This window comes from Microchirus variegatus (genome assembly GCF_963457635.1).
Source record: "Microchirus variegatus genome assembly, chromosome: 18".
Taxonomy (NCBI): Eukaryota; Metazoa; Chordata; class Actinopteri; order Pleuronectiformes; family Soleidae; genus Microchirus; species Microchirus variegatus.
Window position 1 is genome coordinate 20,419,085 of NC_139819.1, and position 125,689 is coordinate 20,544,773.

General features: G+C 39.4%; 4 protein-coding genes across 4 annotated transcripts; all 4 read left to right on the forward strand.

Moving 5' to 3' along the window:
• Positions 1–12,630: 12,630 nt before the first annotated feature.
• nos1 (nitric oxide synthase 1 (neuronal)) lies at positions 12,631–50,104 on the forward strand (the record flags this gene model as incomplete). The annotated part of the gene is made up of 27 exons (XM_083905210.1): positions 12,631–13,352; positions 17,208–17,304; positions 21,046–21,183; positions 25,572–25,711; positions 26,263–26,425; positions 26,563–26,654; positions 29,591–29,732; positions 29,845–29,984; positions 30,824–30,998; positions 32,022–32,123; positions 34,277–34,471; positions 35,029–35,114; positions 35,663–35,807; positions 36,841–36,945; positions 37,419–37,477; positions 37,569–37,685; positions 41,438–41,612; positions 42,373–42,511; positions 43,619–43,697; positions 43,826–44,019; positions 44,371–44,540; positions 45,839–46,049; positions 47,383–47,470; positions 48,107–48,228; positions 48,447–48,595; positions 48,976–49,170; positions 49,982–50,104. 27 exons carry the CDS (start codon positions 12,631–12,633, stop codon positions 50,102–50,104), a joined length of 4,263 nt encoding a protein of 1,420 aa, XP_083761336.1.
• An 8,680-nt stretch (positions 50,105–58,784) lies between these two features.
• lrrc74b (leucine rich repeat containing 74B) lies at positions 58,785–66,515 on the forward strand (the record flags this gene model as incomplete). Its single annotated transcript, XM_083904768.1, has 8 exons — positions 58,785–58,871; positions 60,858–60,990; positions 62,118–62,324; positions 63,950–64,059; positions 65,086–65,201; positions 65,577–65,655; positions 66,187–66,282; positions 66,399–66,515. Exons 1-8 carry the CDS (start codon positions 58,815–58,817, stop codon positions 66,513–66,515), a joined length of 915 nt encoding a protein of 304 aa, XP_083760894.1. The 5' UTR covers positions 58,785–58,814.
• Positions 66,516–67,926: 1,411 nt separating this feature from the next.
• On the forward strand, positions 67,927–79,011 carry nipsnap1 (nipsnap homolog 1 (C. elegans); the record flags this gene model as incomplete). The annotated part of the gene is made up of 10 exons (XM_083904656.1): positions 67,927–68,006; positions 70,269–70,396; positions 71,771–71,816; positions 74,826–74,920; positions 75,075–75,145; positions 75,265–75,405; positions 76,051–76,082; positions 76,233–76,327; positions 77,610–77,693; positions 78,893–79,011. The coding sequence occupies 10 exons, from the start codon at positions 67,927–67,929 to the stop codon at positions 78,955–78,957; spliced, it is 837 nt and encodes a 278-aa protein (XP_083760782.1). The 3' UTR covers positions 78,958–79,011.
• Positions 79,012–81,254: 2,243 nt separating this feature from the next.
• Positions 81,255–115,711, forward strand: castor1 (cytosolic arginine sensor for mTORC1 subunit 1). Its single transcript, XM_083904500.1, has 9 exons — positions 81,255–81,373; positions 96,894–96,964; positions 101,650–101,843; positions 104,438–104,573; positions 108,936–109,059; positions 110,234–110,350; positions 110,508–110,590; positions 111,751–111,845; positions 115,574–115,711. The coding sequence occupies exons 1-9, from the start codon at positions 81,261–81,263 to the stop codon at positions 115,643–115,645; spliced, it is 1,005 nt and encodes a 334-aa protein (XP_083760626.1). The 5' UTR covers positions 81,255–81,260; the 3' UTR covers positions 115,646–115,711.
• Positions 115,712–125,689: the final 9,978 nt, after the last annotated feature.

Genomic DNA, 125,689 nt, shown 5'->3' on the forward strand with positions numbered 1-125,689 from the left:
TACTCCAGAGCTCCTACTACTCTTCTAACTGACAGCCAATGTGTTGGACATGAGCACTAACAACATTCATTATCACACCTTCAGTTTCTAGCTTCACATTCATGATTCTGCCCGACACTCTCGTCACTTCCAGAACACTCTTCACAAACTCTTCCTTCATGATTACCCCTGCACCAGTTTGAATCCAAAGTCCATACTACTGTCTTCTATCTGTCTTGCTGCCTCCTAATACGCCTCCCCCTCTCCTCTTCTGTTTTGGACCAACAATAGCCCAATTTCATCAGCAGCCTGTAGGTCAATGATGGCACTGATGGCAGTCCAGGGGCGGATGGTGTATAGGGGCGATTTGGGCGACGCCCTCCCAACTAGGAGGAGAAAGATAATTTTTTTCCCTCTGCAATTCCAAAGATCTTTAATACTAATATTCCTTTCAGTCGTCTCTGCCAGCAAAGGTAGTTATTATCAGTGTTCTAGACATATTATCTGTCATTGTCCAATCAGAATCATCAGAATCAAGTCACGTTTTATGGTTCCGCCTCTTCTGGGGCGATTTGATAGACGTGGAGAATCGCCCGAAAATTCTCCCATTGACTCTCATGTTAAAAAAGTTTTTTGGGAAAAACATACCCTCCAATGCATTTTTAATGACGATTTATGTGCATACACTAACATGCTTGCGTCATATGTAAATTGAGCAAAGAGAGGAGGGGATAACTTCTCTTCTCTTCACGTCTCCACGATAAGTTGTTCGTCTCTGCTCGCGGCGTTCCCAGCGAAGCGAAGCTCACCGTTTAAAAAATACATGGATGATTGTGCTCGTTTAATCGGTCCCAGCACTATACACACATAGTTTTTCCAGTGCCACGGAGTTCACACTTTCATACGCGTTAGCTGTTTATGGCTCGTAGCAGTGGACAGCAGTCATTTGAAGCTACGTTCGTTAGCTTGTTTGCTAACATTGTTGATGTTTGTATAGCTGAGGATTTAACTGCTTAAATTTCACGCAAATCAGAGAATCGGACTGTTTTGTGTAAGAGAGTATTGTAAGATGCCTTTAGCAACACATCTTAAGATCCAATTCTGCACTTTCCTTTACACTTAATGAATACTTTGACTGCACTATCTTGTCATATGTTTGTTGTATGTATCCGGTAAAAGTTGTGAAAGCTCTTGATATTTGGTCAGTTAATAAATACTTTACTTAATATGCTGCCCCTGTCTTTATGTGGTTGCTGGACACATCTTGTGTCCTGTTTAGCTTTTTACATCATACATTAGATTCATATAAATAATATGTGTTTATCAAGTTGCCATCTAGTGGACACAAGAAGGACTGTTAATCACCTAACAACAAATTGATACTGTCTTTCTTTATGCACTTATTAAATGGGTCACCTTAATCATTATCCCATTATATTATATATATTATATCATATGACATGTGACTACACTTCCAGAGAGTTTGGCTCGCACTTGTTCAACAACGTGAGGAGTGGAGGAAACATGGCTAATAACACTAAAATTACCGACCCTCCTTGTAAGTGGCCACCAGGTGTCCTCGTACCTGTGTTAGTTCTATGCATGTTCCGGGGTATCTTCATGCACCCCGGAAACAGTATAAGGGTTATTGGTGTCGTCACACGCCACTTTCGTCACACAAACCACGCCAAGCTTTGCCATGGGTAACCACAAGTTTTGGTATAATCGAACCGAATGGAATATGAAGAGATATCAGTCGGAACCTGTACGAGTCGGAGTGTAAAAGTTTACGCCCTTGGTAGGCGAACTGAGGTAAATGCTTGGTGTGTTTTGTATGCGGATGTGAGCGAATGAATGAATGGATTGTGGCGTTAAATTGTATAAACGTGGAAGAGGAATAGGAGTTTAAATTGAACTTGTTGTGCAGTGTATTTTGTATGTGCAATTTTTAATGAAACCATTCGTGTGTTCTTAGTTTCATGGTGCCAGAGGATAAATAAAAGGGTTGCACCAGTCGAGCTCCAGCCTATTTGTTATTGAATGCCAAGGGACCGTAACACTCCTAATATATTTGTACAGTGTGGGTTTTTACCGTAAGTGTTTTAAAAACATTCCCGGAGTGACCGGTAACATGTCAATGGATGTTCAACGACACCATGCGAGATCAATTTATCTGAGGCGCGGAGGAAATCCCTACTACCTTAGTCTACTCTGCCAAATGTATTTCACACAAAGTTACTGGGCCATTCGGACCAGGCTTTACATGGCACTGCATATGTGCCCGTTTGTGGGGCTCAAGAATGAGGGGTTTAAGTATTTGCTTAGTGTGCTTGAACCCTGGCAGTCACATCTGTTCCCAGTGATGTTGAATTCCCAAACTGCTAGTGAAACAGTCATAAGGGGCAAATCTACCCTGACTGAAGCCAAGCTGGGGAAGAGGGCCACCATAATTCCCTTGTCCAACGTGCCTACCGAACGTGGATTCTGGCTCCAAAACCGAACCAAAACAGCCCAGTGAAATCGTCTTCAATGAAACGCAGACGCAGACTGACATAAATGTAAGTTTGTGACATTTGGACCAATTGATGCAAGAGATAAGCATGTAAAGTCGTGGCTATTTCAGCTCAGTTTAGTCCGTTTTTACTCACTTTACAGTTTGTGGAATGTTTGTTTTCCAGAATTCAATGAAAACTTGTTAAATCTTAGATTTTGTCCTGTGTGTGTGTGTGTGTGTGTGTGTGTGTGTGCATTATGTTTTGGGTCACCTATACAATTTGTTTGTGTTTTCCATTAAAACTCACACTTTTATTCATCAAAAGAGTTGTAAAATGAACAGAAAATATAGTCAAGACATTGACAAGATTAGAAATAATGATTTTTATTCAAAATAATCATTTTGCCCTTCAAACTTTGCATTCATCAAAGAACCACCAGAACTGATTTCAGCTAACGTCATTGCACAAGGGTTTTCAAGGGTTTTCTAATCATCCAAAAGCCTTCTACATGATTAGCAAACACAATGTACCATTAGAACACTGGAAATGGGCCTCTATACACCTACATACATATTCCATTAAAAACCAGATGTTTGCAGTTAGAATAGTTGTTTACCACATTAACAATGTGAAGAGTGTATTTCTGATTCATTTAAAGGTGCCGTATGTAAGAATGTGGCTAAAAACACTTCACTACTACATTCAAATTCAAAATACCGAGGTTTTTTGGGTTCCGTTTTCTGATGTAACTGGCAACCCGTGGTTGCTCGACAGCTGAGACTCTACTGACTGCAATGATTGCCACATGCCAAAACATGATTTCAAAGCATAAACATGATTTGCAGTCTGCAAAAGATTATTTTAATGCAAATATTTTGTCTGTACTGTTGTTGTTGGTGAGTTCAGTTTGTTATATGAACATTATTCCTGAGTCTCTGTCACAGAGAAATCCTCTTAATATGTCACATATTAAGAGGATTTTATGGCCAGTTACTTTGGATTTATTACATAATGCACCTTTAATGTTATATTCATTGAAAAAAAGTGTTTTTCCTTCAAAAATAAGGACATTTCTAAGTGACCCCAAACTTTTGAACAGTGGCGTATGTCTGGCATTAAATATGCGTGGAATTTTGAAATATTAATGGCTACATGGGCTGTCAAAAAAAAAATTCTAGCGTAAACTCTTGGGTGTATCATTACAGGCCTATAGATTTGGTTTGCATGTGTGGAGTTCTGAGAAAGAGTTAGTAGTTTCAGGAGAAGAATAATGAAGGTTCCTGGTAAATATCATCAGAAGTGTAGATATGGGAAACTGGACTTGCTTGACTTTTAGGACAGTCCTAATTGCATTGAACTGCACGAGTTGTTTTGTTTGAGACATAAACCTAAAGGACAAATAACCAGACAAATGGAAAACAAAGGACTGTACTGACCAGTTTACTGTAGAAAAGCTAGCTCCTCTGGCCACAACTCAGCTTTCCAATCATCTCAACAACAAAGAGCCAAATAATACAAGTTTGAAAGGAATGTGCAACTTGAAAGAAGGCATTCCAAGAACAACACAAGTTACTCAGAATAACTCAATAGCGGAGTGTGTATCTACTCTCATTTACACATTGACTCCAGGCTTAGGGTGGATCTGCACCGTTTACATAACAACTATTTTTACAGGTTAACCTGGAAGTCTCTCAATAGCTCCTCAAACTGAAGAAACATCTTGAAAAACACATGAAATGTCTTTAAGAAACCTTTTAGCAAGCGCACTTGCCGACATGTATAAACCATCAGGTCTGTGTGGACTAATGTGGACACTCTAAAATCAATACTTGAGATATTTTCCACTTATCTTTTAAAGTTCTCTATACAACATGTCATCTTATGTTTTAATGATATTCAACTGGAGACACTAGAGCATTAGTTTGACTAATAAGCTTTGCACTTACATTGTGGGTTTGTTTAAAATGATATGTACACAATGTAGACAAGTTTTATCCCTGAGGATTCATTTCATGATTGAACAAATACAGATTTCTCAGTGAATCCAAAATGTTAATAAACCTCAAAACTGAATATTTAACAAAGGAAGAATGTTCTCAGGAGAATATTTATGCTTGCATAATTATTACTGTACAGAATTATTATGTAACAGAATTGTGCAACAAATATACAAAATAATAATAATGCAACAAAATAATGTTTATAACCACTTTTGTTTCCGAAAAACTGTCATGAGCCTTTCTGTCCATGCCTCCTGAATGCTGTTCAAAGAGCTGTGTTGTCGTCCCTCGATGTAAACTGACGTTTAAGAAGTTCTCAGGGAGAAGTCCTTAAAGGGGACATATTATGTAAAATCAACTTTTACAGGAGGTCCTATCAGTCGGCAAAGTGTGAAAAAAGATGACTCACTCATGTTTTTGTGGTCCTCCTCAGTCTAAGTACAGGAGATAAAACAGGTGTTGTTGACTTCCGCACTCACTGGGACGTCACAATGCGCTAAATTCCTGGAATTGTTGTCTCGCGGAGCTCCACTTTGTCCGTAAAACACGCAAGAGTGTTGGCGAGGGCAACGGTATCCGAAAACCGGAAGTCCTTGAAAAGTTCTATTCTTGGCTCCACAGTGCAGCACAGAGTCCTACACAAACTTCCAGCCTCAGAGGATTTATCTGTCCAGTGGATACATTGTATGACGGCATTGTGCCTGCTAGAGTCTGCAAATGATCACTTTTTCAAATGCTAACTGCTGTTAGCTCCCAGTAGCCTCTGTGGCTATGGTACTACGAGATACTACTAAACAGAGTGTTCTGAACAGGGCTGTTTGTGATTAAATTGCTGTGGTGCGTCATCCTTATGGTATTTTGACCAAAGCATGTCACAGACATGTTCATTAGGACAACAGGGAACTAGGTTCACTTGGAGAAATAGGGTATAGTATGACTCCTTTAATAATAGCAGCTCATACCAGTACCCCACCTCCACCTTGTTGATGCCTGATTTCTGACAGACAAGTGGAGCTCTGTGTCCATTAGTGATCCAGCCACGGGCTCATCAATCTGCTCTGTCAAGAGTCACTTTCATTTAACCTGTCCATAAAGATATTTCATTCAGATTCAGATATTTCTTGACCCAGACTTGAGTCTTGTTCAGTGGTGGTCTTGTTTCAGTCTTCTTTACCCTGACCATGTCTCTGAGCGCTGTACACCTGGTACTTCGAGACACTCCAGGTGAGTTGCATTGCTGGAATATGATGGCACTGGAGGTTAATGGTTTCTCCCATTTGTTGTGCAATACTGTTTAACCAGCCCAGGTGCCACGCTGCAGTATTGGCTATCTTCTCTGTCAGATGTGGGCTTGTGTGGACCTTTCCCACAGCTCCATTTAGAAAAAAAAAATACATATAAAATTATTAACATTGTATGTGGTTATAAAGGATAAGAAAGCATGCACAGTATATTATGTATGTAGATCATATACTGTGTGTAACACTGAAATTACAAAAATCTTTAGGAAAAAAAACATGTGTTGCAATGACATTGGCAGCCTCTGTATTTCACACAGTGGCTGCATCCCACTGAAAGACATTTTACAATTTTTGACTTTTCAAAAAGAAGAGCTGGACCCCGCGACCCGGCCCCAGATAAGCAGTAGAAGATGGATGGATGGATGGACTTTTCAGAGCTTCACGACCCAGTCTTAACAAGGGCCTTTCTGTGCAGAGTTAGTATGTTCTCCTTGTGTGTGCGTGGACTTTCTCTGGGTTCTCCAGTTTCCTCTCACAGTCCAAAAATATTCAATATTAGGTAAATTGGTCACTCTAAATTGACCAAATGTGAGAGTGAATGGTTGTTTATCTCTATATGTAGCCCTGTGATGGACTGGCAAACTATCCAGAATGTACCCCGCCTATTGTCCCTGTGACCCTCATGTGAGGGTAAAGCGCTAGAAGATAGATGGACTTTTCTGGCACAGAGGAAAAAGTACCTGCAACATACAGAGACAATGTAAACACAGAATGACCTGAATTGCACAATAACCTGTGGTTCCTGTTTGATCAGAGCCACAGGGAATAAATACTCTGTTTTGAAATTCTTCAGCCCATAATCAGAACAGCATCTTTCCTTAATAAAACCAACCAATAACTTCCTGGAACTATAGTTTTAGTTTTTTAATCTAATTAGAAGCACATATGTCTTCAACTTTTCACTTTTTTTAGTACAGCGAGCCTAGACTTAATCGTAGCTCCAGCTTTACACGTGCTGAATCATTTTATTCCTATAAGCCTTCCGGAGCTGACCTCACTGGTCTCCTCCTCTAGACTTACTACATGTCAGCTGGACCCTATACCAGCTAGACTCCTTAGAGAGGCTCAACCACAAGTTGGTAATATTTTACTAGATCAAGTAAATATGTCTTCACTGAGCGGCTGCGTCCCAAAGGCCTTTAAGATGGCAGTAATTAAGCCATTACTTAAAAAGCCTTCTCTCGACAGTAGCATTTTGAGTAACTATAGACCGATCTCAAACCTCCCTTTTATTTCAAAGATTTTAGAAAAAGCTGTAGCCACCCAGTTGTGCGATCACCTGTGTAGCAATAATGTATTTGAAAAGTTCCAGTCTGGGTTTAGAACCCATCATAGTACATAGACTGCACTACTTAGAGTAAAAGATGATATTCTTATGGCCTCTGAAAAAGGACTGGCTTCTATACTGGTCCTGCTGGATCTCAGTGCAGCATTTGATACGATAGATCATGAGATCCTGCTACATAGACTAGAACAAGATGTTGGGATTAGAGGATCTGCACTTGTCTGGTTCAAGTCCTATTTATCGGACAGATTTCAGTTTGTTAGTGTAAATGAGGAATCCTCCATATTCACTAAGGTTAACTACGGAGTTCCTCAGGGTTCCGTGCTCGGACCTATTCTTTTTACCCTGTACATGCTGCCATTAGGCAACATTATCAGGAAACACAACATAGATTTTCATTGTTATGCAGACGACACCCAGCTATACGTATCTGTACAGCCGGACGACCCAAACCCATCTATTAAACTCCAGGATTGTCTCATAGACATACAGACGTGGATTACTCGGAACTTTCTGATGCTTAACACAGACAAAACTGAGGTCATGGTCCTCGGGCCAAAAGATATAAGAGCAGCACTTTCAAGTGGAGCTCTAAACCTAGGCAGTAACACTTCAGTCCCTTGCACTACAGTAAGAAACCTAGGAGTCCTGTTTGACCAGGATTTATCACTGGATGAACACATAGCATATATGTAGAACAGCCTTCTTCCACCTTCGCAACATCAAGACAATTAGAAATATTATATCACGACAAGACTCTGAGAAACTTATCCACGCCTTTATAACCTCTAGGCTGGATTACTGTAACTCCTTACTGTCTGGATGTCCTAGTAAGTTCTTGAGAAGCCTTCAACTTGTCCAGAACGCAGCAGCACGGATACTGACTGGAACCAGACGACGTGATCATATAACTCCTGTCTTGGCTTCTCTTCACAGTGAAAGGTAGAATCGATTTTAAAATACTTCTACTTACATACAAGGCCCTGAATAATCAGGCACCTTCTTACATTTGTGACTTAATCACTTTATATCAACCGAATAGACCGCTCCGCTCCCTGAACTCAGGTCTACTGGTTATTCCTAAAATAACAAGTAGAATCTGCCTTTAAGGTGAGACTGAAAACCTACCTTTTTAACATAGCCTATAGTCGAAGCTAGATCAGGTATGTCCTGATTATAATAGTCTATCTTATGCTGCCATAGGCTTAGACTGCTGGGGGAATTTCCCATCATGCACTTAGAATGAGCACACAGACTTTGCACGAGCCGCACTTTCTCTACCCCGTCTTCGATTTTTCATCCCTCACCACTAACCCGATGTACCCCCATGAGATGTAGCACATAAATCCACATGTAGCACATCTCTAACTGATGTTTAATCTCTTACAGTTCTGCTGACACCAGTGAACGACATGAGGTCAGGACAGGAAAGAGGACTCCGTTATCCCCAAGTCTCTGACCACAACAGTCTTCACTACAGGCTGTGACAAACCCAGTGATCCAGATGATCCTGGCATTTAAAAACTTTTTCACTTTTTATTCTTGTCATTGTGTATTGTATGTTTCGGGTAACATCTACTGCACGTCTGTCCGTCCAGGGAGTGGATCCCTCACCTGTGGTTCTCCCTAAGGTTTCTACCCTTTTCCCTGTTATAAGGGTTTTTTCCCTGGTAGTTTTTCCTTACCCTGGTCGAAGGTCTAAGGACAGAGGATGTTACCAACCCTGTGAAGTCCCGTGAGACAAACTATGTTTCTAAACTGTGGGTTATACAAATAAAGATTGATTGATTGATTGATTGATCGTTACACCTTCTCCTCATTGCCACTGAGGAGAAATACTTGTTGCTTATGTCCCTTCCTAACCCTTAATGCTCATGTGGCACGGATCCATAATGCAGTCACACCCTTGGTAAATTGCCCCTTTATCTATCTATCTATCTATCTATCTATCTATCTATCTATCTATCTATCTATCTATCTATCTATCTATCTATCTATCATAAACATTGCTTGTGTTTTTCATGGTTTTTAGACACTGCTATTTTCACAAAGTCAGAATGAATGTTTCTACAATGTTTTACAACTCAGGGTAAAGTAAATAGCAGAACCAGTTTTAGTGACCTTTTTCAGCAAATATTGATTCTAATCTTTGTGAGTAAATTAAAGGCGGTTTAAACACAACGTGAGATGCAAGACTAATGCTTTAAAAAGTCTTCTTTTTCTTTTATAGTTTCAGTGTCAGACCATGGCTCTGGCCATCTGAATCACAAAGATTTAAACGATTCTGGTGCAAGTTTAAAAAGACCACTGTCGCTGTCGCGGTCCACTCACACTATTGTCTCCCCTCCCTCACCCGAGGGGCCAGGCGTCGGAGAAGAGTGTGTACGTGAGGAGAGTTGGGAGTGTTGCATGCTGAGTGATGACGACAGTCCTCATAACTAAACCCACCTCCGGTTCATTTAAATGCCCGCGCACGGCTCTCCCTCAGCTCGTCACAGTGTTTCCCGTTGCTCTGTATTTATAAGACGCCCCGGTGAGCGCAGAGGCACAAGCATGCCTCTTCTCTAGAGGGGCACAGCGCGTCGCAGCCACTGGAGACGGTTCTTTTTTGACAGAGCTGCTGCTGCCGAGGAAGAGTCGCGGGAGTTTTACCCCAAGTTGCTGAGAAAGCGACTTTGTTCTCAGGGGTGAGTAGTTATTCGTTTTATTGCCACCTTTTTTTCATTTTTTGTCTCTTTAGAAAATGATGCTGCGCATTCCTCCGATGATCAGGATGGAGAATAGACGGTGTAATAATTATGTACAAAACCCATGGTCTGATATTGAAGGATTTGTTTTTTTTTTAATCGGAAATATTGTACGAGCATTCTTACCTGAACTTTGTTGCTCTGAGAAATACACATTAAATTGAGCCATGATTGGAACACTGTGTGCAGTGATGCTCATTCGAGACATTGCAAAATTACAACCAAACTACACATTTAAATGTTTCCTGTGTTTTAAGTCACGAATATTTGTCACATATATATATATATATCAGATAGATAGATATCTCTCACATGCATTGACAGTGCGTTGTCCTTGTGTTGTTGTTGTTGATGTGCTGCTGTTGACAACCTGCAGTCCAAATGTGTCCGTTGCTGTTTCAAGATAAGTGATGATCATATCACTCAGAACAAATCAATCTATTAATATTACGGTTTTTTTTGTCCCCTATTGTCACCCCCGGACAGTACATTGTATTTGTTTTACCCTCTCTGTGCCATAAACTTCATCCAAACAACAACAATGTAAACTCGGACAGGCTGAACTGACTGTCAGCATCAACATGTTCACTGAACCCTGGAACATGTATCATTCATTTTAATCAGAATTCTACAATTCACAACGAAACACCCACTAGAACCTGTCACTCAACCCGCTACACTAATAATCACAGTGTGAGTAATCTATAGCTCTGGATTACTCTGAAGGAGTAGAATTGAGACGACTAATTTAAGTAAGTTCACTAATTGCTTTGATCAATCACATGCTTACGGGAACCGAAGTTGCGTAAACTGTGGAAAACTAAAGGTGCAATATGGACCAACGATAATTATGTAATCACAAATGATTCGTTCATTTAGAAATACACAATGACTGAATCTGAAGTAGGCATATTTTAATACATAACAATATATTACGGCATCATCATCTTTTTTGTAATCAGTCTGATTGAAAGATGTTTACACTGCAGAGTATCCGTGAATTATCTGTTGCACTGTTGGTCACAGTGTCGTTTGTTAAATGAATATAATCTTATCTCATGATTTCTGAACCATTTTAAAAACTGAGGCTGGTTCGAGCGGATGCGCTGACCTTGGTGCTGAAATCTTTAGTCTGCAGAGCGCGTGTCTTTGTCGTTCCGTACTGCGTAGCACGCGCACTGAGCTCCTTCAGTGTGTGCAGTGTTACTTATCCAGGCGAGGCCACCCACACGACCAGATGCTGCGGCTCCAAATAACAAGTAACACGCGCGTCGGTGCCTTCCATTGAAAAGATCCGTAACTGCTGCGCCTGAGAAACGGAACAGTTTGTCTTTTTGTTCCATTTCGAAGAGCGAATGGTTAAAATCACGATGATCCAGCAGCAGAAGGAATCAGCTTTAGTTGTTGTTTTGTTGTTGTGATGCAAACATGAAGCCTTCATAGTTTGTATGAATAGAGTATAGAATATGAGGAGATAACCTTCTCATATATTTAATCAACGTGTCAGCTGGAAGTACAGGGCTAATGAAGTTTTTTTTTTTCAGTATGGAGTAGTTAATAATTTAAAAATGTTTCTTGTGGTAATGCTCCGCCACAATTTAGACTTTGAAGTTTGACGTCAAAGTTTTATTGCAAGTCAAATCACAAGAAATTACAAGCCATCTCAAAGTGTGTCTGTGCAATACTGAACCTTAATTATATTGATAGTAAATTAAATATTATTTGTATTATATAATGTATAAATGAGTTATTGCCCATTGCCAATTGGAAAGAACTTCCTGTCTTTTTAGACAACATTTAAAATGCTTCTCGGTACTTGAAGTGGTTGGTTGAAATCAAAACGACACATCCTTCTTGTAGTGGTGGAGGACATGTGGAAAAAAGGCTTCACTGTGTCAAAGGTTATGTACTCGACAAAATCTGGCAACCGTTTACAGATGACTTTAATAAAACCAAACCTCCTCACTGAAGATGAGATTCTTATAACAACAAGATTAGGAATATTTTAAGCAGCAGTGACCCAAAGCGCTCATATCACTCCTAACCTTTTATAAATGTTGTTACTTTCTCTAGTTGTTTGTGTCTTTTCATCATTTCCCATTTGTGTTTGTATTTGTACATTTGTATTATATGTGATTGTCCTTTTTCTGTGAATATGTGATGTCATGTTCTGTATAAAATGTTAACATGGCTGTTAAAAAAAAAGAAGACAATAAATATAGTTGGCAAAACTGCATCCAGTACGATTAATTTCTACATTATTACTTCTTATTCTAAATTATTATTATTCGGAACAGCTTAGGCTTTGCTGAGCTTGGACTGAGAAGCATTATGTTAAATTGCTTTTACAATATGACTTCATCGGACACTGAATCATTTATGTTGGGGCTATTCTATTTCCTGTTTTAATTTTACCTTCTTTGTTTCTTTGCACCTAATTTACACGGGGCTATGTTAAACCTTTCGATGTTCAAACTCTTTATAAACTTTTCAATTTCATGAAATAGATGCATCACAATATATAAGCCAGCACCACAAAACAGTTCTCTGCACTTTGGTGTATAACTCTCAGAAAACCAGCTCACCGTGGCTCAGTGTGAACAACTTTTACAAACCCTAAACACTCTAATTCTCTCTGCTTTCTCTCTTAGTCTAAACTCTGTTTTCATTATCTCCGTCTTTGACTAATATTCAATCTGACTAACACAACTTTTGCTCCCCCCTGTCTCCTTCTTTGTCTGTTGCTTTTCAGAATAATCCTAGAGAACACATATAATTACAAGAAAGCACACACACACAAACACACAACCACATAAAGTCAACATGCAGGAGTCCGAGCCCACAGTGTGCCAGCTGCAGCCCAACATCATCTCTGTGCGTCTGTTCAAGAGGAAGGTTGGTGGTCTGGGCTTTCTGGTAAAGCAGAGGGTTTCCAAGCCGCCCGTCATCGTGTCAGACCTCATCCGCGGTGGTGCCGCAGAAGAGTGTGGCCTGGTGCAGGTGGGCGACATCGTCCTGGCTGTCAACAACAAGCCTCTGGTGGACCTTTCCTATGAACGGGCCCTGGAGACGCTGAAGAACGTGTCGCCTGAGAGCCATGCCGTGCTCATCCTTCGTGGACCTGAGGGCTTCACCACCCACCTGGAGACCACCCTCTGTGGAGATGGCCGCCAGCGCACAGTGAGGGTTACACGCCCTGCTTTCCCACCCTCCAAGTCCTTTGAGCACTGCTCTCCACTCAGTCCGTTCAGCCCTGGGCAACAGCAGCAGATCAACAAGGAGCCTCAGCTTCGGGCCATAGAGAACCTGTCTTCTCCATCCATCACCCAGTCCCTCCTGCAGAGGGGGGGCATACAGGCCCAGGACCCCATGCTAATGAAGGATGGAGGCCGTGGAACCCTTTTGTGTAACGGTCTCGAGGAAAACAACGATTTGCTGAAGGAGATCGAACCTGTGCTGCGCCTCATCAAAAACACCAAAAAGGAGATCAATGGGGAAGGCCAGAGGAATGCAGGAAGAAGGGATGCTGAGATTCAAGTGGCCTGGTAATTTATGATGTGATGCTACCGCATTGATCACTTAGCTCAAGTGTCTTTGTGCTTGTTTCCCAACTCACTTGAGTTTGGGGCAGAATTCAAATCAGGATTTAATGTAGGATTAGATAGATGGGATGTAGGGTTAGATTAAAAAAAAAGTGGTTTGCTGGTTCTCTGATTGAAAGAAAGTCTCCTTGTCGTCCACACAAGACCCAGCAGTGTGGCAGAAATTCTTCCTGACTATAGGTCTTGGTACGATGCCCTTTAGATCCCCCAAAAATTAAAAAGACGGCTTTTTGATTGTTTACGTTAACTCCTCTGGTTTTGTTTAACAAGATTTCAGTGTTTAAAGAGAAAAATCAAAACTAGAATGCATTTCCGGGGGAACGACAGAGTGTGCATTTCACTAATGCGAGCAGCTTGTAACAGCTGTTTCTCGATTTACAGATACACAGAACATATATTACCTACAGTAATTGTAACGATTTAAACATATTTAGATGTGAAATGTAACACAACAGTGCCACCTAGTGTATAAATGCATTAACATTAAAAGTGTGAGATGAACCTCTTTTTCCGCTACTGGCAGGTTCAACATGTAATCTCAAATGTTGCCCAACAGGAGAGGATGTCTATGGATATATAAATGTGCCTGTTTTACCCAGTGGATGCAAAGCAACTTAATAATGTTTTTATGGGTAATAGTAAGTTACAGCTTTGGTGAAATGGCCACTGCCTACCCAGAATGCATTGCTAGTCTTTAAACACCGCAACGCAACACAATAATACATAATCTTCCGTAAATATATTAATTTGTATGCTTTAATAGATGTAAATAATATAATATTACTCTCCTATCAGCTTTTGTACTATCATCACAATGAAACCAGTTAGATTTAAACACCATGACTGTGAAATTTATTGAATTTGCTGGGTATATATAACACATGGTTCTACATCACTGTTTTCTTTAAGCCCATACACACGGCATGATCCTGATGATGCGTGGCAAGGCAGAGCTGCACTTGTGTCAGTAAACAGTTAGATAGTGCAGGGGCAGTGACGAAGGTGTACAGTTGCCTTGGTGTGGTCATGTAAATAGGCCTGTGAAATATCCATATCATTTTAATGTAATTTTTTTTTTTCAGATGTTGTGCTTTCTCATATTGGAGTCCGAGTTCATGTACAAAGTTTGGTTTTGATACGTGAAAGCGTTCCTGATATATGAGCTAACTTCCTGTTTGGCGGCTACACCGCCAAATTCGTCTGGCTGTGACAGGCAAATGCTTCCAAATATCAAAAATCCTTCTGGTAACTTTTGTGAGGCTTGGTCCAAGGATCATATAAAAAATCTGGCTGACAGGAATAAGAAGACTTAAGAAGGACAATAGTGTGCTGCCTTTCAGCAAGCACACTAATTATTTAAATCAATGTACTTGATATTTATCAACAGACACTTGCATTTAGAGCTGCACCATTCATTGATCAGTCATTTTATAATTGACTAAATTCTTCTTCTCGCCATTTACGCTGATAATCAGTCAATTAATTTGAGTGTTCGGAAACAAGTCGTCTGCTCCTTAAAACATGAATATGCTCTGATTTATTTGCTCCACTGTGTCTGTAATCTCTCTATATATACACATATAATCTCAATATATACATATATTATATATATATTGAGATTATATACATATATATATACACACACACATATATATATATATGTATATACATATATATATATATATGTATTGTATATATGTATATATATATATATGATCTTTAACTGCAGCCTTGTATGTGTTTACTTTATTTGTATAGTTAAAGTAAGATAGATCAAAATAATCATATTTCAATGCCAAACCTGTCAATAGACATTTTTTTATGAGCTTGCACAACTTAATTTTCAATAGGTATGAATGGTTTTACTTTGTTTTTCTGTGCATAGCCAATATTCCGTCTCATCTCTGTCTAAGTGGACAGCACACTGATATTGACGTCTCAGTTATCTGCTGTTGTACTCCCACGGCCATTTGAAATCTATTTGCTGCTACGGTCTCTTTGAATCAATATCTCATTTTGACCAATGCAGCACATCCTCCCCCTCCTTCATAAATACACTGCGAGTCATTCACCGCTTTCTAAGGACACATGTTTCTACAAGAGACAAAAACTCAAAACCTAGAGATGGGGGTTTTTAAGCCTGTAGATCCTCTAAAAACACGCTGAAGTGTTTTCAGCATAAGTTTTCTGTTGTAGGTTTGGCAGAAGACTTCCTGTGTCATAAAACAGACGTCAGTGGAGGGTTATTATGAAGGGAATCATCACCTGTAATAGAATTGAACACACATTAGCACACATTAAGCACATAACAGACGAAGCTTTTCGGAGCAGAGACGTGTGACAGATAATGGACGCGACTTCCTTCATTGCTTCTGCATGTTCGAATTTCTGATTTGTGGGGATTACGGCAATAAAGAGATTCAGTGTGACAGGGAGTGTGAAAAGAAGAAGGGACATAAGGTTGTACAATTAACATAGTGTGTGTGTGTGTGTGTGTGTGTGTGTGTGTGTGTGTGTGTGTGTGTGTGTGTGTAGTGTGAAAGACAGTGGAAGATTATGTGTGTGTGGGCGTACGTACGCAAGTTGAGGAAACTTCAAATCACACACTGATGAGTGAGTTCATGTCTTGTGTGGTTTGCCTCAGCACATTGACCTACTCTCCTCACTGCAGTCTCACAGGATGAAGACGAGGTTTAAGGTCACCACATTTGAAGAAATAGTGAAATATCAAATTAATTCATCTGGGGCTGTAGAAGAAGAAGAAAAAATGGATTTGGTGAATGCCTGCCGTCTCTGAGTGCTTTATCTAGTTTGTGGATTTGACAATTTGCGTTTATCCTCCCGTGAGTATTCCAATCATGGAAGGAAACAGGCTATTTCATGTCACCTTTTCTGTCCCAGTCACAGCACTGATTGTCTTTTGAAACGTTGCGTCACACAGATAAGTTTAGGTATTTCATCTCGAACAAGCGAGGCAAAGGATGGGCGTTTTGCATCTTCTCACATTGGCTGACGTAGAATTGACTTCACGTTTGGTGTAGTATTTAATGAGCCACGCACTGTTATGCTATAAACTGTTGCTGCACAATGTCTATGTAACTTTTGTGAGTTATGCTGGAACTAAGATGGCACTTTAGAGCTTTAGGGGTTTATGATATGGGAAGTCACGTTCTTGGTGCATTTAGTCATTCAGGTGGTTATGTCTGAAGCACATTGCTGCTAGACAAAGCCAAACGGTATGCCAATAATAGTCCTCCAGTCTGAGTCTAGAAGTCACAGACACTGACAATTGTGCTTGCAGTCAGGATTGTGATTCAGGGAATTGAAAATGCAAACAAATATGATTTCATTTGAAAAAACAATGAGCTCAAATTGTAACAGTATTTGCTAATTAAATTTAACATGCAATTCTAAAAATGTAAGAATGCACGTCATAACCTCTCCTACTTCTTTTCAAAAATGGGTAGCAGAGCGGTTGTGGGAAAATGCTAAAGCAAAACCATGACTTTGAGGTTTTCCCTCTGTAGCACAGAGACCATCAGGCTCTCCTCTTCCAGGAGAGCCTGATGGTCAACAAGCTTTGTCTACATGTCTACTGAGTCAGAGAAATCACCTTTGTGGCCACACGTTTCAAACAAGTTCTGTTAATGTGCAAAAGACCAAGACGTGATGTTTACCGTGTTTGTCTGTTTGCATGTGTGTGTGCAGGGATTAATGGGTAGGGTCCGTGAAATGAAAGATGAGCTTTGCACCAGGTGTGAGCGAAACACTTGACATATAATTATTTCTGACTTCCAGGGACCTTGGCGTGGGAAACGGTATGTCTCTCCAGCTGGCGTCAGATAAAGACAGACTGCTGGAAAACATGCCACTGGTGTGCAAGAACACTGACAAGGTAAAATGAAACAAATACTCAACCCCATACACTTCTAAGGTTTATCTTGTTTATGCTTAATCGGTAACATGAAGATCCTTTGCCCTTTTTTCTGCATGTAGGTTTTTGAAAGTGTAAATCTTTGTGTAGCTGTGTAATACATGTGCATCCATGGCTGCTTTTCTGTCCGCCTTATACATTAATCCGCACTAATGGCCCACTCCATAGTTTCAAAATCTAAGCACACGCATCCATGGTGCTTCTTTGTGCATAGTAATACAGACTTTGCGTAAGAGCCCATTACCTTGCCATTAGATCCTTCCGGTGGCAACCTGGTGCAGCATTAAATCCGGCTTCTGGCTTCTCTTGGCAGGGTCTGATCACAGATATGGGTATTTGTGTAAGGGATAGTGTTGTAATCTCCATGTGATGCGCGTTTGTGACGTTGCCCTATCAATGGGACCAGATCTGGCAAAATGATTCCCAGGAGGCCCAGTGAATGCATGCAGCTGCTAATCTAGCTCTCGCCTTCAAACATGGTCCCTCTTGAAATGATCCTGCTCATGACAGTATAATGTTGATGGAGCGCGGACAGCAAAATGAGGATTTAGCCTTTGTATGATGTGGTAAAAATCCATTATGTATTTCCTAGTAGTGAGTGTTTAGCCTGGAGAATATGTGTTAGAAAAGTAAAATCATCAGTGTATGCATATGCACTTACTAATACTAATGCAGCAGGAAGATGCCCTGCAGACATGTTGCTATACATTGATTAAGCTGATGGCTTATTTTGTTAAGTGTTTAACATAACAGACTTTAGTCCAAATCAAAATCATGGATAAAATACTTATGGAAAATTCAATCAGATATGTTTTATTCCCCATCCATTTGCCATCAAATACAAGGATTTAACTTGACACATCAAAATTGGTTTTCTCACTAGAGCAAATGACTTTCCTTGTCCCTGCAAGCTTCTGCTCCTGCATAAATGTATATTTAATAAGCCCATTGTAAAAGAGATAGGTGACAGAATGTTCTAAAGCAGATTTTGGCCCTTTGTCCTGCACACATCCATCCATCTCCAACTCCCAAGACAAGTTTGAATTTGTGTGTGCATTGGAATCACTGACTGCATAACTGTTTTTACCAGAAATACTGCTGTGGTGATCATGCCCCATTATATCTTCAAGAGTACAGATGTACAGACTTCCAGTGTCATTCTGTAGTTTTCACCTGAAACTAAACTGAAACTGAGTCCAAGAGTGAATCACCTACACTGTTTAACATAAAGACTCTTTAGACCGGTAACTCATTGAAATAAACTAAATACCCAAAAGGTGAAGGTCCAGTTGCCAACAGCTAACTCCTGAAGATACAACGTCCTGGGTGACTGAGAATATGATCCACCACTGGATTCCCTCAGTAGTATGTGTATAAAAGTGACTACAGCAGAAGAGATGGTGGTCCTATAGTGTGTTCTCATCTACACATTGAAGCTGCTGCCCATTCGTTTGCAGACCTATGTTACTGTTTTGGTAGATTGTATTCGATGGAAAGCAGGCTAAAATCTGGAGAAGACAACTGTTGGATAAAATGAGAAGATACTTTTTGCTGGAGAGTCAGTTCATCTAACATTAGCTCCTTCCAGCTAACATATAATAATTCAAGATATTTGTTATTGTACCAAATTAAGCAGAACAGACTGGTTTATTGTTCTTTTTTGAACTAATGAAGCTTGCCTTTGAACTGTTCTGGCTTATGTAGTAAGTTTGTTACCTTAGTATTAGGTTAGTGTCAAATTTGTCTATCGTTTTTCATAAAAATTGTGTTTTGGAAGACTATATAGCTACCCTGTCAGCTGTAGTTTCATGGGGGACCTCTTATCTATAGTCAATAGTTACTTTGTTATATATTTGTTTTATTTAATCCTGGTCCCAGTATTTATTAAAGCTCAAGGTTAAGTCATGTTATAGCTATAGTATTGCACTACACTGCCAAAGTACAAGGCAATATTACATACATGTAAATGTCAATTGATCCATCTGTGGACATAGGCCTGCAATTCCTGCCCTTTATTTCAATGACTTTCTTGCCTGTAATCTATACCTAAAATCAGTTTTACAATGATCATGTGTCGTTACAGGTCAAAAAGACATTTAACATTTACTTCACTACACATGTGCTGTTTGTCATACAAAGGTTGATGAGATATCAATATAATGATAGTAGCGCACACACAGCACACAGTGGTTGCTTTTTATTTTCCCCATCAAAGGAAGTGGGTCAGAGGGCCACGGTTCAAAAGTCATAGTTTTAAAGTAAATTTGCAAAAATGATTGCTGTGAATTCTCCATTTAGATTTAATTATAGAAATAACTTTCCTCAATGTAAATGTCAAAGCTGTAGTTCCAGACAAAGAACAACAAGCCTAATATTAAAAAAATACAAAGCTCTGCTTTTTTATGCCATCAGGCTATAATCCCTTGCATCTGGCTTTCTTTGTCTCTTTGACTGAAAGTCACTTCACGGTCCAATGATTCCCCGTCATCTCCTGTCTTCTGATACGTATAATTTCTTAGCAACACAGTGGGTTTTCCAGCTGTTTGAGCATGAACCCACGGGAACTGAGCTCTCAGTGTGTGCAAAGTCAAGTTCAATTCAAACCTCCTCCTCATTTCTTTCCTGTTGCAGAGGACACATAATGACAACCAAACTCTACTCAATTGTTTGTTCCCATCTACCTAGCAAGCATGCTGATTATGTCGATGTTGTTCAGAAGCCGTTTCACTGTACAAGGAACAATGCAATGTAGATGATGAAAGAGCTTCCAAGGGGTTGAATTGATTTCTCTTGATCCTGGGCAATCATTCGGTGCCTTTCTGTGGAAACGCCTACGGTTTACTTTGGGGTTAAATTGCACGCATTCATCAGTCAATAGTTACAATATTGGAATACCCAGAGAGCCAAGAGTTGGCCAACCTGCTGTTAAATGTTGATTGCCTTTATCCTGGACAAGGAAATAAAACAGAAATGGTGGAGCAATAGAAAATAAAATGTGTATAGGACTTATGCACAATGGCAACACTAACAGTGTGAGTGCTGTACAAAACTGTTTTCAGCTGTTGCTTAAAGCTCCCATAGAGTGGTCCTATTGCACATATATGTTAGTTATGGAGGTCTACTTACATACGTTAACTTGTTTTTATGGTCAAAAACCTCCTAGTTGCTGTAAACCAGCCGATAGAAATCTCTCCTCACTGAAGCTCTTGTCAGCCGTGCTGTTTCAGACTGATGTCTCACCCCAGAAGACAGACTGTGTTGTGATTGGCCAGGTACCTGGAAGTGACATAATCAGCACATCAGCTCTCAGAAGCACAGCTCCCCCTCTGGAACGGTTGAGGCACTGCTACTCATGATCAAAACATTGTTTTAACAATGTTTAAAAATGGCTTGGTCACGACTCCCCGTTGCAGTCCTTATACGTCCTTTTATGCCCCGTCGGGACGGGATCCTTACGTCACGATTCCAGGCTTTTTCAGAGCGCCTGCAAAGCCCGAGAAAATAATAAAACCCAGCGTTCTCAGCAGTGGCTGAACTGATTGTTTCCAAACATTAGGGCTTTAGGGCTTCAGAAACGCGTTAATGGCAGGCAATGACTCACTCCTGCACTTAATCCCTGGAGGTCAGAATAGCCAGATATAATGAATGAATGATGGAATGAAGAAACATCTCATGCATTAAATGTCTGTGTGTTCTTTGCAGCCCCTCGAGCAGGGCATGTCTTCTCCCACTAAGACACAGCAGATCGGCAGTCCCTCCAAATGTCCCCGCTTCATGAAGATCAAGAACTGGGAGAATGGAGTCATCTTCAATGATACACTCCACTACAGCTCCAGCAAAGTAAGTCATATGGAAATTAAACACATAAAGCGGTCTGTCGTCTGCAGTATTTACATTTATCACTTAGGCAAGAATGAGAGGGATTGTGATGTGATGATTGGTTTATCCTTTCAAGTTCCGGTAAAGTGATTTTAAATCATGTAATATTCAGCTTCATTCTCTGCTCTGAGACTGTGGGGGCGTGGTCACTGCAGCCGTTACACACGCACACACACACACACACACACTATTCTGGATTCTGGGCTACTCACTCAAATGGGAACTGTACGTGGCTCGTCAGTGTTTGTACAGAATATTAATCTAGCCATGGTAACATGGCGACATATTCACCATTTTGGTGGTAGTTTAAGGACATATTGCTCACAGTTGTAGTGTAGCAGCAGCACCTGCAGCATCACAGCAGGAGTCTGCGCCTCTTTCTGTTCTTCTTCTCGACTTCCTCATCTTTAGGAATTTCAGGTCAAGTGTCCAAGCTTTTCTGTGTGTTTTTGCGTCCAGGTAAGACACATGTCCACATTTGCAGGACAAAGTAAAACAAAGGCAGTAGTTTAGAACCAGGTGCGGTGACTCACAAATGAACGGGAGACCACAGTTAAAGGTGCTGAGAGTTTTTATATCGACACCGTGTTAGAAGACGCACTACGGCTCCTGTGTGTCATGAAGCCACGTTTTGGTTCTTTCCTCTACATTATTTTCTAACATATACAATGTGTGAAGACAAGACTAGAAATGCAGAATTTGCTTTACAGGATTGTGTAATATCCAGTGTTTCTGTTCTGGCAGTGAGGGTTTATTGTTTTCTCATGCCGTAACACCTTTAAAGGTACAGTAAGCAGGGTTTAATGGCATTAATGATAATGAATTCCACATTAACCTTGGAGATTAAGTGAGCGAAAAGAGAGTGGCACTTTTTATGGGCTCTGTCTAAAGCCTTAAAACTAAATCTCTTCAGTTCAGAGAGTTGCACATGACCTGTCATGTTCGGTGAGAGAGAGGGAGAGAGAGAGAGAGAGAGGGACAGTGCTTCATCTCCAGTGCCAGTCCAGAAGACTTTCAGAGGTTGCCTCTGGTCATCTATTACATATAGAGCATCTGTCCATGCTCATCTGATTAGAGCAGCCTATTTTATATCAACAAGCTTGTTGATCGAGGTTAAAGGTTTTGACTCCAGCAAAAACTGCAGAACCCCATGCAGCTGTAATGCAACAGCAAAAGGACGTCCCTCACTGTACGTACAAGACTTGTGTCAAGATATCTATGGCTTCAACAACATCTTATCTTACAGGCACCGATGAACAACAGACACAGTTGACTGAATAATTATTTAGCCTCCAGACTCACCAACACATCATTTGCAAGTCAAGTAGATTGAACAATAATAGGACAACATGGCATGTCTTTTCTGTGCTCCTCACTGTCTGTTCATCCATTTGAGCGCTCTTGCCTGAACTGTTAGGGATCCACTTCATTAAGGTTTAGCCAGGAAGCATGAAGAGGTGGCAGGATCAATTGATCTATCTATCTATTTATCTATCTATCTATCTATCTATCTATCTATCTATCTATCTATCTATCTATCTATCTATCTATCTATCTATCTATCTATCTATCTATGAATTTACTGATTTTTGAAAGACTTTTGCGGAATGGCATACACATTGCTTGTGTTTTTTAGGGTTTTTAGACACTGCTATAATACATTTCTTCAAGTTTACAGTGTCAGAATGAATGTTTCTACAATGTTTCTACAACAGCTTTGAAAACTGTTTGGTCTGTTTTTTTGTGTATGTGATATGAAGCATAGAAAAAAAAAAGGAAATGCTCTGTGTTCTCAGGGTCTTTGGGTGGTGCAGTCAATAGAAAGACAGTTGATCGCTGTTTACAGTTTTTCTCAGTCGCTTTGGTGCTTTTCTCACACCACTATTAACATTTGCACAGCAGTTCTCAAAACAATTCGTGCAAACTGCAAAACCTAGTTGATAACCTGCAAAAGCATGTCACTTGCTCAAAATGATTAGTCCATTTGTATGACATGACTCAAGCAATGAAATGAAGGCTATTAGTTGTATTGGGAACGACTATTCAGCATCCATAAGTGTAGTTCATTTTGACTGACATGACATAAGCAAATGATATTGTTATAAAACAGCAGAGAAATGCATGAAAGCAACTGATACATATCCAAAAGCATTTGCAGTTTGCAGGAAGGAGAAATTGCTACTATGATGTGCACAAAGAGGTTGAACTAATAGTTCAGAGAATGTTCATTGTGATCTGAGAAAAGCACCAAAGCAACTGAGAAAAACTACATTTGAATGGTTTTTGACATAATATCTATCCTGCTGACATATGCGAATTTCTCTACAGTTGTAAACAGATGTTGGAAAGGTCATAATTACTATATGGCTGCTGCGGGATTTTGTTAGTCGAACATAAACATGTAGTCTTTAGGCAGAACCTGATAATTTCCATAATTGTAAATGTGTCTAAGGATATAACGCCAATAAAGCCTCAACTACAAGCAAAGACTTTGGTGAGAAAAAGTATTTGTGCTATAGATTTCCCTTCTTAAATGATCTATCAACTGCTTTATCAATTTATTTTACCTATTTTATTATGCAGCCAAAGTTTCTTCCTCTAGTTAGTAAGGTAGGAAGGTGAGCCCCACTGTTTATGCATTCACCCCCAAACAGAGGCCACAAACAGGAGCCTAATTACTTCAGTGACTTATCGGACAGGCTGTTGTGTGCATCCCAATGAATGGCCCGTAATAGCATCTTCAGATTTATTATATATCACAGACGCTGCTATATCCGAGGATGATTTGTCTTTGGAAAAGGACAGCTGGATGTCATGAATGCCCAGAGCAGTATGATGAGCGGATGTGCTGGAGCACGAGTGATTCTTTTATTTTATTTTGAACACTCCCTGTTTTTCCCAACCATTTCCCCCATTTTACTCGGCCGCCCCCTTGCTCTTCTTGTTTTCCTTCTTGTTGTTTGTCTTCGTCTTTGAATTGTAATCATTAGACATTCGTCTTCTTGTGAATTCCCAGTTTCTCCCTCATTCACTTGTTTTGACTGGCTGTGGTGTTATTACTATTCTTGCTCATCAGCTGTTTTTCGCAGTTTTCTGTTTTCATCGGGTGGATTTGTTGGAAATAAAATGGAGGGGAGTTTATTTTGGACGGAGTGTCGACTCATGTGTGATTAAACAGTACAAGTGGGTGGTTCAGTCTAACACGCCAATTTTAGCAGTGCCGGGGTCACTGTCAAATTTCCTCTTCGTTTCCTATCGTTTTTGTCATCTGCTCTTGCTCACTCATTCAATCTAAGTGAGTGAAGCATTTATAGCCAAAGTGACAGCTGACTTCAAGTCTAATCATAGAAGAATGACCACACAAGGTTGCTCTCAGCCATGAACAATTTTCTCTTTGCATCCATTTATTTTCTTGTTTTCTGTCTCTCTCCTTGCTCTTTTCCTGTAGGATACCAATGCATGACTCACAGACTTACTCATTCATTAATATTTGGGCCAGCCATGTGTGATTGACATCATGGAAAAATGTATGATCCTTTGTATGCATTCAGTGTGTAACTTTAAAATCATGTGGAATACAGCATGGCCTCGGCACATTGAATACTAAAATACAGACTTTTCAGGATGCAAGTCCTTTAAATTGGCACATACATACAATACCAAACCCTGAAACTTGCTGATCTAAATGGAATGAGGCATCAAAGTATGATGTTTTTAGAATACCTTCGGTTCACTTAGGGTTTAGAGCATGAATGGGAATGCACTTTTATTATTCAAACCAACCTGTGCCCAAGAGAGTACAGAGTTTGTGCTTTTTAGAACCCAGCGGTTTTTAAAAAAATCTCAGATCATGTGTCATGCTCTGGTTTGTTTTGGGTAAAAGAGCTATTCTGATGACAGTTCAAATAAATTGAAGAAAAGTGGATTGGGCAAATTGGCTTTTGTTTCTTTTTCACTTTCCATAATTGAATCATTTGTGTCTGCTTCATATAAAGCAGAACCAAGGTCTTGGTTCTGCTTTATATGACTGAATGACTGGAGAACGAAGGCAATGTGAGAGCTCTGCCTTTTATAAATTAAGAGGATTCTATCCTTCTCAGTTTGTTTTAAGTCATATCACAGACATGGATGACTCCCTAGTGAATGAAACACATCCTGAAGGTAATGTTTGTCACGCAGGCTCTTTTTACAATAACAGTTACTTATGTTTGCAGATATAGTATCACAGAAGTGTACTGTAGCCAACATCAGCTGCCTCCGCTGGCATATACTGTATATCTTGGTACTGCAGAAAAACTAACCGTTTTTAAAATGACCCTCCCTCATCTGTCATTCCCCGTCCTTTTCAGAATCCAGTCTGCTCTGAAAATGTGTGCCTGGGCTCCGTGATGACGCCGAACTATCGCAAACCAGACGAAGTCAGATCCAAAGAGGAGCTGCTTTCCCTGGCCACAGACTTCATAGATCAATACTACACCTCCATCAAAAGGCAAGTACAGCTGGTCACACATGAGGCTCAGTCCACAATACAACCCAGACATGATATAATGAAGATGTGTGTGTACACTGCCATATTTCATTAGCATAGCAAGTTAGTTCTCTCTGTGCGGTTATCACATAATATGTATATTATGTTGATCTTCACTTTCAAGAACTATTTATAAGGAACAGGCCAGCTTCAACGACTTTGCCTTTTCCAAGGAAATCAATTACTTAGATTTGCTTAAGTAAGATCAACTTAAACAAAAAAAAAGGAAATAAGTAATTAGAATGAAATATAATTTCTCTCTCAATTCTGACTCAGCTTGGCAGTTAGTTGACATATTGACAAACTAACTTTTCAAACACAGGTAACTGATAACACTGATATGACCCTTTTTTTGTTTGATGGCTCCACATCCTAATTGTATGTATTATTTGGATGAGACAAATATGTAAAAATGACTCATAGTCATCCTTAGCCACAAACAGCTGTCCAGGTCTTTGTCAATGTGATGCTTTTTCTCGCATGTTGCTTCATTGTACCTGTCCTGTGTAAAGGTATGGCTCAAAGGCCCATGTGGACAGGCTGGAGGAGGTCACCAAAGAAATCGAGGCTTCGGCGACATATCAGCTGAAGGACACTGAACTCATTTATGGAGCTAAACATGCCTGGAGGAATGCTGCCCGATGTGTTGGGAGGATCCAGTGGTCCAAGCTACAAGTACACTTTTACTTCAATCTATATACTTTATATCTATATAATTAACAGTATGATAGGAAGATCATTTTTTTATTCATGTAAAGGATTTTGTATATTGTAAGAAAAGACGTGTGTGTGTTTTCATATTTACTTTTTAGGTCTTTGATGCTAGAGACTGTACAACAGCCCATGGAATGTACAACTACATCTGCAACCACATCAAGTATGCCACGAACAAAGGCAACCTGAGGTAAATGAAAACACTTGTTGTTTCCCCTCTGTTGTCTTTTCTCTGTTTTTGTTCAACTCTGCCTGTCTTCCTCTTCCTCCTCCTACTCCACTCAGTCCCCTTCCCATCTGTTCCTTCATCTATCTCATCAGCCCTCTCCATCTCCGACTACCCTGACTTGACCCACTGTCCCATCTGTCAGCGCGCACTCTGTCTCTTAACACTGTATCTGACACTATCTGCTGCCTGTCTATCTGTCAGTGTCTCGGCACCAATCATTGCCCTGTTGGCGTGGCGGCAGACCTTGCTAACAAGCAAGTCATTTGTCAGACCTGCACAGCTCTCCATTACTTTCTGCCGAGTCCAAATCACATGTGACATCTCATATTTACTTCTTGAATGATGGATAGCTCCTCACTAATTGCTAGACTTGGGTTGGCCTTCCGAAGGACAGCTCATATACGGCTGAGTCTCTCAGTCTGTCTCACTTTAACGTCAAGAAACATGCAATTGCAATGTCTTACAATGTTTTTTGTTCATAATATAATGCAAGAAAGGAAAAGTTTCCTCTTTGTTATATAGAACAGAGAGCAATATGGCTGCTTTTTTCAAATGACTATGCTTAAACATACACACAGCACAAACTATAGGTGTTTCTGATGGAAAAATAATTATAATTTTAACCAACCAGGTAAACACACCTAAGCAAAAAGTACTCAAAATGTTTAAAATCAACATGCCAGAGTTCAAACTTCACTCATTTTATGAACAAAAAGACTTCGGCACAATTATTGCTACTTTATATCACTTTCCTGGGGGGATGTCCTTATAAGGCGTGATGGAAATAGTAATCTAATTGATTACTCTTCTCATTATTGTAACGCCGTTATCGTTACTGCCAAAAAATGTGTTGCGTTACTTTATTATACTCTATTGTCCCTCTTAAGTCTTTTTATTCCTCAGCCAGATTCTTGGTCAGCTCCTGCTCCTTGACCTTTTGCAGGGTCTCTGCAGGTTTCAACAAGTCAAAGACTTTTTAAAGACCATAATGAATACAATTTATGACCCATTTCAAAACCATACTGGCAAAAAAGTACAAAAGACATGAAGGAAAATTGGAGCCACAAATTGTTGAACTTGAAACTCGGCTTAGCTGTGGGCTTTCATTAAGTTTTCTCCGCTGCTATGCTAAGCTGTAACAACACCGCGGCGCGTGCACAGCACACTAGCTAGTGGTGCTCGATAAATTCTCACCAGGCAGCACAGGTGGCCTACTTTAGTTCCGTGTTGTAATGTTATCGCAATCTCAAAATAGAAACATTTCAACGCGAGACTGAAGTTTATGCATGTTTTATATAAAAGAAACGTTGATAGATTTTTAAGACCTTTCAAAATTGTATTTGAGACCTTTTATGAGGTTTTAGGAGAATTTAAGACATTTTAAAGCCTTAAATTCAAATTATTGGATTTAAGAATTTTTAAGACCCCGCGGATACCCTGTTTTGAGATATCTCCACTGGTCCAACTCTGTAACGTCCGGCCGTGATGAAGAGAACAGCCCACGCACAAATGACAGTGAGAGCGACAGCGAAAGAGAGACTTTGAAAGTGTCTGACGAAGTCATTTAATTTTGCTTATTTGTGGCCTGTTGAGGAGCAATAAATAAGTTAAACAAAACATATACATTGTGTTATTTTTATCAATCCACTCTATAAACATAATAATTATAATATCTACAATAATCCATCACATTTTATTGGATGATAGTCTCACTTTCCCACAGCAACTTTAAAATAGTTTAGATTTGTGGATTTCTGCTTGTATTGTATTGAGTGTCCATTTCATTATAGTATTCAGATATATCATAAATATTTGGACACACACACAGTTCCATCAAAGAGGGGTGGAGATGGGGTCCAAATTATTTGACACATATGAGTATTGAAAAATGACTTGAAAGTAACGCAATAGTTACTTTCCAAAGTAATTAGTTACGTTTAGAATTTGTAACTCAGTATCTACTTTAGTTACTTTCTGTGAGAAGTAATTAGTACTCTAATGAGTTACTTTTCTTGCCCAACACACACAAGGAGTTATGTATTATTCCCGTGGAAACCCATTACCATGGGTGCACCTGCAGCACAGATCTGATCCACGTGAGCACTAAGGGTTAAGTCATCTTCTCATCACTTTATCCTCTACATGAGGGTCGCGTGGGTACTGGTGCCAATCCCGGCTGACATAGGGTGAAAGGCTGTGTACACCCTGGACAGGTCACCAGTTCATCACAGGGACTTAAGTCACAATATAAAATGAAATGGTGCTACATTAGGGAAAGGTCCCAATACAAAGCATGTTGCCAATATGAATCTTACAAATGTTCAAGGAATAATACATTTAAATGAAAGTTGTAATCTTACAGTCTGGATGTATAGCGATGATATGGCAGCTGGTGTCACTATCAACACCATTCTGCAAAGACATACTCAGACAGATTCCTACAGATGTTGACTATAATCACAACTGGCCCAGATTCACACCAGCTCCAGTCACCCACAGCAGTAATGTACAAACAGCTTAACAGCATTTACACTTTTACCCACTTGAGCCATTAAAACACCACAGGAGTATGGAGTTTGGCGAAAGGTATCTGGGCTCTGGGCCTTCTATGCATTGTTTGACATAATGCTTGAAATGCCATTGGCAGATTACATTCCTAATGCCAACCATCTGTCTTCAGTCATATAGACAATGTACAGTCATGCTTTGTTGCACAGCTACAGGAGGCACATGGAGATGAACGTGCTATGAATTATTTTTCAGAATTTTTAAATATATAAAAATACTTCTTTAATATAATATTATAAATATTATTATTATCTATCTTATTATTATTATTATTATTATTATCTATTTTATTATTTATTTAACTTAATTGTATACATTTTTTTCTGCAGGTCAGCCATCACCATATTTCCTCAGAGGACAGATGTCAAACGTGACTTTCGAGTGTGGAACAGTCAGCTGATTCGTTATGCAGGCTACAAACAGCCTGATGGAAAGGTCCTGGGAGACCCAGCTAATGTGGAATTTACTGAGGTAACAAAGGGGGTTTGTACTTTTTAAGTTAATGAGGTAAAGCTGCACAATATCCCTGTGGAGGAGATGCTGTTTGTGCATTAAGGTCCGATGTTGCTATTGGTGACCGTAGATCTGCACCCAGCTGGGATGGAAAGCTCCAAAGGGTCGTTTTGATGTCCTGCCCCTCCTGCTGCAAGCCAATGGAAATGACCCTGAGTTGTTTGAGATTCCCGAAGACCTCGTCCTGGAGGTGCCGATCACACACCCAAAGTGAGTGATGCTGTGGAAAAATAAAGAACATAGGGAAAATAGTCATTATATAAGAAAGGAAAGGAAAGGCAATCGACTCGTACTTCTTCACGCAACACTTCTAAAAACAATGAACTACTTTTAAACCAGGCATCTGATTGGATTACCATCACATTCCTACTGTGCTTATTAATACCAGAAAGGACATCCAGCAATGCCTTAGCTGTTGCTATGCCACTTTTGTTGTAACCATGGGACTTGTTAGCATGGTTTCAAGCTTCCTCCTTATTTATTCTAGTGTGTTTATGTGTGAGGAAAGAATTGGGTATTACAGCTACACTATTTTTCACACAAACAGACACAGACACACACAGAGCACTCACTACATCCCTACATGCTACAGAAAGCATTTCAGACTCCCTCAACACACTGATCTCCCCACCAGACTCCCACAAAATTGGCATCTCTTGCAACCATATCCTGCATCAACTGGCCCTAAGCTCTGGCAGCAGCTTGGCACGGTCTGTGATCACTACTAGCATCTCATTATTACACGAGATTACATCCAGCTTTGCAAATAACACACCAAAAGCAATGACGTACCTTTCCCAAGAGGGTGCAGAGAGTGAGTGGTGAGAGGGAGGTAGAGTGAGGTCCTGCCTGCTCGATCCAGAATTGAAAATCTTTATTTTTTTACATTTTGATTTGGCTGCAGTTCTTATTGTTATGTGTCCCTCAAGTACCTGAACCCCTAAATATATTAATGCAAATGTTGGACATTTAAAAGACCTCAGGGGATGAATGACTGATCTGAAAGAAATGAAGTCCTCAACTCATAATTCTTTGTTTTGTCTTCTCAGGTACGACTGGTTCAAAGACCTGAACCTGAAGTGGTATTCGCTCCCAGCGGTTTCCAACATGTTGCTGGAGATTGGCGGCTTGGAGTTCACTGGCTGCCCCTTTAGTGGGTGGTACATGGGCACAGAGATTGGCGTGAGGGATTTCTGTGACAGTTCACGCTACAACATTCTGGAGGTAGTGTGTTGTGCCAAAATACAGTCATGCTCCACTGGAAAGGGGGGGAGGGGGGGGAATTGAGGCACAGATTGAGCCTTTGTGCAAAAGCAGAGCATGTGCTGTGTTACCAAATGACCTAATCAGGATACCATTCTGTTTCTTACTGTGCACACTGAGGAAGGCTGATAGCAGCCTGAGCATGCTTTGTTGCAGACTCTCCGGACAGTAATTACAATGTTTAATAACTTGTGTCTATTTTGTATACTCTCTGAAAGATGAATGTCCGTATTCATTTGTGGCCTGTAATTATAATTTAACAATTAGATTGATCAGGTAATGAGTTATTGTTTGCAAGTGTAGAGAAGGTTTCCCATCCCAAAATATGTACTGCAGACCAAAGTGGTTTTATTATGAAGAGCTCTTCAGTGCAGAGAGGCACAGACTTTGGTCAATTTTATCAAAACTGTGCTTACATGTGGTGATGCATTCAAAGTTTCCCCATCCTTTAAGGAGATGAGGCCAAAAAAATGACTTCAATAATATAAAAGATTGAAGGCATCTTCACTTTAACAGCCCATTGTCATCACAGAAGAAGTGCTGCTCTGAGCCTGTATAGAAACTTCTATAATGAAACGATGTGACAGTGATTGACAGATGAATGAGTCTGTCTTCTTTCCTCTGGTATCATTTCAATGTTTACATTTGGCACATCATCACCACAATTATGCACAGTCACTTTCATATCAGAGCTGTCATCCATTCAGCGTCTCCCACGTTATCCTCCTGCAGAGCTGCTGGAGCCAGTCCCTCGCACATTCACACCTACAGTCAATGGAGATTTGTCCAATTAAACATCTGCATGTTTTTGGACTGTGGGAGGAATCTGGAGAACTCAGACAAAACATGCAAAGTCCATGCAGAAAGGCCCTCACTTCTAAACCTGGGTCTTTTTTGCTGCAAGGCAACAGTGCTAGCCACTAATCTGCCAGTGTGGTCCACAGAGCTGTCATATTCATTTATGTTCATATCTATACTCAACAGGAGGTTGCCGACAAGATGACCTTAGACACAAGGAAAACTTCATCTCTTTGGAAGGACCAGGCACTGGTGGAGATCAACATTGCTGTTCTCTACAGCTTCCAGGTGAGCTAAAATGATCTGTTTGAAAGTAAAAACAAACAAAAATTAAAGTTGTGAATATCAACCACTTGTTCTCTGTAGCCAAAATCATATTAGATAGTCAGAAGTTCCAGTTGATATACACCCACATACCTTCTGCAGAATTTTGTATTAAAGTTCCAGTACGGTATATGCCAAATTGTTGTCTCTAAAACACATAAGGTCAGGTGTATCACAGGTATCTGTTGTTCTGTTCATGTGTCACAGTTTTAATGCATAGTCGAACAGAATGAATCATTCCCATTCAGCTTATAGGTTGAGCATTTAGCGTGGCTCTTGAAGCACAAACACAATTTTGGTACCTCTGTTTTATTCCTTTAGCAGAGAACGTCTACTTTATCATGTTTGTCTCTTCTCTTGAGTGAATTGACAAGTTGTTTGAACTTGTAAACTATGTTAGGCGTATTAATGGAGGCATCACAGTGTGTGCTTGTGGACTTGTGGTGGATGTCTGGAAAGGACGTGGTTGTGATTACATTTTATTATTACTGAATATGAAGGCAAGGCAAGTTTATTTGTATAGCACCATTCTTACACAAGGCAATTCATAGTGCTTTACAGGCAGGAAATACATTTGAAATTAAAACACAATCAATTAAAAAATCAAGTAAAGAAATTAAAACCATTTAAAACATCAAACAATTTAAAATCAAGCAGAAATTAGTGTAATATAAAATCTTTTGAAATTTAAGCACAATAAATTCAAAAATCAATTATGAAATTAAAACAATTTAAAACAAAACAATTTAAAACATTAAACAATTTAAGATCAACAATTTAAAACATTTAACAACTTAAAATCATGCAAAAAAAAATGCAATTTAAAATCATTATTTTAAAATTATTAAAATCATTAAAAAGGAAAGTTATAGTGGTTAAAATTGGTAATATTAGAAAGCTGCAGTAAACAATAATGTTTTTAACCCTGATTTAAACAAGCTGACAGTTTGTGCACGCCTCAGGTGTTCAGGGAGCTTGTTCCACAGGTGAGGACCATAGAAGCTATGCAGCTTCGCCCTGATTGGTTCTGACCCTGGGGACGCTGAGTAAACCTGTCCCTGATGACCTGAGGGGTCTGGACACTTCATACTCAATGAGCAGCTCTGACATGTATTTAGGCCCAAGACCATTCAGCGACTTGTAGACTAGTAGCAGGATTTTAAACTCGATCCTTTGACTCACAGGGAGCCAGTGCAATGATTTAAGGACAGGTGTGATATGGTCCATTTTCTTTCTGTTGGTCAGGACTCTGGCAGCAGCATTCTGGATAAGCTGCAGCTGCTTGATTGATTTTTTACTAACACCTGTGAAGACACCATTACAATAATCTAACCTACTAAGAATAAATGCATGAACAAGTTTTTCCATGTCTTGTTGAGACAGAAATCCTTTGATTCGTGCAATGTTTTTGAGATGATAATAGGCTGATTTAGTGATGGTCTTTATGTGGCTGTTAAAGTTCAGGTCTGAGTCCATTATAAACCAAGATTTCTGGCTTGGTCAGTGGTTTTTAGTGTCATTGAGTCAAGTTGGTCACTGACCTCAAGCCTCGCATTTTTGGGACCAAAAACAATAACTTCTGTCTTTTCTGCATTGAGCTGGAGAAAATTCTGGCCTATCCACTGATTGACTTGTTGGATACACTCACTCAGCAACTGTAATGGACCGTAATCATGTGGTGACACTGTAATATAGAGTTGTGTGTCATCAGCATATGAGTGGTATGAGATGTTATGATATTCCATGATCTGGGCCAGTGGGAGCATGTAGATGTTGAACAAGAGTGGCCCAAGAATGGAGCCTTGAGGGACCCCACATGTCATCTTTGTTCGCTCAGATTCACAATTGCCCAGTGAGACAAAGAAGTCACGATCTTCTAAGTAAGATTTGAGCCAATTTAGCGCCGTACCAGAAATTCCGACCCACTTCTCCAGTCTTTGGAGCAGCATGTTGTGATCAACAGTGTCGAATGCAGCACTGAGATCCAGTAACACCAACACTGAAGTTTTTGATGCATCATTGTTAAGACGTATGTCAATATGAAGGCATGTCTTTTCATAAATATGAATCACTTTATAAAATAAACTTGATTTTCTCATCTGATTTTTTTACTTTAGTCATGCAAAGTGACCATAGTTGACCATCACTCAGCGTCAGAATCTTTCATGAAGCACATGGAGAATGAGTATCGGGTGCGAGGTGGCTGTCCTGGAGATTGGGTGTGGATTGTTCCTCCCATGTCAGGAAGTATCACGCCTGTTTTCCACCAAGAAATGCTCAACTACCGCCTCACCCCCTCCTTTGAGTACCAGGTAAGAAAAGTCTTCCTGCGATTACATCTGTTAAGATTTTCACTCAATCATGTGATGCCAAGGCAACAAGACTTGGTTAAGGTTCTTCTTCTTTTACAGTTTCAAACAGTTTGTGTTTAAAAAAAATAGGGACCAACATATTGGCCATATAATAAAAATCCTATAAAAAAAGTGCTGACTGTATAGTATTTTATAGCGTCACCTTTTCCCACAGAATAAAGTATAAAACAGATATAGATACTTCTATCAGTGCTGAAATTAGCTTCAGTGGACAATAATGCACAATTATGGGGGTTTATGACAGAGGGCATCATTACAATTATAGACAGGATCATGTTTACAAATTGGTTGGCTACCGAGTTTTAATAAGTCATTAGGGGAAATACATTCTGGAGATCATTACCTGGATTGGAAGATAAATTATGCTGCAAGGAAGTGTGAAACGCAAATAGTGAATTTAAAATACTTACTACACTCACTCAATACACTCAATGTTACTGATCATCTCAGTGTCTTGAAATGTCTTGATTCTAATCTCTCACCCATGTTGATTCCAGTCTGATCCATGGCATACACATGTGTGGAAGGGAGTCAATGGGACGCCCACAAAGAAAAGAGCCATTGGATTTAAGAAGCTTGCCAAGTGAGTGTGCGCTCATATTTTCTAAACCCTTCATTTATAGAAAGAAGAATACATTTAAGTCCTAAATGTCTGTGACAAAACACTGCGGGATGTGTGGATGATAATTTAAGGCCAAACAAGTAATCACTTCCCTGACAAAAGTTAGAGTCATGGAAAGGAAGCTGGTATACTCAGCAGTAAAATTCGTCCAATCAACCCCTCAGGGAGTAATCAGAGCTTTGACAGTGTTTTGTCTCTGTATGTGTGCACTTGTGCACGCTTATTCTGCTATTAATATAATTGCCTCAAGGATTTGACAATCTAGGTAATCACAATTGTCACCCATCTGCTACCTTGACATACTGTAATATTAGCTGCCTGCTGGCGTCTACCACATTCTCATCTATTACTGGTTTCAGTGGCTCATCAACAGTTTGGTTTGATCAGCATAAGTTATTACTCTGGTCTTAGCCGATTATTAAAGAGTGCAGTGCCTTGAAAACCCTTGTTCTTGAATGACTCACTTATTTGTTCATTTATTTCCTGTCCTTGTTTCTTCACATCTACAGGGCTGTGAAGTTTTCAGCCAAACTTATGGGCCAGGCGATGGCCAAGAGGGTAAAAGCCACCATACTGTTTGCCACGGAGACGGGCAAATCGCAGGATTATGCCAAAACTCTCTGTGAAATCTTCAAGCACGCATTTGACGCAAAGGTACACTTGCAACTGCCTTGCATCATCCGATCTAAATGTTTACCAGCAGCTGATGTGTTACTGCACGAGCATGTCATTGGAAAAAGGAAGAATTTAAATAAATCAATGATGTATCCATCCTATACCTCCCCTACTTCCTCTTCTGACAAAGACACACAGATACCAGCTGAGTACAAGTAGTGAGACAGTAGTAGAAGAAGAAGAAAGTATGTCTTTTGTCACATTTTCTTCTTCTCTCATGACGTGAAGCGCTGTGGTTCAGAGGAAAAACTGTGCCACTGAAGCACTGAGCTGTGCAATAGTTTAAGACGAGATCCTGCAGCACGACTGGGTGTGCAAATCTGTTTATAAAAAAGAAACAAAACATGCTGCTTTCGATCATTCGCTGTGTGCTTTTCCTCCAGGTCATCTTATTGTCCCTTCAGAGAAGAGATTCATGCATGCAAGCATGTGGATGTGTGTCACTAGGAGTGGGTGTGTGGATCGCCTGGGGCCAATCTTTGTTGTTGTCAGGCTAAAGCCTGATTTTTTCTTCATGCCTTTGGTTGTGTGTTCCTGTGCGTGTGTTAGTGTGTTTGTATCTGTTACCTCTTTAGGACCTTTTCTGGAATAAACACGCCCAGTAGTCTTCTTGGAGACCAAAACCTGGTCCTAATGAGGCAGAATCTTCGTTTTGATGATCTGGTTATTTGAATTGTGGTTGGGCTAAGGTTAGGGTTAGACATTAACTGGCTATGGTAAGGGATAACACACTGTGGAAGTGTGGCAGACAAACACCATCTTGTTGAATGGTATGCATCATAGATGCTCACTGTGGCAGCAGCATATTATCATCTTGTTAGAGGCGAGGACAGAGTGGTCATTACAACCTCCTCCTCCTCCTCCTGCCAGCGGCTGTGTGTTCAGCTCTAATTTACATGCTCAAGTCATCTGTAGCTTGGAATGTGCATCTTGGTAACATGAGTGAGATGAAAATTGCACCATGTAAGCGAAGCCTGAGATTCACTCAGCATGATGCTCTTTTTTCCTGCAGGTCATGTCAATGGACGAGTATGACGTGGTCGACTTGGAGCATGAGACACTTGTGTTAGCAGTGACCAGCACTTTCGGCAACGGAGATCCGCCTGAAAATGGAGAGGTAAATGGATGTACATTTAGTTGCTCCTAAAGGTCCAGTGTGTCTGAATTAGTGACATCTAATGGTGAGCCTGCATATTGCAACAAGCAGAGGACTCCCTATACCTGTCAGGGAACTATGGTGGCTTTCACAACCCCCCCCCCCCAAAAAAAATGCACCTCTCTCCACTCTTTCAATTTCTGTGTAGTTTCCTCCTTCTTCATTATTTCTTTATGCATCAGGTGTATGTGCGTGTAGCTGTTTTTCTTTTGGTTGTAAGCTTCTGCTTCTGCTTGTTGTTTCAAGCTGCTCTATGAACATGTCAAATTCAAATAAAAGGGTAATTCTTAAAAGGGTAAATAAAGTGATTATACACTTTTATTCATTTCTGCCACTAAACCCTCCAAAATATTACACACTGGTCCTTTAATATAACTACTTAATTAAACTCAAGATGAATGGATGCTTCCACATTTGTTCATTTATTGCTTTAGAAATTTGGAGCTGCCTTAATGGAGATGCGACACCCAACATCCAACACAGAAGATAGAAAGTAAGCTCAGCTTGTCTGTGTTTGTGTTTGTCTCAGTCTTTTCATGGTCCACTATTCTTGTATTATCTGTCTCCTTTTGATTTTCATCCAGGAGCTACAAGATTCGTTTCAACAGCGTGTCCTCTTACTCTGACACTCGCAAGTCCTCCAGCGATGAGCCGGATGCCAGAACGAACTTTGAGAGCACTGGGCCACTAGCTAATGTCAGGTAAACAAAATGAAACCAAACTGAAGTGTTCGTGTGATTTCACACATCTCAAAGCTGAAAGATCATGTTTTGCTTAAAATGATCATGATACTTTCATTAAAGGCCTACAACGCGTTCACAATATATAACACTTTGCCACTGGTGTCAGGGGTTTGTAGAAATGGATTTACTGCACAAAGGAACATGTATTTCTTATGCAACATGATGAAGAGGATATCATTAGCAGGTTTTTGATCTATCATGTTTTTCATGGAAGAAACTCCTGTTCTAAAGAAAGGTTCCTGCATCCTTAGCGACTTCTCGTTACTGCTGGATAGATATAACAGTGACTAAATGGGAACTGCTACAGACACCAAAGTTTTCTGGTACCTCTTAAAAATTACAAGATCATTCCAAAAAGGAGCTTAAGCAGTGCGTCTAATAATGTTCTAATGTTCAGCAGCCTGAGGTGCAATGCTGCGATGTTGCCTGGGTTAGGGGTTGGGGTTGCCCACTGTAAAGCATCCTGTATCATTCTCTTTCCTGGGGGCCACTGGCAAAGATACACCAACTGCCCCACATCCTCATGTCAGTAGTGTATCCTATCCTGTTGGTGGGCCACTTTCTCCACAGCCTTCTGCTCAGCACACTCCATGATCTTGCATGTGTGTCATGAAGTCAGACTAGTCACCCTTCTGTTGCTGTCCACCTAACAGTGCATCAACAGGCAGGTGTTGAGTGAATACCCTATTGCAGGGGTCTCAAACTCAATTTGCCTAGGGGGCCGCATGAGTTAGAGTCTGGGTGAGGCTGGGCCGCATCCAACTAAGAGCAGTACCTTTACTTGGTAGGCAGGTTGGTTTGTATGAGAATAGTCTGTGGCATTTGCCTCAGCAGCCATAGCACATTTACATCGATCGCAAATGAGTGATGTTTCTCTTGTTTGGGCTTTATTTCAGTACTTTCCCAAATGGATACGCAAATAAATGCTTACCATACTGTACCAAACTGATCCATTACATGGCGTAAGAGGGGAAGTGCACGGGGAAGTCATGAAAAGTTCTTCCACTCGAAAGTTCTTCAACTCTAAAGTTCTTCAACTCTAAATGCCATTTATGCCTATCTTTCTCATGAATTGCAATCTAAAACTATCAGCTATTCTGGTTATTTGTTGAAAAGAACTCTGATCCACTCAAAGCATCCAGACTTTCATTAATGTGGGCAGTGCATCATTCCAGGTCTTAACTCTCCTGTACTCCACATGACGCCTGAGAACCCCATCTGACTTGTGCACAAGAAAGAAGGGAGACACAAAGCAGCTTGAACTATCCTTAAATATGCTTTCTCACCTCTTGGTATTGATTTCATGGTATGTGCTGGTAGGTTCATCCACAACAGGGATCTTTGTGCTTCACCTGCTCAGTGTTTCCTAAGTCTTTGGCGCAAACTGCACACACATTGACTTCTATAAAAGTGCACTGAGCTGTGCTTGTTGTTTTGGTGTACCTCCCAGGTGTAATCAGTCTCTGTTTGTCACTGTTAGTTAACTGTCACTTCCTCATGGTTTGCATACAAATACAGCAATTCAATAGGGTCACCCTCAACACACTGGTTCAGAATACTTAACTGTGTCTTCGGAGGCAACAAGAACTTCTTCTTTGAGAGATTACGCACCTGGATGTGGAATACATAACTATATATATATAATATATCACAGTAGGAACAACCATCAATCTACCTGAAAATGGAGTATTCCCAAGCTCAATCAGCATATTAGAGTGTCTGTCAGCCTGCCCAATATGCCCCTTTGCCTAGACTGCGGCAACTGGTGATGCATAAACAAATACTCCTGCTGCATGAGCCATAGAAAACTTTCCCATGACCTCCACTGGAAGGTCTGACTTCAGAGAGAATCCCATTATCCTTTTGATAGTGTGTTAAACTCTGAGAGCACTAATTGCCTCCACCGTTTAACAATGTTTACGTCAATGGTGCGGTTCACAGATGAATTGTTGTCAGGGAACCACAGGTACACGCTGGTACAGGTATGGTCATCCCATACCTTTGGTGACCCACTGAAGTTTAAACCAAGCACAACAATAGGGGAAGGAAAGTGATTCAAGTGACTCAATGTTGTTGGTGCCAGATGGGCTGGTCTGGGTTTTTTTAGAAGCTACTGATGAACTGGGATTTGAATAATGTTGCTGACCATGTCCATACCTCTATAGCCACCGTGTATCCATCCTCTGATTCCTACCTCCTGCAGGACAACATCTTTAAAGTTAAAATAATGTCAAACTGGTTTCTTGAATATGACAATGAGCTCACCAAACCCAACAGAGCACCTGAGATATGATTGAATGGGAGCTTCACATTAGGGCAAAGGAACGGTTTATTTTCATCATGGCTGGTTCCTGCCTGGGGAGAAAGTTCCACCTCATCCTCCAACAATATCTTCAGGTGTCTCTTGAAGTGTATATAGTAGCTATTATAGTAAATAGTAGACAAATTACACAGTCACCAAAACCTGCAGTATTTCTCTGTTCCACAGTCCCAAAAAGAGAAGTGACCAGGTAAAGATGCCTCCAAACAGCTCTGCAACTCGAGCCAACTGCCGACGTCCGCTGCGGTACCAAGACTAGACCACTCATTATCCCGCTAATCAACTCTCTACACTCTTAGAAATAAAAGTGCTAAGTAGAACCATAATGTTCTTCAGCTTGTCCTCATAGGAGAACCATTTTTGCTCCAGGGAGAACCTTTTTATAAAGGTTCCACCTGGAACCCTTTTGGGTTCTCTGGATCAAAATGGATCTTACTGGAACCATTAGTGTTACCAAGAACTCTTGAAAAACCCTTTCTTTGGGAAAGGTTTTTTCAGAAGCAAATGATTCCAGGTAGAACCTCAGCCCGTGTAGAAGGACACTTTTGGAACCCTTATTTCTAAGAGTGTATTAACTGCCCCTAACAAACTCTGACTTCGAAAATCACACTGGAAATCTTACTTATACTAACATCAAAATGTGTAGTCTAACAAAAAATGATTCTTCTAATAACAAAATGTGTACCCTAACCAAAAATGATGAGACCGGTCACAAAGAATAATACATTTACCCTCTTTCTGCACTTTACTTGCATTTTTTCTGTGCTCAGTATCAACTTTTAAGTTTCAAGGAGTGAACATTATTATTATTATTAGTAGTAGTATTAGTATTATTAGTATTATTGTGATTACCTTTGGATACAGAGCCACAGCTCAACACAACTAGAAGTAAATGTATCATCATTATCAGTGATGAGTGCAAGATACAAGGAGTCTCCTTTCTATTTTGGTCCCCTCAACTTTTTTTAGTAACACATTGATATGAAATACAGAACTTGTCTATAAGATGCTGACATCAGGCTGAACGACAGAATTTTATTCTCTATATTTCTCACTTATTATATAAACTCTGAAAGCGGATTTGTGCTGTGATGCGTAATTGCACTGGACATTTGCTGTTAAATTAGAGAAGACTCCAGACTTTAGTTTGATTTGGGCCGACTGCTTCACGGCAAAGTAGCAGTAAGATGTGCTTTGTTTCGTATTTGTATAAATAAAACGAGACAGGAAGATAATTCATTAACAGTTTGGACCTTTTCAAGAGGGTGGAAAGAAGAAAAAGCGAGTTTCTAACACGGGCTCTGTGGTGACAGTTTGCAAATGTGTGTTTTTTAATTTTAAACACCGACTCTCTGTCTGACTCTATTTCTTGGTGCGTGTCTGTGTTTAGGTTCTCAGTGTTTGGCCTTGGCTCCAGGGCCTACCCACACTTCTGCGCCTTTGCCCACGCTGTAGACACGCTGTTTGAGGAGCTGGGGGGAGAACGCATCCTACGCATGGGAGAAGGAGACGAGCTGTGTGGTCAGGAGGAGTCTTTCAGAACCTGGGCCAAGAAGGTTTTTAAGGTTGGTTTCTTGGGCTAAGACCCTTTTGGTTTCGTTTGTACACTTTTACATTACATTAGTGCCCGCACACTACATGAATGGAATAAGCCATAATAATTATTATTATTATTACCACTAAGACATTTACATGACATGCAATACACTTTTCACTACTGAAATACATGAACAGTGTATAGATTTATACTGATACACATGGAAAATATGGTGCAAAAAAAGTGGTTTGACAATGGTAGAGTATTACAAGGAGTTTGTGTTCTCCGCTGTTCTACACTGAGCTGGTGTTACGAAGTCTGATGGGAGTGAGGAAAAAGGGTCTGTGGAAACACTCTTTTTCGACACTGTGGGTGTAGAACGAGCCTCATGCTGAAGGGGCTATTAAAGCTCCCACTGTGTTGTGAGAGGTGTTGCACATGAATCTCAGGTTTGCCAAAATCCTTCTCTCACCCACTTTCTTTTTGAAATCCAGGGGGCAGTCCAGGAGCAAGCTCTCCTAACCAACTTGTTCAGTCTTTTCCTGTCCTTGTCATTGCACCCACTCCCCAAGCAGACCATGGCATAGAACACTGCAGACATCAGCACAGTGTCACAGATTGATAATGCTGTAGTGTGGCACGTTGACATTTTTGTTTTTTCCGCCAAACTTGATCTTGAAGTGTCCTCACTTTGTCTGGATTAACGATGCTGCTTTACCTGTGAACTGATGCTTTGAGTAATGACCCTCTTCCTCTTCCTTCCTGTGGTTTTGTTGTAAAATGTCAAGGCTGCTTGTGATGTCTTCTGTGTCGGTGATGATGTAAACATCGAGAAGGCCAATGACTCCTTGATCAGTAATGACCGTAGCTGGAAGAAAAGCAAGTTCCGCTTGACGTACACAGCTGAAGCCCCACTGCTCACTGAAGGTGAATTATAATTCTGTGGGAAATGAGTGACTAACCATACATATACTGTGTATATATATGTATATTTGTATGTATGTGTATATATATATATATATATATGTGTGCATTAGTGCTGTCATTTATCGCGCAGCCAAAGAGTTGTACGCTAAAGTTACAGTATACGAGTGGATGGCAGGCGATGTGCGTCTCTCCGTCTCCAATTAAACCACGAGACTTTGTCTGCGTTGAAGAACGGCTCTGTATTCACAGAACTGCGGGCTGATTCACAGCCTCTGTTATTATTGTGTGGCTCTCACAATAAGAGGAATAACTCAAAATATGCAGGGTGACAGAGATATTCACCTGCGGCTCGCTAATGTAAACACACGGAACACATTATGTCCCGCCTCACAGACGCACCTCTCTGACGTCACATGTTATACTCAGTAGTACACTAAACGTCTCATAACTCCTGTAGCACACACACATACACAGCTCCTCACACACATTAGTTTGTGTCTGATAGGGTGGTTCAGTCTGTAGAATAAGATATGGAATAATAATTCATCTAAAATTATATTTTGACTCACATTTTGGCTTGAACAAATATTGTCTCCTGCGATTTGAAATTGCAGCTGTATTGTGATTTAGATAAATTTTGATTAATTGTTCAGCCCTACACTACAGTATATGCCAATGCTGTTTTCAATAAAAGAGCATTTGCATAAAGCAAGCTGATACTCTTTTCTATGTTGATAAGAGTATTAAAATGAGGAAAAAATAATGGTACAAAAATTAAATCAAGTGACATTTAGAATAGATAAAAATGTGCGATTAATTGTAATTAAATGTGATGACATTAATGCGATTTATATATATATATATATATATGAGCATGTCTTAAGGATGCATTACCTAAAGCTTTGGAAAAATCCTGAACATCAATGTGGTGTGGTGTAAAACAATTTGGTTTGTAGATCATCATTGACACAATCACTCCTCACAAACACACAAACCACATATTGTTTGTTTTCTGATATTTTAAGAGAAACTATGCATCCTAAACCTTGACTTATTTCTCACACAATGTCATGCATGTATATTTACTTTGTTTCTACTCGTCAACAGCATTATACAGCATTCACAAGAAGAGGGTTTATGCTGCAAAGATGTTAGAATCACAAAATCTACAATGTCACAAATCCAAGTAAGTATCCAGCCACATTATTGTTCCCATCGTTGTATAATGATTCTGTTAGATGCAGTGTGTGCACTAAACGGAACAGACTGAAAATGGTGCAACATTGTTCCCTATGTCTCTGATCTCTGTTGCAGTCGCTCCACCATATTTGTGCGGCTCCACACAAACAACCATGACAGCCTGCGCTACAAGCCCGGCGACCATCTGGGCATCTTCCCTGGCAACCACGAGGACCTGGTTACAGCTCTCATCGATAAATTGGAAGACGCTCCACCTGTCAATCAAATTATTAAAGTGGAGTTCCTGGATGAGCGAAACACTGCCCTTGGTAAGTGATGCTATTACCTACATCACAGCAATTATAATGTCATTGGCGTACAGTTTGAAATCTTAAATCAAAACACCATGAAGTAACACCTTAGCTAATATGGCAGTTTAGTGTCAGCTCTCATATTGTATCCGCTTTTATTTTTCAGTTGTTTATTGCCACTTGAAGGCAGGTCACACTCTATATAATGTTACTTCATGTCTTAACCAAATATTATAAAAACATATATATATAAAATGATGTATATATAAAAATATGGACATAATCACTGGGTCTGGCGTCATATATTCTAAGAGTCATTGGAATGTGTGTGAAAATATGAATCAATGCATCTTTCCCCGTTTTCTACAGGGACAATCAGTAATTGGACGAATGAGACTCGTATCCCTCCATGCACCATCTATCATGCCTTCCAGTATTTCCTGGACTTCACCACCCCACCTACCCCTGTGCTGCTGCAGCAGTTTGCTGCTCTTGCAACCAGTGACAAAGAGAAAAAGAAACTAGAGATCCTCAGTAAGGTAAATTCACTCGCAATCTTTAGGATGATTGAGCTGCTGCTGCATTGAGCATCATAGCTTTTGTAAGAATCCTCTTGTTGTTATTTTGCTGTTGGAAACCTGCCACTATTTGGAAGGAGGACACACTCTCATGTTGTGCATGTGATATATAGCTCAGGTGTTGATGCTGAATGAGGAGTGAGGCAAACAGGATTTGACCATGCAGTATGATTTGGGTTATGCAAGAAAATAAATAATCTTGATTTGAAAATATTGGGTAATCATTTTAACACGGGTCAGAATAAAATCGAACAGCATCTGTTGTCGCCTTTGGTAAATCGTATCTGTGCGTAGGCTACATCCAAACATACACTCTCCTCTTGCCAGTTGACAGCTAAATGCATGCAGATATTTGTTTCAGTCTTTATTATGATGCACGGTTCAAAGAATGACCATGTGTTTAAGGCACAAAAGTAACGAGCATATGCATTATGTTTGCTATCAAAATATGGGAATATGATGTACCTTGCATCAATGGAAATGCGTACAGTAGGAGGTCGCTGGCAATTATGCAGGCAGTAGCAGTAGTAGGCAAATAATAGACTGACTTCACAGGAAAAAGAAGCAGATCCTAAGAAACAGCACTGCACTTCAGTATTATCTTTGTATGTGCTAAATCTGGAGCTTCTTTCCGGACTAAAGCCTTATGACTTTTCTAATCCTCTTTCTATGTGAGCACATTCATAAGCACAGTGAGCATCAACAAGCGGTCAGCTGTCGTCTCTGCTTTATTGTTGTACTGTTTGAAGAGCTGATTAAAAAAATGCCATGCTCTGAAGTCTAGAATTTTTGCACAACCCCGTTTGTTTATGAAGGTCAAATGAGTTCTGCTCCTAAACTCGTTGTAATTGTAAGGTGCTTCAAACAGTGCTTCACACACCAGGCTCCCTCATTTGCACTCCACTGCTAATCATCAGCCCAAGAATGAAGCAAAATGTGGTAAAATATTGAATTTTTTTTTTAAGCCTGATCTCTAAATTCATCCTATTTAAATATCATTGATGAATAACAAGAACAGTTGGACAGTGAATGGTAAATGTCTCTGCCCATGGTTGCCTTCTGCTCTTGAGTCAGAAATGTTTACAGATCTAAAAGAAGAAGCCCTCCTCCAAGTGTTAAATAGCTCTGCGTTGCAATAACTGAACAACCCCTCTGCAACACCACATTGCAGGACATCCAAAAATTGAACAGCTTACCAAGACAGAGATTTTGTCCAATAAACATCCACATGTACCTTTCATATCTCCTTGTCGCTCCAGGGCTTGCAGGAGTATGAGGAGTGGAAGTGGTACAACAATCCGACACTGGTGGAGGTGCTAGAGGAGTTCCCATCTATTCAGATGCCCTCCACTCTGCTGCTCACCCAGCTGCCCCTGCTGCAACCTCGTTATTACTCTATCAGCTCTTCTCCTGATCTGCACCAAGAAGAGATCCACCTCACAGTGGCTGTGGTTTCTTACCGTGCCAAAAGTAAGGACCTGGTGGCATGGTGTTTAAAACTGTCTAGCTCTATTTGTAGGTAGTATTAATGAACCTGCTCTTTTGAACATTGTTTCTTATTCCTGGCAGTTTGAGTTACATACTAGTCCATCCATCCATTATCTACCGCTTTATCCTCCACCGGAGGGTCGCGGGAGTGCTGTGCTATCTCAGCTGACATAGGGTGATAGGCGGGGTACACCCTGGACAGTTTGCCAGTCTATTGCAGGGCCACATAGACAAACAACCATTCAACCATTCACTCTCACACCTACGAAAATTTTGAGTGACCAATTCACTTAATCCCCAAATCTGAATTTCTTTGGACTGTGGGAGGAAGCTGGAGGTCCCAGAGAACCTGGAGAATACATACTAGTCATTTCACCAAAATTCAAATCTCAAATCAAATCCTGTGGTTCCTGCTAAACAATATTCAGCAAGTCAAAAATAATGCACATCATATACAAAGTTTGTGATAGATCTTTCAAGGTTGCTGCAATGACTCAATAAACTGGAAGACATCTTGGAAAGGTAGTGGTTAGCACGCTCGCCTTTGCAGCAAGAAGACCCGGGTTCCCTGGGTTCGAGCCCCAGTTGGAACAAAGGCCTTTCTGCATGGAGTTTGCATGTTCTCCCTGTGTGTAGGGGGGGGCTTTCTCCAGGTTCTCCGCCTTCCTCCCACACTCCAAAAACATGCAATAAATTGACAGTCGGTGTGAATGTGAGAGTAAATGGTTGTTTGTCTCTACATGTGTCCCTGTGATGGACTGGCGGTCTGTCCAGGGTGTACCCCACCCATCGCCCTATGTCAGCTGAGATGGGCACAACACCCCCTGCAACCCTCCTGTGGAGGGTTAAGCGGTAGATAATGGATGGATTGATATCTTGGAAGATCCAGTATGTTGACATAGAGCAACTAGAATACCTCTGCAATTACAGGGTTATATTATTTAGAAACCTCTCAGATATGGACATTTATATACTGTATGACAGTATATAAATGTATTACCTATTATATACCAATTTAATTTACCAGTGCAAGTACCCAAAACATGCACTCTCTCTCAGCTAGCAGACCATTGCTACTCACTGTTATTTTCCTCTCAGGCGAGTAATGCATACTTGTGCAGACATGTTATGAGTATTGTTAAAGGAGCAGCTCAATTACTATAATTTCCCATTTAGAGCTTACGAATGAGAAACAGCTCTACTCTTATGAAACAGGTTCAGCCACACACATATACACACATGCATGTTCAAGAGAGTGGGAAGGCAGAAGGGGGAGAAGGAGGTGAAGTGTTTGTTTTTTAATTGTCCCATTCAGATGGAGAAGGACCCATTCACCATGGAGTGTGCTCATCATGGCTCAACAGGATAGAGAAGGGGGAGATGGTGCCATGTTTTGTCCGAAGGTTTGGTTTGCTTTGTTTTTCCGAAGGAATTTCATGAGTTTCTCAGATGAAAATAACCAAATGGTCATCTTGTTGAGAGTTAGATGAGAACATGGATACAGATACATATAGTATGAGTTGCCACCACTAACTGGCTAACCTAGTTTACCATAAAGATGAGACTTGGAGAAGTAGTATGCTCTGTACAGGTCCAGACTACTGTACTAGCACCTCGAAGAAAGCTCACAAATTCTTCAGTGTTGTAGTCTAGTATTACAGGTTGCTAAGCAACTGGTGCCTACCATGAAATAGTCAGATTTATTCTTTTACACGAAAGAAAGAAGATGCACGTCAATCAAAGAGCTGTAGAGGTGATGATTGGTAGATAATTTACACGTGTGGTCTGAGCCAAACCAGCCGTTTATCCCTTTTTCACTGTTTATGATCAGCTGACTGCAGGTAGCAGGCGTATGCTAAGCTAACTGACTACAGACATGAAAGTGGCCAATTGCCTAATTCTCTAAGATAACAAATCATGCATGCTCCTTAAATTTTACACTCCAAGTTAATTTAAGTGAATTGCCCCAAGCAGTTTGGCCCCTGTTATTTGCCCATTTCCTCTTTTTTGATGTCTATTATTTTTTATTGTTGTTTTAGTGCACCATCGTTCCAGCTTCCCAAAGACAGCCAGGCACCTTGTATCTTGGTGGGTCCAGGAACTGGTATCGCCCCTTTCAGAAGCTTCTGGCAAAAAAGACTCTATGACCTTGAACACAAAGGTTGGTTTCCACTTCATTACTTTCTGTTATTGAGACATAGAGAGCATTTGCGGTTGAATTATTCCACTGCTTCACAAGCACCTGCTACAGAGAATCTTCACAGAACCGTCAAGCGCTTGTCTGATTAAGTGAATATCAAGCTAGTTTCATTTAATACTCAAGTTAAATAAAAATAAAAACCAGAGAGCAATAATTTAACCCTTCTTGTCATCTTCAAGGGATAGAATCATGTCCCATGGTCCTGGTATTTGGTTGTCGGCAGTCTGAGATGGACCACATCTACAAGGAGGAGACCATCCAGGCCAAGAACAAAGGGGTGTTCAAGGAGCTCTACACGGCATATTCTAGAGAGCCTGGAAAACCAAAGGTACACACAGTGAACAATCCATTAGTCTGATGAGTGTTGTGTGGGTTTGAAAGGGAAAGGGTTGAATAAAATCAGCTGGAGCTCATCATGTACAGTTTGTCCATTTGAAGGTTTTCTGTAGCTGCTCAGGTTTTCATCTTTTGTTCCTTCTGCTTTTTGCTGTTTAGAACAATGACATTTGTTCTGCCCTTTTAAGCCGATTCGTTCATGAAGTGATATAAAAGTAGAGAGAAGTGTTAGGTTTCTGCTGACATTGCACCTTGAAGAAATGGGTGATGTGCATATAATCTCCTATCACTTTTACACGTCGTTTCTGTCTCTACTTTAGCTCCGACTTTTTTTTAATGAACACTCATCATTCCTCCTCTTCTCCCTGTCAGAAATATGTACAGGATATTCTGCGTGAGCATCTGTCAGAGCTGGTGTACCAGTGCCTGCGGGAGGAGGGAGGACACATCTACGTGTGCGGGGATGTAACCATGGCTGGAGATGTTCTCAAGACTGTGCAGCAAATCGTCAAGCAGCAGGGCAACATGAGCCTGGAGGACGCCGGCTTCTTTATCAGCAAGCTTCGGGTAAAACATTTATCGCTGATCCACTGAAAAGGAGTGAGAGGACAAAAAAAGCACTGCTAGTTTGGAATCCTGGAGGACTGCAGTGATCTCCTACTGAAATGAGTCGATAAAATGCAGCTTTTTCACCTGTATGCTGTGAAAATGTTGAGTCACTCTTCCCTGAGGTGAAAAAACGTTGCCCAATGTCTTACTGTCACCTATAAATTCAAGGGTAAAGAGGCTTAAAGGCCAAGCTTGTTAACACCTGTGCACGTGTCGCAGTATAAAGTATATGAAGACATCTGTCCATAAAATAAAATATCTCACTTTTTTGTAGCACTAGCATTCAACTGCTATGTATTGTGTATATTCAAATGAATGAATACATTTATTTTGAACAGAAAATAAAAACATAAAGAAAAATGTCAGAAAAGGAGCAGGATGAAGTGTATACTTTTTACTAATTCCTACTCCCTGTTCAAGTCTCCCCCTCCTTATTATATTTACAGTATGAACATAAATAACAGGATATTTGACCACATGACGACATATCCTTAGAATCTGTTGTTTGATATATTAAAGCTCCATACATGTTTCCCGTACCTTCTGGATGTGTAACAATGAAGTGATTGAGAATTAATTATACTGTATGGTCATTATAACTTTGCTAAAACAATAAATGTAATCGTAATTTACATTATTCTAAACTCCTTACTTAACTCGATCCACAAATCTACGTACATAGTCTTTATATTTAAGAAGCAAAACAAACATGTTATTATTATTATTGCTATTTAATCATTTTTTCTTTGTCATCTCTTGCTGTTTCTAGGATGAGAATCGTTACCATGAGGATATCTTTGGTGTTACTCTGCGCACCTATGAGGTCACAAACCGACTGCGCTCAGAGTCCATCGCCTACATCGAGGAGAACAAAAAGGATTCCGATGAGTAAGTGGTTTATTTATTTATTTTCCAACATTTTCCGTAGTGGCTGCTAAGACAAATGGTAGATCAGGAAGTCCAAAGCCTCCTTTTCATAGACATTCCTGTACACATAACAATCACACTGGAGAGAATATGATCAAGACCCAAGGAAAACAACATCAGTAGAACCAGGGACAAGGAAGTAAAAACCCAAGAAAGAAAACAATAGTTCAACAAAGTCCAGTCCATATAAACAGGAAGTGCCTGAACAGCTGTGGGGTCACTATACACCAATTAGCATATTACTGTTGTGTTTGCATCTGGTATGGGCCATTTATCTGTTTCCATATAGAATCACTTCATCTGTTTAATGTCCTGTTCAACTGATATTTGCCTCCATACAAACTTTTTTTTTCTGGGAAGTCTATGTGTCGCTTTATTGCTTAACGAATGTCATAATGACAACGATGACTCATGGTTTTCCACTCGGGACAGATTGTCAGTGTCTGTCATGACAAATCTGGAGTTGCTATTTTTTCATGATATGCAGAGGCGATGATGACTCTGCAATGCAAAGTAAGGTCATCAGGAAATACTCCACAACCAAATGAAGACACAACAGGTTCTCCAGCTGTGTCCAAAAATCCTCTCGTTTGGATTTGCTTGCAGCAGCAGTGGAACGATTGGATGATGCCTGAGCTTATCTCAACTTCTTAAGCAAAGGAACCACAATACTGTTTGGGAACCGATGACCTTTCATTTAAAAGGAATTGAACGGCATTGATATTTCCAATACCTTCACCAAATTGCAGTTTGCAGTTTCTCACCCGTGCACATCAGCCTCCACCTGGTGAACTAACTGTAGACTCACATTTAGTTAAGCTCTATGTAATAATACCACATTCTACTGTATCATCCTCTGACTTAGAGAAGTCACTGCTAATTTGTCAGTCAATTTAATGACTCAGATTTATGACTCATTTTTGTCACTTTCATTTTTTATTTTTTTAAATATAATCATCTTGTGCACCAACCATACAAGAGCTCACATTCATTCATCCCTTTTTTTCATTCATAAGTATTCTCCTCCTTAGATGTTTTGTTATCCTGAAAAGATAGCTGAGTGTGTCCACACAATGTGAAACTCTGCGACCTTGGCAGAAGTTTGCTCTCTCTGAGTCGTTGTATCTGTCCTTCAGTGAATTTTAGGAAGCATAGTAATATCTGTTGAAAAAAACGCCTCGATAATGCACGCAGTTCTTCCGTGTTGTTCTCCATTCAGCTTTTCACCTGTGGTGCTAATTTGCCACTCTGATTAAAAAGAGAAAATCTGAAAATAAAAACTGGCACAGGGCTTGAATTTATCGAGCTCTGGTCCAAATCCAATCTGCAACCTGTAGTCGTCGGCGATGCCAGTGAGTTATCACCCCGAGTTTGAGATGAAAACAGAACGGGTAACCATAGAAACACATGGAGAATGGCCTTTAAACTAACAGGATTAGAGTGAAAGCGAGTGGCTCTGCTCCATTTCTGTTTTTGCTTTGTTTCCGTCGTTATTTGTGCATATTTAAGATTAAACACTCCATATACCCTTGCCGTGAGAGCAAAACAAGGGCCCTACATAGCCACTATGGCTCATTAAGTACCAACATAATGCCTCACAGACGATGGTTCCTGTGTGGATTGTCACTTGAATTTCACATTTGGCCATCAAAGCCCATGCTTGCTGCATGAGTAATGACTGTAACAGCTCTATTTCTATGTCTCTGTGCTCTGTCTGTCTATCCCTCTGTCTCCTTCTGTCTTTTATTTCTCAGGGTTTTCTGCATGTGAGTTGATGAATGGGGAGAACAACCAGTCTGGAGGATTCCGCAGCACTGGTTAAAAGAATACTGTGCCATTTTTTTTTTTTTTTTACTGTAAAAATTTCTTTCTTTCTTTTTTACAAACCACTTTAAAGCACCCATAGACTGGGAGTTCCAATGAACACTGTTTTCTGGTGTGTATCTGCGCCATGACCTCATTTATGAAGCCCTAAAGTTTGGAAACGAACTGTTCAGCCACTGCTGAGAACGCTGGGTTTTATTGTATTCTCGGGCTCTGCAAGCGCTCTGAAAAAGCATGGAATCGTGACGTAAGGATCCCGTCTCCTGAACAGCAGCTCCTCCTCCTCCGGGCACTAGTCCGGGCACATCCGTTTGCGTACATTGAATCGCAGAAGAAGAAGAACGTCTGTTGTGGAGGTGTTTCACGAGCAACAGTGTCTTTTATAATGAGTAGCAGTGCATCCACCGTGCCAGAGGGGGGAGCTGCGCTTCTGAGAGCTGACGTGCTAATTACGTCACTTCCAGGTACCTGGCCAATCACAAGACAATTGGGAAAGCTGTCGTTGGCTGGCCAATCACAACACAGTTCTGTCTTCTGGGAGTGAGATTTCAGTCTCAAACATCGCGACTGACGAGAGCTTCAGTAAGGAGAGATTTCTATCAGTTCGTTTACAGCAATTAGAGGTTTTTGACCATAAAAACAAGTTAATGTATGTAAGTAGACCTCCATAACTAACATATATGTGCCATAGGACCACTCTATGGGAGCTTTAATGTTTCTGTTGGACTTGCATTTTTGTCTCTAGCAAGTTGAAAATGTTCTGTAGTCTGAGAATCTGTTTTTGCTTGTTGATTATACTTCCAAAAATGATTGATTATAATTTATTCTGTGTAAACCTGTTGTGATGACCTGCCTCATTGTGGATGCATGACCAAGGAAAGAATATACTCAATGAATATAATATACTCTGTATTGTTGTTATAGTTGTTTGTTTTCTTTTGTTTATTAGGTTTTATATTTACAAGGGAATCTGTTGCGTTGATAACAGAAATATAAATGTCTGATTTATGACTTAAGTTGACTCAGAATCAGGGCTGATCAAATGTGCTCTGCTGTTTTGTTTGTTTCTTCTGTTTTTTATATCGAAAGGCTGTAGATCCAGAAGAGTTTGAAATGTGAACGATGTACAGTCATTCATGGATTCATGTTACAAACACGTGATCCAGCTCATGACGGATGGTAGTTTCAAAGAATGGACGATGCATTTACACCTCCGCTGTACAAAAATTAAACCAAATTATTCTGAATACGAGTGCTGATATTGATATCCTGTGCTGATGAGGGATCACGGAGGAGAGCTGCGACATTGAGGTACCACCTGACTTATTGCAAATTAGTCATGTCGGTTCTGGTTAGCTCAAATCTTTTTAAACGTGAAAGAGTTTAAGACTTTAAGACGTATTCTGCAGCCAGTTACCAGGGGGTGAACCAGGGGTTTAACTTCCTAAGTCTTCATTTACAGTGTATGATGTGTTAGTGCTCTTATCAGTGGCTTGTCCATTCTCTCATGACATCATATCACGAGTCAAAGCATGTTCTTGACCCGTGGAGAGCATACGCTAAAGAGAAAAGCTTTCACGTTTTAACCAATTATGAAAGCGTATTACATATATTATCATGACACTTTGAAAAGTCTTCTTTATCTCCTTCTTGCTGTGTCGTAGTTGTACACAAACCAAAGTTCCACACGTTTTATAGTCGGTCAGCTGTGAGGATTTTCCCTGGTTGGAAGCAGAGGCATTACGACAGATGCCAAAGCCCCTCCTCCAAATAGCCGATGATGTTGATGTGATGCAGCATAGGCTAAAGGCAGGATATCAGTCTTTGTACACACAATTAAAATATAAAATTCAAAGGGTACGCTGGTAAGGTTTTGTTACCTTCAGCTGCTCAACAAGGCTAATCCTCTGAGCCTGTAATGCTGCATTTACCATACAAAAGCATGGTCGCGGTATTTCAATCACTGCGCTCTCAGTGAAAGAGATGTTTTTCCTCCATAAGACGTGACATGAGAGAACTCAAGCCTTTAAAAGCCTGTCTGCAGCAGAAGCTTTGGAAACATATTTGTTTGAGCACACTGTGCTACCCATAGCTATCAAATTTGCACAGCAATCACCTGTTGACCTTTTTTTTTTTTTTTTTTTCACCATCACGACTCCGGTGCCTCTTGCCTTACATTAACGCTCAGCTTCTGCCTACATACACTCTTCACCCTCTCTTTTGTCTAATGCCACTCTTTCACTGTGATCTGACACCTGCTTGGTAGCATCAGCTTGTGTGAGCGAATGTGTGTGTGTGTGTCATAAGTGCGTGCTTCTCTATATAAGTGGGTGTATGTTTTTATATTACCTCATCAAAGTGGTTAGATTTAAAATGAAATTTGGTGCTCCTCAATTCACACGATCCTGTTCTTACAGCTGATGTTTAGGTAACACCAAACTGGCTTTAGCTTAGTGTACTATTATTAATTCCAGTCCAAAGCGGAGAGGCGGCGGCGGCGGTGCTGCGGCTGTGCTCACTTGCTGCTTTCCAGTTAGTCAGGGTTGTAATTTCAATACTTTTTGTGCAGCAGCCACATTGTTTATTGATTAAATCTGACGAAACCTGCAGGGTTTTCTCCTTTTCCCAGTCTTGTTTATAACCTGCTCTCTAATTGACCGTAAAGATAGCTGTTATTATGACTAAAGATTTCAGTGCGATGTCCATTTGTCCCTAACGGCTGCGAAGAATATGTTTTGTTTGTTTTCCTCTGAGTTAACGGACAATTTCCACTGTCCCCTCTGTTGTTCATTCAGGATGAATGTCTCCTCTGTGTCATTTTCTTTAAACAGATTCAGTTTCATTTGAACGAGAAAATCTCGGTGGTGTAAAACAGCAAAACAGTTACAAGATTATAGCTTCTATATATACATATATATATATATTCAAAGATAAAGCATAACATATAAAGAGTACCACTGATCTTTTTTAAGAGTGTATTTTGATTATGTAAATGAGCACTATGATTCTGCTTTAAAATTCTGGGAAAAAAAGAAAGAAAAAAGCCTATTCTTTAAGGTGTCTCGCATATCTTTTAGGTATGGGGATAAAAGAGCAGCATTAAATAAATGCATGGTGATCTCTGTCATAAAAACCTGTCTATTTACCAGCACTGTGTCAGTCAGTGAGACTGTATTGTGAGGTCTGGTCTGTTCCACGAGGCTTTGGATGCTTCAAAAAAAAAAAAAAAAGTAAAACTCTTTTTCTGTGTTTGTATATTGCTGCTATGACCAACTCTGATCCAAACAGCCTCTGCTATAATGACCTTTGTTGTGTATTTAAATAAGGATATTCCATTTTAATGCGTCAACTGCAAGGACATTGCATTTACTCACAAATAAAAAGAAACATTTGCAGAATATGTCGACAGTGGCTTTGTTTGTGTGTCCTGTTTATCAGAGGAATAAGACAGACTGGAGAAGTTTGTCCGTACAGTGGAGCGTTTTAGATTGAAGGTCAGATTTATTGTAAATAAAGAGCTTTTGCAGTAAACCATTCACGTGCTTCTTTTCCTCTTGTTGTCCTTCAGGTTGTCATGGCTCAGTGCCATGGCAACCTGTCAACAAAACAAGCCGCTCAAACTTTACGCCGAGATTCTGATTGGTTGACCCTCCTTATATTGAGCAGGATAGGTTGCATGAAGACGTCGTCTTGGTCAAGTACGGTGCAGTCAGTGATTAACACTCATAGCATAAATGTTTTACCAGCAGCTTTGATGTAGATGGGAAATGTGATTTATATGTAAATGCAGCAGAATTTATACGTCATTCTCTTTACATTGGTGTTTACCATTACTCTGACTCAAAGTCATGGTTTATGGGAAGACGTTGGCAGAGGAGATGCTGATGCCTTCTGTGCTGGAAGATGATGACGCAGAAACAGAAAGTGAGAAGCTGCAGCTGGGGGAGGTAGGACGCAACTGACCAAGCAGCCAAACTCTAGAACAAGGGAAGTGTGAATGTGTCGGGAAAGCAGGTTGAAGCAAGGACACAGCAAGGACACAGCAAGGATACAGCCTGAGAAGCTTATTTAGTGTTGAAAATAACAATATGACACTGCTGACTTAGACCAGGGCTTGGATGAAACAGAGAGAGGGGATTACATTATTCTATAATAAAACTATAAACGATGCAGTAGATGTGTGTGATATGATCTAACTATTTGGCAACAAAAGAAAGGCTTTAAGTGTCGAGAAATTCCAAGAGAAGTTTTTGTACACTGAGTAATAAAAAAGAGATCTCAGGCTTTACAGTACTGAAAGGTAGGTATGTCGGCTCACTATTTGGCAAGCCACAAATCACTGCTGCCCTTTGTATCTAATGTATTTTTATTTAAAGTTTTACAATAAGGGTCCCTTATTTAACGTCAGTTAGTACAATATTAAGCATTAATTAACTGTTTATTAATATATTAACAATCATTATTATGTATTACTTAGCATTAGTTAACATATAAGTTAATTAATTAATAAGCAGTTAATAAAAGTTAATATTGTAATTAGTTATCATTATGCATTTCTCAGCATTAATTTATTATTAAATATTAACATGAAATTAACATAGAATATCACAGAACTCATTCATGGTTAATATTCAATGGACTTGTTTTTTTAATCATCATAAAGTTCTGTGAAGGCGAAATTTTTGATGATTAGCATACAGTTAATAAGTGAATGGAAAAAAGCATCCAAGAAAACAACGATTCCTGTCTAAACTAATAGCCACACTCAATTAAATAAACCATTAGATTGATCATTTTAACTTTTAATAACGTCATTTTCAGCTGACTGTATTCACTAACAGTGCGTTTTGCGAAATGCCTCTATCTCAGCATATCAGCACCTCAATAGTTCTCAGCATATCTGTTATCTGTAAATATCTGTTTTAATGTGTTTAAATAATGTGTAAAATGCCTTATGTGATTTTTTCAACGGCATTTCATCTAATAGTGGTTAAGTAATGCTTATTTACCAATGTTATGTGTTGCCTATAGGATACATGTTTACACTTTACAGCAACATGTACACCATATAGTGAATGATTAGTAGATGCATTAGTTAGCTGTTACTTAATGCTTATTCACTCCAAATAAACACCATCGGTAAATGATTACAAGAGACATTATTAACAGCTTACTAATATGACTATAACATAATGTGTTAATTAATGCTGAGTAATGCATACATAATGATAACTAATTAACTGCATATAATGCATTAACTAATATGTTAACTAATGCTAAGTAATACATATAAATGACCAAGCACTTAAAAGCCTTTCATTTTCTCAAAAAACGACAGCGCGCCTCATAATCCGGAGCGCCTTATATATGGCTCAATTGGTAAAGTTTGACTTTATCTGTTTTGTTGACATTCCCTTTAGCACAGCTCCATCTAGTGGATGCATAACGCAACCCCAGTCAAACGTTTGACTGCAATATCTTCTATTCTATGCGCCTTATAATCCGGTGCACCATATAGTGCGGAAAATACAGTAATGTTAATTAAGGGACCCTTATTATAAAGTGTTACCTATTTTTACATCTACTGGAAATATTAATTCATTCATGCCTAAATGATTTTCTTTCTCCTAAAGTGTTTAAGTTATACATTACACTATACAGTAACAAAATGCTAACAGTATGGTAATATTATATATAAAGGATGTAAAGATATAAGGGATGATGAATTTCATCTTAATAACACAGAAACTGCCAATTTTGTTTCACATTTTAATGTGAAAGTGGCCTTTACTAGTTCTCATGACCAAACTTAAAACCTGGATATTACTGAGGAAATGTTATGTAATTAATGTCAAATTGTCTCCTTTTTAACACTTATCATTGTTTATACCAGGCTTATGTTACCAGCTGACAGCATCAGTTTACAGCAGGTCAGATGACATGTTCAGTGAGTCTCTGGTCCTCTTATTTATGTGGCTGAGCTCCCCTCAAAAGTTAGAGAAAAAAACAAGTTTCTGTCTCAAAAGGTGAAAGGGCGATGAGAAGAAAGTCGAATGGATGTAGCGACAGAGACGAGTGACAGAGTTCACAGACTCTGGGCATCACTTCTACCCTGAGCAGATCATGCAGATCCATCAAATCCATCAAATCGCCTCACCCAGCTTTTCAAACTTACATCATACTTTCTCATCCATCCAGCAAAGAGGGAGCCGGGCAGAGGTCAAAATGCGTGGGCCACAAGACCAGCCCTCCAGTCTTGATGGGAATGTTTCAGACAGAGTTGAAACAGAGGGTGAAGAGGACGCTGAGGAGGAGCATGTGATCTCTGATGAAGACTATGACACAGATTTGGAGCTTGGAGGTTAGTTTGATGACAGAGAAAGTAGGCTTAATTATTATATGAGAAAGGGGTGTGATATCCCCGCATTTAATAATAAAGAAAAGGCAAGGCAAGGTTTGCTGTTGCTTGTTTTATACCCGGATCAAAAAAGTAGGTTAGTAGTGATTTTTGTAGTCGAGGCCTTTAAAGATGAACAGATGAGGCAAAGATAATCCTTTATCTTCTTCGCTTTTACAAAAGCATATAAATGATTAGCTCCCATTCTTGGTGTCAGGCTTCTTTGTCATAGTGGTGAAACCATCTGAATAAGAACTTCTGTCAGGAGGATATCAGCCCCTCCCTCAGAAAAAAGTCCCATCTCTTCTTTTTCAGAGGCATCGATTCAGTCAGACTCTACAGCTGTTCTGTCTTCATTTATGTTGCAGGTAAGGAGGAGGCCTACGACCCCACGGGGCTCACATCGTACACGGCTGTGTGTGAAACGTTACATGTGGTACCTGCTGCTTACTTCATGCGACACATGAAAGACAGTGAGCTGACCATGACCCATCGTGGACTTGGGCCTCAGGTACTTTAGTTATAAGTTAGAGATGTGACTGGAAAATGACTGGAAAGGAGTGAATATCTTGTATAATAAATAGGTTCTGTTAGTAATGCTTGTGTTCTCATGAATGGCCACCAGGTGGTGACTCCTCAAGTCTACTCCCCACTTGATATGTAGCATCAGTCAGTCTCCTATAAAGTACCTTAAAGGGATACTTGCGTGAAATTACAAGTATCTTGGGATCGCAATGGGATCGGGAACAAGTGGTTAAATTTTGGGCGTGATCCTAGACAATATTTCTATCACTATTTTTTTTTGGGGGGGGGGGGGGGGGATAAGCTGCCTTGGCGTTGGTCTGCGCTCACCGAGTGCTTTTCTGGTTTAAAAAATGTGCTTCCCTGATGCAAAACTTGTCATTTGACACAGTTTGGCAAATTTGGAAACAGGAAAACAGATTTTTTTTACTACTCAGCGAAAAACTGAGGGAGGGAAGCTCAAAAAAAAATATATACTACTGCTTTTGTAGCAATACAGATGCAAATCAGTGAAGTATCCCTTTAAGTATCAAACGTCATTTTCTGAAATAGTACTTAAGTTTGGGAAGGAAAAATAAAAAAATAAAAAATTTCAACCAGAAGGTTGTGGGTATAAATCCTGGATCTGATAGTCTGTATGTGTCCTTGCGCAAGACACTTAACCCCATGTTGAAGCGTGTGAATGGGTCAGAAAGATGTGTGAATGGGTGAATGGCAAAACTGAGTAAAGAGCTCATCAAGACTAGAGAAGTGCTATATAAAATGTATATAGCACTATATAACTATATAGAAGAAGAGTTGGCATTATGGTTTGTATTTAATACAGACCATAATACCAACTCTTCTTCTGATTGTATTTGGTAGCCACGAGTAACAAAGATAGTTGTAGTAGAGTAAAAGTAAAAGTTGCTCGAAATATAAATAAGAGACATACCTGAATTTTGTACTTGTTAATTAATTAAAATGGAATCAAATGTTGTTTGTTAAAATTTTATTTCCTTAATGTTTTAAAGCTTCCTACAAGTTGCCCAAAAAATACTAGAAATTGGTTCCAATTCCAATTTCTGGTTTCTCAACAGGAATAGAAGAATAAATTGTTAATATCAGGGGGGAAGTTTATTCCCAGCATGCTTTTATACATTCCATAATGTGTCATGAAAGCTTAACCTTTCTCCAATCACCTCTGCAAACACGTTCTAATCCAACTCTCATTATCTCATTAATTCAAAGTCACATTCTCCTCCAGGGGACAGCACTGAGCACATGAAGAAAAGAGCAGGGATCTATGCTTCAAGTGTTGCACAGCTGCTTTGAGTAGATTTCGGCCATTTCTTATACATGTACATATCTTTATTGTACACTTGACATATTATATTGTGTCGGTGCAACCTGTTACATAGATCTCAGCAGCACGTTCAAGTAGAATACTTCACCTTTACAAAGAGTGGGCTAGATTATGTACATACGTATTTGTATATATATACATATATATGTAAATCACAGAGCGTAGGAACTTGTGCACCTGCAAAATGATATTTATTTCAGGACTTGGATTCCTTGGTCTTAGCAAAGGATACAGAGCATGAGTTGAACGAATGTTGTCACCGGATCATGTTTTTACCTGCTATGTTTTTTTAAAAGCTCAAGTTAACATAAGGGTTTATCCACTTAATATTCTCATTAACTGTTCTGGATTTGATAATTTCTGTGTTCAGCAAGCTTCATTTTTGACCCACGCCTCCACACACTCACTTCTATCTATCTATCTATCTATCTATCTATCTATCTATCTATCTATCTATCTATCTATCTATCTATCTATCTATCTATCTATCTATCTATCTATCTATCTATCTATCTATCTATCTATCTATCTATCTACAATGCCTCTTTTAAGTGTGATGCAGAAATGAAAGCGCGCCACTGTGAAACTGAAGAATTTCACTTTGACAGCAGGTTGCCTGTGTGTTTGCAGGGCACCAAAGCGCTGGCGGTTCCCCTGGTAACCAACACTTCAATACTGAGCCTGAACCTGAGAGATAATTGGATGGAGGGAATGGGCGGAGCTGCTATAGCTGAGATGTTAAAAGAAAATTGTTACATTACAGGTGGTTTTACTGGGCACTCATGCGTGCATACATTCTCTTCTCCTTCTCCCTGTATTGTGTCTCATCTTTCTTTGACAGAAGTGTCACCTGCACGCCCCCTCTCCTCAAGTACATACCACAGCACATGATTTAACATTGAGAGCTCTCTTTTTTTTTTTTCTAGTTGGCAGTGTGTGTATTTATGGAATTTATTAATTATAAGATTGTCCTCTGTGGTTCAGCAGAGATGAATACATGCATATCCATGTGTCCTCAGTTTTCAGCTCACAGAAAACTCACCAAACGTTATTGAGTCACAAATGAACCGAGCCCCAATCTGCATGTCATTGGTTTGCTGTTAACCAGCACCACTGCCTTGTAGCCACAGATTATATCAGTAAAAGCCAAGAATACCAGTCTTCTACTGGAGGCATTAAATTAAAGAGTGGACAATCAGTAGGCTTCATCAAGTTTTTCATGGTAATAATGTAGTGTACTTGAGCTATTTCAGTCTCAACCAAAGCAATGGAATGACTGAAACTGCTGGACAGCCAAGCTGTCAGTCGGTTAGGGTTAGGGTTAGGGTTAGGGTTAGGGTTAGGGTTAGGGTTGGGTTAGGGTAACCCTAACCCTAACCCTAACCCTAACCCTAACCCTAACCCTGTCGGTTAGCTTTAAACGGTTGGTATGATATAAAAATGATAAAGGTTTGCCATTAAATTGTGAAACACATCTCTTTTTGAAGAACTTTATCTTAAAAACAATGTTGGAATTTCCTCAAAATGTGAAGCTAATGAGTGAAAATGATGTCAAAAAAGTTTGAAGATAAAACTTAAATGGAATTGGATGTTTCTTAAATGTTGTCTGTCTTATTCTGTATATTAAAAATGTCTGATCAAGTTTCGGGTCTGGAAAGTAAAGACAACGTGAGAAAGAAATATTTTGAAGGGTGTGAATCTGCTCACTGATAAAAGGTTTGTATGCAAGTCTATGAGACTTCTCACTTAATTATAGTAATAATAATCATAATAATAACTTCAATGTGTATTCTTCCTTCATTCATTCATTCATTTCAGGTGTGCAATGCAGCATGATGTCCATTACATTGCCTTTGACCTGTAACCTGTATATCTTTGTGTCAATTTCAGAGGTTGACCTATCCAACAACAATCTTGGGGATTATGGGGCCAGAGCTGTAGCTGCTATGTTGAAGGAGAACAGCACCCTGCTGAGCCTCAATCTGTCAGGAAACCTTTTCACCGAGCAGTCGGCCGAACACCTGGGCCCAGCGCTCATCTCTAACACCAAGCTGCAGCACCTCGACATCAGCCACAACGCTCTGGGAGAACGGGCAGGTAGCACAGCAGTATATGTTTTTACATGGTCATGTTGCTTATTTTCCATAAGCAGCACCCACGCCTCCACACTAACTGAATTTCAGGGCAAAGACATAACCTGTAACCTCGGTTAGTTACACGGGGCATTTCACACACTGTGAGTAATGAGGTGCAAAGTGGTCGAGCTTCTTTATACAGGATGCATTCAGTGTTTTTGATAGGACGAGCAGAACAAAGCTTCAACTTCAACGTTGTGATTGTTGATCAGCTTACTCCAAAGGGATTAAGATCAACAGTTCTATTTTCAGGCTTTGCACAACACTGTGAAACTTGGCTGCAGGGATTTGTATTACTCTTGTATTCTATAGTGAGCTCTGACTCACAGCTTATCTGCATCTCAGGTAAACGCAAAGGTGTCCGGGGTCCAACTTTTGTCAGATTTTTAAAAGTGTTGATATCATGCATACAAAATAAATCACTATTTTTTTTTAAACTATATTACCACTGATGGTAGCTCAGCAGTAGAGCAAATTGTCAAGGCTAGAAAAGAAGTGCTATATATAAATACAGACCATTTCCCACATTTTGCTTTAGGTCAAAATAATAATAAATGTGTAAAAACAAAAGTACCATTTAAAGTGTTACATTACATTTAAAATGTCATTTGCAATCTCAAAATATATCGGAATGTCCTTTCCATTGAACTCAAATATTTTTTCACTTAGATTTTATTCATAAACTTGATATAAACATAATATAATTCAGCGTTTGTGTTATATCGCTAACGTTAATATTCATAAGAAAACTGTATGCTTATATATATATATATATATATATATTCATACTAACTAATGTTAGTATCTATCTTATTAATTGATGATTCAATATTATAGAATATGGAAATCCCTTCACCCCAGTCAATTGCTGTGGAGAAAGCAGTCTTTATTTACAATTACCGGTATCTGCGATTTCACCGTTTATTGGGGAGATATTAATACTTTGCCGTGATTGTGCCGCCGTTATCTCGCAGCAGTGGTAGGACAACAGACGGCAGCAGATTGTGCCATTCAAAGGTCAAGAGCATTCCGCCCTCATTAAAAATGCTTTTAATTATCATGTGGATGAGCTTTTGTGACAGGCACCTTGTGAAAGAGTGACGGACCAGAATGCACTCAGCGTTTAATGTAGGGAGCTAGAAATAAATCTGCCTGTGAGGAAGTGGACACCACCACATCTAATTGCCATATGTTAGCCTTCTGATTCATCAGCACATGTTCAGTTGTGTTCCCTCCCTCCCCTGCTGAAATATCTAAGTACATCCTCATGTGCTTTGAGTGCAACCTTCTATATACACAAATGCATGCCACTGACACACTGAGACATTTGGTGTTCACAGTATCACAGTATGAGAGGCTTTTCCTGTGATTACTAACCACTGAGAGTGTGTTCGTTTATCTCCTCCTCTCTGCAATCACTGCCTCTACAGGAAATCACACAATATCGTTGGAATATACTGTAGATTTGAGGAATGGTTTCCAAAGGAGGACATCAGTCGGTGTTGGTGTGATTGACATTTATTCAATTTGATTTATTATTATTTTTTTATATGTAAGATTTCTTGTTTTTTCCCCCTAAATCTTAAGGAACAATCCTGGGCAACTCTCTGTCAGAGAACACAGGGTTGAAATCACTAAGTCTGGCCTGGAACTGCATTCGAGGGAGAGGAGCTGTGCTGTTGGCCAATGGCCTTGGGGTAATGCACCATGAAATCACTGTTTGAACACTATATTAGTTTTTAAATGTGTGCGAGATTAGAGGCGGATCTATGGGTATGTAAGTGAAAGATTTGATTTTGAGTTTGTCAGTATTCAATATTCAATAACAAATGCTGACACATTCCTCATATTATATTCATTTATTTTGACAGCTCAACATTTAAGTGTTTAAGGTCACATAGAGTGGTCCTGTTGCACATATATGTTAGTTATGGAGGTCTACTTATATACATTAACTTGTTTTTGTGGTCAAAAACCTCCTAGTTGCTGTAAACGAGCTGATAGAAATCTGTCCTTTTTGAAGCACTTGTCAGCCGCGCTATTTCAGACATAAATCTCGCATGAGAAGACAGACTGTGTTGTGATTGGCCAGTACCCCGGAAGTGACATATTCAGCACAGCCGCTCTCAGAAGCGCAGCTCCCCCTTCTGGAACGGTGGATGCACTGCTCCTCATTATCAAACCATTGTTTTATCAATGTTTAAAAAATAGCTTCTTCACGACTCCCCGCCGCAGTCCCTTTTATGACTTTGACCCGGAGTCAGACCCAGAGTCAGAAGACACGCTGAGCCCGAGATTACAATCAACACAGCGTTCTCAGCAATGGCTGAACTGTTCGTTTAGAACGTTCAGGGCTTCTTAAACAAGGTAATGACGCAGATAAACACTAAAAAACAGCGTTAATTGGAACTTCCGGTCTAGTTCCGCTTTAAAACACACTCATTGTCACTAATAGTGCAGTTTTCCTCTTTATCTTTCTTCACCTTCATGACTGAGATGGTGTGAGGAACTCTAGTCACTCACCTGCTCTGACTATTTCATTGGTTCAGGTCCTGAATGCTCATTAGTTCAAGATTTATACGACTCACTCACTTTAAATAAAGGTGTGCATTTGGTCATCAGTAAATCTCATTAGAGAACTTGCTCAAATGTTTAATCCGTACTGCATTCTGCAACGGTCATACCCAAACCTATAAATGTCTCTCTTTTTTTGTTTTTTTCAGGGAAACATTTCCCTCAAAAAAGTGGATCTGTCTTTTAATGGCTTGGGGACAGAGGGAGCCATTGCTTTAGGGCAAACTCTGAAAGAGAATGACATTTTGGAGGAGTTAAATGTGAGGTATGTGTCCTTTTTAACAGTCGTGGTAACTGATAATCAGATAAGCCAATAAAAAGAGACCTGTAAGTTCACTTAAGAGAGTTCTGTCTTAAATCATACATTAGTGCAAATGACATAGTTTACCTTGTTTGGTAAGAGACCATAAGACCATATCCTCTGGTGAGGTCAGGAAAATCTTAACCTTTGGCCACAAAGATGAAGTCATTTCCTCTCATTTATCCTCTTGAAGAAAATAAAGCTTGCTTTGCAAATTTTACATACAGATGAACAATTCCATGAAAGTGAAAAAAAGAAAGAAAACTTCACATTCCATCGCCGTCCTGTTCACTTTTTTTTATCAAATCTTTTGTTTTTTTGCCTTTGTCGCCGCCACAGTAACAACAGAATACCCCCTGACGGAGCGATCCGCCTCACCGTGGGCCTCAAAGTTAACAAGACAATCAAATCGCTGAATGTAAGCAGTTGAAAAGAGATCAGTTCTAGCTTCCAAAGCACAGGGAGAGGCATCTGTGGATGAAATGGGATGAATAAATGGATCACAGTGCTTCGTTTTAATGTCGACACCCGAGCTCATCTGAACAGACGGGAAAAACAAAAAGTAACCAAAGGAGAAGACACACAATTAAGTTAGAGTCTTAAATACATAAGCTCAGTTTGAATTAAAATGGCGTCTGGTTGTTTAATTGCACAAAAGACTCAACATAAGCTGATTTATTGATTGATGATTTATTTATTTGTTGGATTTGGTCACTACTTTCTGCACATAATGTTTCCTATCTTCATGTTAAGTTAAACCTGCTGTCATTGATGTTGCTTTTTATCAAGCTTTTAGATAATATTAGATATGTATTTTGGTTTGCTGGGAATGTATTTTATCAACACACAGTCTGGCTCCTGTCTATATGAGGTTGTGTGGGATAGTGGAATAGAATAGAATAATAAAATAAAATGTAATCTTATATTTTTTTTCATGTTATGTTTCTAGATGGGCAGGAACCCCATCCAGCCTGCTGGATGCTATGCTATCCTCAAGTCTATACGTGATAACCCAGATTCAGCCATGGAAACATTAGACTTTACTGTGAGTCAGACGTTTTCCTCATTTCCTCTTCATGAATGTTCATTTCTTCACACGCAGCAGAAAAAAAAAAAACCTCTAATCACTCTCTGGGTCTCTCTGTGTTTAACTTGTTCTAGGGCATCGCAGTCAACCAGGATTTTCAAGACTTGTATGCAACAGCTAAAGAAATATTCCCGGCGCTTACAATAAATCACGGGGGCAGAATTGGCACATTCACAAAAGCAAACGCTTGAGAAGTGTTACTGTAATTGCTGCACTTTTATGACAGAAAAGATGGAAGGAGTCTTGTCAAAGCCCGGTGGATCGCTGGGAGGATGTTTTTGTTGTTGTTTTTAATTCAAAAAGCTGTCATTTATTTAAAAAAGACCCACAACAGCATACATGAATAAAATGTATTAGGCATAAATCAAAGTTGTTAAATACCCAATCAAATGGAGATAAAGTTATTTCAGCGGGAGTTTGTTTATTTGGTAAAAAGAAAGGTTACATTCACAGCTTCTGTGTCATTTCAGCATTTGAAATATGGTGTTGCCGAAGTCATTGAACACGGGTTCTTATCGAGTCTGATTCTTTTTAGGTATGATCTGATGTGATGTTATATAATGTCAGTGGGTAGAATGATAGAGAGGATCAGAGAGCACCACATTGTGTATGAAAAGAACTGAAAGTGGGTTGAACAAAAAGGATTTAAGTAGCGCATGACAGAGCCTGATAGAGAAACCAGCTGTGAGAGAGAGACACGGTTAGATAAGAGGCCAAACAACACAAAACAGAGCAGTCGTTTGGTTCTAAATGCCTCGTGTATACACCATAATATGTAATATGGTAATACCAATATCAATAATAATAATGATGGTGATGATGATCATATTATTATGATAATAAAACATTTCTGGTAACAACATTTCATGCCTATTTAGTGTGGTTTTGTGTTTTGTATAAAATTCATTCATGCATTTACTATATTTAAGTGTGGGGATGGAGAGTAAAAGACCAGAATATTTAATCCTACTTTTGGATACACTATTGAGGTAACTGATGTGCAAGTTTTATATTCTGCAAAAACTACATGGCTCAGTAGAAATTATATATATTATTTTTGCCCTGTAATATTTTATATGATGTTGGTTGAAGTAAATATGTGTGTGTGTGTGTGTGTGTGTGTGTGTGTGTGTGTGTGTGTGTGTGTGTGTGTGTGTGTGTTTGTGTGTGTGTGTGTATGTGTGTGTGTGTGTGTGTGTGTGTGTGTGTGTGTGTGTGTGTGTGTGTGTGTGTGTGTATATGTCTTTCAAATTGTTTAAATGTCCCTGTTCTTCCTCAAATAATACTAATAATATGTAAACTATGTATGTAAATTAACCAAATATCAAAATAAATAATAAAAATAATGATGACAATAATTGTACACATAGTACTTTATCCATAAAGTTTTCGAAGTACAGTGCACGTTGTCATCTTGTCTTTCACGCTCGACTACTCGGGTCTGATCGATCGATCGTGCGTATCGATCCCTGCGTCCTACGTCACTGCGTCACTTGTGTGATGGTTTTAATTTGATCAGTGACAGAGTCAGACAGCGGGGTAAACATTAACCTCTCTGGGTTGTTTACGTGTCAGAAGACGTGTTCTACTCGACTGTGAAACATGGCGGCGTCTCCCTGTGTGTGGTTTAAAGGACACAAGATGATGCTCAGGTTTTCAGTCAACGTGCACCGGGCGAGCAGGTGAGTTTAACCCTTAGTTATGTGTTAGTTTAAGGACTTACCTGTTTAAATACCTGTGGGCTATACTTTAAAAATACAATTCTCAATAAAGTGTTTTTGAAGCTAAATGAACGTCTGAACTAGAACAGTGTATGTTACTGTTTACTTATAAAACCCACCATTTCTTCATGTAAAAACACCCGATCAATTTACTTTCACTTTACTTTACTTCCAGTATAATCTAGAGGACAGTCCGGGTACTAAAGTATAATCTGTTTTTCTGACAAACCAAAAAAAGAAAAAACGGCAATAGCGCCCCTTTTAACTTTTTTAGTTTTAAACCAAAAACGGAAAAATGGATTTCCGTTTTTTATTTTTATTATAATTTTTTTTTTTAAATGAAAAAAGGGGGTCGCTGTTTCCGTTTTTTTCGTGTTTTGGTTTTGTCAGACCTACGTGAAGGTATTATAATATAATAATAATAATATAATAATAAATATTCACCACAGGGGTGTGCAGTGACTTATATATGTCACATGTTATGTATTTTAGGCCTGAGCAATATAGCTTTTTCTATGGCAGATGCCATTTTCTATGGCAGATGCCATTTTCAGTGGGTGATATATAATGCATAGAACAGTTGATTGACAATAAATCATAGTCAACACTCATGGTCTGTCTCTTAATTATGCATTGTGTGTCTGCAGTGCAATAATACATTCAATGTTTTAAAACCTATAAAGTAAAGGTATACAAACAAACAAACTTTGGGGTGAAAAAAATAAATTTTGTGTTTCGCTTTCAAGAACATAAACGTAACAACTACATAAATAAGTCATAATAATAATATCTGCATGTGGATATTAATGCCAATTTTAGTGAATTACACATCTGATTTGTGTAGATGTAAACCAAATATTAATTATAATTAAACTGCATATCATTTGTGCAAATGACAATAAATGTTACCCCATGTTCTGGTATAAAAAGCCTTTAACGTATAAGTTATTTCAAAATGACTTGACCAAGATACACTTCCTAATCCTGTCAGATTACTGTATCTGTGTTGCATTGTGTTGTACTTGACGAGGCATTTCTCAAGGCCACCTTTAATCATTTACAGCTTCTCTGTGTGAACTTTGTTCTGCGACAACCTGAGCCTGCAAACATGCAACACCATGTTTTTAACACTGCACAACAGTGCGGGGTTGTTGTGTTTTTCCTCAGGGTGCCATGGGAATTTTATATCTAATTATAGTTCCTGATTAAAGCTATTGGCCCGTGAGATTATTGAAACATACATCCCACTGACCTTGAAAGTTTGCAAAAATTGAAACTAAAAGTTTAGAAAGCATTTGTAGATTAATAGACCTTGAAAGTCTGGTGTAAGAGTAAATAAAACGTGGTTGCTCCCCTGATCCGTCAGCAAGCTTACCAACAACTCTCCTTGGGCTGTTGTTTGTACAACACTAAGTGGATAAAATGTCCTTTTATTTTATGTCCAGCTGAGTCTGTGAGCTCTGTTTACCACTGCCATGGCCATTAAGTCACATACTATTTTTAACACTGTAATCTTTATTATTGATATCATTAATTTCTCCATTTAACATTTTTTCAATCCTTACTATCCTTACTCCTAATCCTTAATTTTACTTTAAATCAGTGGAGCCTTTGTATTTTTTGATATGCTTTGCTGTATAAAAATGTGCCAGATGAATTTACCTTGCAGATAGATTTTATTTTATGTTTTTATGTCCTTTGCATTAACCCCCTCTTGTATAATGTATAACTTCTAAATCTTAATTGGGATAATTTGTTTCCATGTTAGTGTCATTTTTATGCTGTAAATGAGTATATCAGTGCTCAGAATGGAGCATTTTTGCTATCATCTCCACATTGCTGTGCTTGGAAGAGCTCCACTAAGTACAACATACAGTTTTTCTTTGTTTTATTTTTTACTTTTAGAAAAAGTCAGTCAAGCATATTTAGTGAAAGCAGCCTCATGGATTGTTACAGTATTTCACAAAGTGGATGATATTGCACTTTTATTCACTCTAGAGTGGGTGAAAGTAGTTTTATGCCAAAGACACAAGCTACAGCATTCTGCCCACTCACTCATACAGTATGCATGTTTTTAAATATCAAAGCATAGTAGCACGACTGTCTTGTAGCCGATATGCCATGCACATCTTCATGCTCCTTTTTTAAAATGGTTACAACTTCTCTGTTCTGTGTTGTAGCTTTGAGCCTTTATGAACTTGTCTTTCATGTCGTTTTGTGTAGGAGGTTTTCAGAGCACAGCGACAAAAGCTGGTTACGTTCCCTGTTTGTGCACAACGTCGATGCCAGGAAAGATGCCCACTCCAACCTGCTGTCAAAGAAGGAGACCAGCCACCTGTATAAAATTCAATGTAGGCACAAGACCTTTTACTTGCATACAAGGGACACTTTTTATTTTATTAAACTGACTTGATGCACTTGAAATGGATTCTAACAGTCATTTCTCTCCGCAGAAAGCATTGAAATAAATCACATGAATTAAAAGTGCATTATGTAATAAATCCAAAGCAACGAAATCTTCCCTAATATGTCACAGAGTCTCAGGAATAACATTCATATAACAAACTGATCTCACCAACAATAGCAGTACAGACAAAATATTGACATATAAAAAAAATATATTTTGCAGACTGCAAATCATGTTTATGTTTTGAAATCATGTTTTGGCATGTGGCGCCACCTACTGCCTTCTACCAATCATTGCACTCAGCTGTTACGTCTGAGCTACAATGGCGGAGATATATATATATATATATATATGTATATAAACACAGTTGCCATGGAAACGCGTCATGTGTTAACGTTAACTCCGTATAGTGCCCAGCACTATATATTAGATCATTTTTCATGATTTATTTGTTATCATGTAATATCCGTGAAACATTAGGGCTGCAACGATGAATTAATGGATTTTAGAGAGGTTTTTTGTTTGGTTTTTTAACAATTAATACAAGCTTTTTGATTGTTTTAGCTTCTTAAATGTGAATATTGTCTGGTTAATTTGCTCCATTTGACAAAAAAAAAAAAAATCATTAAACTAGGTTCAAGGTTTGATAAACTGATCAACATTTTATCTATATTTTATGGACAAATTGGACGATTAATCGAGAAAATAATTGACAGATTGATTCTAAAACTAAACAGTATATTTCATTAAACACTGAACAGACATCTCCAGCAGTGTTTCTTTGACAACCACTTTCACTTCAAGATGGAAATTGTGGCACTGAGGCCATCTCTGCCAAGATAAAAGTCTCTGTGAGTGAAAGAGCATTTACATTTTTTTAAACATAGTTTAACTCTCTTCCATGTAGGCTACTGCACTCTATTTACATTTTTGAAGCAATACAATGCCGTCGCATCATGGTAGGTGCACATATACATATGTATATATATAAATCTCTAGGCAACCACAACGCATACTATACTTGTTTCATGTATCGAGTGTGTAACCGAAGTCTGCAGTGACTGACAACTGTATCCATCCCATGTGGAGAGATTTATCATTCTCTCTGAGCTTTGATCTTTCTTGTGGCGCACGTCTCACTACGCAGGGATTTCAATTTGAACACCATCAGTTTTAGCCCGTAACGTATTGAAAGCAAATCTTCTTCTTCTTTTTTTTTACTCTTTGCTGAATTCAAGTGTGAAATTACCTTGTTGAAGAATTTGATTGTTTCTTGTATTTTCCATTTCTGATCAGTCTGAATCTCTGTCTTTTGTAGTTCACAATGTCAAACCAGAGTGCCTGGAAGCATACAACAGTCTGCAGTGAGTATGTTCACTGCTTTAACGCAACACTGTGCAACTTTTCTTTCTATTTTACCTTAAAATGAGAGCTTGACGATAATTGTAATGTTGCATTGACTTGCAATAGGCACTGTGATTGGAGCGTGTGTGAACTTCATACTCAAACAGCCAGAATCAAGCACAGAAAGTTCAAAAGTTTGGTGGATGGGAATGTACAGTCAGAACTCTGATCTATACATTCATGGGTTTTCTCCTCCAACTCATAACGATGAATTGAACAAATGTAACAGTGACTGTTGCCTGCAGAGGGCGCTGTTGTTTCCTTCAGCAACACAGTCCTGGTCAAACATTTGTACAAATTCTCACATTTAGAGGTTTTTCTTTTCTTTTCATTATTTGTGAAGACTATCAAAACTACGAACAGAACACATATGTGTTAAACAACTCTTTTATATTTTAGATTCCTCAAAGTAGCCACCTTTGTGCACTCTTGGCATTCTCTCATTTGGTTTAGGAGGCAATCCCCTGGAATGATTTTTCAACAGTTGAAGTATAGGTGCTGAGCACTTACTGTCTGCTCTGCCTTCACTCTGCTGTCCAGCTTAATCCAAACCATTTCAGTTGAGTTTGGGTCAGTTGATTGTGGAGGCCAGGCTGTCAGACACAGCACTTCACACGCTCTCCATTTCGGTCGAATAGCCAGTGGTGGATAACTTGTTTTTTGTGGCATTGGCAGCAAGTTGCAAATAGCAGTATTTGAGTACAGGTGGTGTTTGTGTTTATATACGAGCTGCCAAGCGTTACCATCCATCCCACTGATGAGTAAACAGTGTGCTTGATATTTGAACCTCTGTGGGTGAAGGTGAACATGTCTGTTGATGGTGTTGGTAGCAGTGCTGTTGTATGGTGATTAGCGTGATGGTTTTTTTTTTATATATATATATATATATTTTTTGGGCGTTTTATTGCCTTTAATTGATAGTTGTTAGTGGAAATAGACAGGAAACGGGGAGGCAGAGAAGGGGAAAGACATGCAGGAAAGGGCCGTCCGGCGCAGGATTCAAACCGGGGCCACCTGCAGTGAGGACTATAGCTTCAACATGGGACGGCAGCTCTACCAAGTGAGCTATACGCTGCCCCTGATGTTAGTTTTTAATGTGTAATCATCTGAGGATTGCTATGAGGTGAAAAATGAAATTTTTGTGATGACAATATATCTGTCAGTCTATTCAGCTCAATGATCAGCATTCCAGCCATTGATCCTAGAAGTTGTATCCTTGAATATATATATTTTTTTGTGGGGAAAAGTCATGACGTTCAGATGCACTACAGAGGGAAAAATGACTAAAGAGACCCACCACATGGGGTCACCTCGCTGCAGGCCAAACAGGCTGATGTGCATTGAGACTGATAGAGTTCTTACGAAATGCCAGTGAAATCCTGTCACAACGAAACCTTTTGACTATAGGCTATATTTAACTTCTGCATGCAATTGGAGAGTAGCTGCAGGCACTGGTGTAACCAACTTATTTAAGCTTATCTGCTGTAAATTCACAACTGTGAATAGGTGACTCTTCGTAACAGTTACACAGATAGATTGACACTGTAATGAATACGAAAAAAAAAAACAATCATTATCATGACATCATTAAAACAGATGGCATATAAAAAAAGTAAATGTCAAGTGCAAGCCTCTCCCACCCTGTCATTCTGCAGCTAATGTAACCTACCTGTAGATGGTGCAGCAGGTTGTAACCCACCAGTGTTGTGCTAATCAGGGTCTGAGAAAGAAGTGAAAATTGAAAAACTAAAAGGACATAGCTCTAATACGGGGAAAACGGCGACAGTTGCTATGGCAGCTCACTGGCTGGTGCTGAAATACCAGTGCCAATGCTAGCTGCAGATGCCACACAATGAACAAGTCCTCTCTCCACATACAGTAGCTCTTACATTTTCTGATTCGAAATCAACCTTTAATCCACTGAAAAAATCACAATCATTGATACTACCAAGATAGTCTGACATGACTACAAAAGACATCAATGATACTATAAAAGCCACTATCTGGGATGAAACATCCAAGAATACATCATTAAGATATAATTATATAATATAACATAGCTCAGGTCATGCACCAGAGTGTTCTGCGCAGGATCTTAGTTGTTCCTTGGATTGTGCTCTTCTGGACAGAGATCTTAGATGCAGTTCCTCCTGATCTCTTAAGCCTCACAACCCCAGGATCGTGCCTTCCACTTTCACTGTGTGTATGTGTCTGCATGTGAGTGTGTGACGGGGTTGCAGGTGTTCAAGCTTGATTGACTGCTTGTGTGCGAGAGTCTCGGTGGATCTTGGGAGCTGATTGTTCTGCACAGAAGGGTTCCAGTATAAGAGGCCCGATCATCCCAGCTGGTGTGGATTTTCCTTAAACCACTCACAGCCAGACTACCAGCAGACATTATGTGGTTGTTTTTAATACATTTTTACAATTATTTGTTTAATGAGTTGCTGGTGGTTTCTTTGGAGTTGGCGGGGGGGGGGGTGATTGGGTTTTGCCATAGGTCTGGTCTTAACAGTATGTTTTCAATGGTCAACCATTCCATGTAGGGGTTTGTCCTTGGAGCGTTGCATCGCTGCCTCTTCCTGTCTGCTGAGTTTCAGATACCTGAGGAATTCACTCATCACAGGAGGCATCTTCCTGATGTATTCTTGGGAGTTAGTTGTTTTATCCTAGGTAGAAGCTTTGACACTCATTAGTCCTCAGCCTCCTTCCTCCTGCTGGACTCAGGGTGCTTGACCCGAGTATGGTAGGCAGGACATTTTATACACACCATATTCCAAAACCAATAAGGTTGGATGTTTTTGAGTCAAGGTCTGACAAAGTGTTGGGTTTCCCCCATTAACGATGCTTCTTGCTGAATCACAAGATGAATTTGGCAAACCATTACGACCACAGGAATAATATCATGTTTAGGCCTCTAGTTACTGTTACAACTTATATATATGTATTTGTATGCGTGATGCTGGCTATAGGGCAGAGGTGCAAAAGAGGCTCCATCAGGACAAGGACTACCCGTGTGAGGTGGTTGGAAGCTGGAATACCTGGTACGGAGAACAGGATCAAGCCGGTATGCTGCAGTAGAACAATCAACACAAATTGTATTTAATTCATCACTGTATGGTGTTGTCATATGTGCTCTCTATGTATCACTGATGATGGTGTGTGGGTGGTCAAAGTGCTGACACAGTGCTGTAGTGACACCTGCTGTCCTTTTTCTGCAGTGCATTTATGGAGATACATAGGTGGGTACCCAGCCTTGACTGAATGCCTGAAGAAGTTGAACAATAACAAGGTTTGTTGTTGCACACTGTTTCTTCTTTGTCCCAAAATAGGGGGATTGACGAAAGAGGCTCATATGTTAAATGCAACCTACACAAATATTTATTTGTAATAATGTTTGCTTCTTGACAGGAATATTTAGAGTTTCGGAAAGAGAGAGCAAAAATGTTGATTTCCAGAAGAAACCAGCTTCTTTTGGAGTTCAGTTTTTGGAATGAACCTCTGCCCAGACAAGGACCAAACATCTATGAAATGCGCACATATTACCTCAAGGTATTCATATAAACTTAAATATATTTATGTAAGACTTACATGTATTTATTTAAACATGAGTCCATTATGTGAACTTCTTCTAGGTGAAGAGACCACAGTTATTACCAGTCTTTTAGTGGCGTCATGTTATGGCTCCACCAGCTTTATTGTTTATTTATTGTTTTTGATCATTGGCATTTGGTTTAGAATGACAGCATACTTTTTTTTTACATGACATAACAGCCTGTTTATGTTATTGTTAGTTAATGATGTGAATGAAGTGAAAGCGTTTATATCAGCTCTTAGATCAGCTTCTGACGGGATGTGTTTCACTGCATTATTGCACTGCACTTCAATATCTAGAGGAGAGCTCATTTAAAATATGAATTGTCTGACTGTTTTGCCCTTCCAAGGCTGTGTGTGTTTCCTATACGTACTCATTAATCTACATCCCATTATTAGTTCTTCAGAAATAGAAGAAATGTTTCAAACGAGATAAAAATCTTCGTGCTCCACTTTTGAATGATAGATCTCGTGGGATATAAGACGAGCTGCTCTGTTTTGCTGTTGCACTGGGTTGACTGGTTTGTGTTGGATCATGTCATAGCACGTTTTCACACTCTAATATAAACATGATAATATTTGACCCCTTGTTGTCTGTGTCAGCCAGGAACCATGATTGAATGGGGAAACCACTGGTAAGCCATAACAAGTTTAATCAAAAACTTCAAATACACATTATGTACCTTACTTGTCATATACCAATGTTTTTCATATTTCATATTGCATATTTTTTTGCAATGTAAGCAGTAAGTATTATACAACTGGATGTAAATTTCTTGCCACAGGGCAAGGGCAATCAAGTACCGTCAGGAGAACGACGAGGCTGTGGGCGGCTTCTTCTCACAGATTGGTGACCTGTATGTCGTTCATCACTTGTGGGGTGAGTATATAAAGTATATTATATTAAAATAGGTTTTTAAAAATGTCCTAATTGACCATTTAGAACAGAACATAAAAAGTTGGAAACACTGTTCTAGCGGATTGATTAGGACATTTTAATCCTTAGCTTTAAGGTGGCAATTACCAAGAGATATATGTTGCAATAACATGCAATAAATACATTTTGGATATCTGGTTGTTTACACAGGCATTGTACAGGTAAATGTACCTGCTAATGTGATATACATTTAGATAGGCTTGCTTGCTTTTACGTTTTATTAATGGGTCACACATAAATAATATGGCTAACCCAAAGAGACTTAAAAGACACCATTATTTAGACACATGGACCAGTATGCCAGAGTCGAATATAACATCTGAAGAGTTGTGTTTTTGATTTGCCCTTATTATTAGTATGTTGCATCACAGGCAGTTGTTTGGCTAACTTTAGCTGCAGCCTGTTTGAAGTTGGCCTTTGTGTTTTAATCACAAAGCAAAGGCTTATTGCTGGGCCCTTTAAAAAAAAAAAAAAAAAGAGCCATCTCATGTCTTTGTGGTGCAGAATCATGGAATGTTATGGCCTAAAATACTACTAGCTCCCTCATGTGGCTCAAAAAATTACTGCAAATACAAATCTGAGGTAAAAGGCTTGAAAAATCCTCTCTGTGGATCCTGGCATTGTCTCTGGAAATGACTGCTTTAGAACAGGACAACTGGTTGTTATAATGTGGAGTATATCACAAGGTATTTGACCTGCCTACAATTGAAGAATGGGGAAATAATATGTTAGAGAAGTGGCAGAATGACTGGTTTTACTGCTATTAAATATGCTCCCAAACAAAAAAATATTTGTTTATGCATAATGCATAACCCTCTCTTGTGAAATTGTGATTTAAAGCATTTATTTATTACATATTTAGTTGCGTTAGTTATTGTTTTAACATATACAGACTAAATGTACACTTTTCTCAATGTATCTACCTGTTCAGCAAACTTGCAGAGTGGATAGATGGAGGTTTAGTGGCAAACTGGGAATAAGGAAGCTCCATTCTCCCATCACACACACATAAAGCTACTTACAAAAGTTGCATAGTGTGACTCAAAATGAACCTGTTAGTATTGTGTACTATTGCCAATGAAAAAGGGTTAGAAACACAGTTTATTTGTGAAGAATAATCAAAATGATCAGATTATTTGTGGTATATTTCGATGCACAGTGTTCAAAGAGACTAAGATAAATTCATTCATATGTAAGGTGTTGTACTCTGTTTCTTTATTTTCAGCTTATGAAAGCCTCCAGTCCAGAGAGGAGACGAGAAACTCTGCTTGGTTAAAGGAGGGATGGGATTCAAGTGTTTATTACACAGGTAGGAATGATGTCCACATTAATACCACCAAGTCTGTGCAGTATTTTCTTATGTTGTAAAAAATGATGTACTACTACTGTGTATTTGTATCTATTCTGCTGCTGTTGAGGTTCGGTTATTGTTAGAAGTTAAGACAAACTATTTGGTGGTTGGATATTTCTACTACTCAAATGTTCATGTAAAAAGCTTTAGTTTCACATTTTGCTCACATTTCCTCCAGTAATCAATCATCAGAATATAGTCAAATATATGTGCATGGGTTTTCTCCAGTTTCCTCCCACAATCCAAAAACTTGCAGATTTGGGGATTAGGCAAATTGGACAATCTGCATTTACTGTAGTTGTGAGTGTGAGAATGAATGGTTGTCCTCATGTGGATTTGTGTTGGACTGGCGACCTGTCCAGGGTGTGCCACCGCCCTTCACCCTGCGTCAGCTGGGATTGGCACAACCCTCATGAGGAGGATAAAGTTGTAGAAGATGAGTGAATGGGTGAAAATAATGTTTTGAAATTTCTTTACGTAACATATGAGAGTGCAGAGGCAGATTGGTGCAGATTGGTGCACATCATTTGGAAAAGAGGAGGAAGTGGAGCAGATAAAACAGGTTTTCAGTAGCAGAGACATAGACAAGTAAACATTGTGATAATACAGTAAACTTTATTTTATTTTTTTTGTCAGTTTTTCTTGTTCCAGTCAGAGATTGTAGTCTCAACTGAACGTAAAGTCATTATGGTGTTGGAAATGATTACAGAATGTAATGGTAATAGAGAAATGACATAAGTGTAAGTCTCGCTTTGTTGTGTTGTATATGTATGAGTTATTCCCTGGGTTTTTATGGAACAATGACATGTTTTGACTGAGTTATTCTTTATAAATACGTACCTGGTATCTATGGTGGTGGTTGTTCCACTGATTAACTACTTCATTGTCATGCAGGCTTTGCATTATATAATATAATAATGCTGTATTTTTCACAGTGGTCGTTCTGTACTCATAATGATTACCATGATATGCTTCATAAAAACAATAAACATGATATAAATGGATACCTCGGTCATCTATTGCTATTTCATTTATACATGTTCTTACCTTTCAAACAATAAAATAAACCAGAGGCATTGCTTCACTGTCAGAGAGGACATCTTTTGAATGGAAATATCAACCATGTCTAACTGGTTTCTCTCTGTCTCCGTCCTCAGTGCCTCTGATCAGGAACATGGAGTCTCGACTAATGATTCCCACCAAAGGTTCACCACTGCAATAAGGAGACGAAGAAAAACATGTGAATTACCAGAACTTGTCAATCTACTGCCAGAGCACAATGGGATAAAGTTTGTAAAGCTCACAGTGATCCGATATGATCTGCTGGATGATCTCTGTTACTGCCAAATATGTAGTATGTTCTGATTCTCCACAGCACTGGTGCAGATTTTGTTAACATTTACAAAATGCCATATTGTGTCATTTACATTATGATTATGTAGAGTGAGATGCTGCTTTTTGTTGTTTATTATGAATTTATTATGGTCATAGACCATGTTTTTTAATATCAGAGATGGGAATCACATTGAATGAAATTACACTGAGATTATCCGCTATGATTGTGAATCACACGTTAATATACCTCGATCAATGAAGCATCTGAACATTATGTTGAAGACATTTTACAGTGGGATGAGTAAAGAGCCTTTAAGAGCACATTTACTCTCTAGAATGAATTGATCAGGCTTTTAAAACTAAAAGTTAAACATTTCATAGAAATGTGTTTCATGTGTATTGTTTGGAATATAAAATGTGGTACTACTAATACTTGAATAAGCTGAAAGAACAGTTTTGAGTAATCAATTACCAAATTACTTAATTAATTAACTTAATTAACTATGTTTGTGTTTTTTTAATAATTAACATTTTCCAGCTTCTTAAATGTGAATATTTTTTGGTTTATGTGCTCCATATAACAAGGAAATAATTGAAACTATTAAAAAAAATAGTTTTTGTTTGTAGACGAAACAATTGAAAATATCATAATTTCAAGGTTTGGGAAATACCATTTTTCAAACATGAAGGTATTTAATGGAGCTAATGAGCTAATGTGACTGTACAGCCCTTTGGTCAACTGTGTTGTTTTTTTTGTTATAGTGGATTTAAAGTTGATTGGACTAAGATTGGCTCTTTCAAATTGTCCGACCATTACATGTTGAAGTACAGAGGACCATCGCTTTGAACCAATGTATCACTTCAATCAACATTGACATCAGTATTAAAAAAAAACATTGAAAGAACAATTTGTTTGCGTAGCCTAAGAATAAGCTTTATGTATGTACTGTAACCATTGTCTTGCTTTTTCAAAGAAGTATTACATGCTGTAATTTAACTAAAACCTCTAGTGCATAACTTTTAAATTTAAACAATGTGCATTACTTTCAAGTATGACTGAAAACACAGAGAAGCACCTAGAAAAGTTTCTGAAGTTAATTCTACTGCTCGATAAAACCCAGTCGTTTAGCAGTTTAATGGGATTAATTTAATTCTTGCCCCTGTGTTGTATACTCACAAATACTCCCCGGGTCAGGTCTGATAGTTTTGCTTGTCAGAGCCAGTCTTATATGAAGTGTGTATACAAATATGACAAGCATGCGAATAATATTACATCGTTCTGTTTCTTAAAAGCTGAATCAAAATCAGAATACTTTATTAATTAATTTATTTATTTAATTTATTTATTTATTAATCCCCGGGGGAATTGTTTTTTTTTCCAGATGCTCCGTGCAAAGTATGTAAGAAATACAGCATGAGAAAACAAGAGCTAAATATACAGATGTAAATAAAACAGTAAAATAGGTAATAAAATATACAATAAAACAATACAATAATCAGAGGCAGACTAATAACATTGACAACAACAAAACATCACCAACAAATATGCAATGTAGCCTTAATGTGCAATAATAAATAAATAAATAAAAGAAAAATAATATAATAATATATTTTTATTTTGAAACCCAGGAAGTGGACACAAAAAAACTGTAGCTTTAAGAAAAATATGCACTGTAGCCTTAATGTGCAGTAATTAATAAATTAAATTAATAATATAAATTACGGAAGCGTATTGCATTCACTTGAAAAAAAAAAAAACTCCTGTTTTTCTCAGTAATTAATTTTCGGTTTTACGGAGTCATTTTTTTTATAACAACCTGGACGGCTTGTTTAGTTTAATCAAGTTTTACTTTGATCTGGGTTTAAGTAAAGAAAAAATAATTAAATATTTTTTTATTTTGAAAAACTCTGTAGCTTTAAGAAAAGGGGGCGTGTCGTAACTGGGTCTTCCCTTTAATTTGAATATACAGTAGGAGTGAGCCGAGGTTGTACTCGACTTGTTTCGGGTGTTTTTTCGTCCTGTGAGGCAATTAAAAGGGGACGCGCTGCTTGTCCGTAGTCGGTGATGTTTTCCACGCGGACTCACCTCTAACACCTTCATGATACAAGTCAGCTAAGAGGCCGTTTTCTTCGCTGTATGCTCATTCACACACACACAGAGGAGACGCTGCACCGCTCGCCACCGACAACATGGACCTCCACATATTGGACCACAGACTCCGTGTCACCAGCATATGCAAGAGCGGGCTGGAGAATTTCACACATCCGCTCATCAAGCTCATATTCCTCCGGAACCGCACACGGTAAGAGGAGTTTTGAGTTTTGTGTGTTTTCCGTGTGGATCATGTTGGTAATCCAGTACGGATATTTGAGATAACCTGCAGCTCTCATTCATCGTCAGTCAGTGGGCTGTTTGCTGCTATTGCCTCAGCCAATAGCAGCACACTGGAAAGAAATGCATGCAACTTTTTCCTTCTTGTTGTGACAGTAGTTTATATTACTGCATATCATTAGCCACAGTGTCATCACCTGATATTAGGAATGAGACAATATCAAACTATCAAAGTCATTAGCTAATATCTCCTCAACACGATATAAATAAAGTGATTACAGAAATATGCACAGAATGAATGCATATCAATGCATAACACTGATTGAAAAATAAGAATCCGTTCAATTGTTGTGTGCGTGGTCTTGACACATTATTAATAGGGAAGGCTTGGCATCATTTTTTGTTTGTTTGTTTTTCCATACAAATATCAGAATCTTGAATATCAAATCGGTCAGTTAGGTACGGTGTATGTTTGCTTTGCATTTGTGTTTTGCGTTTTGTGATTTGCATTTGTGATTTGCATTTGTACAGAGCCCTGCTAGGGTCAGGTGTGGAAAAAATAAAAATCGTTTGTAAACTGTTCCCTCAGTTTAGTAAACCGTGGCCCCGGTTTTGGAAATCCGTGCCCTCGGTTGTGACTCATTTGACACTTCATGGAAAGAATATCTGCAGTAGTCCAGTGGTTAAATAGATGGACCCGTACCTGGAAAGTTGTAGGATCGAATACTGCAGGAGTTAAATTGGACCTATACCGGATGTTCCAATTAATGCTGTTTTTTAGTGTATCTGTGTCATAACCTTGTTTACGAAGCCCTGAAGTTTCGAAACAAACAGTTCAGCCATTGCATTAATAAATATATTGGGTGTGTGGTGGTAACCTCGACTGGGCCAGCCATCAAGTGTGCCGTTATTACCAACTTTATGTCGAATACGTTCGCAAGCTTACTGCAGCGTGTGGAAACTTCCGGTTTTCAAAATAAAACATGGGTATTAATGTGTAAAAGGTAATAACAGCACACTTGAAATGTTGGGGCTTGACCGCAGTCTCCTGTTGCAGGACTGCCCACTTGGAGTGAGACATCGTGGCATGCGAGTGAAATGTATGGCCGGCCCAGTCGAGGTTACCACCACACACCCAATAAATGTATCAATACTTTATACAATATGCTTTACGTATTAAGAATGCTTAATACTCATAATGCTATAATAAGATAAATAATATTGACACTCTCAGGATTCAATCCTACAACCTTCCCGACACAAGTCCATCAACTTACCCACTGCGCAAAGGAAATCGCATGTTCGTTGAGGTAATGCTACCACAAATGCCGCCATATTACCCTCGCGGTCATGGTTCAAGTCCCGTGTCTCCCCGAACTTCTTCAATTGCAAGCTACATGTAAATAGATGGTTATGGTATTAATTAACCAGTTTTTGCTTGTAAACATTTCAGGGTTTATTTAGTTTATCATAATGACATAGTATAATCGAGTATAATCGTTATATTATAACATGTATAAGTTTACCAACATTGTGTGCTGTATGTTAATGTTAAAATATTTTGTTTAGAACGATTATTGACTATTACCAGTAAGCAATATATTAATTAAGACACTTCAAATTTGTGCATGGGACTAATAAAGGATTTTATATTATGATGTGCATCGTATTTGAATGAAAAACAAAACTTAATGTACAAAGTCTTTTTAATACAAATTTATTACAAACAAATAAAAACAGTAATAAAATCAGTAAATATGTAAATGAATGTATGTTTATGTACTGTTGCCTATAAAGTTTGATTACAATATTTTTTACCTCTTCTCATGAAATGATTGTGACAATGTGATTTATTCTTGATAGATAACGTGTATCTGCTCAAAACTTTATTGATCAATATCTAATGACATATAATAAAGATAAAATAAATCAAAATGTCCAACTTTAATAGTGTATCTGCCTTACAAATATATTTTTCTGTCCATACAATGTATTTGTTGATTATGCTTTTACCTTCTTTTTTTTATATCATAATTCAGAATATAATAAATAAGCATATTCATAAAACAATCAAAAACACATTGACTTCTCCATTCATATCTGTTTTGGTCTGCTTTAGATAACTGGGGGTCCAAATAAACAATAAAAGCAAATATTACATTGGTAAACTGTGTGACAATTACACGTCCTAGAACATCTTGTTCTAACGTCACTCTTAACATTTATTAACAGTATAGTGAAGTTATACGATTTCAAACTAGCTTAAAATTGTGACTGTTGTCCGCGTGCTAAAATAAATGGCGAATTGTCCGTCTGTTAATTTTAGTCGTTCGTCCGCAGTTACAGTATGCAAAGCAAATGAATGCAATAATTAACGTTAGGGTGTTGGATAACTAGCACCGTAAGTATGCCACATCTTATTTCCACATAATAATATATATTAAATATGATACAAACACTTTGAAACTTACTGTAAATACACGTAAATGTAGCAAACTCTCGGTCTGTCCTGAACGAAGCTCAAATGTTGGTAGCATTACCGATTGTGATTGGTCATATCGTGGTAGCCCACGGCGAGAGCTGATTGGTTCTCGCCATTCTTGGTAGCAGGGCGGCATCTGATTGGTCAATTTCGTGGTAGAATTCTTGGTAGTGATACGCAATCTGATTGGCTCTCACGCGACAACAGTAGCTCGACAGACAGGTGACAGGGAGGACTATCGCTGATATTGTTTTTTTCAAGTGTCAAAGGAGTGGGATACAAAACCGAGGGGACAGATTACTAAACTGCTTTGTGATTTGCGTTTGTTTTTGTGTTTTGTTATTTGCATATTTGTTTTGCGTTTGTGTGATTTGCGTTTGTGTTTGCGTTTGTGTGATTTGCGTTTGTGTTTTGCAATGGTGGTTTGTGATTTGCGTTTGTTTTTGTATTTTTTTTTTTTTTTTTTTTTTTTTGCGTTTGTGGTTTGCGTTTGTTTTTGTGTTTTGTGATTTGCGTTTGTGACATAAATGATATTGCGTTTGTGATTTGTGTTTTGTGATTTGCGTTTGTGACACAAATGATTTGCGTTTGTGACACAAATGATTTGCGTTTGTGTTTTGTGATTTGCGTTTGTGTTTTGTTATTTGCGTTTGTGATTTGTGTTTTACATCTCAGGGCCACAGTAGTTAGGTCATCAGTCTGTGAAAAAGTGTCACTCTTCATGTGACTATAGCCATTTCAAAACTAACTGTATAGTATATATTTTCAGCCTGGTCACCTAACAGTACAGTGATGGCAGATATCTCTCTTAGTGAAGCATTTACATTATATTTAGGAATACAGATCATATCAGATTTCACTTTTTTAATTTTGCACATATTGCTCTAGCATTTTCGGCCATGTACGGGTGGATACTGATGCTGTGAAATACACGAGTGCATTCCTAATAATTCACCCCAATTTCACTCGGCAGGCCTTTGAGTGGGTTACAATTCCCTTTAAGACACTCACTTCCATTAATAACATGTCTGCCAGTAGGGACAGAATAAGAAACAGATTATCACCAGTCTTCTCTGTCTGCAAAGTCCATAAAGAAAATCAGCGATTTTACATCCCGGCTGACAATCCAGTTAATCCAGTGCTGCATTGTTGAAATCCTTTGTTCAGATTTGCTGTGACATATACTTTTCAAAATGGGGCATCGGTATTCCTGCAGCTCCTGTGACCAATGATTTTTCTCCATGGACTTTGGTGGTTCATGGGAACTCAATGTTTATAATGTGTCGTGACAACCACACTTAAAAATTCACCATCACTTTAAAAAAAGATAATAATTGGTCATAAGCTCCGGGAATAATTGGAAAGATGCAGGCTCCCTGTGCAGGCACTATAAAATAAATCACTGTCATTTGCAGAACAGTTATGAATTGTCCCAATCCTATTAAGATCTACTTGATCTTACAGTGGAGATATGATTGTGTATTGTTTTCTACTAAACTTTAAAATGCACACACTGACCAAAGCTAAGCAATGCTCCTCTCCTGTATTTTGGTGGGGGTTTGTTCTGCACATTAGTACCAGTTTTAACGTAATCCCCGGACATTTTGCCTTTGTTATGTAATTGTTTATTTCTCTGTCCGTGCCACATGTGCATGGTTAGGACAAGTTTTCTGTCCCTAGCCGGCTGTCATCCAGATGCAGTCACACTATCCTCAAGAATGTGCTTATGGTAAACAGGTTTAACCCATTCCTGCATGCTTACATGGAAACCAAATAATCACACTTTGACATTCTGAATATGTCATTATTGCAGTTATGATGTTTACATGAGTAACTCACAGAAACTCCCATTCCTGATCAAATGTTATGAGGGCCTGAGAGTCTGATGACAACTCTACATTATGTTCCATACTTAATTTTTTTTATTCATGTTAATGTTATTAAAAAATGTTGTTTACATTGCAGTAACTATGGTTACATGGACAGCAATAATCTGGCCTTAATCTGACAAAAACATTGGAATGGTTGCCAATGGAATATAGTGTCTTCCATACTTATGTACTTGTCTACATTACATGAAATGTTGTGGTTTCACCAATAAAATACATTCTGATTAAGACAACTACAACATAATGAGACTAAGATCATATCATCCCATCAGATTACTACATTATTACTTACAGTTTTGAGTATAACCTTATTCAATTCTCTTTTCTTCTTCATGCTATTGTTTTAAAAATAATAATGAGGCATTTGAACAGCCATGATCCAAATAAAGTCATGCAATAATCAGATTAGGACACGTGTAGTATACTGATGATTTTAGCCACTTTGTCAGATTATTATGTCCTATGAGTAGTGTTTTGGGAGCAGTGAATTTTTTGGCCTGGCATATGTACTGCAAAATTTTGAGTTGTCTTTTTTAGCGTTGGGTCGGGGGTGTGGATTTCTTGAAATTAAGCTGTTAAGAACATTTATTTTATTTTTTTAAGAACAAATAAGTTAATGACAATTAATGATAATTGCTCCCAGGTTAGCAGCCTGGTTTTTCAAGGGCAAGCAGTAATGTACTTCCTTAAATCAGTAGGCTGTTTTGTTGTTGCGCATGCTTTAAAGGTCATCACTGCGGTGTGTGTGTGGGGCTTTGTCTCGTTTTTCCTGTTATTTTTTCTCAAGCAAGGATGTATAAGGGTGATGGGAAAGTGGACTGGTGCTGGTGAAGAATAAGTTCAAAAACAAGCCCGATCTCCCTCTCGCTGGCCCCTGTCATTCATTAGAGAACGACAATCCTGCCAAAGTGTTTTTGAAAACAGCCGTGAGCAGATTTTTAAGAAGGTATTCTGCTTTGGCAGGCAGGGCTTTGCTCAAGACATATTAGAAATAAGAACCTTGATTTGATGAGGCCCAGTGTCTCTAATATGAGCTGCTCTGTTGAAAAGAAAAGTAGAGATGACTTGACCTTTTTTCCATAATATTGATAGCACAACCTTGAGTGTCACTGTCAGTCTAATGTCTCTAAGTCTATAATGCTGGGATAATGGGTAACTAATTCTACTCGCTAAGCAGTTTTTAACTTCTACAGCTGCGTAATGCGCCATCCAACCGTGGATACCCCTCGAGCCCTCATAGTTCGCCGGATACGCAATACAATTTTCCGCCCGATCAGTAGGGGACCTTTTTGCTGTGAAGCAACAGTGCTAGCCACAACACAACAAGCATGGTTCAACAAATGTCCTACAATAAAAAGCCAACCGCATGATTCAGTCTAGCAAGGCTGCTGCTCTGATCCAGTGATTTTGGAGTACTGCACAGATGCCCATACTGTGTATTTTCCCAAGAGAAAACTCAAACGTGTGCTAATAAATTTAGATCATGCGTGATGTATTAGTAGTGGGGTAGGTATTAGGAAAGAGCTGTTTACACTGAAGCGTCAGCATTGTAAAAGATGTGAATGAACCCTTCCACAAAAGGCAAATAAAAGCCTGTGGATCAGGGAATTGAAAGCAGTTTGTTGACTTTACGGGCACAGTAATAATTAAAACAGAGAATCAGCAGAATGAATCAGTACTCCACACAGTCCTCCTTTCTTCTTATCAACAGTGGCTCAATAACACAAGCTTGAGTTGAAACAATGCCTCAGCTGAGCCAGAAACCCAGTTTTCTACTTGTCTGCTCCAGGGACCTGTGGAGTGTGAGGCCGGTCTCATCAGATCCACTAAGCTGCCCCTCCTCCCCATGTCTCTCCCAAAAATCTTCCTAATTTTTACATTAAAATGTAATCACTGGGTTTAGAGGAAATTGTGAAGGATACACACAGCTCGGTCAGCCTGTGACGATGGAGTTGAGATTGCTTTCTTCAAAATCTCCTGTCATATTTTCTCAGCTGGAGCATCATGTGTGAACACCACAGACAGCCATCACTGCCTCTACACCACCATCACCAGCCGTCATTTTGTTCACTTGGATCAAAGTCCAGACGCTTATGCAGAGCTTTGTTTTCATCTTCCCCACTCAACCGCTCCCTGGCTACCTCTTGCTTCCTCATCTCGTCTTTGCTTGTTTTGATCCTCCTCCTTATGTTCTTTCATGCTTCAATAGAAGGGAGCTTGTTTTCATAAGCAGCCAGTTGGTTGATCTGATAGGACAGAATGTACTGATTGTAATACACAAACTGCCTGTCGTTCAGAATTTATCGCAGTACACTTAGCTTGGCTGTGCATAAGATTGAGGATACTTTTTCCTGTAAAACAACCAATGTGAAGCCAAATGCACATTATGCAAAAGACACTAAAATTGACATCGGTTAATTGGTTAATACAGATCAACATCTGGGTTTTGACCTAACGAGATTAAGTAATATATGTAATACTGACATTTTCTGTAGAATGTTTTTTATGGTAAATATATATACATAAGTGTGTGTATATATACTGTATATATATATATATATATATATATATATATTTTTTTTTTTTTTACAGTAAGCGCTCCCCAGTCTAACAAGTTCTGTATCTGTATTTTTTCCTTGGGATAACACCATATTTATCCCTGACGATTTCATCATTATTGACACATGATGATAAAGTGACAGCAGTGCTTCATACAAAAAGACAGGAGGATCGAAGGAAAAGTGTGGATAGAAAGGTTACAATACATGATAAAAAATAAAAAAAAATCGATAGATTTTGTAGCGTTGGTGCAAAATCACCAATTGGTGAACGTGCAATCTAAGATAAAATCTAAAAGCACGTCTTAAGCCCAATTTATACTCCTGCGTAAAGTGCTCTGCGTAGCTACGCAGAGTCCTCTGCGTCGACGCAGAACCTGTCGAAGAGCCTCTGCGTCGTCTCCGGGTGCACGGAATATTTTTTAAGTGTCCGTCACTCCGTCAAGGGACTACGGAGACGGCAAGAGCTGCGATTGGTCCTCAGGACAGGCCGAGCTAAGCTGCTCTGTGCCGGCTCTCAGTGCGCTCCGGGCGTCCTGACAGAGGCGGAGCTGATCCCCGCCGATAACGCCGCTGCCGAACTATAAATACGTCATATCTTAACACACACAGCACATGTTTAGACTCTAAATGGCCAATTTCTCGCCTCAAATTATCTTAAAACTGCGTTCCGTGACACAGAAAAGTGAGAAACGGCCACTTTTTCAACAACAACAGTCTTTCTCTCTCTTTCTTTCTCGGACGCCATTGCTCACTGTAGCCAGAAGCACAACAACCTTGCGCAGCGACCCCTACTGATCGGGTGGGAAATTGCAGCGAGTGTCCGTCACCACGACGCAGAAGTATAAATGCTCGAGGCGTCTCCGTGGTGACGCAGACGGATAACGCATACGCAGTCGGAGAAGTATAATGTGGCCTTAACACAATATGCAAACAAAAAAATAAATAATGAAACGTGTAGAGCGGTGTCAGAATCTGATGTGGGAAAGCTGGAGTCACAGTGGTGAAGAGGAGCAGAGCTGGATGCTGTGAAGAGTTTCTCCAAGACTTGATAAATCCATGCTTCAACTGTAAAGGACAGTGAATACAATTACACATAAAATATGTAACGAAGATTTTACTTTCTTTCAGGAAAACAAACCTTTCAGCAAAATATACCAACTGGGTGAGCTGTGAACATTCTAATGTTGTCTATATAGACCAGGGGTCACCAACGTGGTGCCCGCGGGCACCTGGTAGCCCGCGGGCAGCCAATACGGTGCCCGCGGGCTCACTTCACTTCACCTCACTTGCATGTATCCATATGATGGCTCAGTAAAATATCTTTGATATTGTTTATAAAAACTGGTAATCGTTAGGAGTAAGCACTGGAATTTATGTGTATGCAATTGAATGCATAATATTAATCATTTAAATGGTAAACAAAAAAAAAATGTTAATGTGGTAGCCCTCCATATTATTTTTTATCCTTAAGGTAGCTCTCTGTCTCAAAAAGGTTGGTGACCCCTGATATAGACGTCTTGAACAAACATGAATAACAATAAAACATTTGAATAACACTGACATTATTGTCCAGCGAAAGCAAGGTGACTCTACTTTGCTAACAGTTTACGTGTATATAACGTGTGTGTAATTGTCTATCAAACGTTACGTTTACAAAGTCGTCGCTTCACTGCCGACAACTATATCACATCGATTATGAGCAGAAATAGAGTGGAGTATTAGCGTCAGTCTTACCTCTCAGTGACGTCTTCCTGCTCGAAATGGAGACCGTAAACCCTCTGATTTTACAGGTTTGCCTTTGGTGTCTTCTCAAAAACTCCAAAGAAGCTTAGCATAGCTTAGCATAGCCGACTTGAAGCTTTCACCGATCTGAATCTCTGACCGGCAAATAATGGGAACTTACTGCTTGTCCTTTCGTTGTTTTTACTGCACGTCCCGGTACAATTTAGCACCATAATAAAAAAAACCTGTGTAATTTGCAGGTCCGTAATGTATTCGCCAACTAATTCATCAAGGCTATATATTTAATAGACATTCAACTTCCCAGCGGTGAAATATCTCTTTAAATTATATGCCATGTTTGTAGTAGAGCTGTAAAAAGCAAACTATTGCTTGCAAAGTTTGCATTCCACTTTTTTACTGGCATCTACTTTTGAAAATGCTGCCACACTGCTGATGTCTTTGACATGGATGCGACAGGAGGACTGACTGTAGCCTCAAAATTCACGTCTAATTAATGGTAACGCTCATCTGTCTGTGGCTCATTAGCCACGGAGCAACAACAACCCACTGGGCTGGACTAAACCAAAATAGTGGAAAACAAGGGGGGTGTTCTCTGAAGACACACTGTTACCTGTGGAACACAGGTGGTCTAAAACACCCCTATTAGCAGTTGGTACTTTCCTCCTAATGAAATTCACCATTAAAAAAAAAAAAAAAAAATTAGTCGAGCCAGAGCGTGTTGACCAATTAGTCGACCAGTCAACTTTGACTTTACAGCCCTAGTCCTTGGGCAAGACACTTAACCCCACGTTGCTCCTGACGGCTGTGCCGGCAGTTTGTGAATGGGTATGAAAGATGAGTGATAGAAAATGAAAGTGAATGGGTGTGAATGGGTGAATGGTAACTGTAGTGTACAGCAGCTTTGAGTTGTCATTAAGACTGGAAAAGCGCCATATAAATACAAAACCATTTACCATTTACCATTCCACTCCTGAGATACATGCTACACTACCGAGCTAGGAAGGTGAAAGGTGAACAGGAAATAATTGGGGAGGAGGGGGTGGTATTTTAACACAATGGACCAGCTGAGCTTGACAGCACACTGGACATTGGTATTGAGGCCACATTATACTTCTCCGACTGCCTAATGCGTTATTCGACTGCTTAACCACGGAGACCCCTTGAGCCTTCATAGTTCTCCGCCGTGGTGACGGATACGCACTGCAATTTCCCGCCCGATCAGTGGGGGTCGCTATGCAAGGTTGTTGTGCTTCTGGCTACAGTGAGCAATGGCGTCCGAGAGAGAAAGACTGTTGACTGTAGCTGAATAACATTGAAACAGTGGCCGTTTCTCACCTGAAATAAATATTCTTCTGTCCCGGTATGCAGTTTTAAGATCATTTGAGGCGGGAAATTGGCCATTTAGAGTCTAAACATGTGGTTTGTGTATTAAGATATGACATATTTATAGTTTGGCAGCAACGTTGTTGGCGGTGATCAGCTCCGCCTCTGTGGACGTTCTTTGCGCACAGTGGCCGGCACAGAGCAGCGTTATCTCGGCCTGTCTGTGCTGAGGACCAATCGCAGCCCTTGCCGTCTCAGTTGTACGGAAGCCTGGAAGGGACATGGAGGAACTAAAAAAACAGTGTTTGTGTACTTTTGCGTGATCTCGCAAAGTTTTGCGAGCTCTGTGGAATCTCGCAAGATCTGTGGAGTCTCGCAACGATATTTCACAAGATACTCCCTGTGCTTATTTGCCCACAAAATGCCTCCTCACCGCAGCCCTCAAGAGTTATGGCTTTCAAATCTCCTAACACTGTAACATTCCCACAAGTACTACATATATACACATTCAATACATATATTATATATTGTATGGATACCGATTTATTTATAGTGTTGAAATAATTTATAAGATTGAGGGTATGGATGTGTGGCGAGAGAGTGGGAGTGGAGCAGAGCGCAGACAGTGGCAGAAACAGCTGTGTTCATTTGTTTTTGTTATTGCAGACAATAAACTATTTACGCAAACAACACCGTATCTCCGTCCTTCCAGAACGAACTGTGAGTGGGAAGCTCACATGCAACAGACACTTATGGTTGTATTTAATGCACATTTATGTCAGCATAACACTAGGGCTCATGTTTGTCAGAGCACAACATACAGACACAATCTTATCAAGGAATGTCATGTCTTCATCCTTACATGTTAACACCATGTCAATCGGTACTTTGACAAAATAGTGTACTTGTTGTACTTGTACCTGGACGGTTCCAATCACCCTTTCCACATGAATTCGGAGGCGGACAATTTTTCTTGTACTCTCCACATCTCTTGCATCCAGCTGACAGCGTCCGTTTGTGAAAGCGGGGCTCTTTACCTTGGCACCCATAAGTCCCACACTGTGCTGTATGTCATCCTTCCACATCCTACTGTGGAAGGATATGTTAGCGCGTCTTACCGCCGCAATCCAAGCGAGCCGATGACTTGTTGTTATCTCGGATACTTGGTCTCCGTGGTTGCGCTGTTACACCCCACAATACAGCAACGGTTTACCATGGTTGAGATAGTAACGCCAAATTAATTAAATTAAGACACACGACTGAGAGGGAGTACGTCTATAAACAGTGCACATTGGTCCGAGTAGCAGTAGAGAATGCCTCCAACATGGAGGCCACGGCAAGTATTGACGTCACGATGCCCAATCCCTATAACACGAGACCACACAAAAACCTTGAGATCGCACTGACTTTGCGAGATAACGCAGAAAAAAAAATGTCATGTCCTTTTCCAGGCTTCCATACCGTTGTCCCTTGATGGAGTGACGGACATAGGCCTGTCACGATAACAAATTTTGCTGGACGATAAATTGTCTCAGAAATTATTGCGATAATCGATAATATTGTTGTTCTGAGATAATTTTCATCTAATACAATGATAATGGTATAATAATGCAGGTACACCTTTTCAAAGAGAAATAAACTTTTATTTTTAAAGAATATTTAACACTAGAACACAATAAATTAACAAACAAGCAAAAACAATAAATAAAATGGGTTAGCTGCACTCTGCTGTGGTAGGCTACGCCAGGAGTCCCGCCTCCCCACACACCATGCGACTGACAAGTGACTGACATGAGGGTTCACTCATCGTTACTCTGGCTTTACACGGCAACGCTCCCGGGTGAAACCGTCAAAATATTTTATCAGATGTGCCTTTCGTTTAGACGGCGACGGCGTTTTTGGGGCTTAAAAACGCAAAAAAAATGAACCCACCCTCCAGAGTGGAAATCTTAAAAACGCTCCGCTGTCGCGTTCCCGTCTAAAGGGCTGAAAACGCAAAAGTGTTTTCTCAGCTGCTCACGCTGGCACGACGCTGAAGTTGGCACCACATTCGCCTTAGGTTCTCTAAAGAGAACCGGGGACGAATGTGGTGCCAACTTCAGCGTACTTTTCAGCTTACTATGTTCACTTCACTATCATTGGTTTTGCATTTATTTACAAATCCATGGTTAAAAGCCAAAGTTAACGTGACGTCGGTATTCATGAAATCCTCTAGCGCACATCATTAGCGTACTCCCATCATGCCTTTCGCTATTCTAGTACGCACCGAACAAGTCGATAACAGACGGCTCGTTCACATAGCTGAGAGGAATTATGGTAGTGACCCTACTGCGTATGGTCTATGGGCCCCATAACCCGGAACGCAGAAGTCAAAAACTTTTTTGGCATATGCGCTGGGTGAGCAACTTCATAGGAATGAACGGAAGCAAAGGGGCGATGCTCTATCCAGTTCATATTATACATCCATTAGGCCTGGCAAACTCGATTCTTTTTAAGGATTCAGGTTATTCTGAGTCACTCACTCAAATGATCCGGGTTATGCGAGTCACTTGAGTCAGTATTGCTAAATCGCCAAGAAAACTCAGTCCTAGCCCCATTGTCTCTAACCACTAACATAGTAGAAAGTAGAGCTTTCTACTATGTTAGTAGAAAGCTCTACGGTAGAGCTGTCAGAAGCCGGCGAGGGAGAGAGCGAGCTATTGTGCCCGTAGCAGACGAAGCAGAGAGAGTGTCTGTTTATACCTCAGACTTCCTGCTCGGTCAGTGGAGGCGGGACTTCCGCTACAAGTAAAGCGACGCTTGATTTGTTCTCTCGGGTTTGTCCTTACAGGCTCCAGTAGAAACATGGCGTCTCGCTGCTAACAGTGGCTATGCAACCGCGGCCCGTGACCATGTTATTTTATATGACTTTTTGAAACACTACGAAAATGAAACACAAACTATTATACAGCGACTAGACAATGCAGGAGCACATACTATGTATAAAATAGAGGATTTTGGGTCATATAAACCCATAAATACTACGCAGTGTCCCTTTAAAACAGTATGCGCAGAGAGCTCGAGGGGCGGGCAAGAGAGAGTGAGTGAGCGAGTGAGGTCTGCGCTCTTGGTCATTAGTTCATTTACTTATTTTTATGTAGGTGATGTTGTGAAATATGTTTAAACTTAAATAAACTACATATACAGGTAGTTATGTTTGTCCTGTTATTGATGTCATGCTGTCATCGCCTGACAGTCTGGCTGATTGAAAGCCCCCAGGGCCCCCAAACGTGTTTTAATATCTGTGTTTTTTTAGAAGGAATATTCGAATTTCATGTGAACCTGTACTAGTGTGGAGTTATTCTAGTATTCATGACAGTAAAGTAGACCACCCCAAGTTAATCTACTGCAGTAATTCTGTTCTCAACCAGTACAAAGCAGAAAGTTTTTCAAGTAGAATTTTTTGAAAAATACTGTGATATATATTTTTGGTCATACCGCCCAGCACTAACGGACACTTAAAAAATATTTTGTGCAGCCAGAGACGACGGAGAAGCTCTCCGACAGGCTCTCAGGCGACGTAGAGGGTCTCCATAACCTACGAAGAGCACTTTACGCGGAAGTATAAATTGGGCTTTACAGTGTACACAGTGAAATTAGTATCTCTCTTTCTCTCTCTCTTAGGATTAGTTTTTTGCTGAGTCGTGTGTTTAGCAGTCTCTACTGTAATAACCTCAGCTGACAGATAAGCAGACAAAAAGGAAGGTGTAGCTCATTCTCCAGTGAGGCGTTTTACAAAGACAGGAATATGGAGCAGTTCCTCTAAGAATTCAGAGGAAACTTGGAGAGATTGCACATTTGAGCTATGGGGCCAGTCTTTAGAAATAAGCACAGGATGCATCCCAAACGTCTCCCTGGGGAGGTGTTTCAGATGTGTCCATCTGGGAGGAGACCCCAGGGAAAAGCCAGGACTCACAGGACCCAGCCTGTGTTGGGAAGGAGAAGCTGGTGGGGTATCTGCATTTCTCTTTTGAGACTGTGCCATAAATAAAGTCATTTTTTAAAACCTCATAATGTTGGTGATTGGAATAACAAGTATAGATGGCGTCCTTTTTCAATTTAAAATTACAATGACATACTAGTTTAACAAAAAGTAGTTTAATTTAGCTTTAAACCACACACAAAAACAAAAGATATTGATAAAAACTTGCATGATGATCAGTCATATCTGTCTCCAAAGAGACATTTCAGTTCTGTCTCTGTCCCTTTGAGTGTGGAACAAGAAGAAGAAGAATTTCTCTCATTCAGAATATTATAGAGTCATGTCATCCAACAACATTTCACTGCCCAGTTTGTTCCTCTACCTTAACTGAACCTCATGGGCCTATCAAGTTTTTTCCTTTTTTTTTAATTTTCTTCCTCTCCCCTGCTGCTTTTCTTTCAACATTTCACAAAGGCAACATTCAAAGAAACAGAACACTGTAGCCAGACCAAGCAACACCCTCTGAAAGCAAATGCATTTGGCACCAAGCCCGATGAAAACGCAACAAACCCACTGGAGAAAGTCAGTTGTAATTGAGGAGGAGTTTTTGGACTTAAAGGGTATTTTTTATTGTGTAGAGCAGATAAGTGTTTTTTGCAGAAACGATAAGGTTGCAAATTGTGCACATTTATTTTGTTGAATGAGTAAATAAACTGTTGGTCGATTATAATAAGATAATCACTTTTTTCTTATTTAAAATGTGTATATTAGCTGAGTCTAATAACATGGCAGTTGGTCAGTTTATGGTGTTTGTTTGCTTTCCATCAGTCATTGGGTTTTACATCCAGAGCAGAGTTTGTCATGTTAAAAGTTTTGTACTTTTGTCCATGCATTTGTAAATTAGACCCACAGGCAGTAGTAGCACTGTCCTCAGTCCCAGTTGTGACTCTAAAGCCTGGAAAAACTCAGAGGTCACTTTATCTCACGTCACATTTGCTTTCATGCAGTTTGACTCATCTTCTACTAACTTTGTTAGTGCTTTGGTTGATGTGTGCTGTGACTCGTTTTCATGAGGAGTTAATGGTCTCAGTCGGTTGCTAGGTTTGGCTTAGCACATGATGTAATTATTTCTAAATGATGCTCCACTTTGAAGAAAAATAGACGTTAAAGTGCCTCACATGGTGGACACCAGTGCGACTGACAGCTGGTATCGTCACAAAATCGCAAAATGTCAACATGATGCTGGCTAATTGTGGTTCTGGAGGCCTGTGTGAGTTTTCTCCTGGTACTGCAGTTTCCTTCCACATTCCAAACACACCCTGATTACAATGAAAACTATTTTTTCCACAATAATAAAAAATACAGTAATACATTCGGTTACATTTATCACATAAATTATTATATAATTATTAAATGTTTTATTATGTGATACTTTTGCTTTGAAATTTTTAAATTGTAAATCCATGATTCTTCTTTTGTTGTTTGCCATTGAATAACACCTCCCTCCATCTGTGCTCCCTCTCTTGTTTCAGATGCAAGTTTTTCAGTCTGACAGAGACACCAGAAAACTACACAGTCGTCCTGGACGAGGAGGGATTCAAAGGTAAAAGCCCCTGGTTGTGGGGACTTCTATTGACACACATTCTACACTGACTCCCATACTGATCTATGCAGTATAGCATTGGGTAGCTAAAATATCACAATAATATTGGAGAAAAATGCTTTGACTACGTTCTAGTTTCTCTGTTTGTAACTTCTATAGATTTTTCAAAAGTTTATAAAAATAAATTTAAAGTTATAAAAAAAGATATTTTTAATTCATGCTTATTTACATATACACAAAAACAAACTTTGTTTCTTTGGAAACAACTTTCCAATACTGTTATTAGAGAGTTTTACAGTTTCTCACAAATAATTAATACCTTAAGTTGGACATGAAGCAAATCTAAATACTGTAGTTAAGAAAGAATCCACTGCACTAGCTCACAAGACTTATTTTGTCCTTTCCCTGCACAGCTTTTTTTTCCTCACTTACATTTTATGATTGTCACCAACCATCCTGCCGAATGAGGGCGGAAGGGAAGGAAGGAAGTAACAATGGAGTGGTAAAACAACAGAGGTCTGACCATGTTTTAAATGTGTAGCAGTTGTTGGAGGAGACACTCACTCCTGCTAGAACCTGTAAATTATTATTATAAAAAACAGTGTTTCCTATAAGTAAAAAAAAAAGAAGACACAGGTAATACCAAACATATTGAACTAAAATCCAAAATGTAGGATGTTACAAATATAAAAGTAAAAGTTATCACAAATAAATATTTTTCATTACATTTTTGTAAAACTCTATATTATAATATTATATAATATTATAATACTAACAGTACAGTGCCTTGAGATGATGTATGTTGTGTTTTGGCGCTATACAAATATAATTAGGTACAAAGCACACGATGCGAGGACTGTATTGAAGTTGTAAAAATTATTATTATTTAGGGCTGTCAAAATGAACACGTTAACGCAGGATGATTAATTTGTGGAATTAACGCGTTTTTTTAACGCATTTACACATTTTCTCACTTTAATTGCGCTACGGGTAGACGTGCAGTTTATGAACAGGCAAGTCAGGCAATTCTGCTTGGGGCCCCCGAGCCGATAGGGGGGGACCCGACACTCGGAGCCTAAATGCATCAGTGAGCAGCCGCATCCCCGTCCCCCTTAAACAACAATGACATCTCAGTAGGAAAACTCCCTAAAGGGGCCCCACGTCACCTCACGTTAACTTGTGTGAAGTTATCGTTCTGCAAGCTGTAAATGAAGCTGAAGGAAAATGAAGAGGAGTTATCGATCAGGTCGTTAGAAGAGGAAGAAAAAAAAGAGGATGAAGAAAAAAGAAAGAAAGACACAGTTGTAAGTGGAGCTACTAGCACAGATAATGATATCATCATAACATTAACAGTAAATGACTGCTGTTACTGAACAGTTACTTTGTCTAACTAACGGGGACACAGACAGCAGCTAACATTAGCGTCAGAATGCTAGCTGACGCTAACGCTAACTAGTAGAAACAGTGCTTCAAAGGTGCTGATGAGGAATTTCCTGCTTTGGGTTTAGTAAGAAAACTATTTAACTTCTATACTTTATATTTTGTTTATAATGTGAGTTATTTACAGTGCAATGTATAATTGTTTTTAAAGGTTTTTTTTAAAGTTATTTACAGTATTTTATTGTTTCTATATATTTATATTGTCTTATAATGTGAGTTCTTTACAATGTAATGTTTATTTTGAAGTTTGTATAGGTTTTTTAAAAGTTATTTACAGTATTTTATTGTTCTTTACATTTATATTTTCACATACTTTATTTATCTCTCCGTTCCTACAATATAAAGAGAAAATTAGAATTTTTCTGGCATATTTACGAATAGTAATTAATCGTGATTAATCCACAGCTACCCTGTGATTAATCTGATTCAAAAATTTAAATTTTTTGACAGCCCTATTATTATTATTATTTTCTTTTTCTGAGTTCAAACTCGAATTTGACCCGCTAAACGTGCATGAAAATGGACTAAAATTGTGAGTAGCGCCAGTAGCGCCCCCACAGGTCACGCACCTATGGAGTGGGCTGAAATTCAGTTGTGCCGAATTTCGCGAAATTTGGTGGGAGAAACAAAAATCCTCTTGACACCATGACCTCAACTCAACAGGAAGTCGGCCATCTGGGATTTGGAAGATTCAGTGTTTTTCTTCACTCTTTTCTTTCAAGTATAAACTGGCAAACAAATGCCAGCCAGCCTTTCAGAAAAATATGCATTTGGCTGTATGTTTCGGCATCACTTTGGCCAGTTGGTTTGTTGTGATGTGTCACAAAAAGAGAATAGATCTATGAGAAAGAATTGCTTGGTTTGCCTTTAGAATGCACTCTATCCAGCTGTCTCGACTCCAGTGAACAATATAGCTTTCTCTGTATATGTTTTTACCCCCATGCTCTCATGATGCCGTTTCATCTCATCCTTTTACACAAATCCATATATTTCTTCAGGAGTCTCCGTTTCTCTCTTTGACCTCTTCACTCTCCTTGTAGCCGAGCACCTATTTTAGGATGTGAAAGCTGGTGTAGCAAAGCCACGAGGGGTGGGTTAGAGTGAGAGTGGATGGTTGAATGTCTCTATGTGACCCTGTGTCCATGTTGTACCTTTTACCTTATGTCAGCAGGGATTGGCACCAGCCTCTCCCCTTGTGTTGAGAATAAAGCAGTAGAAGATAAGTGAGTGATTAATTTTCCCCTATTTAACCAGGTAAAAAAAAACTCATTGAGATTTAAAACCTCTTTTCAATGAGTGACCTGGCCAAGACAGCAGCAAACACTAACAGTGCAATCACACAATCCTAGTGAACTAATTTCTCTGGCTTTTGAGTGAGTGAGTGAGACTACTGGATCCTAGGAAAAAACTGAGTTTACCCTCATGGTCATGTAGTCATAGATTTGCTCTGTTTTTAAAATCTATGTTAAACCTAGTATAATACATATTATCCTCTAAACCAGGGCTCTGCAACCTGCAGCAGCCCCTCTACAGTACACTCTTAAAAATAAGGGTTCCAAAAGTGTTCTTCTGCAAGGGCTGAGGTTCTACCTGGAACCATTTGTTTTTCAAGGGTTCTTGGTAACACCAATGGTTCCAGTAAGAAACATTTTTTTTTTTTTTTTATACATCTGTTTATTGGTTTTTCATTAAGAAACATTTTGATCCAGAGAACCCTTTAAAACCTCTTTCCTGAATAAAGGGTTTTAAAAGGGTACTTGGTCACACTAAGGGTTCCAAGTGGAACCTTTATAAAAGGTTAAAATGCCACTATTGTTATTTTATAGATAAAGTATAGCTGCATATATATGTATATATATGTTTATATTTATATACATATATATACCTGTTGCCAAGCTGCGGAGCCCTGCGAGGGTCAGGTGTGGAGAAAACTGGGCACGGATTTCCAAAACTAAGGGCCATGGATTATTAAACTGAGGGAATGGATTGCTAAACTGAGGGAATGGATTGCTAAACTGAGGGAACAGTTTTCAAACAATTTTTTTTTTTTCCACACCTGACCCTAGCAGGCTCCGTACTCTGCTGACCGATTCAGCTTCTGTCTTATCTGAGAACGAGGAGTAAATTAGTTTGGCTCAGAATGTTATCGCCACATCTGAGGGATAACTAACATTTCAACATTTTTTATTACCTGAGGATATTAATGATTTGGCATTAACAACAAACGTCTGGTGCAGGTCTGAGGAGCTCAGTTGTTACTCATTATGTTGCCACATGGTATAAATAGTGGGGTCGTTTTGTCTCGGTGGTGAAGGAAGACACAGGAGATAAGGGGGAGAGGAAGTGTGAACATTAAACTGAGCAGAAAACAACAGGAAACATAGTTAACACCTTTTATTGAAGACATGTTACCCACATCTCTGGGCCGTTAGTTTTAAAGTTTTAGCTCTGGTTGTTTTTGTAGATAGAACTATTGAGAATGATATATTCCTTCATGGGAATATGTGTTTTTGTATTAGTTTTCACTATTGTTTTAGTAGTGTACAAATATACAGGCAGGGGATATCAAGAGACCAAAAGGCATATAATAATTTGGGAATAATTCATGCTCCATTAAAGCTGGATTCCCTGTCAGTTAAAACACCATACCTCTGGTGTATAATGCACGTCCTGTCAAATATAAGCCTAATAAAAATGAAGGCCATCACGTCTTTATTTTGTTTTTAACGGTCCCATTTTATGCAAAATCAACTTTTTAATCATTGAAATCCTTATATTTGGGACTCTAGCGGCCCTATCAGTCGGCAAAGATGACTCACTCATGTTTTTGTGGTCCTCCTCAGTCTAAGTACAAGTCTAAGTCGGAGCTCCGCTTTGTCCGTAAAACACGTGAGAGTGCTGGCGAGGGCAACGGTATCCGAAAACCGGAAGTCCTTGAAAAGTTCTATTCTTGGCTCCACAGTGCAGCACAGAGTCCTACACAAACTTTCAGCCTCAGAGGATGTATGATATCTGTCCAGTGGATGCATGTTATATATGACAGCAATGTGCCTGCTCGAGCCTGCAAATGATCACTTTTTCAAATTTTTAACTGCTGTTAGCTCATTTCCTGTCCCTTAAGTTTCGTTTTACTCATTTTTTTTTTAAACAGATACTACTAAACAGAGTGTTGTGAACAGGGCTGTTTTGTCAGGGTGATTGAACTGCTGTGGTGCTTCATCCCTTCTTTCCCTTTTCCCATTCAGAGCTCCAGCCCTCCGAGCACCTCCAGGTAGAAGGCTCCATCTGGCTGCCACTCAATGTCGTCTCCAACGGTAACGCCTCCAGCAGCTCGCAGGCCGTCGGTGTAACCAAGATTGCCAAGTCGGTCATCGCTCCTCTGGCCCAGCAGCACGTCTCGGTCTTCATGCTCTCCACATATCAGACCGACTTTATTCTGGTGAGTCCTGTGTTACCACTGATAAAGGTTCACTGGAACTGAGATTTACTTGAACTCTCTAAATGTACATATATGTATGCACACTTGTCTTGCAAAGAAGTCTTTTACCTTCTCAGCCACTCTGCATTGTGTCTACTTGCTAGTTTTTCAGCTAACAAAATAATCCCTGACTGAGCTGAAGTCAAACTAAAACGTTGGTTGATGTATTAGATGTGAAAGTGTTAAGTGGGCAAAAACAGACAAATTTTGTGTCAGCAGCATGTTGGAATGTAACGAAGTACAAATACTTTGTTACTGTACATAAGTACACTTTTCAAGTATCTGTACTTTACTTAAGTAGAATAAATAGTGCATAGTTTTTACTTTTACTTTGTTACATTTTGCAGCAATTATCTATACTTTCTACTCCGCTACATTTTCTGATAAGTTCTGGACCACAGACCCGTTCTTTCTCCACCCTCGCACAGCGCCCCACCTTCGTTGAGCTGGGACACTGAGCTGCGGACAGGCGGAGAGAATGATCGAAAGGCAAAAACCAGAGTAGCCAAAATGTCTCCTGAACTGAGCACACACCCGCAACGTATGCCGAACGACCGGATTATCTATGGGTTGACTTGGTGGGAGAGGAAGTTTAGATCCAAGAAGTGCTGAAACTGAAAAGCCTTTGGCAGAGCCCAACTCCATCGCCACCCATGAGGGGTATTCAGATCGACCGTGAAAGCATGACCAACAAGTAAGACAGCGAATGTTGGCTGCCCAATATTAAAAACGAAAATTCGGCAGCGCCATACCCCCCTCTCCCTTAGGCTTTTGGAGATGGACCTCATTTAGCCGAGGGCGCTTTCCTTTCCATATATAGGATGATATAGAAACGTTTATTCAGCGTACAACCAGATCTCTCACAACACGAACAGAGCGTATGCGCCAACACATACACACTTTGCAGCACATTCTGCCGTAAAGAGCAGTGCTGTGGGAAATCAACATGTTAAAGCGGAACTAGACCGGAAGTTCCTATTAACGCTGTTTTTTTGGTGTGTATCTGCGTCATTACCTTGTTTATGAAGCCCTGACGGTTCGAAACAAACAGTTCAGCCATTGCTGAGAACGCTGTGTTTTATTGTAATCTCGGGGCTCAACGAGATCACTGAAAATCCCGTAATAGTAACGTAAGCAGCGGTTCTCCTGAACAACCAATCGTCCTGCTCTGGGCGGTAGTCCGGGCACATCTGGTTGCGTACATTGAACCGCAGAAGAAGAATAACGTCCGTTGTGGAGGTGTTTCACGAGCAACAGTGTCTTCTGACTCTGGGTCTGACTCCGGGTCAAAGTCATAAAAGTGACTGTGGCGGGGAGTCGTGACAAAGCTATTTTTAAACACTGTTAAAACAATGTTTTGATAATGAGGAGCAGTGCATCCACCGTTCCAGAGGGGGGCGCTGCGCTTCTGAGAACGGATGTGCTGGATAGTACTGGCCAATCACAAGACTCTGTCTTCTTGGGGTGAAAGTTCACTCTGAAATCTCGCAGCAGAAAAACACCGTCAGAAAAGAGGATTTCTATCAGCTCGTTTACAGAAACTAGGAGGTTTTTGACCATAAAAACAAGTTAATATATGTAAGTAGACCTCCATAACTAACATTTATGTGCAACAGGACCACTCTATGAGACCTTTAACAATCTCCCTATACTTTAAACAAAAAGGAAAGAAGATATAGATAAAACAATTGTATATAGAAACTTATACAACAAAGGCCAAAAGTTGCCACAGTGTGAAACAAAATAGTTGATGCAACCATGCAATAAAAGTTTAGTCAATAGTTTAGTCTTCATTGTTTTCAGTAGTGCCACAGACCTTCACTTGGTGCTTTCAATAGCACCAGAGATTTAGTGTCTGACCAGAGTACCTTCGTTATCCTTTTACTCTGTACGAGCTCCTTAATGCTGCTTATTTCCAGCCGGAGTCTTTTCTCAGTGACCATGTAGTCCGCCATGGAAACTGAATTAACCTTTGTAATTCCATCAAAATAGGAATAGGCTTCATATGCGCAATCTTTTTCCTCCTTTAGGAACACGCCGTCCAGCCTTGCGAGTAACGTTGCCATACCTTTATCATTGTCCAAATCTTCTGCAGGTATTTCCATCGCCGTTTAACGCGCTCGTCCTTCAAGCCCCAAAGCGACAGCAAGGGCTTGTTTCTTTTTGTCGAGCTCGTTAGCCCGCGTCCAGATATTAACTTAATTTTTCCAACACTCGTATGGTCTGGCTTCATCAAACTTCGGTGGAACTTTGTAACTAGATACCATTCTTAACCGTCCTCTGCTACCAATGTTATTCGTAATAAACACAACGTTTATTATTCAGAAACAACCAGATCTCACATGTTCGCCATTATTCTCCTCGAACGTTCACAACACGAACAGAGCGCATGCGCCAACACATACACACTTTGCGGCACATTCTGCCGTTAACAACAGAATGTAGAGGAGATACTAATCAATAACCACAAAATATGTTGCCTACCCCAGCTTTAATATGAGACTGTGTTGATTTTTGACTCCAAAACATGTTTGTGTTGATATTAATGGATGTAGGTGAAAGAGAAAGACCTGTCTATAGTCGTCAGCACTCTGGAGGAGGAATTCCACATCTACAAGGAGTCAGGAGGAGAGTCTGTGCCTGTGCACTGCCACGATGTTTCCAGCTCCCCCCAGAAGAATGGCAAAGAAGGTAGGACTCTGTGTACTCAGTGAAGATGCTTTAGCACCTCGTGGGAATGGGGTTACTCATTACAGAGTGCCAAGTTGCCTCATTAGATTAAAGCACGCTGGATTAAAACCCATGAAAAACTAAACTAACAAGCAGCAGGATTCTTTCATTGACCTCATCGAGCTTAGGACATGAACAATGACTCCATTTCAAAAGGAGTTCAGTCCAGTTTACTCAGGTTATTATTTTGCTACTTGGAACATTTGTGTGCCTCGCAGAGTTATTTCAAGCCTGCATTGTTCAATAATGATCTGGATGAAAAGCCCCTCAGGAACAGTGAGAAAGGGTTAATGGGCCATGTCAAATTGCATACAGTATGTCCCAAGAGGTGGAAACAGTTCTGTATCACATCATTAAAGGAAAGACTGAGAGTTATTGTACACATACAAACGTTGTGTTTATGTCCAGTGACGGGCTGAACAATTGATCGAAGCCTACTGCAATTTACAAGTCACAATAGTGTGTCACAATGTCATTGTACTTTAATTATTGTCTTGATACACATCTTGAAGAGAACATCTTTGTTTCTCACAGATCTGTACAAATATCACACGGTAATCATTTTAAACATGTTTTTTCGATTGAAATAGATATAGCGAATCGTACTGCAATTGCAATTCCTATCAAAATGATCGCAATTAGATATTAGCCATAGTCCAGTTACTCACAAAAACACATGCACATGAAATCCAACATATTTGTCCACCAATAGCTCCATTTCTCTGCTTTTCCTGACTTTGCCGCCTGTTGATCAGTGAAAAACATCCGTCTATCATCTATACAGTTTATCTTCTCTGGATTGTGGGGGGCAGCGAGAACAAATCCTAGCTGAAATTGTGTGAAAAGTCGTGGATCACCAGTGTGTTACTGCGCCAACAAACAGCGTCTCGTGCTCACATACAAATCAAGGGTCAAATCAAATCAATACAGAGTTTACAGTTAAAGCGGACCTAGACCGGAAGTTACAATTAACGCTGTTTTTTTAATTGTGTATCTGCGTCATTACCTTGTTTACGAAGCCCTGAAGGTTCTAAACAAACAGTTCAGTCACTGTTGAGAACGCTGTGTTAATTGTAATCTCGGGGCTCAGTGAGATCTCTGAAAATCCCGTTATAGTTACGTAAACAGCGGTTCTCTTGAACAGCAGATCCTCCTGCTCCGGGCACTAGTCCGGGCACATCCGGTTGCGTACATTGAACCGCAGAAGAAGAATAACGTCCGTTGTGGAGGTGTTTCACGAGCGACAGTGTCTTCTGACTCTGGGTCTGACTCTGGGTCAAAGTCATAAAAGAGACTGTGGCGGGGAGTCGTGAAGAAGCTATTTTTAAACACTGTTAAAACAATGTTTTGATAATGAGTAGCAGTGCATCCACCGTTCCAGAGGGGGGAGCCACACTTCCGGGTTGAGAGATTTGAGTCTCAAGTCTCGCGGTTGGGAAACACCGTCAGAAAAGAGGATTTCTATCGGCTCGTTTACAGCAACTAGGAGGTTTTTGACCATAAAAACAAGTTAATGTATGTAAGTAGACCTCCATAACTAACATATATGTGCAACAGGACCACTCTATGTGACCTTTAACTAACCACAGTATTTGAGTTCCAAGCATTTGTTGGTACATTGCATTAGACCTTAGTATCACGACAGGCAGTTTGACAGGTCGCTGTAGGAAAAACACAGGTGTAAATAAGGAAATGAATGTTTCAGGCTCCATGCAGTTTCACTGCCACAGTGTCCTGATGACCAGGACATTAAGAGGCCTTCTTAGCATTAGCATAACACTCTCTTAGAGAGTAAAGAGAGAAAAGACTTGTTGATCAGTGCAATATTCACATACATTTGCATACTCCAGGCCACCAGCTGGTTGGTGCCGGACCTGGTTGAAACAAAGGGCCTTTCTGCATGGAGTTTACAGGGTTAGGGTTCAGGCTAACCCTAACCCTGAAAAGAGAATAAAACATTTTTTGATTTATGCTATATCACGTAATGTATTAATGTAATTATACTGTTATTTTAAGCAGTAGTGCATAACTTTTAAATCTATACAAAAGTCTGTTACATTCGACCATTGTCAGATGAGTTTGCGTGAAACTAGTTAAGCCTCTGTTTCTCACTATAGCTGTGTTTAGATCTTGTGTGCCGCACAACATTCCTGCACTGCACAAAGGAAGTGATTTGTTTTGTATGTCGAGACAGAAAGAGGCAACAGCACTGGTTAAGCAAGACGGCTACAAACACCCCCTCAATCAGGTCTGATAGTATTGCTTGACTGAGCTTGTTTTCAGATGAAGGACTTTGCATACAAATATTTTCTGTTCATGCATAATCACATCAACAACAAAATAAATCACCTATGATATGCTCTGCCTCTTTAAGAAGAATGTAATGAACCAAGCGTGTGTAAACTACTGTAGTAACAAGACAAATGAAATAGCATATGTCCTGTTGGAACCTGTTCAAGGTCACTTGTGGTGCTGAACAAAGCCATGTTTGCCTTCAACCAACGTCACACTATATGTTATGATTTTATAATGAAACAATGCTAACAGGGCTGGACCCTTTGAACATACACTATCTCACCACATTATCTGCAGGAAGTTGTTTGCTGTTGTGTTATTGTAAATGCTGTACAATATCCTCACATTGCTAAGATTCTGGCATCACAGGGTTAGAAGAAAAACATACTCTATATCAGGGGTCTCAAACTTGTGGCCCGGGGGCCATATCTGGCCCGCCAGATGATGTCCTGCGGCCCTGCACTTATTTAAAAAGGCAAAATTCCACATTTAATTATATATAAGCCTGTCTAGTGTATTAATTACAATTGTCTACATGTATATTTTGAGTTAATGTTTTAATTATGTTTTATTTCTGTCTGTTTTTGTTATTTACAGATTCATTTTGCGTCATAAATGTTTGGGGGTTTTTTTGTCTTGAACTATCTATCAAAACAAACACTTTTACTTTGAAATGTCAGCCTAATTTGTAATTGCAACATAGTGATGGATTATCAAGATATAGTTTTAATTTCTAATCAACTGTTAATTTTTGCCGAATTGTTTCACTTGACCTGAACATTTTGTAGAGAATGTATGAGGTCAGGCACTGATGTTGGACGAGAAGGTTCTGGTTTACAATCTCTGTTCATCCCAAAGGTGCTCTACAGGGGGTTGAGTCAAACCACACCAAACTTGTCAAACCTTGTCAAAGGACTGTCCCCAAACTGCTGCCACAAAGTTGAAAGCATAGCATTTGACCAAAATGTCTGAAGCTTTAAGATTGACTATCTGTAAGACTGAAGGAGTAGATTGAGTGGAAACTACACAAAGATGAGGAAGGTGAGGAAACTTTTAAAGGGTTTAGAGAACAGTGGAGAAGATGAGACTCAATCTTTAAATTGTGTTGGCTTGGAAGCAACTTAAGCAACAAATGCAACACAATCTTATGTGTTTTGGTGTAAATCCACTTTCATATGATGCACAGCTAAATTTACCAGAGTTTTCAGCTCCTGGCCCTCAAAATACCAGAGATGTAGGACCCCCATGATCCCAAAGGATATCAATTATTATACAATTAATATTTTCTATATTTAAAAAAAAAAGTATTTTGAATGTATTTGATGTATGTAGTATGTAATCATGCTGAGACATTTTAGTCTGTGTCTCGCAAATCCCCTGCTGCTCACGATCCTAGTTTGGGAACCAATAGTCTATGGAATTAGATTTGTGTCACTATTTTCAAACAACACTTTTCACAAATCAAACAACACTTTTCTCGAATCAAACAACACTTTTCATGATTCAAACAACACTTTTCACGATTTAAAACCACACTTCACGATTCAAACCACTTCACAAAGCAAGCAACAATTTTTCAGAAGCAAAATAATATTGATTTAATCATTTAAAAATATATTATTTTATTGTTTGAAAAGACATTTGTTCTTTGCTCTGTGTTTTTTTTTTTTTGTGGGCAGGCCTTAGGAAGCTGTCTGCTGATTGGCTACTGAGTTTTGAGTGACAGCTCAATGGACTGGAAGCCGCCACAGGCTTGGAGTCGCAGATTTACGAGATTAAAGTGTCAAATATACGAGAAAATAAAGTTGCAGATTTGTGAGATTAAAAGTTTATTTCCATTTTATTTAATCTATCGACTCACACCTGCCATTTCTCCCGCTGTTTATGTGTTTTAAACAATTGAACCATATCTATATCTGTTCAGTCTGTGTGTGTCACCTGCTGCCCGGCTGCCTCACTTGCTGTCTAAACTGTTTGTTGATGTGGAAACCTACTTCTGTTCGACCACGAATGTTTTTATTTTTGCAGCCATTCAGCCGACAGTTCACCCGGTGCTGATCCCTCAGAACCAGTTCTGTGTCATGTCCCTGGACCCAGACACGCTGCCGTCCATCGCCACCACGCTCATCGATGTGCTCTTCTATTCCAGCAGGTAATAAATAAGTGGCTTTCTCACTCCGCCTGTAGTACCTGTGTTGAACCCAGAGTGGCAGCAAAAGATGATGTTACAGATTCATGATGGCTGATTGACAGACAGACAGGCAGTTTTAACAGTTACACTGTATTGATGTATGTATTTTGTGGTTGATATATGCCATTAAACGTATTACTTGTTACAGTGATTAACACAGTAACAATAGTAATAGCAGTAATATAGTAATATTTTTTTTTATTCCATTGAAATGATCTCCGTAAGGCATAATCTCATTATGCATTTGTCTGTCTCTCAATCCACTCTGTGAGTAACGTGCCCAAAGCTGACAATGTGTCGCCGATCATCAAATACGTTCAATACTAAACTAAATATTCAGCCTGCATTGGACTATGAATGTGGGTGATTCGTATTGTATCTAAACAATATATGAAGAGCTTCTCTTTCAGTTCACGAAATCCTCGTAGCCACAGCAGCTTCTCCAGTCCCGGAGAAGTGCTGTTACCAGGGCTCATCATAGCTGCACTGAGATATAGAATATGATCTATAACTTTATATGTAATTCCATATATTCAAGGTTTCATTCAATATATTCAGAGTTTCATTCCATATATTCAAGGATTCATTCAATATATTCAAGTTTCACTCCATATATTCAAAGGTTCATTCCATATATTCAAAGATTAATTTCTGGAACGGCATGCCTTAATATATATGTATATATGTGTGTGTATATATATATGTATGTATATATTTATGTATGTATATATGTATTAGGGATGCAACGGTAACTGCGGTCACGCCTGCCGTCTTTCGTTTTCAAGTGCGCCCTTACTGCCAACACTATGGCAAATACTTCCGGTTTTCAAAATAAAATGTGGGTATTGAATGTATGAAAATATTATTAATTTTTTTATGTTAAAGAAAGAAATAATGTGTCTCATTAAGCAAGTGTGACATATACATATATATATATATATATATATATATACATACGTATATATATACATATATGTGTGTAGTCATACCAGGGAAGCATGTATATTGTACTTGTACGTTCTCTATGCGATCTATATAATGTAAACAACTGTATTGTAATGATTGTAATGATTGTAATGTGAGTGGCTTCAGTCTGTTCTAAATGAATGTCCTCCTCCTTCCTCCACCTCCACAGTCCTAAGGTGGACACACAGTCGTCTCCGAGCCAGGACATGGACTGTATTAAGTTCTTCTCCTTCTCCCTCATTGATGGCTACATCTCACTGGTGATGGACACTGAGGCTCAGAGACAGTGAGGAGTCTTCATTTGTCATACCACTTCATTCAAGTAGTAGTTTATGTTTACTTCACTGCCTCTTGTCAGATGCAGCTTAATAGCTATATAAAACAGCATTTGCATGTTACGTGTGTGCTTTGTTGCTGTGTTGAAATTGATCTCTGTGCTCCAGGTTTCCTGCTGACCTTCTCTTCACCAGCTCCTCTGGGGAACTTTGGAGAATGGTTCGTATTGGGGGACAACCGCTCGGCTTTGGTAAGGCCGCTTTTCTTTAAATAATTACTCTACAATGACTTAAAAGCATGTCAGTGCACTTCATGGTCTCTCATCATGGATGATTTTAAATACCTGGGGTGAACCATACCAAGAGAGGTGAAGGAGAGGTTTCAGGCAGGGTGGAGTGGGGGTCAGGGGTGATGTGTGACAGAAGAAGAGCAGCAAAAGTGAAAGGGAAGGTCTACGAGAAGAGGAAGGCCACAGAGAAGGTTGGTAGATATTGTGAAGGAGGACATGAGGACAGTTGGTGAAACAGAAGAAGTCACAGGGGAGAGGACAAGATGGAGGCAGGTGTGGCAACACTTTAAGGGAGAAGCCCAAAAAAAAGAGCTGCAACAAAAATTTGAAAAAGCACTCAGAGAGTGCAGACCTCCACCAAGGCATCTCAGTGCCTACAAAATAGCGATAAAAAAGTGATATCGTCCACGGATCATGCCCAAAATGTAATCACTTGTTCCTGGTCCTATTGCGGACATTTTCTGAAAATGTCTGCCAAATCTGTCCGTGACTTTTTGAGTTATTTTGCTAACAGACAGAAAACATATACCACCTTGGCGGAGGTCAATTAATTAATCTGTACTATGTCAATCAATTGCCACAAATATTGAGTTTTAACCAATTTCTGTTTTTTAGTTTGTTTGTTTTAACTTTTAAAGCAAACCTAGACCGGAAGTTCCTATTAACGCTGTTTTTTAGTGTGTATCTGTGTCATTACCTTGATTACGAAGCCCTGAAGCAACTAGGAGGTTTTTGACCATAAAAACAAGTTAATGTATGTAAGTAGACCTCCATAACTAACATATATGTGCAACAGGACCACTCTATGTGAGCTTTAATTATATAAAATTTGTTCTACTACTTTTATGAGCCAAACAATTATCACTTACTAATGTCATGTGACTGTGGCATGTGGCTTTTAATAAGAAAATACATATAAGATTTTACTTTTCCTATTTGAAATTGCAGGTATTAGGAAGTACTGACATGTTCCATTAATACATTTGTGAAATTAATTTTAACTTAATATAATAGAGAGGGTAGTTGATGAAACTTTTTACAACATGAATTCACATACACATGCTGTTTAGGAGATGCTATGTGGCCTAATTTCTCAGTGATGAATCCTTTCTTCTCTGTAGATGAATGTGGTATCGTTGCCCAGATATCGCAGCCTCTCGCTGACGGTGACATTTCTGCTTATTACATAAGCACCTTCAGCTTCGACCATGCTCTGGTAAGTCCGACACAACTTCATGTCATTACTGAGGCCACAAGGGCTGTTTTTTTTTTAGGTAAAAATCCAAATTTAATACATTAATGACTCAATGAAGTCATTACACTGAGCTCAGGTATTTGAAGAGCTAAGGCTGGGCTCTGTTTCTGTCTGTGGGAGATGAACACAGATAAAGAACAGGCGTATGTCACCATAAAAAGATTCCTCTGATGTTTCTGTAGGAATGTGATATTGTGGTATACTGATTTATTAAGTCATTATACAGCGCTTTTAAACGTTCAGAGTTTTTAAAAATCAGTCAAATAAAGAAAGTGTTTTTAACAATTCCGACTGATATAAGGCTGATTGTTTTTTTTATTCCAAATAAATTAAATAACATGTAAAAACCTTGTAATTTTGAAAATAAATAAAGTATGTAAAAATTGTAAAGAACAATAAAATACTGTAAATAACTTTTAAAAAAAACAATATAAACTTAGTGAATAAATATACATTACACTGTAAATAACTCACATTATAAACTTAAACAAAATATAAAGTAAACAAGTTTTCTTGGGGAACTAAAGCCACAGCTGGAATTTCCTCATCAGCACCGTTGAAGCACTGCTTCTACTAGTTAGCGTTAGCGCCTGATGCTAATGTTAGCTGTTATTTGGACTCTGGAGAGACAGTGGGAGCTGGAGTGCAGCTAAGTCTTTAACGCCCTTAGCTATGTCCCTTATCTATCACTGATGGTCGAGGTGAATTTTCTATGCATTATCAATGAATTATAGCATGTTTTTGAAGATATGTACTTTCCTTGCCTTGCTGACCCCTCAAACCTTAGTAGTACCATTCACTCACAAATTCATACAGTGCATTTAATATGCAGTGTTTTTGCCAAAATGGCCGCCATGAGCAACCTGGGGTTAAGGGGCCGTCCACAAGGAAACAGGTTTAGGTGAATATGCGTCCTTTTTTAGTCAGAGAAGCGATGTGTCCACACGGAGACAGCATTTTAGGGAACCTGAAACAGTGTTTTTTGAAAATGTTACCCAGAGTGACAGGCTAATACGTCATTTTAAGGAAAACAATAACATCATATTCCCAGCTGTCTCTTGGACTGTCATTCGTGGCCCGAGGTCTAATGCTCTTTCTGTTCTCTCAGTGTGAAGAAAGTGAAGAAAAATAAGGACGAATTACATCACAGTGTTGTATTTTGGGTGTTCCACATGCAGTCAGGTGTTCTCAGCCTCCTGCTGTTTGCTCTAATCCACGATGTGTCATTGAGCTTGACACAACCACAGTATGTCTAATGTGTGGAAAGTCATTCCACTCACTTCTCCAGTGCTTCGTCACTATCTATTATTACTGTAAACCAGAGTGGGTTAGTTAGTTTTTTTTTAATCATAGGAAAGTCCATTCAGTCACTCACTCACTAACTCACCATTTACCACTTAATCCTCCACATGAGGGTCTCACACTCACACCTACAGTTAATTTAGAAAGGTGTCTAATTTGTCCCCAAATCTGCATGTTTTTGGACTGTTGTACGAAACCGCAGAAAACCCACACACACGGCTAGAACATGCAAACTCCATGTTGAAAGACCCGGGTCACAAACCCAGGTCTTCTTACTACAAAGGCAAGAGTTTTAACCACTACACCAACCAATATGTCAACTAAATGAATGAAGGATGACATTATATTTTACAGGGATGGATCAAAAGGGGATGGACTATTTTAAAACCAGCACTTTGCTGATGTTCTCAGGCCGAGGTCAAAAGTTCCGTTGAAGTGGTATGGGCTTACCTTGGTCTGCAGTTTGTGGTTCAAGGATGTCATATCCCTCGATCCCAGTTATCTGCTCATTGCAGAACGTCAGCTGTACTTGCTGTTCGGTGGCTTCAAATTTCATTTTGCGCTTCCGTTGAGTCTGCGCTTTCTCTTTCTCCATGTTGACAATCCTTGACTAGCACAAAATCCTCATTTAAATAGGGCGGTCTTCACCACTGCTGCGCCTGTGGTCAATTGCGGCTGCAATCTAAGTTGGTCACCAGCAAAAGGCAAACCAGCAGCAGGTGCAATAAAATAAATACAATAATTCACGATAAAAGCATGTAAAGCTAAAAAAAAAAGCTAGTGTCTCTGGATCTTTGGTGATCATCCATCCACCATCTTCACTGTTAATGAATGCAACTAAGCTGAAAGCAAAGAGATGAGTTGCCTGACATTGACTCGTATACCTGTCTATGGAGTTGAACAGCGACAATATAGCTCTGTTTTGATTTCAACTGTTGCGTGATGGGATTGCGTGACATCAGCTACGGATAAAGCTGTTTGACAAATCAGCACATTTTCCCCCGAGGGAACCTCCCAAAGGGATTCATAAAGTTGTCTGTCTGTCTGTCTGTCTGTCCAAATATTTATGAAGTGAAAGGAGGACATTATGAAATCAGTCATCTTCCTGACGTGTGTATGTGATGATGGAACAGCAGTGTCTGCCTCACATTACAGTGAAATGATTTGTATGATAAAATTAGAGGGAAATTCCTGATGCAAGTGCATTTCATTTTCAAACTAATGAATAATAAACAGACTCTTGGCTAACATGACGACGCAGGTTTCACAGAAAAACAATGACTCAATAACGGCACAAAGGAAATACGTTGCAGCTCCTGCGGCTTAATTCTAAGTTAACTCCCCTGCAACTGTCTTGTTTTTACTCTCTTTTTACTCTGAGCTGTCATTATGTTGTGTGGCACATCAGCATTTCTATCTATAGTGTTCCTGTTTTCATTATTATTATCCACATATTTTCGTCATCATCTCATTTCGGCATTAAACGTTTACCTGGTTCACAACATTCTTGCAGATCCAGTATCCATTGACAATTATCTGTATTTAAATAGCACTTCTCTCGTCTTGACGACCTCTCAAAGTGCTTTAACCCTTAGTGCTCACACGGCACAGATCTGTGGTCCATACAGTGGACAAAATAATTTAAATCTTTTGTTTTATGTGATTTTCTGGATTTTCTTTTTGATATTCTGTCTCTCCCTTTTAAAATAAACCTACCATTACAATTATAGACTGTTCATTTCTTTGTTAGTGGATGATCTTACAAAATCAGTGAGGGATCAAATACGTATTTTCTCCACTGTATAAGGAACTCCTTATATGGACATCCTGGGGGGTGTGTGTTTGTAGATTACATCTTCAGGCTTTACAAAATGTGTTTTTTCCATGTTGAGTCAAAGTTCTGATTAATTCTATGTTGCAACTGGGAATAGTGATACTGCAGAAGTCACAAAATAGAACATAGTTTTTCCTTCTATTTTTATACATAAAAAACTAGCCAAGCCAACTTTGAAATGTGACGTATCTCCAAAACTATCAGGGTACAAGCACTGTACCTTTCTCAGTGTGTACAGGTACATTTTTTTCACTAGGGGTGCAGAAATGTTTCTTTAGAGGTACAAACAAGCAGGTACAAATTTCAAAGGTACAGTGCTTGTACCCTGATGGGGTACAACTGGAGCGACAAAGCATTTGTACCTTTTTAGGTACAGTCTCGTACTTTGATTTCTTAGTGTGCGGCGAAAACATATACCTCTTGGCGGAGGTCAAAGTGCGTTAGATAGGATGTTGGAAATGGAAGCAGGATGTTCAGTGCTTTTTCTTTGGCCTCTATCTTTTGGTTCAGAGACATAAAATGACTAATACTGCTTGAACTTCTCTTGCTCTAGGTCCCTGAGGAGGATATAGTGAGTGTGACAGACATGCTGCACCATCAAAGGAAAGAACCAGCCACCAGCTGATTTCCCATTCAAGAGACCCAGTCGTCCCAATGCACACCCACTCCCACTCCAGTTCTGCTGGAAAAGAGGCGGCAGACCAGAAGGATGAGGGGAAGGGGGGGGGGGGGGGGTAACTCTGTGCCTAGGCTATAGCACTGCTTCACCAGCAGTATTAACCTCTTGGAACTTACAATCACCAGAAGAACTTTGCCATGGTGTGCACGTTCTGTCTGTCTGTGAGGCCTTGTGTTGAACCTTTCCGAGGCAGGAGACTCACAAGAATACACACACACACACACACACACACAAGCACAAAGTCAGCTTTATGAACATATAGAACAGACTCATTTTCCATCTTTTAGCAGAACTGAGCTCTCACACAATTTGGTCATAACTCACATACATTTCACCATTGCTTTAAACAAATGAGTCTTCCAGTGGTGTTGACAGCATATTATCATTTTTGGTTTCTTGTAAATCAAAGGCCATGCAATGTTCCTTTTTGTCAAGTGTGAAGCAAGCGGGACTCAAATGCCTGGTGATTCTGTGTCATCTTTAAAACATGCAAATCAAAAGGATCCGCGGGTCACTCCTGGAGGTTTGTGAAGATTGTGCACGTAGTTCTAAAATATTAAAACGACTACAAACACAATCAAACAGGTCAGTATTGTTATTTTTTTATTTTGAAGAAGTCAGCATTTCTTAACCATAGCATTAAGCAAGGTCAATGACATGATGTCTTATGGTCTTTTGTTATTTGCACAGTCAATTTTAGCTAAGCTAATATCACTTAGATGTTTTCTTTGGTACAATGACATTTTGTACACTTTGAAGTAAAAGAAAGTATTCTGTAAACATTTGTCTTTTTTTGTGCTGCTTCGTTCAATAAAGAATCATTTGAAAGTGTACGTGTTGAAATGTTGGCATTTTTAATTGTCGAGTTGACAACTTGTAATAGTCATCCATTGATCTTCATGAGGTGTTCCCTGGTGCTAATCCCAGCTGACACTCTGGACAGGTCAGCAGTGCATCACAGGGACACATGGAGACAAACCACCATTCACTCTCACACCTAGTGTCAATTTAGAGTGAACAATCGGACACAGAAGATGCCCACACAGGCCAGAGATTGAGTCTGAGGATATTGTTGGTGGATGACCCTGTGGCTTGATACCTTGAATTTACAACATTATATCGTAACTACTGGAAAGTTCCTATAAATATAGGAAATGAGTCTTTTTAAAAGCGTTAAATTCAACCTGGACATTGTCTCATTAAAGAATTGGTTATTTGAATGATGTGAAAACACAGTGACTCAGTGGAATGGTGATTGCTGTAATTTGGTTTTAATTTTGGATCGTCGTGAGCCTTATCTGATGTATCTTTGGTATCTGAATGGAACATGAGATGTTGAAGTCACACCTCTGAGGTTGGAAGGAGCTCACTGTCATAAAATGAGTGATGTCAGGGGCGGAAATCGTGTGTGTGTGTGCGAGTCAATGCGTGGGTGTAGATGACCATGCGTTTCATACATATATATATAGGCCAGGATTTGTCAAAGTTGGACCTTGTTTGTTTATACGATTGTCTGCCATCACTATGGATTATAAGCTCAATGGACCTCTGAAGCACTGTGGTAAATATTTGTATAATACATTTAAAACATAATAATTGTTGTTTGATGTGTGTGATAACAGTTTAATATTAAGGTGTTTTTTTGTTTAATTTGTGTTCAAAGTAACAAATGTGCATGTTCTAAAATGAGACTGTAAAGGAGACTCATCCTCGTTGATTGAAATAGTTTCTTTGAATATTTCCGTTTTCACTCAGAATATCAATGAACTATTGTTTACTGAATATGTTTCTTCAAGCATTGTTTTCTCCCTGTTTTAAGAGATTGTTTATCGTCACTGTAAAAAATAAAAAGTTGAGAAAACTCTAAATTTCAGAGTGCCAACTCTGAAACTCAAAATTTAAATTTAAATTACATTTTTTAATTATCTGAACAAATGAGCAAAATGAACAAAATAATCTTAGTTGATGATGGAACTTTTTTTAAAACGTGAGATTTTTTGTTGGGCTGTAAACTCCATTGCAGTAAGTTGCCTTGAAATTTTGAGTTTTCTCTACTTTTTCTTTTTACAGTGTTGAGTCTAGGGATCAGTCGCTCATAATCACCATCTTTAAAAAGAAAACAGTTTTTTCGTTTACCTTTTAATGACCACTGTGATTTCTCAGTTCTCGTCCTCATGATCCTGGACGTCCAGTGGAGGCTCGTCTTTTCTGCTCCAGCTCACTGCAGCTGCAGAGACGTAGACAATGCTAGGTTTCTTACAGAATTACTGAGAGAGGACACAAAGCAGCTGCTGGGTGAATATGTAAGTGCCACATGATATACACTATATATATTTGAAGAAGTACAATAAGATGAAATCATATCAGTCCTTTTTTTTCCTTTGCAGATAAGTATCCATGGATTCAGGCCTGATGATGTCACCGATGAACTTTTTGATTCCAGAATTGTCGGTGCCACAGTTTGTGGGAAGTTGCAGGATGTCGTCATGAAGAATTTGCTTTTCAATTTGCACATTGCGAAAGTAAATGAATATCATAAGGAGATTACAGGGAACGCAGAGTCTCTTTCCAGACGCTTGTTAGAGGTCAAGCAAAGACTCTCGATGCATTTAGCTAAAATAAAAATGATTCTCTGCAGCGTTTGCACAGAAATCCCTTCACCACCAACACCAGAGTCACTGCATCTCCACCACCACGATAGTTATGCTAAAAAGGAATATGGACTGAGTGTCATAGTCACACTGAGGGACTGGATTACACAAGTGCTGCAGGTTCTTAAGGAGACAAAGGACTCGTGTGACCAACAGGTTTAGCACATTCAATTCAATTCAATTCTGTTTTATTTGATATGTTTATTTGACATTTGATTTCTAGTGCTGAATCACAACATATGTCATCTCAAGGCACTGATAAGGATGATAATGACTCATGTTAATGTTCCATCCACTGCTGTGAACATTCCAAACGGACAATGTAATCTGATAATGACACAATTCGTGTCTATATAATGTGACATCAGATTTCTACACTTGCTAATTAGAATAACTTATTTTTAAACTATTGTCATAATCTGGTCAGAATATCGCTGTGTTTGAATTCATATATTTATATCAGCTGTAATATATTTTATATATCATATTTATTTATTTATTTAAAAGAAAGCTGTCATTCTTTTACTTCTGTTTAATTTGTGTATTTATTTATTTTCATGTGTAGTTTCTTTGCTCAGTGAAAACAGGTTTGCATCATCAGTTGAATTTTACTGCTGTAAAATGCAAATGCAAAAATAGAGTACTTTTTAGTAAATAGTTAAATATTTTGGTGATAAAATAATGGCTTCAGTGCAAAATAGTGATGGGATCGGCAGTTCATTTGAGTGTACTGAATCACTTGAATCAGTTCATTAAAATGATTCGTTCAAAAGATTCGTTCACCGAATCGTTCAGTTCTAAGCAGTTAGCCTGCTCTCTGTGTGTCAGTTCATCCCTCAGCGTCAGTACACCAGTTCTCTGTGTGTCAGTTCGTACCTCAGCATCAGTTCCCCTGCTCTCTGTCTCTCAGTTCGTTCGTACGCGCGAATCATGACTGAGTCAGTGTACCGGCCGGGCCATGGATGTATAATATGATCTGGATAGTGCATCGCCCCTTTGCTTCCGTTCATTCCTATGAAGCTGCTCACCCAGCGCATATGCCAAAAAAGTTTTTGACTTCTGCGTTTATTTCCGGGTTATGGGGCCGATAGACCATACGCAGTAGGGTCACTACCATAATTCCTCTCAGCTATGTGAACGAGACTTGCTCGGCGCGTACATGAACAGCGAACGGCATGATGGGAGTACGCTAATGACGTGAGCGGATTTCATGAATACCGACGTCACGTTAACTTCGGCTTTTAACCATGGATTTGTAAATAAATGCAAAACCAACGATATCGAAGTGAATATAGTAAGCTGAAAAGTACAATGATGTAGTTAAAGATTAAAACGATCAATAAAAATGGTTTATTTGGGTTAGGACCGTGACTATTACTTTATATGTTTCACGGGAATCTGTTGTTTTTGTCTGATTTCCCTTATATAATTGTATAATTATTATTATGAACAATAACAACGTGTTAAAGTAGTTTATATTCAACTATAATTTGCGTGTTCATCACATTAACAGTACCTTTATGAACAGATAGTGACAATAAGACAAACATCCTCCCCGGGAATCAGTGGTGAAGTGACCGCAGGTCTCAGTGCATCACACGGTCACAGCTCCACAGTCCACACTGTCATCAGTGTCACGATGTCCGGGACTGAACACAGTGATAAAGTGCAGCATGTCAGTCTGCTCTCCTCAATGAATCCACACAACAGCTCATTATTACATCGATAATACGTTTTAAAATAAATGTTCATGAGCGCCGAATAAACAACTAAAACTTGCTTTGTCATAATATTTAAAAAATGTGAACGGAAAACCCCGCATTGTGTTCATTTATTCACATTTCTCATGAAGTTTTTATGTCGTACGGTTCACTGACAGCAGCGCTGTTCCCGAGACGCCACATGACCGCGCTTGGCTGTGCTCGTACACAGCTGTGACGTCACTCTGAGAAATAAGATTTGTCTGGGCTTTTTATGACCTTTAGGATATATTAAAAAAATATAATGTAAAGATTTATAAAAGCCCGTGTCCATGTCTCGAGGTGTCCTGTGGACACTTTTACACGCGTCTCTTTAACTATTGCGGTCAATGGGAAAATTGCTTTTCGGGCTCCATGGGATTTTTTCTTGCAGTACCCACAGTGGCCACCATGCAAAAATTGTCTTCAAGGCAGAGGGGGCGGAGCTCTATCCAGTTCATATTATACATCCATGGGCCGGGCAGACACAGTTCACAGTCACTCCCTCTCCCTCCCCGCTCGGCGCTCGGCGCACGTTGGCGGGCGTCGTTTGCTGAATATTCACGAGTGAGTGACGGCGTCGGCGAATGACTTCACGAGTGATTCACAGGACCCTGCAGTTCCACTCCCGGCCGCCACGCTCGCTGCTGAGCTCAACTGAACTAAAAATGGAACGAATCGGTTCATGAAGTGATCCCATGAAGTGGTCAGGAGTGATTCGTACTTTCGAACGAATCACTCCTGACCGACACAACACTAGTGCAAAATGCAAATGTTCATAAAAGCAGTCATTTCTGTATCACTTACTTTTGTACAAAAACAGATTGAATCAACTGCTTCAAAGAAGCGTTAGGTGACTTGATGCACAAATTATGATTCATGCTGCAAAAACATCAGATTTCATCTCAAAGACAGGAACACAAATCAGCATTTCCTCCCTTAGTTACTTCCTTGTGGTAGATTGGTTTACTGATGTACGTTTTTCTTTGAATTTTCTTTTTTTTTCTTCACCCGCCCTATTTGAGAGATGTATAAATATTACTTACATTACATTTACTGCAGAAATTCTGTCCATATTTGGAAGTCGAAGCAGAGTCAGAATGAAAGACAGAGCAGGTACAGTATGCCATGAAATTTTATACAAAGAAAAACGACAATCATGAATCAAAACTTTCCATGTATGTGATGGTTTATTCAGGTGTGCTCACATTTTGCAGGTTCTCTGAAAGTGGCTTGTGTTTGGATGGCAGTTGTGTTGCAAAGCTTGGACGCACAAAATCATGTGCCGAAAACACAAAAAACACATGCAGCTGGTTTATCCTGCAAACTGAGACAGCTGGCAATCCTCATCAAAGGCCAACTGGAAGGAAGCCTGGAGATTTTTGTGAGTAACGCAACGTGTCGTGTGGCTAGAATGTATGAAATGAATGGTAGTGTGTGTCTGAAGCAGTGTGAGAAAAGAGAAAGCTGTGCTTCACTGTGCACATGTGACATTAGTCGGCAATGTTTAAATCTAAAGTCATCAAAAAGGTTCATAATATCCAACTTCTGTATTAAAGAAAACCCCAATAAAGAAATAGTAGTTGTAAAATGTACATGCATTAAAGTGAATAATATTTCCAAACAGACATTGTGCAGCATTTTACTATTGGAGATGAAAAGGTGAAATTTTCTGACTTGATATTATTAAAAATCATTCATTAAAATATTCTATTGAAGGCAAAATCAGTGATACAAGTATTCCCTTTCTAGGGTTCAGGTAGAATATTCTAAATTTGATATATGCCTTTTTTTTTTTTTGTTTCAATGTGTTCTTGTTTTGTTTTTTTTAACCGCAAATGAAAATTGCTATCAGGACTGCATTACACATATTAATAACAAGATTACAAGATTACAAGAGCTTTATTTGTACATTATACAGTACAGGTAGCATACAAAGAAATGTCATACAATAAATAAAAAGGTGGAAATTCCTTCTCTGCATTTAATCCATCCTCTCCGAGAAACCTTCCTAGAATCAGGAGCAGTTCCTCTCCCACTTGGCCCTGCGCTGCCCAAAGCACACATGCAACTTTAAATTGTACTTACTCGTAAAACTAAAATAGCTGTAACAGCCTTTTGGACTTGAATTTGTCTTAATATGCTAGGTGTAAATCATTTCATCTCGTCTATGCTGAGATCATCTTATGTGACCCGGCAAAAGTGATGAGATCTTGCATTTAAAACTCATTGTCAGTCTTCTCTCCCAGGACAAAGTCAACGGTAAGCACCTTGGTGTGTGGCCTCCAGGCTTTCCTGACCTGCAGGTCGATCACGACGCTCCTCTCCTCCCTTCAAACGTCCAGTGCAGCCTCCTCTTCATGGATCAAGGCCTGAAGGAAGTCCTGGAAGACCAGAGCCAGCTGAACCCGGCGGATAATTCCATTTTGAAGACACTCCAGGACGCCATCACTTACATCCACATGCTCAACAAGTGTGTGAAGAACACACTCGGAGGCGACTGCTCCTCCAAGCCGCCGCCACCCAAAATACCCACGTATGAGTTTGACAGGAAGCAGTGGATTCAGACTTTGTTGGAGACGTCCAAGGGCTACATGAAGTGGCTGATGCATCGCTTAAGTGCTTGTATTTGGAAGGGTACAGTTAAAAATAACCTTAAGTGTAAATTTCATGATGTAGCGCTTCAGAAATATGTGAGGAAGAGTGGACATCGTCTGTAAAGTTCCTCAGTGTGTGATACAGACATGCAGCTTTTCTTTTTCTTTTATTGTCAAGAATAAAGCCTGTTCACACCCAACGAGGACCCTGATCACAGTCTGAGATATTATACCTGTGTAACTCTGAGTTACTTCCTGTTCACCAAACTAACATAGTGCAAGAACAGGGTTTCAGCAGCATTCTCCTGTTAAAGGCACCATATGTAAAAATGTGGCCAAAAACAGTTACTACACTCAAATTCTGACTCTACTGACTGCAATGATTGGTAGATGGCAGTAGGTGGCGCCACATGCCAAAACATGATTTCAAAACATAAACATGATTTGCGGTCTGTAGAGGAACTTTTTTTAATGTGAATATTTTGTCTGTACTGTTGTTGTTGGTGAGTTCACTTTGTTATATGAACATTATTCTGTGACATTTTATGGCCAGTTGCATTAGATTTATTACATAATGCACCTTTAAAGTCAGTGAACCAACAAAATGATTTTGCCTCACCTCACCTTGCCTCAACATGGTTTGGTTGGTTTTCTATTACAATATAGTACCTCCTCAACGTGGGTGGTCCCCATAGGCTGTCAGGGAAAATTTGAGGTTGAGTGCATGTAAGGTTTGATTATTTTTTTAAATTTTGTATTTTTTAATTTCAGATAACTTTACTACAGGTTTGAATGTGTCCGCATTTGGTGATTTTCATAGTCTAATAAAAGCGACTCAACAGAGCTGTTTTCTGGTCAGGCAGCAGCTGCACAAGCCGTTCACCATAGCGTTCTATTACAGAGCAAAGACACAGACCTCCTCTGCCTTTCTGTCTCATCGGCGTGAATGGGACTGGTTACGCATGCGCAGTCAGTTTCCCGTATAGTTCAAATGTACGTAAAAAGGCACAATGCTACGCTGCCTATTGACGTTACTGTACTATGTTTGTGCTGCATTTACATTCACATTGCTTTCGTGAATTGTCAACACCGTCACACCGTCTCGCTGTTTTACGTCCAGCAATTAAGCGGGAGGTGTAATGATGGCTCTACAAGAGAGGCTTAAACATTTCTTAAGGCTGGCATTTGATGAAAAACGGCAGCTTTTATTAGAGGGAGACCCACGCCTGACCTACTGGACCTTCTCCAAAGGAAGGGACAGAAAATGATACGTTCTTTTCAAAAGGAGTGGTATAAGAAAAAGGACAGAGCAACTGTGAACTCTGTAGACTGTAAACTGAAGGACAAGTCAGGAGACTTTTATAACTCTTTTATAACTATGGACTTCATCTTCAAATGAACTAAGCAAGTCTTAACGCACTCTCTCTACCTCCCTCCCTCTCTAACACGCAACGCGCACACATACACAGTTTAAATTTCTGTTATAGTACAGTACTGCAATCTTGATATTCTCAGATTGCATGGTGCACTGTCTGCAACATATGAAATACTAATTTATTGTTTACGTCATAGTCTGTGACTGCCTACCCTAGAGCTCACCGCCAACACTGTCACAGCACGGCTGCATGAAACTGCCGTGACTTGGTTTTATGTGTGACACACACAAACTAGTGACTAGTGACTTGTAAAGCAGTTGATTTTTCGATGTACTGAATCATTAGAATCATTTATTTTAAGGTTTGTTTAGTACTTCCTCAATGACTGGAGCACAGACTCCGACTGACACAGTCAGTAACTACAGCGCCAGTTCACTCACTCAATGATTCATTGATTTCTTTGTTATGTGGAGCAAAGAAACAAAGAAAATATTCACATTTAACACAACACTCTGACCAATCAATGCACGGCAGTCTGACGACATCACGCATAGTATGGGCTCAGGATCAACCTTGCCAGAGCAGGTATTTAAAGTATCAGGTATCAGGTACTATCGCTAATGGAAAAGCAAAATAACAATGCCGAGACGAGTAGAGTCATGAAAATGAATAGTTTCAGGAACAAATTACAGTCTTTAAGATGAAAAAAGTTGCTCAGTGTTCCTTTAATGTTGCTTATAAAATCACCTTTTCTAGCCACTGTTGTTTATATGGAAGAGGATTAGGGCCACTTATGATTTTTCTTTGGAAACTAAATTTAAATAATTTATTCAGATTTCTGACTTTATTTTGAAAATTCCTAGAAAAAGTATTTTTCAGTTCCATGTTCACTTTGGTGTTTCTTAATGTAAACCAAGTTTCTGATAGGTGTATCCTCATATTTTTTTTAACATTTTTGACAAGAAAGTTAATATTCTTATTTACCAAACTACAAAAAAAAAACATACTGGACCTCAACTTCATTCATTTAAACTTGATATATTGCAAAAATTGACACGATCCCATGTGACGGTAATTAATCATGTTTCCAAATGAGAAGGGGTTGGTATAGATTTTCTAATTACGACGGTTTGTTTTCTCAGCCTTCACAGTGATTAATTGTTTTACTCTGACCATCGTCTCCCCTGTGAGCAGGCTCCACCGCCCGAGGCAGAGAAACAAGCTGATAAGAATCACCTTCAGAGAGAGAGAGTCTCCAGGCTGGACTCCAATCAGTGTGTCCAGCAGCAAAACACAAGGACAGATGGACTGAGCACGGTATGACAGATAACTTTGTCACAGTCTCATCAGAGATTAATGTGGAGCCCGTCCTCCTCTAATTATTTCAAGTTCCAATGTTTTGTTGCACTGTATGAATTATTAGAAGTGCATTTTCTATCTTTAATATACAATTTGACCATTTTTCATCTCTTTTTTACCTTCTTATGTTCTACCAACATTATGTACTAGTGCAGTGCCCATAGGAAGTATGTATTCCTATAGTGGGAGCTGAAGAAGATTATGGTAATGCATGATAAGGAACATAAAGGCTAACATAATACAAACAGTGTGCAGCCTCATTAGGAGG

What these genes read in the sequence shown, in the direction of transcription:
- castor1 (XM_083904500.1), top strand. Translation starts at nt 81,261, where the DNA reads ATGGACCTCCACATATTGGACCACAGACTCCGTGTCACCAGCATATGC. An exon ending in CCAGAAGAATGGCAAAGAAG is followed by an intron (nt 104,574 to 108,935) that starts GTAGGACTCTGT and finishes TTATTTTTGCAG; the next exon opens with CCATTCAGCCGACAGTTCAC. An exon ending in GTGCTCTTCTATTCCAGCAG is followed by an intron (nt 109,060 to 110,233) that starts GTAATAAATAAG and finishes CCACCTCCACAG; the next exon opens with TCCTAAGGTGGACACACAGT.